At 36.4% G+C, this 117,108-nt stretch overlaps 22 protein-coding genes across 26 annotated transcripts; 10 read left to right on the top strand and 12 right to left on the bottom strand.

Moving 5' to 3' along the window:
* Window positions 1-6,471: 6,471 nt before the first annotated feature.
* On the bottom strand, window positions 6,472-7,377 carry LOC147942076 (uncharacterized). Its single transcript, XM_087455509.1, has one exon. It carries the CDS (start codon window positions 7,375-7,377, stop codon window positions 6,472-6,474), a length of 906 nt encoding a protein of 301 aa, XP_087311635.1.
* A 6,194-nt stretch (window positions 7,378-13,571) lies between these two features.
* LOC147942077 (uncharacterized) lies at window positions 13,572-18,553 on the bottom strand. Its single transcript, XM_087453218.1, has 8 exons — window positions 17,979-18,553; window positions 16,733-17,791; window positions 15,760-16,646; window positions 15,068-15,348; window positions 14,848-14,980; window positions 14,457-14,768; window positions 14,047-14,265; window positions 13,572-13,934 (listed from the first exon to the last, which is right to left on the bottom strand). The coding sequence occupies exons 3-8, from the start codon at window positions 15,835-15,837 to the stop codon at window positions 13,668-13,670; spliced, it is 1,290 nt and encodes a 429-aa protein (XP_087309344.1). The 5' UTR covers window positions 15,838-16,646; window positions 16,733-17,791; window positions 17,979-18,553; the 3' UTR covers window positions 13,572-13,667.
* LOC147942078 (uncharacterized) lies at window positions 16,863-18,446 on the bottom strand. The gene is made up of 3 exons (XM_087455510.1): window positions 18,098-18,446; window positions 17,822-17,977; window positions 16,863-17,740 (listed from the first exon to the last, which is right to left on the bottom strand). Exons 1-3 carry the CDS (start codon window positions 18,444-18,446, stop codon window positions 16,863-16,865), a joined length of 1,383 nt encoding a protein of 460 aa, XP_087311636.1.
* Window positions 18,554-22,832: 4,279 nt separating the features above from the next.
* Window positions 22,833-23,800, bottom strand: LOC147942079 (uncharacterized). The gene has a single exon (XM_087455824.1). The coding sequence runs from the start codon at window positions 23,551-23,553 to the stop codon at window positions 22,978-22,980; it is 576 nt and encodes a 191-aa protein (XP_087311950.1). The 5' UTR covers window positions 23,554-23,800; the 3' UTR covers window positions 22,833-22,977.
* A 191-nt stretch (window positions 23,801-23,991) lies between these two features.
* Window positions 23,992-25,066, top strand: LOC147942080 (putative NAD(P)H dehydrogenase subunit CRR3, chloroplastic). The gene is made up of 3 exons (XM_087455616.1): window positions 23,992-24,416; window positions 24,509-24,645; window positions 24,761-25,066. Exons 1-3 carry the CDS (start codon window positions 24,157-24,159, stop codon window positions 24,883-24,885), a joined length of 522 nt encoding a protein of 173 aa, XP_087311742.1. The 5' UTR covers window positions 23,992-24,156; the 3' UTR covers window positions 24,886-25,066.
* Window positions 25,067-25,498: 432 nt separating this feature from the next.
* On the top strand, window positions 25,499-29,638 carry LOC104789921 (putative clathrin assembly protein At2g01600). Its single transcript, XM_010515585.3, has 15 exons — window positions 25,499-26,150; window positions 26,263-26,332; window positions 26,444-26,541; window positions 26,630-26,768; window positions 26,889-27,016; window positions 27,117-27,209; window positions 27,311-27,361; window positions 27,510-27,575; window positions 27,664-27,729; window positions 27,816-27,896; window positions 27,989-28,069; window positions 28,172-28,348; window positions 28,449-28,527; window positions 28,625-28,740; window positions 29,073-29,638. The coding sequence occupies exons 1-15, from the start codon at window positions 26,061-26,063 to the stop codon at window positions 29,457-29,459; spliced, it is 1,722 nt and encodes a 573-aa protein (XP_010513887.1). The 5' UTR covers window positions 25,499-26,060; the 3' UTR covers window positions 29,460-29,638.
* An 11,356-nt stretch (window positions 29,639-40,994) lies between these two features.
* On the bottom strand, window positions 40,995-41,963 carry LOC104789919 (uncharacterized). Its single transcript, XM_010515582.3, has one exon. The coding sequence runs from the start codon at window positions 41,713-41,715 to the stop codon at window positions 41,140-41,142; it is 576 nt and encodes a 191-aa protein (XP_010513884.1). The 5' UTR covers window positions 41,716-41,963; the 3' UTR covers window positions 40,995-41,139.
* Window positions 41,964-42,153: 190 nt separating this feature from the next.
* On the top strand, window positions 42,154-43,228 carry LOC104789920 (putative NAD(P)H dehydrogenase subunit CRR3, chloroplastic). Its single transcript, XM_010515584.3, has 3 exons — window positions 42,154-42,578; window positions 42,671-42,807; window positions 42,923-43,228. The coding sequence occupies exons 1-3, from the start codon at window positions 42,319-42,321 to the stop codon at window positions 43,045-43,047; spliced, it is 522 nt and encodes a 173-aa protein (XP_010513886.1). The 5' UTR covers window positions 42,154-42,318; the 3' UTR covers window positions 43,048-43,228.
* Window positions 43,229-43,938: 710 nt separating this feature from the next.
* LOC147942081 (putative clathrin assembly protein At2g01600) lies at window positions 43,939-47,766 on the top strand. Its single transcript, XM_087455617.1, has 15 exons — window positions 43,939-44,313; window positions 44,426-44,495; window positions 44,607-44,704; window positions 44,793-44,931; window positions 45,052-45,179; window positions 45,280-45,372; window positions 45,474-45,524; window positions 45,673-45,738; window positions 45,827-45,892; window positions 45,979-46,059; window positions 46,152-46,232; window positions 46,335-46,511; window positions 46,612-46,690; window positions 46,788-46,903; window positions 47,236-47,766. Exons 1-15 carry the CDS (start codon window positions 44,224-44,226, stop codon window positions 47,620-47,622), a joined length of 1,722 nt encoding a protein of 573 aa, XP_087311743.1. The 5' UTR covers window positions 43,939-44,223; the 3' UTR covers window positions 47,623-47,766.
* A 6,588-nt stretch (window positions 47,767-54,354) lies between these two features.
* LOC147942082 (uncharacterized) lies at window positions 54,355-55,938 on the bottom strand. The gene is made up of 3 exons (XM_087455511.1): window positions 55,606-55,938; window positions 54,574-55,086; window positions 54,355-54,483 (listed from the first exon to the last, which is right to left on the bottom strand). The coding sequence occupies exons 1-3, from the start codon at window positions 55,936-55,938 to the stop codon at window positions 54,355-54,357; spliced, it is 975 nt and encodes a 324-aa protein (XP_087311637.1).
* A 3,085-nt stretch (window positions 55,939-59,023) lies between these two features.
* LOC104789922 (uncharacterized) lies at window positions 59,024-61,807 on the top strand. Of its 3 annotated transcripts, XM_087453818.1 has the most exons (9): window positions 59,024-59,138; window positions 59,391-59,686; window positions 59,779-59,964; window positions 60,050-60,195; window positions 60,297-60,392; window positions 60,511-60,751; window positions 60,834-61,019; window positions 61,104-61,240; window positions 61,515-61,807. In XM_087453818.1, the coding sequence occupies exons 5-9, from the start codon at window positions 60,333-60,335 to the stop codon at window positions 61,542-61,544; spliced, it is 654 nt and encodes a 217-aa protein (XP_087309944.1). In that variant the 5' UTR covers window positions 59,024-59,138; window positions 59,391-59,686; window positions 59,779-59,964; window positions 60,050-60,195; window positions 60,297-60,332; the 3' UTR covers window positions 61,545-61,807. The 3 variants fall into 3 exon arrangements, with proteins under 3 accessions (XP_087309944.1, XP_087309942.1, XP_087309943.1); XM_087453816.1 differs by lacking the exon at window positions 61,515-61,807 and having other exon boundaries at window positions 61,104-61,464; XM_087453817.1 differs by lacking the exons at window positions 59,024-59,138; window positions 59,391-59,686; window positions 59,779-59,964; window positions 61,515-61,807 and having other exon boundaries at window positions 60,091-60,227; window positions 60,304-60,392; window positions 61,104-61,464.
* A 4,831-nt stretch (window positions 61,808-66,638) lies between these two features.
* Window positions 66,639-69,345, bottom strand: LOC109133408 (uncharacterized). The gene is made up of 9 exons (XM_087455512.1): window positions 68,866-69,345; window positions 68,519-68,824; window positions 68,239-68,397; window positions 68,078-68,152; window positions 67,902-67,988; window positions 67,760-67,810; window positions 67,598-67,656; window positions 67,395-67,497; window positions 66,639-67,014 (listed from the first exon to the last, which is right to left on the bottom strand). The coding sequence occupies exons 1-8, from the start codon at window positions 69,343-69,345 to the stop codon at window positions 67,410-67,412; spliced, it is 1,305 nt and encodes a 434-aa protein (XP_087311638.1). The 3' UTR covers window positions 66,639-67,014; window positions 67,395-67,409.
* Window positions 69,346-73,376: 4,031 nt separating this feature from the next.
* LOC147942083 (uncharacterized) lies at window positions 73,377-74,704 on the top strand. Its single transcript, XM_087455513.1, has 2 exons — window positions 73,377-73,666; window positions 74,029-74,704. The coding sequence occupies exons 1-2, from the start codon at window positions 73,377-73,379 to the stop codon at window positions 74,702-74,704; spliced, it is 966 nt and encodes a 321-aa protein (XP_087311639.1).
* A 1,089-nt stretch (window positions 74,705-75,793) lies between these two features.
* On the top strand, window positions 75,794-76,868 carry LOC104789923 (HMG-Y-related protein A-like). Its single transcript, XM_010515588.2, has 2 exons — window positions 75,794-76,001; window positions 76,088-76,868. The coding sequence occupies exons 1-2, from the start codon at window positions 75,912-75,914 to the stop codon at window positions 76,598-76,600; spliced, it is 603 nt and encodes a 200-aa protein (XP_010513890.1). The 5' UTR covers window positions 75,794-75,911; the 3' UTR covers window positions 76,601-76,868.
* Window positions 76,869-79,085: 2,217 nt separating this feature from the next.
* Window positions 79,086-80,239, bottom strand: LOC104789924 (pectinesterase inhibitor 11). The gene has a single exon (XM_010515589.2). It carries the CDS (start codon window positions 79,963-79,965, stop codon window positions 79,294-79,296), a length of 672 nt encoding a protein of 223 aa, XP_010513891.1. The 5' UTR covers window positions 79,966-80,239; the 3' UTR covers window positions 79,086-79,293.
* Window positions 80,240-84,664: 4,425 nt separating this feature from the next.
* LOC104789927 (F-box protein SKIP28) lies at window positions 84,665-88,016 on the top strand. The gene is made up of 3 exons (XM_010515591.3): window positions 84,665-85,138; window positions 85,208-85,450; window positions 85,536-88,016. The coding sequence occupies exons 1-3, from the start codon at window positions 84,806-84,808 to the stop codon at window positions 85,848-85,850; spliced, it is 891 nt and encodes a 296-aa protein (XP_010513893.1). The 5' UTR covers window positions 84,665-84,805; the 3' UTR covers window positions 85,851-88,016.
* LOC104789925 (glucan endo-1,3-beta-glucosidase 3) lies at window positions 85,991-89,074 on the bottom strand. The gene is made up of 4 exons (XM_087455625.1): window positions 88,694-89,074; window positions 86,624-87,877; window positions 86,498-86,525; window positions 85,991-86,400 (listed from the first exon to the last, which is right to left on the bottom strand). Exons 1-4 carry the CDS (start codon window positions 88,749-88,751, stop codon window positions 86,247-86,249), a joined length of 1,494 nt encoding a protein of 497 aa, XP_087311751.1. The 5' UTR covers window positions 88,752-89,074; the 3' UTR covers window positions 85,991-86,246.
* Window positions 89,075-89,830: 756 nt separating this feature from the next.
* LOC104789929 (uncharacterized) lies at window positions 89,831-91,290 on the top strand. Of its 2 annotated transcripts, none has more exons than XM_087455627.1 (5): window positions 89,831-90,022; window positions 90,145-90,203; window positions 90,284-90,333; window positions 90,703-90,851; window positions 90,949-91,290. In XM_087455627.1, exons 1-5 carry the CDS (start codon window positions 90,003-90,005, stop codon window positions 91,139-91,141), a joined length of 471 nt encoding a protein of 156 aa, XP_087311753.1. In that variant the 5' UTR covers window positions 89,831-90,002; the 3' UTR covers window positions 91,142-91,290. The 2 variants fall into 2 exon arrangements, with proteins under 2 accessions (XP_087311753.1, XP_087311754.1); XM_087455628.1 differs by having other exon boundaries at window positions 89,886-90,022; window positions 90,706-90,851.
* LOC104789928 (plant UBX domain-containing protein 2) lies at window positions 91,257-93,231 on the bottom strand. The gene is made up of 3 exons (XM_087455626.1): window positions 92,162-93,231; window positions 91,749-92,027; window positions 91,257-91,654 (listed from the first exon to the last, which is right to left on the bottom strand). The coding sequence occupies exons 1-3, from the start codon at window positions 93,077-93,079 to the stop codon at window positions 91,421-91,423; spliced, it is 1,431 nt and encodes a 476-aa protein (XP_087311752.1). The 5' UTR covers window positions 93,080-93,231; the 3' UTR covers window positions 91,257-91,420.
* A 4,717-nt stretch (window positions 93,232-97,948) lies between these two features.
* On the bottom strand, window positions 97,949-99,614 carry LOC104789930 (plasmodesmata-located protein 6-like). Of its 2 annotated transcripts, XM_010515593.2 has the most exons (3): window positions 98,721-99,614; window positions 98,332-98,460; window positions 97,949-98,123 (listed from the first exon to the last, which is right to left on the bottom strand). In XM_010515593.2, exons 1-3 carry the CDS (start codon window positions 99,442-99,444, stop codon window positions 98,113-98,115), a joined length of 864 nt encoding a protein of 287 aa, XP_010513895.2. In that variant the 5' UTR covers window positions 99,445-99,614; the 3' UTR covers window positions 97,949-98,112. The 2 variants fall into 2 exon arrangements, with proteins under 2 accessions (XP_010513895.2, XP_087311755.1); XM_087455629.1 differs by lacking the exon at window positions 97,949-98,123 and having other exon boundaries at window positions 98,229-98,460.
* A 1,457-nt stretch (window positions 99,615-101,071) lies between these two features.
* LOC109133253 (uncharacterized) lies at window positions 101,072-101,959 on the top strand. Its single transcript, XM_019246235.2, has one exon. The coding sequence runs from the start codon at window positions 101,072-101,074 to the stop codon at window positions 101,957-101,959; it is 888 nt and encodes a 295-aa protein (XP_019101780.2).
* A 1,255-nt stretch (window positions 101,960-103,214) lies between these two features.
* Window positions 103,215-104,985, bottom strand: LOC104789931 (nudix hydrolase 17, mitochondrial). Its single transcript, XM_010515594.2, has 5 exons — window positions 104,513-104,985; window positions 104,297-104,402; window positions 104,100-104,183; window positions 103,867-103,995; window positions 103,215-103,769 (listed from the first exon to the last, which is right to left on the bottom strand). Exons 1-5 carry the CDS (start codon window positions 104,596-104,598, stop codon window positions 103,626-103,628), a joined length of 549 nt encoding a protein of 182 aa, XP_010513896.1. The 5' UTR covers window positions 104,599-104,985; the 3' UTR covers window positions 103,215-103,625.
* Between the last annotated feature and the right edge of the window lie 12,123 nt (window positions 104,986-117,108).

Below are 117,108 nucleotides of genomic sequence, written 5' to 3' on the forward strand. Positions count from 1 at the left end.
TTCAATGTCGTAGAGATGCCAAGCTTTCTTGCCATAGGGGTAACCAACGAAGATGCAACGGCGGCTCCGGTCCCTGAATTTGTCTTTATCACGAGAGCGACGATGAGAAAAACAAAGACAACCGAAGACACGTAGTTGGGTATAATCTAGTTTAGCATTGAATAGGACTTCATAAGGTGATTTTCCCTGTATAACTTGAATGGGAGTGTAGTTGATTAGATGTGCTGAAGTTAGAATACTTTCACCCCAAAAAGTGAGAGGGAGACGAGCTTGAAATAGACATGCTCTAGCAACATTAAGAATGTGTCTATGTTTCCTTTCGACGCGACCGTTTTGTTGTGGTGTATCCACGCAAGAAGTTTGATGCAAGATCCCTTGTTGACGAAAATAAGAAGATAAGACCATGAATTCTTTGTCGTTATCGGTTCGGACTGTCTTGACACGATTGCCAAACTGACGTTCACCATAAGCAACAAAGTTCTGAAGAACATTTGCCACCTCTGACTTCTCTAACATCAAGTAAGTCCACACAGCACGGGAATAGTCGTCTACCACAGTTAAAAAGTAACGTGCCCCAAAAGAAGAAGGAGTCCGGTATGGTCCCCAAACATCACAATGTATAAGTGGAAAACAATGCGAAGATTTCTTTGTACTATTATTAAAAACTTCACGTGTTTGTTTGGCACAAAAACAAATTTCAAAAGTGTGATTATGCGAAGCTAAAGACAAAGCATCAAAAACCGGTAGAGAAGATAAAAAACGAGAAGAAGGATGTCCTAGGCGGCGATGCCAAAGTTCTGAAGGTGAGATTTGATGAGCAGCAGTCCGATGAACGCGCGCAGCTGTAACACCCGTAAAATAATAAACCCCATCATGTTCCTCCCCCGTTCCAATCAGGGTCTTCGTAAAACGGTCCTGCAAGACACACAAAGTATTAGTAAATATGGCGATACAACCGGTTTGTTTTAGCAAGCGTGAAACGGAGATCAATGTGCAATTGAAATCAGGAACGTAGAAGACGTCAAATAGATAGTATTCTCGACTTAAGACGAGTTTGCCACGTTTTATGGCTCGAGAGGATTTCCCATCCGGAAAAGTAGCCGCAGAAGGTAGAATGTCGAAGACGTCAGTAAGAAGAGATAGATTGCCAGTCATGTGATGAGAGGTCCCTGTATCAATAATAATATCTGAGAGTTTTGCTTTACCGGACAGCTTTTCAGAGGAGATCGTAGTACGAGGAGTTTGAAGTAGTTGTAGTAGTTGAGATATTTGATCGGTGTTCCAGCCTACGTTCGATGGAGTTGTGGCATTGTTAGAGATAGCACGAGGAGGATACGATATGCCATGACCACGTCCTGAATTAGAAAACCGTCTGCCACCACGTCTACGAGTACGAACAACATCGACAATAGAACCACGAGACTCTTCAAGCTTGGAGGTATCGTGTTGGACAGAGAAACCGACAACTTCTATTTTGACCTCGGAGTTGCGAGCAGAGTTAAGATGTTATTCTTCACGAGTAACGCGTGAGTAAACAGTGTTGAGATCAGGTAAAGGGTCTTCATCAATGATTTTAGAACGTACGTTGCGGAAACGAGACTCATCAAGACCGAAGAGAAATTTGTGAACTCTGATATCTTCACGTTCTTTCTCAATTTCTGAAGAAGCATCGCACGAGCAGGAGCGGGTTGTCTTCAAAGTGTCAAGGTCTTCCCAGAGTTTTGAAAGACGACCAAAGAATTCTTGAACAGTTTGTCCTTTTTGGCAGCAGTTGTTGATTTCATCGCGGAGTTGATGGGTTCGGACACCACTTTTGACAGAGAAGCGACGTTGTAGATTATCCCAAAGCTTGTGTGCTTCAGGAACAAAGGTCACCGTGGAACGTATCTTTGGGTCGATGGATGTACGAATCCACCCAACGATCATTGAGTTGGTTGCTAACCAACAAGAAAGGTCGGGATCCGCAGCAGGTTTAACAAAAGATCCATTAATGAATCCAAGTTTCTGTTTAGCCTGCAACGAATTGAGAATTTTGTTGCCCATTCTGAGTAGTTATCTCCACGAAGGAGAACAAAGGTGATTAAGGCTCTAGGGTTGTCGGATGGATGAAGGTAGTAGGGAGATGTCTATGTTGAAGCAGGAAGAGCTGGAGGAGAAGAGTCGTCGCCGGAAGTAACAAGAGTGCCATCAGGATTAGTATCCATAGTTGTACACGTAGAAGAAGCTTTGTAAAATTTTAGATTTTAGAGAGCTCTGATACCATGAAATAGTTTGTAGAAAGCTCGTGTATTCATGTAGATGTAGAGTAGTAGTTATACAAGTAGAGATGTGTAAAGATAGAGATAGAACTAGAGATAGAGATAGAGCTAAATCCTAATGTGATAAGGACTAGAGTAATATATAGAGTTTATCCAAATCTAAGTAGTAGTTATCTTCATACGTATCATTGATTATAGCTCGAAAGACTAGTTATAGACTAATTGAAATTGCATGGTAAGAAAAAAATATATACAAATAAAAACTTAGAGATCAAAAAAATAAATAAGAGTTGAATGAAAGCATGACGCGACAAGAAAACTAGGGTGAATTTGTGTGATAACCAAAACAAAAAAAGGAACGAAGGGTGCGAATAGTAACAACGATCGGGGCGGACAAATCTGTCTGCAAACTAAACCGCTGTATTTTTAGTGTGGACACCAGACCGCAGCGGTCCAACTCTATTTGTGTGTAAAAACGGTTTGCAGGTCGTCCGATACGGTTTTATCTTTTTTTTCTTTGGACCGCACCACTGTAGACTATGATGGATGAATGGTAAATAAAAGGTGGTCTAATCCGCAGATGGATTTGTCCGTTCTAACAGCTGCAACCATTCATACCCGAAGAATATAGTCGTCTAATGAAGTAAATTAAGTGAGTAACCATGGACCCATATACGTACATACATGATATTTTTTTCATGTAACGTCACTTTCGTTTTGCCTATTTCTATAATTTATTTAACATATTTTCTTTTGTTAAATTTTTACTTTCCTTTGTAAAAAAATCATCTTTGTTACTGTATCAATAGTAACTCTAACTCTAACTATAGGCCTATAGCAAAATTTATTCAGAAACAGTTAAACATTTACTAATCCCGGGATTATTAGGTTAAACTTAATCCAAAACCAAAATATAAAATAATCGAGATTATCAGTTTAGACTTCACAATTATATAAAGTTACAGGAATTTCCGTAATACATGATTTCGTAGTTAATAACATAATTATAATATCTGTTATAAGCATAAATTTTGCAAAATGTAGCACTTTCGGTATATAATTTGATGAACTAACATTTTGCAGAATTTCTGCTATACAAACTAGCATTTACGATGACCTAGAAGATCATACTATTAATTATTCTGAGATATATTTATATAGCTGTTCGGTATATAGTAAATGAGGTGATGTTACAATCAAAGTGTGTCTTTAAGTTGAATCGTTATGGTTATAGAATTATCAAAACACAAGACTGTTTAGAAATAACTCTTTTATTAGATTAAAGAAAAATATTTCAAAAACTCTAAGCTCTTTGTTACAATCTTTCAGTCTCAATCTCTCAAAACTCTATATGTTAATGTCATAGATCGACATACATATATATAAGTCCTTAATTCCCATAAACTCTCTCATCTCCTTGAACTTGGTTCTTCCCAAAGCCTTTGTAAGTATGTCCGTTTTCTGTTCAGTACCTGCAACATGCTCCACCTCTACTTGTCCGTTTTCTACACATTCTCTTATAAAATGATATTGTCGATGAATGTGTTTACTGCGTCCGTGAAAATAGGATTTCTTTTTAGAGCAATAACCGATTCATTATCAATGTGAATGATAACTCTCTCAAGGAACTTCCAGTAATCTCAACCAACAAGTCCTGCAATCAGATTGCTTGCTTTGCAGCTTCAGTCCCTGCCATAAATTCAGCTTCACATGACGACAAAGCCACAACATCTTGTTTCCTTGAACACAATGTAATTGGTCATTTTCCAAAGTAGAAAATGTGACCATAGGTGCTTCTTCCATCAATAGGATCACCACTGTGACTAGAGTCACTGTAACCGATCAGCTTAGGCACTCTCGATCTCTCATAAGACAAACCCAAGCCAATTGTTCCTCTTAAGTATCTTAAACACTGCTTTAATGTTGCGCCATGTGATTCTCATGGGCTCCGCATGTACCTGCTTAATATTCCAACACAATACGCAAGATCAGGCCTAGTATGAAGTAGATATCTCAGACAACCAACCCTTTTCCGATAAACTGTTGCATCGATCTCCCTCTCCTTTTCTGCTTTTGAAAGTGTCAACTCTGTTTCCATCGGAGTGTGAACTAAGTTGCAGTTTTGTAAACCTGCTTCCTCCAGAATCTTCAATGCATAACTTGATTGGTTAAGTGTTATTCCTCTTTGATGTTGTTCTACCTTGATTCCGAGATAATACGACAACCTGCCGAAATCACTCATTTCAAACATAGATGACAGCTCCTCCTTAAACCTTACAATGATCTCCAAACTTGTTCCTTTGACGAACAAGTCATCAACATACACTCCCACAACCAAGAGATTATGATCCGAGCTTTTCCTATAAACAGAAGGTTTCTTTGAGCATTTAACAAAACCAAATTCCATAAGTATTTGATTTAGCTTGTTGTTCCATGCTCTAGGAGTCTGCCTTAGTCCATATAAAGCCTTGTTGAGCTTATACACCTTTCCTTCTTCAGATTTCTTGATAAACCCTTCTTGTTGGCTAACATGTACAATCTCCTTGAGTTCACCATGAAGGAAAGCTGTCTTAACATCAAGATGATGTATCTCCCAGCCATAAGATGCAGCAAGACTAATAAGAAGCATTATTGTTTCGATCCTTGCAACTGGAGCAAATACTTCTTCGAAATCAACACCATATTTTTGGACATAACCCTTAGCCACTAGTTGAGCCTTATACTTGTTGATGCTCCCATCCGAGTTTCTTTTGATTTTGAACACCCACTTCAAACCAATCGGCTTTGTCCCTATAGGTAAGTCTACAAGATCCCAAGTTTTGAACCTTTCGATTGACTCTATCTCTTCCTCACAGGCTCGTCTCCATTCAATAGACTCTCTTGATTCTTCATAAGTCCTTGGCTCATTTTTCAAACAGAGTAATGCCAATTACCCTTCTTTTACTGCAAGTTGAAAACAAACATAGTCTTCTAAGTACTTTGGTTTAGTACGGTTCCTCTTTTCTGCAACTTCAGGTATTACTGCAGGCGTATCATCTGGTCTCGCTGTCTGAGATTTCACCAGATTGCTCATCCTTTCCGCTTTCTTCGCTATCAGAGTTACTTCTCACAAAAGACTGTTTTGGTGACTCACTTATCGCACTCTCTCTTTGTTTTTGACTACTTATACCATCAATTGTAAACTCAAAATTCTCATCCCCTCCATCGTTGAGGTTGTTCCTACTCCATTTCCAGCCTTTGCTTTCCTCAAAAACAACATCACGGCTAACAATAATCTTCCTTGTTTCTGCATCAAGCAAACGATACGCCTTGGAACATGATTCAGTTCCCAGATGAACAAGAACTCGAGTTCTATCGTCTAAATTCTTCAAGTGTGCTTTCTCTGTCTTGGCATAAGCAATGCAACCGAAAACTCTAACATGTCCAATTGCTGGTTTTCTCCCTCGATAGCATTCATATGGAGTTTGATCCTTGAGTGATCTTGTCACAAATCTGTTTAACAAGTAAGTAGAGTGTCTTACAACCTCACCCCACAAATAATTAGGCATCTTCATGTGCTTTAGAATACTTCTCGCCATTTCCATGAGTGTCATGTTGCGTCGTTCCACAACCCCATTCTGCTGCGGTGTATAAGGAGCTGTCAAGTGTCGAGTAATTCCAGAATCTTCACAAAAGTAATTAAACTCAAGAGATACAAACTCTCCTCCTCTATCAGTTCTAAATGTTTGTATCTTTTCTCCTGTTTCCTTTTCAACCATAGCTTTGAATCTCTTAAACTTCTGTAATGCCTCATTTTTCTCCTTAAGTAGAACGGTCCACATGTATCTTGAATAATCGTCTATAAGGACGAATATATATATTTCCAGCACTTGTAGATGGTGTTACGGGGCCACAAAGATCTCCATGTATTAGTTCCAGCTTCTTTGTTGCTCGAAAGATAGTCGCACTTGGAAAAGCATGAGTAGGTTGTTTTCCAAGCAAACATGAACTGCAAATCTCCTTTTCAAGAGATTTCTTCGGACAACCCATCACCAGTTCATTAGTAAATATGCTTGACAAGATGACATAGTTAATATGTCCCATTCTGGCATGCCACCTACTTGATTCACTTGCAGTCGTGAAGTTCAAACAAGCTTTGTTTGTTAATCCCATGTTAACCTTACACAACTGATTCTTAGTTCTCTCTGTTTTTACGAGCAAGTTTCCTTCTTGATCACACATTGTAAGATGTTCTTTTCAATCGTACTTCACAACCAGCCTCTGTTGCCTGTCCTAGACTTATGATATTGGTTTTTAGATTAGGGATAAAGTACACCTCTGACATCACTCTTGGCTTCCCATATGAGTCAATGAAAGCAATTGTCCCTTTTCCTTTGATATCAATCTTCGAGTCATCTCCGAATCTTACCTTCCCTATAATCGAATGATCAAGTGTATCAAAGTATCTCTGGTCTCCAATCATATGATTGCTTGCGCCGTTGTTGAGAAACCACACATTGCTTCCACCTGTATTTGCTTCAAACTTACTCGGTATGCAGCGTTCTTCATTTAAGTAAACCACTTCATGTATCATGAGATGATCTGCTTCTTCAGTGTCCTTATGTTCATTCTCCTTGTGTTCGGCTAGACCAAGTTTAAGCAACCTATCAGGACATTGTGAAGCAAAGTGAACTATTTTGTCACACCGGAAGTAGGTGACCTGCGACGGATCTCTCCAACTATTACAGCCATGTCCTCGTCCTCTGAAATTTCTTCCACCACGTCCTCGTCCTCTATAGTCTCCGCTATAATCTCGATTTTGTGGTTCAAAGTTAGTGTACATCAGCTTACTTTGGTCTTCCTCGGCATCTTCTTCCTCAGAGATGCGTTCCTCATAAGCTTTTAGTCTACCAACAATGTCCTCGAAACTTACAGTATTAAGATCTAATACTTGTTCAAGTGAAGCAACCATATGTATAAACTTCCTCCTTGGGAGACTCTTCAAAAACTTTTTAACAAGTTTTGATTCTTCTATGGTTTCTCCAACAGAAGCGGCTTTCGAAGAAATCTGAGAAATCTTCTCTGCAAAGTCATCAATCTTCTCTGTTTCCTTCATCTTGAGCCTGTCAAACTCAGCCATCAAGGTTTGTAACCGAGCCTATTTGACCCTCTCAGCTCTTACATGTCGAGTTTGAATCGTATCCCAGACCTTTTTTGCTATACTCAAACCTCCAACTTGTAGGATCAATGCCTCTGGTATAGATTGCAGGATCAAAGCTATGGCCAGATTGTTCTTATCACCATCGGCTGATTCTGATTCGATCACCTCCCAGACCTTGTTAACCTTAAGTACATAGCTCATCTTTATCGCCCAAATCGTATAGTTAGTTGCGCTGAGCATAGGAAATGAGATTGAAGACGAGGTTCCTCCTTCTTTTGGTTTATCTCCTGTGACCGCAAGTTGTTTGTCCTTAGTATATGTATTTCCATCTCCTGACATCTTTTCTTTTCTTCACAGATTCCTGATCTTCTTTTCTTGCTCTGATACCAAATATAGAATTAGCAAAGATTTAGAACACAAGACTGTTTAAGAATAACTCTCTTATTAGCTTAAAGAAATATATTTCAAAAACTCTAAGCTCTCTCTTACAATCGCTCAAACTCAATCTCTCAAAACTCTATATGTTAATGTCATAGCTCGACATACATATATATAAGAAAACCAACTAGGAAACACCAATATCCAAGATAACACCAAATAAGCTTTGATCCTTATCCATTCATTAATCATAACTCTATTAGGAATACTCTCCCTTTCTATTTTAAGTTCCTTTCAAGCTTAAACCAACAATGGTGTATGGCTTTCAAAACATATACTACATCGATTTTACATGGAGTACGAGAATCGTTTGAGTAAATGTGTTTTCACAGTTCCATTAAAGTTTATATTTAAGAGTTATACGTACATGACTCATATGTAATTTGAGTACATGTTTGTTATCGATTTAATAATTAATATACAGTATATATGTACATATGTAAGTTCTGTCAAATTTTCTAAAATGGTATAAATATTTAACATTGATACCAAACACAGATATAGTATGTACGTACATACATGATACATCATGAATACTTTGTGCACCGTTACGACTCCTACATCATAACACATATGTTTTATTAGCATACACAAAAATAGTATATATGTACCTCAGTACCGACATCATGAATACTTCGTGCACCGTTACGATTTACGACGACCTGCATCATAACTACACACCAATGTATTAGCATTCTATGTTTTGAATGTTTGTATACTTACTTTGATATTATATGAATTAAAATAAAAAATGACATAGCTCTATGCCTATGCATAGTGAACATATTTTTTGAATGCTACATGCAACAATAGTCCCTTTCAATTAGTTATTACGATACCTACACTTTAGATTTGGCTAATGCTAAACTTATGTTGATCCTTATCTCCTTACTTCTCTTAGTCCTTATCACATTAGGATTCTGGTTCTATCTTCTACGCACATCTACTTGTATAAATACTTTACTACTTCTACATGAATAAACAACCTTTCTACAAACTATTTTATTAGTATTATTCTCTTCTCATACATATGTTTTGAGACAGCTTTAATTTGCGAATCGTTTTTGTTTTGTGTTGCACAAATTTTAGTTTGACCAACATAATTGCACATTAGTGTTGTATGATATAAGTATTTTTCATGTTAGAAACCGTGTCAATTTGGAGAAATATTTACGATAAATTATTGTTTCTGTGCGCATGCATGAGGAATTATACCAGCAAATTTGTGTGAATCACTATTTAACTCATAATAAACGCATTCGTTTTTTTCTTTTTCTTTGCCAACTACGAATAATTTATGGTTTTATTTATCTATTTCCGTATACATTGTCTTTGTTTGGGGTTTATCAACTTAGATTTTATACACCACCTAAAAGATTAGGTGCCTTTTCAATTTATAAAACCATACATAATACTACTTTCTCTCAAATTATTTTCAACGCAAAAGTAATCAAAATGTACGTATAACAACAGACACATAAGTGGTGGTTACGCTAACTGTTTAATACACAAACACTGTTATTTAAACAACATCAATCATAACATATTATTTTGATCAAAAACAAAAAATCATAACATATTATTATTATTAGTAATTTAATTAGTAGTACCCGACAGAATAATTTTGTAATTCCGATTTTCCTCGTTACTGATATTTATTTCAACCTGTAAATATATCCTTACAAAGAAAAACACAAAGATGATAAGAATTCTGATTCGACCCAACAGCTATCGCTATTTCTCTGCTATATCTGTTTTTTTTTTCACGAACTACAAATATACCTACGATCAATAATAGCATATTTTCCTGTTTTCAGTTGAAATTGTTAATTGATTTAACTTAAATCTGTTGATTACTGTCCTTTTACTGTGATAATGATCAACTAGCTACACATACATCATCTCCGCAATCTAGCTATTATTTTTCTGCAAGTGAAATATAAGAATGTTGAATACATCAGCTTCTTTGAGTGTACAACTAGTTTTTGATCATATTATGTAACGAAGAACAACTCCCAAACATATTTGTCAAAGTTGTATACTAAGGATATTTAAATTTATATTCTGTTCTCTACAAGTACATATTTTGGTTTTATCAAAAAAATAAAGTGTATATTTTATTACTACGTTTAGCAAGTCATTAAGATAATTATTAGATTATCATCATTTAAGCTAGATAAACTACTTCACGAAATATTTATATATTTTATTTTATAGATTGCAATCAAGTTCCCTCATTGATTTCACCTTCTGGTGGAAGACAGGAAATGAATGTGGTATCAAATCATCTGTCACAAAAATAATAATAAAACATACCAAAAAAGCTATAATAATTGAGAAACAAACACATAAAATAAAAATGAATTAGAAAAAGAAGAACAAAACTTATTTGTACAAACAAAAAATGTGAAATGGCCATCAATTGATATGAGGTGGCATGGAGACCACTCACAGTTGGTAGGGGCACCTAAAAATTGCATGAATACCAGAATTAGGATTATTCCTTTTTCTTTTATCTCACCTAAAACTCCTTTCTAGTATTTATTTTTAAACAACTTTGTAGGATTATTATTTATTTAAGAGTTAAAGACATTATTATGGTATATATTGAAAATGAAAAAGAAAAAAAAAAGGTTGACAATGGTGTGATTGAAGGCATTTACGAAAAAATCATAAAACAAATGCCTTTTAGTCATTTCATTAATGCAGAAAAATTCATGATTATCCGAAGCAATTTTTATTTTTTTGGACAACAGCAAGGCTTTTAAAAGGACCAGCTCTAATTTAAAAGCTCAAAATTGAAAATGGACCCTAATAAAAATGTATCAGTTCGTTTATGATATTGACATTAAATGATTTCTTCACCTCGAACAAAAAAAATCCATTTAATTTATACTGTAGATATTTTGTGAAATAGAAAACTTGAAAGACTATACGAAATCAAATTATCGTATGAAAAATCAAACAGTAATTTATATGGACAGGAGAATAATTAATTAAATACTCTGTGTATCATATAATTAAGTTGAGGCGCGTGTAGCGTACGAAGCAGAGAAAGTCGCGTCAAACAAAGACAGCTGAAGACATCCTGGAAATTGCATACGTGTCGTCCAAGCATGAAAGTGAGCACCCTTTCTCCTTTGCCCACTGCCCGCATCCCGAATTTGAACCGCACGCTCTCTAGTCCCCCATGCCATGTGGCATTTTGTTATTACTCGCTGCAACTTTCTATTAGCTGAAGTAAACCCTAAAGCAATACACTCAATAGCAATACAATCATAGCAATACAATCATTTCTTTTATTTTTGTGTGTTAATTTGGTAACTGGTAGTACCTATATATATATATATATATTTTCTGATAGTACCTATTCTAATCGAAAAGAATCAGAAATGTATGAGGGAAAATATCAGAAAAGTATCAAAAATAACACAATTGGAGATGTATTTGATTAAAAGGACAAGATTTTCCAAATTAGATTTGTTAAGAGAGAAAATTTTTTCAAAAAAAAATTATAAGATAAAGGGAAATTAAGAAGGGTTCTCTTAAAATTCAGTGGTCATTACTATTGTGCATGTCTTGGTATAACGTTTATTTGTATTGCGATATACTATAATTTCACCCTTATAATTGCATGAGATCATTTTGAGCAATATTCTTTGAATGTGTCTTGTTTTATTTAACTTTTAAGACAAAATGCTAATAAAAGTTCTTGATTCTGTTAGTAATTTGATAAGAGAAATAACATCTTTTTAAAATAAATAAAACAGTAAACACCTGTTAGATGTTTTATTATACATATGGAAAACCTGACATCACATTTTTGTGTTACCATCTAACGTTTTATTTAATTAAAGCTATCCATAGTTTTCAATAATACAAGGAATCTATATAGATGTCGGAGCAAACTATGCCCATGTGAATTTCACATTCACATCTCGAAAATTCGTTTCCCGAAGTTTATTTTTATAAGTTATATATATATATATATATTCTATATATAATATATCTATCTATGTGTTAAAAAATAAAATTGACAAATACATTTCAATATCGTACGACTACATGAATACACGTGCATGGTGAAAACTGAAAACATAAAAATAAAATTGGTGAAAAAACCGGTTGGCCAGATGTGGGGACACAGCGCTTTAAGATAACAAGATTTGAGATCTACGACGTCAAAACGAGTTACAAAATAAATGTATTATATATGACCTTCAAATTGCTTTATGAAAACGACGATGCACAAAAGAAACAATAAAGAGGAAGAGAAGTGAAGAGAGAGGAGGAGGACCAACGTAATCATGCTTACGTTGGCTTCAGGTGCAAGATGCATGAAGTCCACATGAAAAAAAGGTGGCTCCGCTAGCTCTTATGGACTTATCCATAGTGTTTGGTGTTATTTTAAAAAATAATATCCCTGTTTTTTCTTCTATTAGCCAATCAACAGAGTGACTTTTTTCAACAGAACTCATTTTATTACATCATAACACACCGTGAAAGTAATATAAAAGCTTGTCTGAACGAAATTAAAGACATTTATAAATAATTATATATGCCGACATGCGGACATGTACTAGATTGCGTCCTGAGAAGGCGACATGCGCAAATCTATTTGTAAGACCTGGAATCTTTCATCATAAGATTTGGCCTATCTTTCCTCTATATATTATTTCTCCTGATATGGGTTTATCACTTCACTAGCAGTGGTATGTCTGAATTATGTACGGAGTTATCTTGAAACTGATGAGTTTCGTAACCCAAATCATCTCTTATTCGTTTTTCTACGACCAAATCTCATTAACCGAATCAGTTACACCCAGAAAATACCGAAGAATTTAACCCACAAATTAGGTTATCTGATTGGGTTTCTTAAGAATATTTACCCTACCAATTTATAACCGAATTGTTTATTTATTTATTTTTATCATAGATACATCTTTAACATCAAAATGAGATTCCAAAGATTGAACACTCGCAACACTCTTGACTATTAAACAAGTTAAACGTTGTGTAGTAAGCATTTGAACATGTTCGTAAAACCAATTCAAAGACCAGAGTATGTTATTCAACAGCTATTAATATATCTTTACCTTGTTGTCAATCTCCATCAACAATTTTTCAAGTTTTTTACGTTTGTTTAGATGTGGTTGCATGTCTCGATCGATAGTCTACCATGCACATCTTATTCCAAACTATCTGCAACAAAAACGTAAGTAACTTGTTTGGAAAGTATTCAACACACTACAAGAAAACAATATGTTTTCCTACCGAAGAAATCGAAGAATCCTCGTAGGAAACAGTTGTTTTTCACTGTTTTCCTACGAAAAAAGAAAGAGGTAATAGCCCGAAGGAAACCAAAATTAGTGAGAATTTGGAAGGGAATGTCTTTCGAAATCCCTACCAAACATCTTCCGAAGGAAAATTCGTAAGAAAGGTGAAAGAAAGGGGAAGTGCAGTAGCATCCATTTTCCTTCGATATATTGGAAGGAATAAGTGTCCTTCGTTTTTTCCTACGAAGTTTTCTCACATTTTTCCTGTCAAACATTTCATTCTATTTTCCTTCGAAATTTTCTGTCTAGATACCTTCGAAAATGTAATTCTATTTTCCTTCAAAAACTTCATTCTTTTTCTACCAAAACTTGTTCGAGTATCAAACCCCCAACTAATTCTACTTTTTTCTTGTTTCCAATTTGTTTTGCATTTTTATAAATTTAAATTTAGAAAGAAAATGTTTCCAAAAGATACTTCATGCCTCCAAAAAATAGTATTACAATACATACAATCCATACAATTTACAACTTTTCACTAGATAAATAAAGAGACGATCAAGGTTGGGTCTCGTCATCATCATCTTCGACGGTTGGTCGCACCGTGTAGGCAGGTGGTCGTATATCAGGAAACCGGTCTAGGATCCGTTTGTTGCATTCCATGAGATACTTGATCTGAGCGTCTTTCTCCTCATTGCAAGCCTTCAAAGTTTGAAACTCCTCTTGTAATTTAGGAATCTGTAGTGGAGCTGAAGACGAAGAAGGGCATTCATCTGAGACCAGGTTACTAAAGCCATAACGTTTTCCTCTAACCTTCGGTAAAACCTATAAATAAAAGCCAAGACATGTAAGTTAATCTCAATGGATAGAGATTGTAGAAGCCGAGCATAATCTGAAAATGAAAGAGTTAATAAGTAGTTGTGTAAGAGTAACTTACACCACGAATAATAGAGTTAATCTCCTCTCGTGTAAGAGGCTCTGGCTGAACCGAAGCATCACCATCAGGTTGGCGCTGAGATTGGATGAGCTCCATCTGAGTCGAAGCCAAATCAAGATAATGTTTTGTCTTCATATCACTTATGGTTCTGGTCTTCTTGTCTAAGTGTATTTGTTCCATGAAATGAATCATATCAGGCTCTGTTCCTAGTTCAATTGTCTTACAAAAAAGAAACATTAGTTAGTAATAGAAGCAGAAGCAATAAGAGATGATCACATTGTAAAACTGAACTAAAGTGAATAAAAAAATCAGCACACACAATTATAAAACAAGAGGCGAGTACTATGCATTTGATAAATCACAACCGATGAAGACAATGAAACTTGTAAAATATAAACAAAACTACTTACCATCTCATCCCAACGTCGTTCATATGTTTTTGCACGGTTGTTGTGTTTAGCAACCCCTAAACCACCCCTTTTACTTCCCCGATTGGTAGAGTTTTGTGTTGCAACCTCAATGGCCTTTTCATCTGTCCACATCTTGATGTAACCATCAAATAGTCTTTTCTTTGCCTTCATCCATTCTGGTAAGTTGTCAGCACCTTTTTCTTTCCATGTTACCTTCCAGTCACGAGCATTTGCTTTGAAAGATGCTTTTGCTTGCTTAGTGTAGTGTGTGCGAACATACTTTGTAATGCTTGGATCCCAGTTGAACTCTTGCTGTATCAAGTCGAATGATTAGAAAGCATGTACCAATTATATTACTTAAAACATACACAAAGAAAAAAAAATTGTTTACCGCAAATGCTCGGAACCATCGGTTTTTAATTTCTGGTGGGAGAGACCGATAGGTTGGATATGCCTTTGGGAGATCAGATTTCAGCATCTTTAGTATCTGCTTCGTAATCTTACCGTTCTTGTCATCTCTAAACCTGCAATGTAATTGACCAACAATTGAGTAAACAACTGTGGGATATTTTACAAAATCTGAAGGGAAGTACAAGTGCTAAGAAGGTTACCATGTTGTTGTTCCTTGACGGTCTGGACATAGAAGTGGGAGGTGTGTGCGTCCTTGAGCACTTAGCAAATCGCAAACGTCAACAAGAATAGGGACAACACCTTCTTCATTCTCATATGGTGGTGGATTTGGCTCATTTGGTGATCTACTGTTATTGGTGTGTTGATTGCGGTGATTTTGCGTAAACCTTGGAGAATCACTTAAGGAATAGCTTGGTGTATTGCTATCAAAACGGCGCTGCTGTTCTGCCATGAAACGTTCGTAGTGCTGTCGAGTATTCTCCTGAAAACTCATAACACAAAATAAAATTGTATAGTAAGTTTAATCCAATTATGATTTGACTCAACAAATTAATGACCTGTTTGCTTTCCAAACATCGAACAATAGAAATTTTCGTAGACAATTGACTCAAAAAAAAAAAAAAAGAGAATCACAACTTAGCCAAAAATATAAACAGCGACGAACCCTATGAACATCCAGGTCGAAAACTACAAGTTTGCCCATTAACAAATTAAAAATTTGAGAGCTATCCCTTAGAAAGAAAAAAATCTGCCCAAGATAATACTTTGAATTTAGTTCTACAACAATACTGAGGCCGTTGAAACTCAGGAAAAAAACAGAGAGCAAAGTTACCAACATCGTAAAGCTTAAAAATTACAGTGGTTGTCCAAGTATTTGATTAGAAATACTAACCGTAAACTGTGGATCTCTCGGCGGAGACCACGAGAGGCTGCCAGTCATCCTTTCACTCGGTGCTTTGCGGGTTACCATGATCCAGGATAGAAGTAATTATGGTGATTGAGCAGTGAAATGTATATTTACGGAGTTGAAACCGATGAGAAACACGATCGAAGTCGCAAGGGAAACAACACAGCTCTGTTTAGGAGGTGAATAAGTGAAAAACTTAGAAGAGTATCTAGGGTTTTTACTGAAATCGTGTTTGTTCGATGTAGGCATATAGCCCATTAACAAACCAACTATTGTTCGATGTAGGCATGTAGGCATATAGCCCATTATCAAAAATCGATTTTGGCTAAACCCCATTACAAAATTGGTTTCCTTGAATGCCCAATTCACAAAATTGTCTTTTTTTTTTTAGTAATATTTCTATCACAAAAAAAATGAAAATTTCCATTTTAATTTAGTAATAAAGTAGTGGGCAGCAAAGTTATATCTCGAACTTGGGTTATGTAATGTGGTTTTTCTCCACCATCATCGTAACGGCTTGGTTTTCTACTCTTTGTTTGAACACTTGGTGGAAAGTAGTGGGCATCAAAGTTAGATCTTTCTTCGTTGATGCTTTGAGCAATAATAGAACCTTCCACTTTGCTTAAATTCTTCACCATCTTTTTCAAGTGAAACATGAATCTTTCGAATGGGTACATCCACCTATACTGAACAGGGCCCCCAGTTCCGCCTCTCTGGGAAGATGTATTGGAAGATGTTCCATTACATCGAAGAACGGCGGGGAAATATTTTTTCTAGATTACATATAAGAACAGGTATGTTGTCAGATAATTGTCGGATACCAGCTGGCGTAAGTGATCTTGTACAAAGGTCTCTGAAAAAAGCACTAATTCCTGCTTTATGAAAAAATCCATACATCAAGATATGTATATATACATGTTTTAACAAAAAAATTAATATAAAAAGAAAATAAAATTACCTGCGATAGCTTCATGTTCGTTCTTGGGAAGGAGGTTGACAAATGCAAAAGGTAGTAACCGTTGCATAAATACATGACAATCATGACTTTTCATCCCTGATAATCTACCTTCTTGGTTGTCAACACAGTTTCATAGGTTGGAAGCATATCCATCAGGAAATTTTACTTTCCGAATAATCCACCAAAAAAATGCATCCTTAGCATCTCCATCTAATCTGAATCTTGGGATTGGACCTCTTCCACTTGGTAATACATGTAAATGAGGCCGATTGCATATTGAAGGCAAGTCTAGTCTCGATTTCACATTGTCTTTTGACTTCCCTGGAACATTTAAAATTGTATTCATCAAGTTATCGAACACATTCTTCTCAATGTGCATGACATCTAGATTGCGTCTCAACAAAAGATGTTTCCAATAAGGCAACTCCCAAAAAATACGATGTTTGTGCCAATTGGGAAACTCTCCATAACCATCTATTGGATTATGCACACTCCCTCCGCAATATGTTGTCTTTTCCACTCCAAAATCCCTAAGTTGCATCAATATATTTTCACCATCTGGCTCAGGCGGTGGACCATCTGAAACTACTCGATTTTTCTTGAACATTTTTTTGTTACGGCGGTAAGGATGTGACCCATGTAGGAAACGTTTGTGACAGACAAACCAACTTGTCTTCTTTCCATGTTTTAACTGAAATGCATCTGTATTATCTTGACAGTACGAGCATGATAATCGCCTATGTGTTGTCCATCCTGATAACATGTCATATGCTGGAAAATCGCTAATAGTCCACATTAGCACCGCACACATCGTAAAATTTTGCTGCCATGAGACATCATACGCTTGAACTCCGTGCTCCCATAGAACCTGTAGCTCATGAATCAAAGGTTGTAAGAAGACATCAAGAGATCTCTTTGGGTGTTCTGGACCAGGAACAAGGATAGACAGAAATAGAAACTCTCTCTTCATGCACAAAGACGGAGGTAAATTATAAGGTGTGAGAATAACTGGTCACAAAGAATATTGCCGTCCATGCTTTCCAAAAGGGTTGAAACCATCTGTACACAATCCAAGGTAGACATTCCTACTTTCTTCTGCAAAACTAGGATAAAGGCTCTGTAAATGTTTCCATGCCTCTGCCTCTGAGGGATGCGCAATCTCGCCTTCGGTTGAATGCTTTTGGTGCCATCTCATAGCTGCAGCTGTCCGCTCTGCTTGATATAATCTTTTCAACCGATCGGCTACTGGCAAATATCACATACGCTTAAACGCTACTCGAGACCTTCCACTAGTTTTCTGATACTGAGGTTTTCCACAAAAGCGACAAGCTAAATAGTTTGCGTCTGATTGCCAATAAATCATACAGTTGTCGATACATACATCGATCATCTGATATGGCAAACCAAGACTAGAAACAAGCTTTTCAATTTCATTATATGAAGCTGGTGAGATGTTGCCTTCTGGCAAAACATCTTTAACAAAATCTGCCCAAGCATCTACACAATCTTCTGACAAATTATAGTCCATCTTTATATTCATCATCCTAGTTGCGGCGTATAAAGGAGAATGTCCTTCCTTGCAACCTTCATATAATTGACTCTTCGATGCATCTAGCATATCGTAAAATCTTTTTGCTTCTATATTTGGTTCTTCTACTCTATTTCCAGCTTCTACAAATTCATGGAAAATTTCTCTATGTGCATCATGAACCATTTGAACCATTCAAATAATATCTTTCACTGTCCAACCACGTGCAAAAATTATTCATATTTTTGAAAAAAAAAATAAAAGCTAGGATCGAGAATGTTTAAGATGTGTAGAATTTTAGATAGGCAGTGAGTGGTTTATATAGGAAATATATTATCAATGTCCTTCCCCTTTCCTTCCACTTGCCTACCAAAAAATTCCTATTCCAACCACCATCCCAATTGATTGCCCACTTGGTCTTGTTTTTTCATGCCGTCAATATCCTATTATCCCAATTGATCTTATCACAATCCTTCTTCACCTTATCCTACGAATTTACCTTCGAAAATTAAATTCGTAAGAAATTGAAAGGATACTATATGTTTTCCTTCATATTTCCTTCCACTTTACCTTCGTAAAAATATGCGTAGGAAAATCGAAGGTAATAGTCTTTCTGAATTCCTTCCACTAATAATCCTTTAATATTCTTTCGATGTTCCTACGAATTTTCCTCCAAAATTAATTGCCTACGAATTTTCGAAGGAAATAACCTTCCCTTTTCTCATGTATGATTTTGTAGGAACATTCTTTCATATTTCCTACGAAAATTTTTTTCCGTCAACAATTAGAAGGATTTTCGAAGGAAAATATTCCTTCCAAATTAAATTCGTAGGAAAACGTAGTGTTTTCTTGTAGTGACGATTCTGAGAATTTATTTTTAACTTAGCTGCTCTAGTTCATAAAACGCAGATTACCATTAACAAATAATAGGACTCAGACCCCCCGCGATGTCGCGGAGGAAGTATTTTAGAAAAAGTTAATAAATTTGAAATTTGAAATTATGAAATCATTTGAATGTAATAGAATAGTTTGAATATATAAACATTAAACAGAAACTGTTACTAAAAGCACAACCATCAAAATGAAAACTTATAAACAAAAAACATTATATAGAATAGACGTAAATTTGCAAAAAAACATTTTCTAAAGTATTATAAATATATAAGATATTTTATGAAGAATTATGGTAAATAGCTACAATTAAAAAAAATCATAATGACAAAGTGATCTTAACTGAGAATATTGAACTAATGGTTGTAATGAGTAAATGAAATTTTTATCAAATAATTATAATTAAAAATATATTTAATAAGAGTGAAACTATATCAAAGAAATATTGAAATTAAAATATAAAACTTTCAAAAACATGGTAAAATAAATGTTAAATATTAAAATAGTTTTTAAGGATAAGTTATGATAATTAGACGCAACTGTAAATTCTAAAGTAAGTTTTATTAAATTTCTATATTGCTATAATCATTTCTAAAATTTTAGTTAGATTATAGTATAACATTTAATATTAGATATTAAATATTATATTATAGAAATTCGCAACGAACTATGATTTGGTAATTATTGATGAAGAGACAATAATATAGAAAGTTCAAAAGACATGACTATTTAAATAGACATACCTATTAGAACGAAAAAATTGTGATGAGAAAATATGAATAAAATATAGTGCAAAAAGACATAACTCTACAATGAACAGATACAACTGTTTGAGTTAGAAAAAATAAATAATTTTTTTTTTCACAAAAAAATACTGAAAAAGTCGCGACTGTTATTCTCATTTATTAAGATTGTTATTATTACTTTTAAATATTAAATATTAAAATATTGTTTTAATGAAAAGTTACGATAAATAGACGCAACTATAAATTCTATAGTAAGTTGTATTAAATTTTTTTATTGCTATAATCATTTCTAAAATTTTAGTTAGATTATAGAATAACATTGAATATTATATATTAATATTCAATTATTTAGATTTAACATAAAATGAAAAATTTGTTTCAACGAACTTGTTGGTTACTGATGAAGAGACAAATATAAAGAGAGTTCAGAAGACATGACTATTTAAATAGACACACACCAATGACGTCGTATACCTATTAGAATGAAAGTTGTGATGAAAAAATATTAATAAAATATAGTGAAAATATACAACTCTATAATGAACATATACAACCGTTTGAATTTTTTAAAAAGCATATAAAAACAAAAAATTTACGTAAACGTACTACGAAAAATCGCAACTCTATGCACTTCATTGTACCTAATAATCCATATAAACTGCTTTTAAATAGAAGACATCTTTATTACCATATTGAAAAGTTCAAATTCAAAAACTCACTATATAATCCATCTAACTGTTGGAAAAAAACTCTAACAATTTTTATATTTAAAATTAACTAAAAGTTGTAAATTAGATTAATCATTCCAAAAATCTTTTGTTAAATCAAGAATTGGAGGATTTTCTTTACTTTTAAAAGAATAAATGCTAGAGAATAATTTAGAAAGCTGTAAAAACTGTTGAGATTGAAAATTTATATTGTTTTGTGTCGTTGCAAAAAAATGAAAACAGTTCAAACAAACAAATATATATATATATATATATATATATATAATTCAAAAGATATGAATGTCCCAATAAATACAATTCTATAGTGAACAGTTGTAACTTTTCATAAATAACAGTTTTAATGAACCATCACGATTTTTTGGAAAATGTCTAAAATGTACGAAAACACAACTGTTGGTCGCATTTATTCGGATTGTTATTATATATAGATTCTTCTCTCATCTTTAAATTTCTTTCACAAAAAAAGTCTTTTATATATTTCAGAGATTCTAAACTCATGAGCACTATATGGTTCCTCGCAGCTCTATGTAACGTTTGCAGCTATAGCTGATGGTGTAGAAATGGAAATTCATAGGATCTTGTAAAGTTAAATTCATAAAAAAACACCCTAAAGGCTAGTCACTAGCTCGACGGTTATTTTTCAAGCTTTACACGAGATAGAGATACTAACATCAACTAGAGTTTTATTTTTTTGGTCGTAACATCAATTAGTTTAAACTTCAAATGCTTTATGCTTAAAATCCAGTTTAATATTTTTTGGGAAAAGGAAATCAATAATCTAATGTTTAACGTCAAAGGGATGGTTACCATTATATACTTATATTACCATACTACTATTTACTAATTTTCTAGTAAATCAAGGATGCACGAAAGTCAAACATGATTTGATTAAGTACTTAAGTAGCTTCTTGTTTTGGTAACGTATTTAAAAAAAAAATAAAAGAACAAAAAATTCGCTCGGATTTACCAAAAATAGATCATAGTCATCCATCATTCCAAGTCATCAAGTTGACATCAACTCATATTCTTACACTATTTGCAGATATAATAATATGTATGGAGTGTAACGTGGATTGAATTTGAAAATGATAATGCCCAGTCTTTATGACAGACGACCTGATGTAGCCAGTAAGTAATCGACGTCGTTTAGCTATCGTTAGAGTTGGAGATGGTCTTACTAAACGACTAAAACGCCGTCGTATCTTCCATCGAAGGTCTAAGGGCAATTGTGTAATTTAGGTTGGGTTCAAGTACGGCAGAGGAAAGGGTTCGTATCGAAAGGGGCTCGAGAGAGAGAGACTAGAGAGCTTCGATGACAATGGCGTCAGTGAGTGAGTTCCACAAAGTCGCTGAATCTCGTATCGATTTCTAGACCAGGTACTCTTTAAGCGACCTCATAATGTGTTTGTGAAGTTTTAGGTTATCGCTGGATCATATAGGATTTTTGGAGTTAGGGTACTATTTATTAGCTGAGGATTCCGATTCCAAAATGCCATACTCGTGTTGAAGCTTAGTGGCTCCAAAGATTGTGAAACAAAAGGACTCTTAGAAATAGTTTTGGTTTTTTTTAACTCTCCAGTCCCAGGCTCTGTTTTTGACAAGTGACAAATGCTGCTGTGGTCTTGTCAAATTTTGTATGATTCTTTGTGTTTGTGTTTTTATGATCTTGCTGTCTATGTTTGTATTATATATATATATATATATATATATATATTTATATATATATGCAGTTGACAGAGGTTAACCTAATTGAACTGTTTTTGGCCTCCCCCATCTGTTTTTAGGTTGCTGCTTATCAAGTTGTTACTAGTATACCACATACTTTAATATGCAGTTATTAGCTTGTCTTCTTTGATAGAATTGGTTAATTTCTTGAAGCCTTCAATCTCAAGAGTTTTCGTCAACTCCATTGAGTTTGAACAAGTTGTTATTAGCCCAATAGTAATCATGCTCTAATGATCAGATGAGCTATTCCAGAACTTAGTTTTACCTTTGAGCTCTTTTCATCAAATGCTTGAACTTAGTTTTTGCAATATATTAGACTGTCTCTGGGTGTTATCATGAAGCGCTTTGTCTGCGCCTTAATTGCTTCGTTATGTGGCTGATACATATGTATGATCTTTTGGTTTCTAGTTATGAACTCAATATTCAAGGACTTGGCTTTGCTGAAGGCGCTGACGTTGTGGTTTCGCAAGAGAATGACCGAGTTTCACAGAACTTACATTCTCGGTAACAATCTTATCAACCGATACATATATGTTTGCTTTACGTTATTAAACATTATCCAAGATACATATATGTATACACTTATATCGCTACTTTCACAACTGTGATCAGGTTCTTAAAGATGAATTATTTCCTGAAAGAGTAGAACACAGTGAAGATATAAATACTGAGAGCAGAAGAGACCAAGACAACAAGCGCCAACACGGTATGAATCGCCAACACACTGCCGCAAGAGAGTAGCCCGATACGAAGCTGAATAACATCAACAATTGACAACAGGAGAAATACACAGCCCAAGATAGATCCACCAGCTGCACCAACCACACCGAAGCGAAGCACATCACTATTGATATTTGCTTTAAACACTTCGTCCGTTTCCTTGCTGTTCAAAAGGTTGATGGCTAGCTTCATCCCTTGAGCCACGAGGGAGGAGAAGAGGAAGAAGGCAAATGAGATGACTTCAAACACAACTAGGTCACGTTCCACGTCTCGTCCTGCACTGCACTCGGTTCTATCCGTGAGGCTGAGATCCTGTGGTTGGTCAAAGGAGATTCCGACAAAGACGGCAACTGTGAAGAGAGAATTAGCACTGACTATCCCGTCGAGGGCTGTAACGTGAACGCTAGTGGTCGATGCGGTTGAATGGCTGGTGTTGCTGTTGCTATTATGGTTGCTACTCGTCTCTATGTCGGAATCTGCCATTACTAATGGATCTCTTTTTATTTTTTTATAGCTTCAAAGCTTCTCTCTAGTGGTGGATCACATATATTCTTCTGCTGTGTTCTTAATATGGTTTCCCTTTTTAATTGATTTGGTAATGTAGTTTAAGAGTGGGTGGTGTTTGGTTTAGAACGATTAGCCTTTCCGAAAATGATTGATGTATCTTAAAATGAATATTTTAAATCCTTTTCTTAAGTCATGGAAGGTGGTACACACACACTTTCTCCTTCTCCCTTTGTTGTGTTAGAAAAAGGCTTCTTCATGCAACCCAAATCTTCACTCAATTCACATGTAAATCAACACAAATGTTGTACGAAACTTACACGTAAACTATCATTTTCGTGTTCAAAAAATCGGTTTAGACTTGAATCGAATTTTCTATAGAAAGGGAAGTTGCGTATTTGAAGAGACATGAAAAATATCATAACCAAGAATAGAAAGAAAACAAAACACAAGGTTTGTCTTAGCTGACGTGGCATGTTCTCAAGTTTTAATTGGCTGTGAAGAGGATGAAATATAGAAACCTTCCTCCTCTTAAGTAAAAAAATTCAAACCACACAAGTGAGGACTGAGGAGGAGGAAGCAATGGCGGTCTTATCCACCATCTTCTCCGTCACCACCAGAGCTTCAACGTCTCCAATGGCGTCTCTAGCTAATGACTCACCGTCTCCACTTCCTTCTCCGTCATCACCGTCGAAGAAACCGGCAAAACTCATCAAAGTGAGCAAACAAATGGGAAATCAAAACCCGCAATTACGGAAACTACAACGGCGAGGCGACAACAAGCCTTCGATAGCTCAAATCGAGCGAGCGTTCGGCTCTGGATCATATCGTGATTCCGAAGGGTAAAGACAAGTCATTAAGTACGATTGTAGTCTTATTATCTTAACTACGCAATTTTAATGATTTTTGTTATTTTTTTTTTCTTGTCTGAAAGGGAAATGGATATGAACACAGTGTTTGATGAGCTTCTATTAGGCCATACTAATAAATTCGAAGGAAAACTTGAAAAGAAGCTACGAGAGATTGGCGAAATCTTCGTAGCTCGAACCGAAACTAAGCTTCGTTCCTCCGGTTAGTTTATTGAATATTGATTATCTCATGCTAATCATTCATCATCACATCTAAATTCCACATATATATGACAGCGTTAGCTTAATCTTAAATATGTAATTGATTGATGTTGCAGGGAAACCAGTATTGATGTTTACAATACAGTGGATTCTTCCCATATGGATTATGTCTCTGCTCGTAGCTTGTGGAGCTATTAAACTCCCTTTTAGCCTCCCGTTACTTGATGACTTGATCATGTGAATTCTACTAGCTACAATCCATGTCTCGTTACTTATACTTTTACTGTGATATATGGATCATATATGATAGAGATATCTTTATAGCTTCTACAAATCTTGGTTAGAAAATGGTGTATGCATAAACAGAAAGTTATAATCTTCCAGCTATCTGCTTCAGCTATAAATAGAAAGTTGTTACAAAATGGCATTTCACTTCTCGTGACCGCACCGCTATCAAATTCAAAACCAGTCCGCAGCTGCGAACTCGACTGATTGTAAACGTTTGAGTCCCAAATTTAGAATATGAAGCTGGCCATTTTAGATAGTTAGTGGTAGGTGGCCAACATTTCTATCACATCTGTAATCTAATCTCCACCGCCATTTCTTATGTTATTTTCTTTTTATATTGAAGAAATTGAGGACTGGAGACTGTAGACTGTAGATTAAGCATCTCTAGACTATATATATGTATTATTGAAATACTAAATACAGAAGTATAGAACACATGGCTTTGTGATTTTATTAAAAAAAAAAAAGGTTGATATAACAGATGGGATAATCCAGAGGAGCAGATTCGAATTGTTTTATTGATTAGTAGAAGTTAGGTCATTAGTACTGTCAGAATTTTTCCAGATATACACATATCATTACCGTTTTATGCTTTTGCGTGACCTTTAATTATGATTCCCCCATTTCATCAAACACCTATTATTCCGATTTTCTACATTAATTATATTTAATTAAATCCTGCCTTGTTTACTTATATTTTATTTCGTCTAGTCAAATACTAATATAGAAATTATTTAGTTCTATAGACGTACATACATAGAGAAAATTCAAAATTTGACTCTATTTTTATTTTATCAAGTCTGAATAAATTGACTTTAAATTAAGAAAAAAGAAAAAGAAATTTAAAATGGAAACGGAACAAGTAAGAGTAGTCTAAAACCTCGCGTCCTTTTTTTTTTTTTTTTTTTTTTTTTTTTTTTTTTTTTTTTAATTTGCCTTCTTCACTTTGTTTCTCTTTCTTTCTCTCTGTCATCGGTTAGAGTCTCTCTGTGATTTCTCGTGATTTTTTCCGGAGCTTTTCTCGGGGAAAATTATATAATCTATCGAAGAAGGTGGTTCTAGATAGAGACACGTCATCTCCGTGTTTCGTAGAGAGAGAGAGATCTGAACGAGTCTCTTTTTTTTCCGATGGGAACGCTTCAGTCATGGAGAAAAGCTTATGGAGCCTTAAAAGACTCCACCAAAGTCGGCTTAGTCCGAGTCAACAGCGATTACGCCGTACGCTCCCTTTCCGATTTTGTCTCTTTTTTTTTTCTTCTTCTTCTTCTCTAAAACTATTGATTTTGTTTTCAGTCTCTGATGGATTCGGTTTTTGGTTTCTTGAATTAAGGAATTAGATGTTGCCATAGTTAAAGCTACGAATCATGTCGAGTGTCCTCCCAAAGATCGCCATCTCAGAAGTGAGTTATTTTTTTTTATTATTATTGGGAATAATTCCTTAGATCTGATTTTTTCCAATTGGGAATTCTTCTCTGAGAATGATTGATTGTATTCTATTGTTGTTGTTGCAGAAATATTCGCGGCAACATCAGTGACTCGTGCTCGAGCAGATGTTGCTTATTGCATTCACGCCCTTTCTCGCCGTTTGCATAAAACCAGAAATTGGACGGTACTCATTTGATCCCTACTAGTTCTTGAAATTGTGTGATTTGGCTTAAGTTCATGAACTGATCTCTACTGGGTTGGTTGGACAACAGGTTGCCCTGAAAACACTAATTGTTATTCATCGGCTTCTAAGGGAAGGAGATCCAACGTTCAGAGAGGAGCTATTAAACTTTTCGCAGAGAGGGCGAATTCTGCAACTTTCTAACTTCAAGGATGATTCAAGCCCTATTGGTAAACTCAAATTTAGTGTTTATGCTTCGTTTGTGTGTATATGTGTTATATTCTTAAGTTGTTCCTAATAGAGAGTGTTAAGGTTAACTGGAAGCTTTTTTTTTTTTGTTTCTGTTACAGCCTGGGATTGTTCGGCTTGGGTACGTACTTATGCATTATTCCTCGAGGAACGGCTTGAATGCTTCAGGGTTTTAAAATATGATACTGAAGCAGAACGTCTTCCTAAATCTACCCCAGGCCAGGATAAGGTATCAATCGTTCCTTTAGTCTCTCTCTCTCTTTTTTCATTTGTGTTCCTACCTCTTTTCTTTTCTGATGGTTTCGTTTTTGCATATTGCGGATGGCCAGGGGTACAGTAGAACCAGGGATTTAGATGGTGAAGAACTCTTGGAACAGTTGCCAGCTTTGCAGCAGCTTCTATATCGTCTCATTGGTTGCAGGGTACTATTTCTGTTTTTATTTGTTTCTATTGTTAATATTTTGTGGCGTCACTTGCTTACCAATGAACTGTCTTGTCCTTTTGTTTTCTTTTTTTTTTTCAGCCAGAAGGCGCTGCTAACCACAATCATGTTACACAATATGCACTTGCTCTGGTACGTAACAATGATCCTTCCTCCGTCCTAGGATTAACATTTCCACAACTGGACACAGTTGATGATGTCTTTCTCTGCAAAAGCTTTCTGTTCCATATGGCAAAGCAACGCTTGAAATTTTCTAAACTTTTTATTCATCGTATGACAGGTGTTGAAAGAGAGTTTTAAAGTCTATTGTGCTATCAATGATGGAATTATCAATCTCATTGACAAGGTAGGTCTAGTTTGTCTATCATCATAGCTATCATGTCTCTCTATCTGCTTTCCTTTTTCCTTGCTTACTTTGTATATATGTATTACAGTTCTTTGAAATGCCAAAACATGAAGCCATCAATTCCCTCGAAATATACAAGCGTGCGGGTCAGCAGGTGTGTTGTTGGACTGTTTTTGTTGATATATATATTCACTTGTCACACTTTTTTGTATAACAAAGGGATAAATTTTTTTTTTTCAGGCACGAAGCCTTTCTGATTTCTATGAAGCCTGCAAAGGATTGGAACTTGCGAGGAATTTTCAGTTTCCTGTTCTTAGAGAGGTACTACCGAATGAGATAACTTCTGATAAAGTTAGTTGACAGCCATTGCTTGTTTCTATTACTTAATACATTATTTTATGTTATTTTCTCAGCCTCCACAATCTTTTCTGACAACAATGGAGGAGTATATTAAAGAAGCACCACGAGTTGTTGATGTCCCAGCGGAACCACTGGTATCTATGCCTATTTCCCATATTAATGATCCAATATTTTTGGTCTTTTGGCCTTCTTTCTTTTTCTTTGTCTTATGTGCTAACGGAGTTTTCTACATTCAGCTTCTAACGTATAGGCCGGATGATGGACTGACTGCCGAAGATACTGAACCGTCGCATGAAGAACGTGAAATGTTACCTTCAGAGGATGTCGTTGTTGCTTCTGAAGAGACAGAACCTTCTCCCCCGCCTCCTCCTTCAGCCAACACTCAGATCTTCATTGATACTGATGATCTACTGGTGAAAATTCTATGATGATTACTTAATAATTTTAGTATCAATTTTGGTTTCTACTGTGATTTTTATGTCTCAAGTTCTCTTTGTTCAACTTTGACCACAGGGTCTGAACAGTGGTACTCCTGATGCATCTGTGATCGAAGACCAAAATGCACTTGCTTTAGCCATTATTTCAACTGATGGTAAGCTTTCTTGTTAGACCATCTGCCAGTCTGGAGAGAGTGTTACTGTATTTTCTTTTTTCATTTCGTAACGCATTTCTGTTCTCTCTATTTCCAGTTAATCCTTCAACGCCTCGTTTTGGTCAAGCAAATGATTACGATCCTACAGGATGGGAGCTTGCTTTGGTGACGGCACCCAGCAGAGATATCTCTGCAGCGACCGAGAGGAAATTGGTAAGTATTATTTCCTTTTGTTATTCATAATGCCATATGATTCAAACAGTAGATCACACAAATTAACGCCAGTTAGTAGTTGGTAGCCCAATTTATAAATCCTTAGACTAGGAACCATGTTATTAACAAACTAGTAATGAAAGAGTCATCACATGCAATGTATTATCGAAATTGTAACCTTGAGACAAGGAACTTCATTGTTGACAAAAAAAAAAAAATGAACCGTGAGGATGGGAAGGAAGTTCATTGTTGTTCTAGGTTACTGGTTAGTGTGTAAGGCTGTAGGCTTATGTTGAAAAAACCATATAATTTGTGCAATAAAAATGTTTTAGGCTGGAGGGTTAGACACGCTTACACTTAGCAGTCTATACGATGATGGAGCCTACATAGCTTCCCAACGCCCAGCGTACGGTGCACCAGCTCCCAATCCTTTTGCGTCCCATGACCCATTTGCGTCGTTCAATGGCACAACTCCCCCACCTCAGCAGCAGCCAGCGGTGAACAACCCCTTTGGTGCGTACCAGCCGACGTATCAGCATCAGCCCCAGCCAACGTATCAGCATCAGTCCAACCCTCCTCCTACCAACAATAGTAATCCATTTGGAAATTTCGGGGAATTCCCGGGAAAGCCGGTGTCACAGCAGCCAAATACCACGGGTTATGGTGATTTTGCGGTAAACCAACATAACAACCCATTCCACAGCACTGGCCTCCTGTGATCATGTTTTCTCTATTCACGTATGTATCTTTGATTGGTTTTGGTTGGAGGGAAATGGTTTATTTTGTGAGTAATAGAACCACATGATTGGTTTTGATGATCTCTGTTTTTTATTATTTGTAGAAATATAAAAATGTCTACGATATATATATATATATATGCATATATGAGTTAAATAAACCCCCCTCCCCATGTTATGGATAGTCTGTTCAGTGATCGGATTTTGTATGTCCCGCGATTCTGTTTGGAGATGTGTGGGATCGACGTACCGGATGATGGATGGATATGGAAGATCGAGTTAGAGTCAGTGCTGGTTAAAGGTTTAGGGTTTAGGGTTAAAGGTTTAGGGTTAAAGGTTTAGGGTTAAGGGTTTAGGGTTAAAGGTTTAGGCTTAAAGGTTTAGGGTTTAGGGTTAAGGGTTAAGGGTTTAGGGTTAAAGGTTTAGGGTTTAGGGTTGATTTAGGGTTTAGGGTTAAGGGTTAAAGGTTTAGGCTTAAAGGTTTAGGGTTTAGGGTTAAGGGTTTAGGGTTAAGGGTTAAGGGTTAAGGGTTTAGGGTTAAAGGTTTAGGGTTAAAGGTTTAGGGTTTAGGATTGATTTAGGGTTTAAGGTTTAGGGTTAAGGGTTTAAAAGTTTAAGTTTTAGGGTTAAAGGTTAAGGGTTAAAGATTTAGAGTTTAGGGTTTAAGGTTTAGGTACTTGATGAGATTGAGATCCTTGTTGTTTTTGATGAGCTGGTGATCCTTGTGGTACTTGATGAGGTTGAGATACTTGTGGTACTTGATGAGCTTGTTTATAGAACCATCTTTCTGATAAACAATTTACCACATAAATACACTCATAATGGATTGTGGTCTGAATATTTGGTGGGCGTTGTGTTGGTTCAGGGGAAAGAAAGGCCATGGTATTAGCGTAAAAAAGTGCAGCTGTGGGAAGCATCAAAGTCGCAGCAATCTTTGTGAAGTTGCATACACATAATCCCTTGATCACTAAACTTGCGAGAAAACTCTTGAAAAGGGTTTTTTTTTTTTTTTTTTTTTTTTTTGCTTTGGAGTCCTCGAAGTGTCTTCTCGTCACTCCAACTTTTTGTATTTTTGACTAGGAATGGCTTTGTAATATGAGAACAAACCATCTTTTTCCATAGTGGGCAATTTTAAAAAGCACACAAGATAAAAAATGTGAAGGAGATCAATTAGATTTTATTAGAGGTTCCCCGCAGAGAGGATAACTAGATTTTGTAACTTATGACGAATTATTCGTAAGATTAATGCTAGTTAAGTTAAAATGCTACAACGAAATATACAAGTGTGAAAAATGTTTTGGGTAGTAAGAAGGAAATGAGATAAAATGAAGGATAGAGAAAGATAGGATAGAGAACAGGAAAGTTATCAATTCATTAGTTGATTACGCTGCTAAGTTGGGACAAACCCCTTTGTAGTGCTGTTCCACGCACTCTAGCAAACATCATAAAAACGACACAAGAGTCTTAAGTAGAACTACAACAAGCCTTATTTATCATTAAAGATAGAAGAGAGACTCTGGCTGCTCTAGAGTCTTCGTTCCTTTTTGTCTAATGGTTTACTCTAGCCACGTAAAGAAGACACAAGGTGGGAACTCGGAAATTGGTTAACCATATGCTTCAATATCTCCCACGTGTTCTCGCAATCCGGCAGTCCTTCCCACTTTAATCAGTAAAGAACAGTAAGTCAAAGATTAAGATTGCAAGAAGTCAAGTCACTAAGGCTAAGGCTGAAGTCCAAATCAGTTGTTTTCATTAAATGATTCAAAAGAGCACGATCTTATGTGACAAAAACAGATGAGAAAACAATATATTGACCGATGCAAAAAAACAATGGCTATTGAATAACTTTTAAAACGTACGTTTTCTAGGTAAGCTCTTAGACGATAGATTAAAATAACATCCAAAAGAAAGCTCTAAAAATGACAATAATATGACACTTTCAAAGTCAACTGACCTATGGAACTACGCAAGCTTAACTATTTATTATCAAGCAAGACACACCGTTTCGGATGAAGAAAAATAGGGAAAACAGAAACTTACATCTTTATCTATCAGGTAAAAGGTTTTTGTGGCGTCAATCTCCCTGATGCCTGCCATTCTTGGAATTGTCTGTACTGACATCTTAGTTAAACCGAGCCCTGCACTGAAAGTTATAAAAGAAAAATACAAAGTGAAGATGAGAAGAAGGTTAGATGCAAAAATATAAGAGTTAATTAACAAAAATACCATGAACAGTAAAAAATTTAGTCAAAATGCCATTTTTTTTCTTTCTTTTCCACAATGCCACAACCTTTACATAAAAAGACATAAATGCCTCTCGATGAACATTATGCTGCTGATAGACAAGATACAGATGATGGACAAGATGCGGATGATGGACAAGATGCGGATGATAGACAAAATAAGGATGATGGACAAGAGGTGAATGATGGACAAGATGTGAATGATGGACAAGATGTCCATGATCAACAAGATGCAGATGATAGACAATATGTGGATGATAGACAAGATGCGAATGATGAACAAGATGTGGATGATGGACAAAAAGCGAATGATGGACAAGATGCGAATGATGTACAAGATGTGGATGATGGACAAGATGATATGGAGAAGGATGTCGACGAGAAACCCAATCCTACACATCATCTTTTGGCCCACCCTCATCCACATCATCTTTTTGTCCACCCTCATCCACATCATACTCTTTTGGTCCATCACCTTTTTTTGGTCCATCACCCTCTTTTAGTTCATCATTCTCCATATCTTCTTTTGCTCCACCATCTTTTTTTGGTCCACCATCACGACACTTTACTCTTTTTGTCTAATTATCTTTCATAGACAACTTATGTTTAATAATATGGATAACTAATTTGAACTTGTGGACAACTTCGTTAATATAATTCTCGTAGACAAGTTGTAAAAATGATTTCGTGGACAAGTTTATGACTTACTCTAACAACTTGTCCATCAGATCTCGTCCACAACAATCACTCTCTTTCATATAAGGGTATTTTCGTCTTTAATCACATGTAAACAGTAAAAATGTGGCATTTTTAGAAAGATAAAGCAAATGTGGCATTTACCAAAACTTTTATAAAAAATGTGGCATTTTTGGCAAAAATCCCAAAATATAAATACATTAGTAAAAGATTTAAGTAACTATCCAAGTACCTTCCAGTCTTTTGGTTCACAGTTCCCAATAGTCCAGCCAGTGAAACACCAACACCAGCAGTTCCCTGAGACATCTGCAGGAGTTAAAAGAGATAATTAAAAATCAAAAAAAAGATATCCGTAAGTAGTAGCTATAATGTCAACAAGCTGGAATGGAATGAGAGCGTACCGGGACATCTGCAGGAGTTAGAGCTGTCTCTCCACTCACTTTTGAGTAGACCTGTCCATTATTTGTTTGGCAACATTTGAGGGTGCTATAGGAACTATATCAAAAATATGAGTCTTAACAGTGACCATTTTTTTGTTCTCACCTCAGTCATCATCATTTGAGCAACAGTCAAATCATTGTTTGGGTAGCCTACACTGAAGATATGCCCATTGGCTCTCTCTGGGTATTCCTGCTTTAAAAAATCCCGGGTGAGCAAATTCAGATGAAACTTCTTTGATAGCATTACAATTAAAGAAAATGGCAATGGATGGAAAATCACAGCGATCAAGATGAAGGTTATCTGTGAATCTCCCCAGTCCACAAGCTGCTTGAGAGGCTCCTGTCGCAGAAGGTTCTGAATATAGAACAAAAGTGTATGTTAAAAACAAGCTGAGGCCAGAAAAACAGTTCGGATTAATAGGAATGACTCTGTATACTCATGTTACTGAAGCACGCTAAGACCCGAGGGACACCCTTGCTAGGACCAATCCAGTTGAACAGTCTTACAACGGGGAACTGGAGTCGGTTCTCAGCACCGTAGACAAGTCTACCAACTAGTTGCTTTGAACAAGCAGATGACCACCACTGCTTGTCAATACCCTGTAGAAAACGATACTAGCATAATTGGTATACTAAGAAAGCTAAGCAAAAAAGCATCATTGGTATACTAAGAAAGCTAAACAAAAAAGACTCATCTAAAATGAGGATAAATGAGTGAGTGATTATAAAAGGTTAATACTGAAAAGAAATCAAGAAATGCCTAAGATACCTGCCACACTTCAATGCTTGCAGGCTTGAGGGTGTAAAGATCTGGATCATTATTCCCTGTCCTTGTCCTTCTGTTACCATACTTTCCTTTTCCACGACCACCACCACCTCGACCTCGCTGAGCACCACTTGGAGTTGGAGTTTGCTGAGCACCACTTGGAGTTTGTTGAGCATCACTTGGAGTTTGCTGAGCTCCTCCTCCACCACCGCCTGTACCTTGATCTCCTCCAGGTGGTGGACCTTCAGGTGGTGGACCTTGATTAGAAGCAAAAGCGGAGCCATCCAAAAGCGTCTTCTCCCAACACTCTCTATGGGTGACTGGGAAGAACTTCTTCAGGGTTCGTCTTACACTTGAAGGGTCGTACAAAAGAAGCATCTCTATATCTACATCCTGTCGACGACGATTTCTCGACTTTATCCACTGAAGCTCACGCAAGTAGCGTCCATCAGAAGAACACAATACCAACACGGATCGAAGTCGCAAGGGAAACAACGCAGCTCTGTTTAGGAGGTGAATAAGTGAAAAACTTTGAAGAGTATCTAGGGTTTTTACTGAAATCGTGTTTGTTCGATGTAGGCATATAGCCCATTAACAAACCAATTATTTTTGTTAAAGCCCATTATCAAAAATCGATTTTGGCTAAACCCCATTACAAAATTGGTTTCCTTGAAAGCCCAATTCACAAAATTGTCTTTTTTTTTTTTAGTAATATTTCTATCACAAAAAAAAAATTAAAATTTCCATTTTAATTTAGTAATAAAGTAGTGGACAGCAAAGTTATATCTGAAACTTGGGTTATGTAATGTGGTTTTTCTCCATCATCATCGTAACAGCTTGGTTTTCTACTCTTTGTTTGAACACTTGGTGGAAAGTAGTGGGCAGCAAAGTTAGATCTTTCTTCGTTGATGCTTTGAGCAATAATAGAACCTTCCACTTTGCTTAAATTCTTCACCTTCTTTTTCAAGTGAAACATGAATCTTTCGAATGGGTACATCCACCTATACTGAACAGGGCCCCCAGTTCCGCCTCTCTGGGAAGATGTATTGGAAGATGTTCCATTACATCGAAGAAAGACGGGGAAATATTTTTTCTAGATTACATATAAGAACAGGTATGTTGTCAGATAATTGTCAAATACCAGCTGGCGTAAGTGATCTTGTACAAAGGTCTCTGAAAAAAGCACTAATTCCTGCTTTATGAAAAAATCTATACATCAAGATATGTATATATACATGTTTTAACAAAAAAATTAATATAAAAAGAAAATAAGATTACCTGCGATAGCTTCATGTTCGTTCTTGGGAAGGAGGTTGACAAATGCAAAAGGTAGTAACCGTTGCATAAATACATGACAATCATGACTTTTCATCCCTGATAATCTACCTTCTTGGTTGTCAACACAGTTTCATAGGTTGGAAGCATATCCATCAGGAAATTTTACTTTCCGAATAATCCACCAAAAAAATGCATCCTTAGCATCTCCATCTAATCTGAATCTTGGGATTGGACCTCTTCCACTTGGTAATACATGTAAATGAGGCCGATTGCATATTGAAGGCAAGTCTAGTCTCGATTTCACATTGTCTTTTGACTTCCCTGGAACATTTAAAATTGTATTCATCAAGTTATCGAACACATTCTTCTCAATGTGCATGACATCTAGATTGCGTCTCAACAAAAGATGTTTCCAATAAGGCAACTCCCAAAAAATACGATGTTTGTGCCAATTGGGAAACTCTCCATAACCATCTATTGGATTATGCACACTCCCTCCGCAATATGTTGTCTTTTCCACTCCAAAATCCCTAAGTTGCATCAATATATTTTCACCATCTGGCTCAGGCGGTGGACCATCTGAAACTACTCGATTTTTCTTGAACATTTTTTTGTTACGGCGGTAAGGATGTGACCCATGTAGGAAACGTTTGTGACAGACAAACCAACTTGTCTTCTTTCCATGTTTTAACTGAAATGCATCTGTATTATCTTGACAGTACGAGCATGATAATCGCCTATGTGTTGTCCATCCTGATAACATGTCATATGCTGGAAAATCGCTAATAGTCCACATTAGCACCGCACACATCGTAAAATTTTGCTGCCATGAGACATCATACGCTTGAACTCCGTGCTCCCATAGAACCTGTAGCTCATGAATCAAAGGTTGTAAGAAGACATCAAGAGATCTCTTTGGGTGTTCTGGACCAGGAACAAGGATAGACAGAAATAGAAACTCTCTCTTCATGCACAAAGACGGAGGTAAATTATAAGGTGTGAGAATAACTGGTCACAAAGAATATTGCCGTCCATGCTTTCCAAAAGGGTTGAAACCATCTGTACACAATCCAAGGTAGACATTCCTACTTTCTTCTGCAAAACTAGGATAAAGGCTCTGTAAATGTTTCCATGCCTCTGCCTCTGAGGGATGCGCAATCTCGCCTTCGGTTGAATGCTTTTGGTGCCATCTCATAGCTGCAGCTGTCCGCTCTGCTTGATATAATCTTTTCAACCGATCGGCTACTGGCAAATATCACATACGCTTAAACGCTACTCGAGACCTTCCACTAGTTTTCTGATACTGAGGTTTTCCACAAAAGCGACAAGCTAAATAGTTTGCGTCTGATTGCCAATAAATCATACAGTTGTCGATACATACATCGATCATCTGATATGGCAAACCAAGACCAGAAACAAGCTTTTCAATTTCATTATATGAAGCTGGTGAGATGTTGCCTTCTGGCAAAACATCTTTAACAAAATCTGCCCAAGCATCTACACAATCTTCTGACAAATTATAGTCCATCTTTATATTCATCATCCTAGTTGCGGCGTATAAAGGAGAATGTCCTTCCTTGCAACCTTCATATAATTGACTCTTCGATGCATCTAGCATATCGTAAAATCTTTTTGCTTCTATATTTGGTTCTTCTACTCTATTTCCAGCTTCTACAAATTCATGGAAAATTTCTCTATGTGCATCATGAACCATTTGAACCATTCAAATAATATCTTTCACTGTCCAACCACGTGCAAAAATTATTCATATTTTTGAAAAAAAAAATAAAAGCTAGGATCGAGAATGTTTAAGATGTGTAGAATTTTAGATAGGCAGTGAGTGGTTTATATAGGAAATATATTATCAATGTCCTTCCCCTTTCCTTCCACTTGCCTACCAAAAAATTCCTATTCCAACCACCATCCCAATTGATTGCCCACTTGGTCTTGTTTTTTCATGCCGTCAATATCCTATTATCCCAATTGATCTTATCACAATCCTTCTTCACCTTATCCTACGAATTTACCTTCGAAAATTAAATTCGTAAGAAATTGAAAGGATACTATATGTTTTCCTTCATATTTCCTTCCACTTTACCTTCGTAAAAATATGCGTAGGAAAATCGAAGGTAATAGTCTTTCTGAATTCCTTCCACTAATAATCCTTTAATATGCTTTCGATGTTCCTACGAATTTTCCTCCAAAATTAATTGCCTACGAATTTTCGAAGGAAATAACCTTCCCTTTTCTCATGTATGATTTTGTAGGAACATTCTTTCATATTTCCTACGAAAATTTTTTTCCGTCAACAATTAGAAGGATTTTCGAAGGAAAATATTCCTTCCAAATTAAATTCGTAGGAAAACGTAGTGTTTTCTTGTAGTGACGATTCTGAGAATTTATTTTTAACTTAGCTGCTCTAGTTCATAAAACGCAGATTACCATTAACAAATAATAGGACTCAGACCCCCCGCGATGTCGCGGGGGAAGTATTTTAGAAAAAGTTAATAAATTTGAAATTTGAAATTATGAAATCATTTGAATGTAATAGAATAGTTTGAATATATAAACATTAAACAGAAACTGTTACTAAAAGCACAACCATCAAAATGAAAACTTATAAACAAAAAACATTATATAGAATAGACGTAAATTTGCAAAAAAACATTTTCTAAAGTATTATAAATATATAAGATATTTTATGAAGAATTATGGTAAATAGCTACAATTAAAAAAAATCATAATGACAAAGTGATCTTAACTGAGAATATTGAACTAATGGTTGTAATGAGTAAATGAAATTTTTATCAAATAATTATAATTAAAAATATATTTAATAAGAGTGAAACTATATCAAAGAAATATTGAAATTAAAATATAAAACTTTCAAAAACATGGTAAAATAAATGTTAAATATTAAAATAGTTTTTAAGGATAAGTTATGATAATTAGACGCAACTGTAAATTCTAAAGTAAGTTTTATTAAATTTCTATATTGCTATAATCATTTCTAAAATTTTAGTTAGATTATAGTATAACATTTAATATTAGATATTAAATATTATATTATAGAAATTCGCAACGAACTATGATTTGGTAATTATTGATGAAGAGACAATAATATAGAAAGTTCAAAAGACATGACTATTTAAATAGACATACCTATTAGAACGAAAAAATTGTGATGAGAAAATATGAATAAAATATAGTGCAAAAAGACATAACTCTACAATGAACAGATACAACTGTTTGAGTTAGAAAAAATAAATAATTTTTTTTTTCACAAAAAAATACTGAAAAAGTCGCGACTGTTATTCTCATTTATTAAGATTGTTATTATTACTTTTAAATATTAAATATTAAAATATTGTTTTAATGAAAAGTTACGATAAATAGACGCAACTATAAATTCTATAGTAAGTTGTATTAAATTTTTTTATTGCTATAATCATTTCTAAAATTTTAGTTAGATTATAGAATAACATTGAATATTATATATTAATATTCAATTATTTAGATTTAACATAAAATGAAAAATTTGTTTCAACGAACTTGTTGGTTACTGATGAAGAGACAAATATAAAGAGAGTTCAGAAGACATGACTATTTAAATAGACACACACCAATGACGTCGTATACCTATTAGAATGAAAGTTGTGATGAAAAAATATTAATAAAATATAGTGAAAATATACAACTCTATAATGAACATATACAACCGTTTGAATTTTTTAAAAAGCATATAAAAACAAAAAATTTACGTAAACGTACTACGAAAAATCGCAACTCTATGCACTTCATTGTACCTAATAATCCATATAAACTGCTTTTAAATAGAAGACATCTTTATTACCATATTGAAAAGTTCAAATTCAAAAACTCACTATATAATCCATCTAACTGTTGGAAAAAAACTCTAACAATTTTTATATTTAAAATTAACTAAAAGTTGTAAATTAGATTAATCATTCCAAAAATATTTTGTTAAATCAAGAATTGGAGGATTTTCTTTACTTTTAAAAGAATAAATGCTAGAGAATAATTTAGAAAGCTGTAAAAACTGTTGAGATTGAAAATTTATATTGTTTTGTGTCGTTGCAAAAAAATGAAAACAGTTCAAACAAACAAATATATATATATATATATATATAATTCAAAAGATATGAATGTCCCAATAAATACAATTCTATAGTGAACAGTTGTAACTTTTCATAAATAACAGTTTTAATGAACCATCACGATTTTTTGGAAAATGTCTAAAATGTACGAAAACACAACTGTTGGTCGCATTTATTCGGATTGTTATTATATATAGATTCTTCTCTCATCTTTAAATTTCTTTCACAAAAAAAGTCTTTTATATATTTCAGAGATTCTAAACTCATGAGCACTATATGGTTCCTCGCAGCTCTATGTAACGTTTGCAGCTATAGCTGATGGTGTAGAAATGGAAATTCATAGGATCTTGTAAAGTTAAATTCATAAAAAAACACCCTAAAGGCTAGTCACTAGCTCGACGGTTATTTTTCAAGCTTTACACGAGATAGAGATACTAACATCAACTAGAGTTTTATTTTTTTGGTCGTAACATCAATTAGTTTAAACTTCAAATGCTTTATGCTTAAAATCCAGTTTAATATTTTTTGGGAAAAGGAAATCAATAATCTAATGTTTAACGTCAAAGGGATGGTTACCATTATATACTTATATTACCATACTACTATTTACTAATTTTCTAGTAAATCAAGGATGCACGAAAGTCAAACATGATTTGATTAAGTACTTAAGTAGCTTCTTGTTTTGGTAACGTATTTAAAAAAAAAATAAAAGAACAAAAAATTCGCTCGGATTTACCAAAAATAGATCATAGTCATCCATCATTCCAAGTCATCAAGTTGACATCAACTCATATTCTTACACTATTTGCAGATATAATAATATGTATGGAGTGTAACGTGGATTGAATTTGAAAATGATAATGCCCAGTCTTTATGACAGACGACCTGATGTAGCCAGTAAGTAATCGACGTCGTTTAGCTATCGTTAGAGTTGGAGATGGTCTTACTAAACGACTAAAACGCCGTCGTATCTTCCATCGAAGGTCTAAGGGCAATTGTGTAATTTAGGTTGGGTTCAAGTACGGCAGAGGAAAGGGTTCGTATCGAAAGGGGCTCGAGAGAGAGAGACTAGAGAGCTTCGATGACAATGGCGTCAGTGAGTGAGTTCCACAAAGTCGCTGAATCTCGTATCGATTTCTAGACCAGGTACTCTTTAAGCGACCTCATAATGTGTTTGTGAAGTTTTAGGTTATCGCTGGATCATATAGGATTTTTGGAGTTAGGGTACTATTTATTAGCTGAGGATTCCGATTCCAAAATGCCATACTCGTGTTGAAGCTTAGTGGCTCCAAAGATTGTGAAACAAAAGGACTCTTAGAAATAGTTTTGGTTTTTTTTAACTCTCCAGTCCCAGGCTCTGTTTTTGACAAGTGACAAATGCTGCTGTGGTCTTGTCAAATTTTGTATGATTCTTTGTGTTTGTGTTTTTATGATCTTGCTGTCTATGTTTGTATTATATATATATATATATATATATATATATTTATATATATATGCAGTTGACAGAGGTTAACCTAATTGAACTGTTTTTGGCCTCCCCCATCTGTTTTTAGGTTGCTGCTTATCAAGTTGTTACTAGTATACCACATACTTTAATATGCAGTTATTAGCTTGTCTTCTTTGATAGAATTGGTTAATTTCTTGAAGCCTTCAATCTCAAGAGTTTTCGTCAACTCCATTGAGTTTGAACAAGTTGTTATTAGCCCAATAGTAATCATGCTCTAATGATCAGATGAGCTATTCCAGAACTTAGTTTTACCTTTGAGCTCTTTTCATCAAATGCTTGAACTTAGTTTTTGCAATATATTAGACTGTCTCTGGGTGTTATCATGAAGCGCTTTGTCTGCGCCTTAATTGCTTCGTTATGTGGCTGATACATATGTATGATCTTTTGGTTTCTAGTTATGAACTCAATATTCAAGGACTTGGCTTTGCTGAAGGCGCTGACGTTGTGGTTTCGCAAGAGAATGACCGAGTTTCACAGAACTTACATTCTCGGTAACAATCTTATCAACCGATACATATATGTTTGCTTTACGTTATTAAACATTATCCAAGATACATATATGTATACACTTATATCGCTACTTTCACAACTGTGATCAGGTTCTTAAAGATGAATTATTTCCTGAAAGAGTAGAACACAGTGAAGATATAAATACTGAGAGCAGAAGAGACCAAGACAACAAGCGCCAACACGGTATGAATCGCCAACACACTGCCGCAAGAGAGTAGCCCGATACGAAGCTGAATAACATCAACAATTGACAACAGGAGAAATACACAGCCCAAGATAGATCCACCAGCTGCACCAACCACACCGAAGCGAAGCACATCACTATTGATATTTGCTTTAAACACTTCGTCCGTTTCCTTGCTGTTCAAAAGGTTGATGGCTAGCTTCATCCCTTGAGCCACGAGGGAGGAGAAGAGGAAGAAGGCAAATGAGATGACTTCAAACACAACTAGGTCACGTTCCACGTCTCGTCCTGCACTGCACTCGGTTCTATCCGTGAGGCTGAGATCCTGTGGTTGGTCAAAGGAGATTCCGACAAAGACGGCAACTGTGAAGAGAGAATTAGCACTGACTATCCCGTCGAGGGCTGTAACGTGAACGCTAGTGGTCGATGCGGTTGAATGGCTGGTGTTGCTGTTGCTATTATGGTTGCTACTCGTCTCTATGTCGGAATCTGCCATTACTAATGGATCTCTTTTTATTTTTTTATAGCTTCAAAGCTTCTCTCTAGTGGTGGATCACATATATTCTTCTGCTGTGTTCTTAATATGGTTTCCCTTTTTAATTGATTTGGTAATGTAGTTTAAGAGTGGGTGGTGTTTGGTTTAGAACGATTAGCCTTTCCGAAAATGATTGATGTATCTTAAAATGAATATTTTAAATCCTTTTCTTAAGTCATGGAAGGTGGTACACACACACTTTCTCCTTCTCCCTTTGTTGTGTTAGAAAAAGGCTTCTTCATGCAACCCAAATCTTCACTCAATTCACATGTAAATCAACACAAATGTTGTACGAAACTTACACGTAAACTATCATTTTCGTGTTCAAAAAATCGGTTTAGACTTGAATCGAATTTTCTATAGAAAGGGAAGTTGCGTATTTGAAGAGACATGAAAAATATCATAACCAAGAATAGAAAGAAAACAAAACACAAGGTTTGTCTTAGCTGACGTGGCATGTTCTCAAGTTTTAATTGGCTGTGAAGAGGATGAAATATAGAAACCTTCCTCCTCTTAAGTAAAAAAATTCAAACCACACAAGTGAGGACTGAGGAGGAGGAAGCAATGGCGGTCTTATCCACCATCTTCTCCGTCACCACCAGAGCTTCAACGTCTCCAATGGCGTCTCTAGCTAATGACTCACCGTCTCCACTTCCTTCTCCGTCATCACCGTCGAAGAAACCGGCAAAACTCATCAAAGTGAGCAAACAAATGGGAAATCAAAACCCGCAATTACGGAAACTACAACGGCGAGGCGACAACAAGCCTTCGATAGCTCAAATCGAGCGAGCGTTCGGCTCTGGATCATATCGTGATTCCGAAGGGTAAAGACAAGTCATTAAGTACGATTGTAGTCTTATTATCTTAACTACGCAATTTTAATGATTTTTGTTATTTTTTTTTTCTTGTCTGAAAGGGAAATGGATATGAACACAGTGTTTGATGAGCTTCTATTAGGCCATACTAATAAATTCGAAGGAAAACTTGAAAAGAAGCTACGAGAGATTGGCGAAATCTTCGTAGCTCGAACCGAAACTAAGCTTCGTTCCTCCGGTTAGTTTATTGAATATTGATTATCTCATGCTAATCATTCATCATCACATCTAAATTCCACATATATATGACAGCGTTAGCTTAATCTTAAATATGTAATTGATTGATGTTGCAGGGAAACCAGTATTGATGTTTACAATACAGTGGATTCTTCCCATATGGATTATGTCTCTGCTCGTAGCTTGTGGAGCTATTAAACTCCCTTTTAGCCTCCCGTTACTTGATGACTTGATCATGTGAATTCTACTAGCTACAATCCATGTCTCGTTACTTATACTTTTACTGTGATATATGGATCATATATGATAGAGATATCTTTATAGCTTCTACAAATCTTGGTTAGAAAATGGTGTATGCATAAACAGAAAGTTATAATCTTCCAGCTATCTGCTTCAGCTATAAATAGAAAGTTGTTACAAAATGGCATTTCACTTCTCGTGACCGCACCGCTATCAAATTCAAAACCAGTCCGCAGCTGCGAACTCGACTGATTGTAAACGTTTGAGTCCCAAATTTAGAATATGAAGCTGGCCATTTTAGATAGTTAGTGGTAGGTGGCCAACATTTCTATCACATCTGTAATCTAATCTCCACCGCCATTTCTTATGTTATTTTCTTTTTATATTGAAGAAATTGAGGACTGGAGACTGTAGACTGTAGATTAAGCATCTCTAGACTATATATATGTATTATTGAAATACTAAATACAGAAGTATAGAACACATGGCTTTGTGATTTTATTAAAAAAAAAAAAGGTTGATATAACAGATGGGATAATCCAGAGGAGCAGATTCGAATTGTTTTATTGATTAGTAGAAGTTAGGTCATTAGTACTGTCAGAATTTTTCCAGATATACACATATCATTACCGTTTTATGCTTTTGCGTGACCTTTAATTATGATTCCCCCATTTCATCAAACACCTATTATTCCGATTTTCTACATTAATTATATTTAATTAAATCCTGCCTTGTTTACTTATATTTTATTTCGTCTAGTCAAATACTAATATAGAAATTATTTAGTTCTATAGACGTACATACATAGAGAAAATTCAAAATTTGACTCTATTTTTATTTTATCAAGTCTGAATAAATTGACTTTAAATTAAGAAAAAAGAAAAAGAAATTTAAAATGGAAACGGAACAAGTAAGAGTAGTCTAAAACCTCGCGTCCTTTTTTTTTTTTTTTTTTTTTTTTTTTTTTTTTTTTTTTTTAATTTGCCTTCTTCACTTTGTTTCTCTTTCTTTCTCTCTGTCATCGGTTAGAGTCTCTCTGTGATTTCTCGTGATTTTTTCCGGAGCTTTTCTCGGGGAAAATTATATAATCTATCGAAGAAGGTGGTTCTAGATAGAGACACGTCATCTCCGTGTTTCGTAGAGAGAGAGAGATCTGAACGAGTCTCTTTTTTTTCCGATGGGAACGCTTCAGTCATGGAGAAAAGCTTATGGAGCCTTAAAAGACTCCACCAAAGTCGGCTTAGTCCGAGTCAACAGCGATTACGCCGTACGCTCCCTTTCCGATTTTGTCTCTTTTTTTTTTCTTCTTCTTCTTCTCTAAAACTATTGATTTTGTTTTCAGTCTCTGATGGATTCGGTTTTTGGTTTCTTGAATTAAGGAATTAGATGTTGCCATAGTTAAAGCTACGAATCATGTCGAGTGTCCTCCCAAAGATCGCCATCTCAGAAGTGAGTTATTTTTTTTTATTATTATTGGGAATAATTCCTTAGATCTGATTTTTTCCAATTGGGAATTCTTCTCTGAGAATGATTGATTGTATTCTATTGTTGTTGTTGCAGAAATATTCGCGGCAACATCAGTGACTCGTGCTCGAGCAGATGTTGCTTATTGCATTCACGCCCTTTCTCGCCGTTTGCATAAAACCAGAAATTGGACGGTACTCATTTGATCCCTACTAGTTCTTGAAATTGTGTGATTTGGCTTAAGTTCATGAACTGATCTCTACTGGGTTGGTTGGACAACAGGTTGCCCTGAAAACACTAATTGTTATTCATCGGCTTCTAAGGGAAGGAGATCCAACGTTCAGAGAGGAGCTATTAAACTTTTCGCAGAGAGGGCGAATTCTGCAACTTTCTAACTTCAAGGATGATTCAAGCCCTATTGGTAAACTCAAATTTAGTGTTTATGCTTCGTTTGTGTGTATATGTGTTATATTCTTAAGTTGTTCCTAATAGAGAGTGTTAAGGTTAACTGGAAGCTTTTTTTTTTTTGTTTCTGTTACAGCCTGGGATTGTTCGGCTTGGGTACGTACTTATGCATTATTCCTCGAGGAACGGCTTGAATGCTTCAGGGTTTTAAAATATGATACTGAAGCAGAACGTCTTCCTAAATCTACCCCAGGCCAGGATAAGGTATCAATCGTTCCTTTAGTCTCTCTCTCTCTTTTTTCATTTGTGTTCCTACCTCTTTTCTTTTCTGATGGTTTCGTTTTTGCATATTGCGGATGGCCAGGGGTACAGTAGAACCAGGGATTTAGATGGTGAAGAACTCTTGGAACAGTTGCCAGCTTTGCAGCAGCTTCTATATCGTCTCATTGGTTGCAGGGTACTATTTCTGTTTTTATTTGTTTCTATTGTTAATATTTTGTGGCGTCACTTGCTTACCAATGAACTGTCTTGTCCTTTTGTTTTCTTTTTTTTTTTCAGCCAGAAGGCGCTGCTAACCACAATCATGTTACACAATATGCACTTGCTCTGGTACGTAACAATGATCCTTCCTCCGTCCTAGGATTAACATTTCCACAACTGGACACAGTTGATGATGTCTTTCTCTGCAAAAGCTTTCTGTTCCATATGGCAAAGCAACGCTTGAAATTTTCTAAACTTTTTATTCATCGTATGACAGGTGTTGAAAGAGAGTTTTAAAGTCTATTGTGCTATCAATGATGGAATTATCAATCTCATTGACAAGGTAGGTCTAGTTTGTCTATCATCATAGCTATCATGTCTCTCTATCTGCTTTCCTTTTTCCTTGCTTACTTTGTATATATGTATTACAGTTCTTTGAAATGCCAAAACATGAAGCCATCAATTCCCTCGAAATATACAAGCGTGCGGGTCAGCAGGTGTGTTGTTGGACTGTTTTTGTTGATATATATATTCACTTGTCACACTTTTTTGTATAACAAAGGGATAAATTTTTTTTTTTCAGGCACGAAGCCTTTCTGATTTCTATGAAGCCTGCAAAGGATTGGAACTTGCGAGGAATTTTCAGTTTCCTGTTCTTAGAGAGGTACTACCGAATGAGATAACTTCTGATAAAGTTAGTTGACAGCCATTGCTTGTTTCTATTACTTAATACATTATTTTATGTTATTTTCTCAGCCTCCACAATCTTTTCTGACAACAATGGAGGAGTATATTAAAGAAGCACCACGAGTTGTTGATGTCCCAGCGGAACCACTGGTATCTATGCCTATTTCCCATATTAATGATCCAATATTTTTGGTCTTTTGGCCTTCTTTCTTTTTCTTTGTCTTATGTGCTAACGGAGTTTTCTACATTCAGCTTCTAACGTATAGGCCGGATGATGGACTGACTGCCGAAGATACTGAACCGTCGCATGAAGAACGTGAAATGTTACCTTCAGAGGATGTCGTTGTTGCTTCTGAAGAGACAGAACCTTCTCCCCCGCCTCCTCCTTCAGCCAACACTCAGATCTTCATTGATACTGATGATCTACTGGTGAAAATTCTATGATGATTACTTAATAATTTTAGTATCAATTTTGGTTTCTACTGTGATTTTTATGTCTCAAGTTCTCTTTGTTCAACTTTGACCACAGGGTCTGAACAGTGGTACTCCTGATGCATCTGTGATCGAAGACCAAAATGCACTTGCTTTAGCCATTATTTCAACTGATGGTAAGCTTTCTTGTTAGACCATCTGCCAGTCTGGAGAGAGTGTTACTGTATTTTCTTTTTTCATTTCGTAACGCATTTCTGTTCTCTCTATTTCCAGTTAATCCTTCAACGCCTCGTTTTGGTCAAGCAAATGATTACGATCCTACAGGATGGGAGCTTGCTTTGGTGACGGCACCCAGCAGAGATATCTCTGCAGCGACCGAGAGGAAATTGGTAAGTATTATTTCCTTTTGTTATTCATAATGCCATATGATTCAAACAGTAGATCACACAAATTAACGCCAGTTAGTAGTTGGTAGCCCAATTTATAAATCCTTAGACTAGGAACCATGTTATTAACAAACTAGTAATGAAAGAGTCATCACATGCAATGTATTATCGAAATTGTAACCTTGAGACAAGGAACTTCATTGTTGACAAAAAAAAAAAAATGAACCGTGAGGATGGGAAGGAAGTTCATTGTTGTTCTAGGTTACTGGTTAGTGTGTAAGGCTGTAGGCTTATGTTGAAAAAACCATATAATTTGTGCAATAAAAATGTTTTAGGCTGGAGGGTTAGACACGCTTACACTTAGCAGTCTATACGATGATGGAGCCTACATAGCTTCCCAACGCCCAGCGTACGGTGCACCAGCTCCCAATCCTTTTGCGTCCCATGACCCATTTGCGTCGTTCAATGGCACAACTCCCCCACCTCAGCAGCAGCCAGCGGTGAACAACCCCTTTGGTGCGTACCAGCCGACGTATCAGCATCAGCCCCAGCCAACGTATCAGCATCAGTCCAACCCTCCTCCTACCAACAATAGTAATCCATTTGGAAATTTCGGGGAATTCCCGGGAAAGCCGGTGTCACAGCAGCCAAATACCACGGGTTATGGTGATTTTGCGGTAAACCAACATAACAACCCATTCCACAGCACTGGCCTCCTGTGATCATGTTTTCTCTATTCACGTATGTATCTTTGATTGGTTTTGGTTGGAGGGAAATGGTTTATTTTGTGAGTAATAGAACCACATGATTGGTTTTGATGATCTCTGTTTTTTATTATTTGTAGAAATATAAAAATGTCTACGATATATATATATATATATATGCATATATGAGTTAAATAAACCCCCCTCCCCATGTTATGGATAGTCTGTTCAGTGATCGGATTTTGTATGTCCCGCGATTCTGTTTGGAGATGTGTGGGATCGACGTACCGGATGATGGACGTACCGGATGATGGATCGATATGGAAGATCGAGTTAGAGTCAGTGCTGGTTAAAGGTTTAGGGTTTAGGGTTAAAGGTTTAGGGTTAAAGGTTTAGGGTTAAGGGTTTAGGGTTAAAGGTTTAGGCTTAAAGGTTTAGGGTTTAGGGTTAAGGGTTAAGGGTTAAGGGTTTAGGGTTAAAGGTTTAGGGTTTAGGGTTGATTTAGGGTTTAGGGTTAAGGGTTAAGGGTTAAAGGTTTAGGGTTTAGGGTTAAAGGTTTAGGCTTAAAGGTTTAGGGTTTAGGGTTAAGGGTTTAGGGTTAAGGGTTAAGGGTTTAGGGCTTAGGGTTAAAGGTTTAGGGTTAAAGGTTTAGGGTTTAGGGTTAAGGGTTTAGGGTTAAGGGTTAAGGGTTTAGGGTTAAAGGTTTAGGGTTAAAGGTTTAGGGTTTAGGGTTGATTTAGGGTTTAGGGTTAAAGGTTTAGGGTTAAGGGTTTAAAAGTTTAAGTTTTAGGGTTATAGGTTAAGGGTTAAAGATTGAGAGTTTAGGGTTTAAGGTTTAGGTACTTGATGAGATTGAGATCCTTGTTGTTTTTGATGAGCTGGTGATCCTTGTGGTACTTGATGAGGTTGAGATACTTGTGGTACTTGATGAGCTTGTTTATAGAACCATCTTTCTGATAAACAATTTACCACATATAAATACACTCATAATGGATTGTGGTCTGAATATTTGGTGGGCGTTGTGTTGGTTCAGGGGAAAGAAAGGCCATGGTATTAGCGTAAAAAAGTGCAGCTGTGGGTTGCATCAAAGTCGCAGCAATCTTTGTGAAGTTGCATACACATAATCCCTTGATCACTAAACTTGCGAGAAAACTCTTGAAAAGGGTTTTTTTTTTTTTTTTTTTTTTTTTTTGCTTTGGAGTCCTCGAAGTGTCTTCTTGTCACTCCAACTTTTTGTATTTTTGACTAGGAATGGCTTTGTAATATGAGAACAAACCATCTTTTTCCATAGTGGGCAATTTTAAAAAGCACACAAGATAAAAAATGTGAAGGAGATCAATTAGATTTTATTAGAGGTTCCCCGCAGAGAGGATAACTAGATTTTGTAACTTATGACGAATTATTCGTAAGATTAATGCTAGTTAAGTTAAAATGCTACAACGAAATATACAAGTGTGAAAAATGTTTTGGGTAGTAAGAAGGAAATGAGATAAAATGAAGGATAGAGAAAGATAGGATAGAGAACAGGAAAGTTATCAATTCATTAGTTGATTACGCTGCTAAGTTGGGACAAACCCCTTTGTAGTGCTGTTCCACGCACTCTAGCAAACATCATAAAAACGACACAAGAGTCTTAAGTAGAACTACAACAAGCCTTATTTATCATTAAAGATAGAAGAGAGACTCTGGCTGCTCTAGAGTCTTCGTTCCTTTTTGTCTAATGGTTTACTCTAGCCACGTAAAGAAGACACAAGGTGGGAACTCGGAAATTGGTTAACCATATGCTTCAATATCTCCCACGTGTTCTCGCAATCCGGCAGTCCTTCCCACTTTAATCAGTAAAGAACAGTAAGTCAAAGATTAAGATTGCAAGAAGTCAAGTCACTAAGGCTAAGGCTGAAGTCCAAATCAGTTGTTTTCATTAAATGATTCAAAAGAGCACGATCTTATGTGACAAAAACAGATGAGAAAACAATATATTGACCGATGCAAAAAAACAATGGCTATTGAATAACTTTTAAAACGTACGTTTTCTAGGTAAGCTCTTAGACGATAGATTAAAATAACATCCAAAAGAAAGCTCTAAAAATGACAATAATATGACACTTTCAAAGTCAACTGACCTATGGAACTACGCAAGCTTAACTATTTATTATCAAGCAAGACACACGGTTTCAGATGAAGAAAAGTAGGGAAAACAGAAACTTACATCTTTATCTATCAGGTAAAAGGTTTTTGTGGCGTCAATCTCGCTGATGCCTGCCATTCTTGGAATTGTCTGTACTGACATCTTAGTTAAACCGAGCCCTGCACCGAAAGTTATAAAAAAAAAATATAAGGTGAAGATGAGAAGAAGGTTAGATGCAAAAATATAAGAGTTAATTAACAAAAATACCATGAACAGTAAAAAATTTAGTCAAAATGCCATTTTTTTCCTTTCTTTTCCACAATGCCACAACCTTTGCATAAAAAGACATAAATGCCCCTCGATGAACATTATGCTGCTGATAGACAAGATACAGATGATGGACAAGATGCGGATGATGGACAAGATGCGGATGATAGACAAAATAAGGATGATGGACAAGAGGTGAATGATGGACAAGATGTGAATGATGGACAAAATGTCCATGATTAACAAGATGCAGATGATAGACAATATGTGGATGATAGACAAGATGCGAATGATGAACAAGATGTGGATGATGGACAAGATGCGAATAATAGACAAGATGCGAATGATGTACAAGATGTGGATGAGAAGGATGCCGACGAAAAACCCAATCCTATACATCATCTTTTGGCCCACCCTCATCCACATAATCTTTTGGTCCACCCTCATCCACATCATACTCTTTTGGTCCATCACCTTTTTTTGGTCCATCACCCTCTTTTAGTTCATCATTCTCCATATCTTCTTTTGCTCCACCATTTTTTTTTGGTCCACCATCACGACTTTTTACTCATTTTGTCTAATTATCTTTCATAGACAACTTATGTTTAATAATATGGATAACTAATTTGAACTTGTGGACAACTTCGTTAATAGAATTCTCGTAGACAAGTTATAAAAATGATTTCGTGGACAAGTTTATGACTTACTCTAATAACTTGTCCATCAGATCTCGTCCATGACAATCACTCTCTTTCATATAAGGGTATTTTCGTCTTTTAATCACATGTAAACAGTAAAAATGTGGCATTTTTAGAAAGATAAAGCAAATGTGGCATTTACCAAAACTTTTATAAAAAATGTGACATTTTTGGCAAAAATCCCAAAATATAAATACATTAGTAAAAGATTTAAGTAACTATCCAAGTACCTTCCAGTCTTTTGGTTCACAGTTCCCAATAGTCCAGCCAGTGAAACACCATCACCAGCAGTTCCCTGAGACATCTGCAGGAGTTATAAGAGATAATTAAAAATCAAAAAAAGATATTCGTAAGTAGTAGCTATAATGTCAACAAGCTGGAATGGAATGAGAGCGTACCGGGACATCTGCAGGAGTTAGAGTTGTCTCTCCACTCACTTTTGGGTAGACCTGTCCATTATTTGTTTGGCAACATTTGAGGGTGCTATAGGAACTATATCAAAAATATGAGTCTTAACAGTGACCATTTTTTTGTTCTCACCTCAGTCATCATCATTTGAGCAACAGTCAAATCATTGTTTGGGTAGCCTACACTGAAGATATGCCCATTGGCTCTCTCTGGGTATTCCTGCTTTAAAAAATCCCGGGTGAGCAAATTCAGATGAAACTTCTTTGATAGCATTACAATTAAAGAAAATGGCAATGGATGAAAAATCACAGCGATCAAGATGAAGGTTATCTGTGAATCTCCCCAGTCCACAAGCTGCTTGAGAGGCTCCTGTCGCAGAAGGTTCTGAATATAGAACAAAAGTGTATGTTAAAAACAAGCTGAGGCCAGAAAAACAGTTCGGATTAATAGGAATGACTCTGTATACTCATGTTACTGAAGCACGCTAAGACCCGAGGGACACCCTTGCTAGGACCAATCCAGTTGAACAGTCTTACAACGGGGAACTGGAGTCGGTTCTCAGCACCGTAGACAAGTCTACCAACTAGTTGCTTTGAACAAGCAGATGACCACCACTGCTTGTCAATACCATGTAGAAAACGATACTAGCATAATTGGTATACTAAGAAAGCTAAGCAAAAAAGACTCATCTAAAATGAGGATAAATGAGTGAGTGATTATAAAAGGTTAATACTGAAAAGAAATCAAGAAATGTCTAAGATACCTGCCACACTTCAATGCTTGCAGGCTTGAGGGCATAAAGATCTGGATCATTATTCCCTGTCCTTGTCCTTCTGTTACCATACTTTCCTTTTCCACGACCACCACCACCTCGACCTCGCTGAGCACCACTTGGAGTTGGAGTTTGCTGAGCACCACTTGGAGTTTGTTGAGCATCACTTGGAGTTTGCTGAGCTCCTCCTCCACCACCGCCTGAACCTTGATCTCCTCCAGGTGATGGACCTTCAGGTGGTGGACCTTGATTAGAAGCAAAAGTGGAGCCATCCAAAAGCGTCTTCTCCCAACACTCTCTATGGGTGACTGGGAAGAACTTCTTCAGGGTTCGTCTTACACTTGAAGGGTCGTACAAAAGAAGCATCTCTATATCTACATCCTGTCGAAGATGGTTTCTCGACTTTATCCGCTGAAGCTCACGGAAGTAGCGTCCATCAGAAGAACACAATACCAACACGGCTCTTGTAGCGTTCGGAATCAACAGATTCATCCGCCTCTGAATCTCGTCATCGGTGATATTATCACCGTCTTCATCCATATCAACGAACTCTATCTTAAAATCTTCCATAGATTCACACTTCCTTTCTAGAGCTTGAAACGATGTATGGACTGGACCTTGCATACGACGTGGGTTGGAGGCCTTCCCCACAACAACGTATAGCTCTATCGGGCCGTAAAAGTTACGAGATCTGAGAAATAACCTGAAGCTAGGAATGAGGTGATTAACATCATAGAATCCGCCATTTGCCAACTTAGGAATACGGCAACTCTCACTATCCACGTGAATGACAACGGGTCTCATATCCTTTTCCCCCATTACGCAAAAAGATTTAGGTTAGGGTTTAGAGAGATTTAGGGAAAAAAAGATCGAGAGAGAAGAGAAACAGTCGGCGGCGATACTGTTTTTATTAACCGTAGCAAAAGAGGCGGCGATACGTTGTCGTTTCGGGTTTAACATTTAACTAGGTATCCCAATGGCACAACAATATTTGATAATACAATTTTTTTTTTATCCATTATAATGCCATAATTTCTTTGTTCTCTTTTTTTGTGATCACACTTTATAAGGATTCTTTTAGAGTCTTTTGATGTGTTTTTAGGTTCTTTGAGAGTCTTTTCAGGTTTTGTAGGATTTTTGCATTGATGGAGAAAGTGGAGCGATTTGGATCATTTTGGAGCAATAATCTGGAGGAAATGAAGTTGGATTCGAGTCAAAGTGATGGTGTCGATCGACACCAGCCTTGGTGTCGGTCGACACCCCTTTCTGCCGACTCAAGACCCAAATTTTGGAAGATTTACAAAAGTTGCCCAAAATTTTCCATAATTGCAAGACTAGTCCCTGACGTGTTTTAGGACATATAAATAATATTTTTAGGTTTTACAAACCCTTAAGTTTTATTCTAGCAAGTTTTATTTTCTGCAACTCTGTGAGATTTTGAGAGCTTTTGGGAGAGAGATCTGAACTGCTTTGAGAGAAAAATTCTTGAACTCCCTCTTTACTCTTTTAATTTCAATTGCTTATTATTCAGAATTATGTTTTGTTCTTCATTGAATATGTTTGAATAGTTTGCTTGTTAGGTTCAGGGTTTTTCACAGGGATTTTATGAATTATTAGATCTGTTTATTTAGAATTCATTATCTTTCCAGATCTTCATCATAGGTTGTTCTTAATTGATATGAAAAAAATTATGAGAATATAATTGATTTTCCTGATTAAACCTTTTGATGAGCAAAATTATTTCTTGCAAAGGGATTTGATTTAATAATTTTGTGAACAATCTAAATCTGTTTTTAAAGCTGATTTATTACCTTGAATTTTGCAAAGAGATTTGGATTTTCTGGTTTTAAATTTAGATAATATTTGCAGTGAGAACTGATTTATTTTACAAAAGTGTTTAGAGTTTTAGATCTGTTCTTAATTGCTTGAATCCTAATTTATTGATTGATTTTATATTTCATAATTTCCTGAGAAATTTCCTAGGCCTAGCTTTTTGATCTTCTGAATTTATAACAACTTTTATTTAATACTTTGCATTGTTATTTCAATTCTAATTAATTTGTTTAACATAATTAAAAAAACTCTACAATTTATTGTGTAATTTAGAGTCCTTGTGGAATTCGACCCCTAAGTATTACTGTGATCTGTTAATTTGAGAGAGTAGCTTAGGGTTAAATTTGAGCTTATCAACCTTCGTGCCCCATCTCTGCCTGAAATGCTCTACAGAACACTGAAGTAAACTTGGAATCTCTATTAGACACAATACTAGCAGACACACCATGCAATCTGACTATCTCCTTCACATACTTCCTAGCCAAAACCGCTGCTCCATCAGTTTTCTTGATGGCCAGAAAGTGTGCAGACTTAGTCAAACGGTTCACAAACACCCAAATTGCATCAAACATCCGCGACACTAGCAATCCTACCACGAAATCCATCGTGATCATATCCCACTTCCACTCTGTAATAGGTAAACTCTACAATAATCCCCCTGGAACCTGATGCTCAGTCTTCACCAGCTGGCAGGTGTCACAAATCGCAACCCAATCAGCTACATCCTTCTTCATCCCGACCCAGTGATAATATCGCTTGGGATCACGGTACATCTTTGTCGCTCATGGATGAATATATAACTTGCTCGAATGAGCCTCTCTCAGTATCTCTCGCATAAAACCCTCACCCTTGGGCACACAGACCCGATTATCCACAACGATGGTCCCATTGGCAGAGTTATGATACTCTGAACCCGCACCCTTAGAGGCATTCACCAACCCCACATCACTCTCTTGAGCTAACGACACTCTGCTCAACAAATCCTCTCGATCAGCTTCCTCCAAGCCCAAAGGCTTATGTGAGATAACACACAGCCTCAATGCACTAATCTCACCCACTGGTGCCTCCATATCATGCTCCTGAGCCGATGCCCCCCGCTTCTGACTCAAAGCATCTACAACCAGGTTAGCCTTACAAGGATGGTAAGCTATCTCCATATCATAATCCGCTACCAACTCCATTAATCGCCTTTGCCTCAAATTTAGTTTAATTTGCGTGAAAATGTACTTCAAGCTCTTATGATCTTTAAATACCTGCAACTTCCCGCCATAAAGATAGGACCTCCAAATCTTCATGGTGAAAACCACCTGCTGCATCAGCACACATCCCAACCCAACTCCGGAAGCATTTGTGTACACAACGTAAGGCTCGTTCTGCTATAACAGTGCTAACACCGGCGTGGTAATCAACATCTGCTTGAGGCTTGCAAAACTCGCTTCACATTTCAGTGACAACACAAATGGAACCTCCTTCCTTATAAGATTAGTCATCGGCTGTGCCATGCATGCAAAACCTGGAATGAATCTCCTGTAGTAACCCGCTAACCCCAGGAAACTCCTGATCTCAGTGGAACTTTGCGGCCTTGGCCACTCCCTGATGGCCTAAATCTTCTCTAGATCTACTGAAACTCATTCTGATAAAACAATGTGACCCAAGAACCCATCTCCCGCTGCCATAAACTGCACTTACTCAGCTTAGAAAACAATTTCTGCTCCCGCAGCTTCTCTAGAACTGCTCTCAGATTTACTGCATGCTCCTCAGAACTCTTGGAATATACCAGGATATCAACGATGAAAATGATGACAAACAAGGCCAAAAACTCCTGAAACACGTTGTTCATCAATCTCATAAACGCTGCTGGCGCGTTCGTCAAAGCGAACAAAATTACCACAAACTCGTAATGCCCATATCTTGTCATTGAAGGCAGTCTTCCTCACATATGCCTCATGTATTGTGATATGATGGTAACCCGATGCCAAGTCGATCTTGGAGAACCAAGTAGCACCCTTCAACTGATTCAACAACTCTTCAATCCTCGGGAGACGGTACTTGTTCTTCATAGTGACTCGGTTCAGACCTTTATATTCGATACACAAGCGGAAACTCCTGTCCTTCTTCTTAACAAACAACACTGGTGCTCCCCAGGATGAACAATTAGGACAGATGAATCGCATGCTCAACAAATCCTTCAGATGCTTCTTCAGCTCTGGCATCTCTACTGGAGCCATCCTGTAGGGCGCCTTAGACAAAGGTGTTGCCCCCGGTTCCAACTCAATCGTGAGAGATCAAACCAAGATAGTGGTAACCCCTACAACGACTGGAACACATCCCCAAACTCCTCCACAACTTGAATGCCTCCAACTGTAGACTGCCGAACTGACTAAGGCATAGAAATCATAACCAGGTAGGCCTCACGCCCCTTCTCAATCATCTTCCCGGCCTATACGGCCGAGATCACGAGACTCCCCGGTGTCGGTCTCACCTCCTTAAAACCCAACTTCCCTTTTGGACGTTCGGAAAACACTATACCCCTGTAACACTCCAGCTGTACCCTGTGGCGAAGTGCAACCAATCCATCCCCAGGATGACATCATATAACTCAACAGGACTGATAATCAGATCCGCTGGCCTCAACTCCCCCATGATCTGAATATCGACATCCCTCACCCGACCAAGGACTCTCAGGAGCTTGCCTCCTGCAACCCTGACAACTCCCGCTCTCTCGCTGGGATCTCCCCTGATAGTGGCGCTCTTAGCGAACTTCGGTGTAATGAAGTAATGGGTTGCTCCAGAATCGAATATGACGTCGGACGTAAACCCGCACACCGACAAGGTCCCTACAAAACCTCATGTGATGAAAACCTAACACTCTATCATAAGCAAAACATACATAAGATCTTAAATATTGAATTAATAAGGTCTGAGTCTCAGAAGTTATACCTGTGATCATTCATGCACTAGTGCCACCGTTCTCCACAGTCAAGTACACCCGCAGCATCAGCTCGATCCATCCCACCGGCTGTAGTCCTGGCTGCCCTCCAGCCAAGACCAACGCTATTGCCATATGCTGCAACTTGGGACAACTAGGCTTGATATGCCTTGTCTCCCTACAGTAGTAACACACTAGGGTATCTGACCGCTGCTCCGTCATTGTCCGTTACTCAACCCTCTACGGACAGTTGGACACCTTGTAGTCTATGCTACTACACCCGAAACATTCCGCACCGCTGAACCCCGACCTCTGCATAACAGCAAACTTCTACTTCTACCCCTGCGCAGGCTTGCCGCCCTTGCTAGAAAAAAAATGCGGCTTAGTCCGCTTCGGCTGCATTGGAGGACTGACCACCACCACTTGTGACCTCAAGTCATCCTCTATCCCGAGTGTAGTCTCCACCAGCTAGGCTCGCATAGCGTAGCTCCTCAACATTCACCAAGTTCTCATGTTGTCATGCAGAGCCAACAATAACCTCCGCACCTAAGCCGACTCTGGCTTCAAATCTTGATCTGCATACACCATAAGCCGAATGAACTCCGCGTCTAGCTCCCACACTGTACAGTTCCCCTGGGTCAACCCGAAAAATTGAGCCTCCATGCGATCAAGCGCCTCCTGCAGAATATACTTGGAGTTTAACTCCCTCACAAAGTCCATCCAAGTTATCTTCCGTTGCACTTTCGGGCTGTCGCCGACCTCCACCACACACGTGCATCTCTTAACAGGTAGTGCACTGTCAAGTCCACCCGATACTGGTCGGGATACCAAAGTGACTAGAAAATATCCTCCCGCTCTCTCCATTAATCCGCCACACTCAGATTCGTGCCTCCTAGGAAAGATCCCGCACCCACATGCCGTAGTTTCACCAGCATCTGAACATATTGTGCATCCACTACCCTGGCCCCCGACTGCACGCCTGCGTGCACTCCAGCCACAAGCTTCACCGTTAGACCCTGCCCACCAAACACTGACGGCACCACTGGAACCTGCCCACCAACCGCTGGCGACACCACAAGAGCCTGCACACCAGCTGCTAGTGGCGCCACAGGTGGAAGTCGTGCCAACACCTGAGCTAGCAAGCCCATCAGGACATCCTCCCTACCTGGAGCACCCTCCACTACAACCACCACCCGGGGGAAACATTGGCACCGACACCGAGCACACCAGCTCTACCGATACCATCACCAGCCAGGTGTCCAGACACTCTAGGATGAACTTGTGACTCTGCCACCTCCTTATTGGCCATGCTCTAGGTTACACTCACACTGGATTTAGGAACCTGTCCCTGCCCACGACCACGCCCACGACCACGAACACGACCTCGCCTGCGCTCGCTATCTGCTCCAATGTTTCTCTCTCAAGTATTACAATAATTAATTTATATATCATCAACAATTATTTATTTTGCTTAGCTCAAGGCTCTATTCGCTCACTCAGTCTCAACAATGACAGATTTGTAATCAAACAATTTGTCACTTTCAAATAAATCAGGTGAATTATGTTAATGCATGCTTCTAAAGATGCTGGTCTGAGTAAAAATATATATAGATATAGTGGTGGACGACTAAGCAACCTAGAGTCTCTCATAGGCATAGCGCTGCTCATGGAACTGGGTCAGGTGTACATAATACCTACACAATTTGGACTGTTTGATAAACAAGACACTTTCGTTGAACCCATTTATGGCCCATAATTAATTAATAGGCAAAAAACAGAGTAAGGAGATATTTACCAGTAGCATTTTCAAACCATCTTCGTGTGAGCTTTTTCGGTATCTAACGCCACAAGTTAGTGCATTGAATCGAAGAGACCTAAGCAAGCGATGAAAAAAATACAGAAATTCCATAACTAATTAAAATACAAAAAATATCACCTTTGATAACTTTATTTTTTTTTTGTAAACGTAAATATGTTTGTAGTCTACGTAGTTATTATATTATACGGGATGAGATGAAATATATTAATGGCCTATTGCTAAGTCAAAAACACATAGTATATAAAAATGAAATGAAAAACATATTGCTAATACCATAATTTTTCTATTAGACAACAAATTTAAATATGAATTTTAACAAGTATATATAGATATATTACGAAGAACATATGACTAGCTAACGATATGGGATGTTATAGATTTTTTTATTTATTAAAAGCATTTCTTTTTTTTTTCTAAAAGAATGTGAATAATATAAAATACTATTGTTTTTCAAAAATGTTAAAATAATGAGGTGTTATTAGTTGGTTAAAATCGTATATGTACAGATATAGGGAACTTATACTAGATGTGTATGGTGCAGACAAGGAGAAATAATGGTCGAGGCTTTGAAACTGTAGCCCATTATAACGAAGCCCATTCTCTCACAAGTCTATTTAGCCTCCCCAGATGCAACCGTAGGCGATTTCGAGATTCAACCAAGTCCGCCGCGGATATCTCAGGTAAATTTCTCGAACACTATTGCGTCGAACCCTTCAAATTATCTGAAAAAGTTGTATTCCCGTTTCGATTACGGCCGTGTTCCTCTATCTCCCTCTCTCTCTCTCTCTCTCTCTCTCTCTCTCTCTCTCTCTCTCTCTCTCTCGGGTCGGTGATTTAACCGTGTCAATCGATCTCTCCGATTAATGCTTATCTGATGTTTGATTTCCGTTCTTACAGCGATTTGATTTATTATTTATTTATTAACTTTAAAGGTTTTAAAGAAGTCTTGAATCATGACGAGGGCTACGACGCCGGTGCCGGTGATGAAGAAGGCTACTCCGGAGGTTTCCATGAATAGAACATTTGTCTTTTGGGACGTCAAGAGTTTTCCGGTTCCCCCTGGCTTTGATCCACGACGGGTCCGTCAGTGCATTCAACGGTTGCTAAAGAATTATGACTACGATGGTCCTCTCACCATCTACGCCGTTGGCATGATAACAGACGTCCATGATGACATCCTTCGAGCTCTCTCTTCCACTGGAATCATTCTTTATTACGCCCCCCTACGGTTAGTAGTATCTTCTCATCCTCATATACCTTCCCAATGAATAGAGTTTTTCAAGTCTTTAATTAGTTTCTTCTTCTGATGAATCTGTGCAGGTACTTCAGACATCATGTCCCTTATGTTTGAGTGCATGGAAGATAATCCACCCCCAGCTAATATTTTGGGCATATGCTATCCAAGAGCCTTCGCTACACCTCAGAGTGGATTCAACATTTTCAGGGCGTTTTCGTATTCTTCTCCTCAGTAAGACGCCATCAGCTGGGTTAACTTAATTCTTGGAGGTCGGTGTGTTTAATTTTGATCCTCTCCTCTCTCACTGTGCTTGCTTGTTGTTAATATTACCAGCTACTTTTATTTTTCCCGCAGTGTCAGGGTCACTTAAGCATGAGGATACGTTTCCTGAAACAGATGAATCTGCCAGCTGGTTTTGCTCAATATGCTATAATCATCCCCCTGGCCAAGGCTTTGGATCTTTCACCAGTCATCTCTCTTCCCCAGGACATGTACTTACGGTAATTAAGCATCCTAGGCGAACCCTTTTTTTAACTCTTCTAGTTTTGTTTTCCTAAATCTGACCCTTTCCACTGGATGCGCTATTGTTTTTCAACCTCAGAGGACTGAACACTTGACCATTGGAGAAAATGAACCCATGAGTAAATTCGAGGACGAGGATGGGAAACCTTCCACCATTGTCTGGTGGCGACCAATGGCAAGTTTTATTAATATCTGTTAACTTTGAGATTTCTAATTTTTTTTAGTTTTGTTTGCCTAAATCTGACCCCGTGTCAAAACCTCATATCAAAAGTTTTCATTTCTCACTTGTGTAGAAGCCTACCCGGGAGGAGGCTTCTTTGGCTGAGACATTGGTCTTTTGGGACATCAGTAAGTTCCCGGTTCCCTCCACCTTCGATGCTGGTCGTGTCGGTCCAACCATTAAACGGTTTTTGGAGCTAGATGGCTACTGCGGTAATCTCACCATCAACGCCGTTGGCATACTAACAGACGTCCCTCCATGCATCCTTCAAGCGCTCTCTTCCACTGGAATCAATCTTTATCACTCCCCCCACGGTTAGTATCTTCTCATGCTCATGCCTTTTTACGGTAATGGATGTTAAATACAGTCTCAAGTCTTTAGTTTCTCCTGAAACAGGTACCTCAGACATCAGGTTGCTCATTTCTCAGTGGATCTCCAAGAATTTACCCCCAGCTAATATTTTGGGCATATGCGATCCGAGAGGCTTCCCTCCTCCTTTGACTGGATTCAACCTTTTCAGGCCGTTTTCCTATTTTTCTCCTGAAGAAGACGCCTTGCTCTGGGGAAGCTCTCTTCGGACAGGTTTGTGTTTTTCCTCTCCCAGTGTTGTTGAAATAACCTTGCAATTATGTTGCTGAACTTGTAGCTACTTTTATTTCCCCGCAGTGTCAATGACAACTGGGGAGGATATGTTCAGTGAAACGAGTGACTCTGCCAGCTGGTTTTGCTTAACATGCAAACAACTTGGTGGCCAAGGCCATGAAAGTTTCAGCAAGCATCTCTCTGGTCGGAAGCATTCACAGGTAATTAACAATCTAAGCCAAACCGGACAGACTTGTTGTGTCAATACGTTTTGTCATTGTCTAAGTCGAGCAACCTCCTACCACAACATGCAGTTTCCCTTTCTAACTTCTAGTTTTGTTTTGCCTAAATCCGACCCATGTTACTTTTTACCACTGGATGTGCATTTGATTTTCAAGCAGATGCCGAGTTAAGATTTAACATCTGATGGTGTTGAGATTTTTCATCTTTGGAAATTATGGTTTTTATTTATTTATGAAAGCTAAAACATTGCAGGGAAGCTTTTCTAAGAAAAAGAGCACGTGAACAAGAAGAAGAAGAAAATGTTGGGTTAAGTTGATACCTATGCTCGTTTATATTAGTTTTATGAACTGTACTTCTTAATTATGTTACAAATGATCAGTAACGTGGCAGTTTAAAACAGTTTAGTTTGAATGTTTGATAGTAGTAATGCCGGTTGATAGCTCTTTCCACAAGAGTGAGTATGTCAAGAGTTAAATGTTTCGTTCATGTCAAAAACTGAAACAATATGTGTATTGTTAATTCTAAAAATCGATCTTACATTCTAAGAGATAAACGTGCCCATCCCATAAGCCTCGTATTTTGGGACCCCAAATCTCTAGCCATGGTTTGAGGTTTACCATTATAACGGCTGCCCTCTCAATGTCAATGTCTATCCCTCTGGTTCACACACTCGGAGGGCCTGGTAGTTATGTGCCACTAATATGTTCGTCTCCAAAATGTGATGAGACTAGGCGGCAGTGTCCCTAGCTTACACAGTTGTCGGTCTTGATTCTGCTGCTCAAAATCGCTTGTGTATATGACTAGCAAACATTCTTGAAATCAAGTCGGATCCGACCTCGAACTAGCCCACACCGACAAGCAACTCAAACAAAAGTAAATATATTTTTCCCTGCCACCGGTGGTAAACCTCTGTGATGTTTTTTTTTTGCCTCTTGCATTCATCCCGATCAAAGACATTCATACCATATGCCCAACCATAACCAGATTAAAAAATATCCCAAACTTGTTAGTGCTTTCCGGTTTATTTTTAAATAATCGAATATGATTAGACTTGAAAAGACAACAACTCTCTATCTTTATTAGATTGCATATCTCTATAATTTTAATAAAACTATATTACGATCCGGGGTGTACGGCAATGCAAAATTATTTATAATTAAAATATTTAAATTATAAGATGTATTTGTTGTTTAAATATGTTATAATTATATAATAATTGTTAAATAAATTATATAATACCGTAATATAATTTATTTTTTACATAATATTTATTTAATCAATTTAATTAGATATGTCTATTTTCTGATACCGACAGTGTTAACAAAATAATGAAATGATGTTTTAACCGTGTAACACCGAATTAATGATATTCTTTAATTAATATAAATACCAATAAAACTTGTCCTGCTATATAACCTCGTCCCGAGATATTTTAACTCATAATATATCATCTTAATTTTTAATATTTATGGTGTATCTATGGTATAATATTTATCATATTTAACTTTTTAAAAGTTTTAAATATTTTTCATATTTAACCTTTAAAAAATCTTTAAAATAAAGAACCAGAATAAACAAAATAAAAGTTTTTAAAGTTTGAATGCCTGATAAATGAAGCTTTCTACTCATTTGTATTCGGAATCATTTTGGTCTCTTTTATAGTATGACTCTAAACTTCTGAACCATTGCCCAATATTTTTAGACGATATGAGATATTTTACCCGTATTTTTTATTCATCTATTGAGTAATATATGTCCGTTTTTAAAATTTTGAATTACATCATATGCAGGAAAAAATCACAATTTTTATTAACTAAATGTATTATAGAATAATTCAAGATAACTTAAATATAAATTCAAATAAAAATGAAATTGAATCATATATTTATGTTTGAATGAGGTAGAAAGATTTCTTTATTTTTTTAATCTTACCTATAATTACTTTTGAAGTTTTAGTAATTACTATTAACACATTAAATGTAAAAACTTTCCAAAAAGTATTTTTGAGCAAAAACAGCTGCAAAAATACTAGTATAAATTACATTTTTTTCATAAATGTCTCATATTCTCACTTTATTTACAAAATATACCACTCAATTATGCATACAGGAAAATGGTTATTGAAATTGGAAAATATAGTTTTATGATAAAAGATGTTGAAATCGACCTGAAATGGTTGAGATCTATGCATTTATCTGTTGATGGGGTAGAGCTCTGTGGGTTTGACTAATAACCCGATAATCTCTCGGTAGATATTTGCTATCTTTATTGGGCTTACGAAGCAAGGTGGACTAATGTTGCTTACGGTTTGGAGTCTGCGATGAATAGAAGCGGTTTGAGATAGAGGGAGATATATAATATAAAAATTAAATTTCGGGTGTTATTGACTTTGTGAAAAAATATAATGGTGTGTAAATGTAAATATTATTAAATATTAAGGGTAAATTAAGAAACAGCGTCTCGAGCTATCTGACAACGACACATTAGTTTTTTAACCTTAAACCCTAAATCCTACACCTTTAACCCTAAACCGTTAAACCTAAACTCTAAATCCTTAAACCTAAACCCTAAACCGTTTTAATACATCCGAATGTCGTCCGAATATGTTCGGATGTCGTTCGGATACGTCCGGATGTCGTCCGCATTGAACAATGGACTCATCCGCTGCAAACGGTGTTATCGTCCGCAGTGAACGATGGACTCGTCCGTGGCGAAGAGTGTTATCGACCGCAGTGAACGATGGACTCGTCCGCGTCCAAATGTGTCCTGATGTCTTCCTGATGCGTCCTGATACCGTTCTGTCCTGATACGTCTTGATGCTCGTCCGCGGTGAACAGTGTTCTCGTCTGCGGCGAGCGGTCCGCAATGAATGATGTTCTTGTCCGTAGTGAACGGTGTTCTCGTCCGCAGCGAGTGGTCCGTAATGAATGGTGTTCTTGTCTGCAATGAACGGTGTTCTCGTCCACGGCAAACGGTCTGCAGTGAATGATGTTCTTGTCCGCACTGACTGAGTACACCGTTTGCAGTAAGCAGTCCCGTCTAATTGTCTGCGGTGAACGGTGTACTCGTCCGCGGTGAAAGCTCCCCAATGAACGTTGTTTTTGTTCGCAGTGACCAGTCCACGGTGAACGGTGTACTCAGCTGCACTGAACGATGGACTTGTCCGCGATGAACGGTCTACGGTGAATAGTGTACTCTACCACGGTGAACGGTACGGTGAACGATGGACTTGGCCGCAGTGACTGATGGACTCGTCCGCGGTGAACTGTGTACTCGTTCGTAGTGAACGATGGACTTGTCCGTAGTGAATGATGGACTTGTCCGCTGTGAACAGTGTACTCATCCGCGGTAAATGGTCCGAGGTGAACGGTGTACTCATTTGCGGTGAACGGTATACTCGTCTGTAGTGAACGGTGAACGGTCCACGGTGAACGGTGTACTCGTCCGTAGTGAACGGTGTACTCGTCCGTTGTGAACGATGGACTCGTCCGCCGGGAACGGTGTACTCGTCCGCAATGAATGGTGAAATTTGAGCCTTGACCTAATTTTGAAAATCTTCGATCGAATTCGATGTTTTGTGATCAAAATTAATAAAATACATCAATGAAGAGTCCTGATGTCTATTTCACATCAAATATGTCAACGGAGCTCCGGCTTGTTCATGATCATCCAATATTGGTAATAATCAAAACAAATATTTAGAGTTTCCAGAAAATTCTGAAATTTTACCAGAAAATCAGTTTTAGTATGCTTATGAAGCCTCCAAAAAACAGAAAAAAATTCCAAGTTTTTTTTTTTGGCACCAGTGACTCCTCGGACATTTCAATGTCTCCTGGTGCCGGACCAATAAAAACGCTAAGAGCTATATAGGGGGATGGGTGTTGGTGGAAGTCTGGGCAGACCGAGGGTACCTATAACACCCCTATCTCGGTATTCTGATTAAGCTGGTTACCGAGGATTATTGACAGGATAGGCTGTGGTTCGAGAGGCTTGTGTAGGACGCCCGATGAACTGGTCGGGTGGTCATCCAGGTGTTGGGGAGTCTGCGTTAACTGTTTGGGCGGGAACAGTTAACAAAAGATATTAATAGTGCGCGTGCTAGCGTACGGTGGAATTGGCGAGAACGATTATTAGCGTGAGAAAACATGCAGATATGACTTAAGTGGCGGTTACTGGACGGTTATTAAAGGGAAGCAAATTTAAATGGATTTTGCGCATTCTTCTGGGACACGGACATGGGGACAACAGTTCTGTTCGCGAGTTTAGACGCAAGAGAAAGAGAAACACAGAGAGAACTCCGAGATTTAGACAGGATGGTCGAGTTCTGGGGAGCGGTTATGGATAGTCTGTTCGGTGATCGGATTATGTATGTCCCACGAATCTATTTGGAGATGTGTGGGATCGATGTGCGGGATGATGGATCAATATGGAAGATAGAGCCCGAGTCAGTGCTGGTTAAAGGTTTAGGGTTTAAGGTTAAATGTTTAGGGTTAAGGGTTTAGGGTTAAAAGTTTAGGGTTAAAGGTTTAGGGTTAAGGGTTAAGGGTTTAGGGTTAAGGGTTTAGGGTTAAAGGTTTAGGGTTAAAGGTTTAGGGTTTAGGGTTAAAGATTTAGGGTTTAGAGTTAAGGGTTTAAAGGTTTAGGTTTTAGGATTAAAGGTTAAGGGTTAAAGATTTAGGGTTTAGGGTTTAAGGTTTAGGTACTTGATGAGATTGAGATCCTTGTGGTACTTGATGAGATTGAGATCCTTGTGGTACTTGATGAGATTGAGATCCTTGTTGTTCTTGATGAGCTGGTGATCCTTGTGGTACTTGATAAGGTTGAGATACTTGTAGTACTTGATGAGTTTGTTAACAGAACCATCTTTCTGATAAACAATTTCCCACACCTAGAAAGCACTTACTAAGTCATGAGATATGGTCACATATAATATACACTCATAATGGATGATGGTCTGAATATTTGGTGGGTGTTGTGTTGGTTCAGGGGAAAGAAAGGCCATGGTATTAGCGTTAAAAAGTGCAGCTGTGGGAAGCACCAAAGTCGCAGCAATCTTTGTGAAGTTGCATACACATAGTCCCTTGATCACATGAGGAATAGATCACTAAACTTGCGAGAAAACTCTTGAAAAGTTCTTCTTGTCACTGCAACTTTTTGTATTTTTGACTAGGAATGGCTTTGTAATATGAGAACAAACCATCTTTTTCCATAGTGGGCAATTTTAAAAAGCACACAAGATCAAAAATGTGAAGGAGATCAATTAGATTTTTATTAGAGGTTCCCCCGCAGAGAGGATAATTAGATTTTGTAACTTATGACGAATTATTCGTAAGATTAATGCTAGTTAAGTTAAAATGCTACAACGAAATATACAAGTGTGAAAAATGTTTTAGGTAGTAAGAAGGAAATGAGATAAAATGAAGGATAGAGAAAGATAAGATGGAGAACAGGAAAGTTATCAATTCATTAGTTGATTACGCTGCTAAGTTGGGACAAACCCCTTTGTAGTGCTGTTCCACGCACTCTAGCAAACATCATAAAAACGACACAAGAGTCTTAAGTAGAACTACAACAAGCCTTATTTATCATTAAAGATAGAAGAGAGACTCTGGCTGCTCTAGAGTCTTCGTTCCTTTTTGTCTAATGGTTTACTCTAGCCAAGTAAAGAAGACACAAGGTGGGAACTCGGAAATTGGTTAACCATATGCTTCAGTATCTCCCATGTGTTCTCGCAATCCGGCAGTCCTTCCCACTTTAATCAGTAAAGAACAGTACGTCAAAGACTAAGATTGCAAGAAGTCAAGTCACTAAGGCTAAGGCTGAAGTCCAAATCAGTTGTTTTCATTAAATGATTCAAAAGAGCACGATCTTATGTGACAAAAACAGATGAGAAAACAATATATTGACCGATGCAAAAAAACAATGGCTATTGAATAACTTTTAAAACGTACGTTTTCTAGGTAAGCTCTTAGACGATAGATTAAAATAACATCCAAAAGAAAGCTCTAAAAATGACAATAATATGACACTTTCAAAGTCAACTGTCCTGTGGAACAACGCAAGCTTAACTATTTATTATCAAGCAAGACACACCGTTTCAGATGAAGAAAAGTAGGAGAAACAGAAACTTACATCTTTATTTATCAGTTAAAAGGTTTTTGTGGCATCAATCTCGCTGATGCCTGCCATTCTTGGAATTGCATGTACTGACATCTTAGTTAAACCGAGCCCTGCACTGAAAGTTATAAAAGAAAAATACAAGGTGAAGATGAGAAGAAGGTTAGATGCAAAAATATAAATACATTAGTAAAAGATTTAAGTAACTATTCAAGTACCTTCCAATCTTTTGGTTCACAGTTCCCAATAGTCCAGCCAGTGAAACACCAGCAGTTCCCTGAGACATTTGCAGGAGTTAAAAAAGATAATTAAAAATCAAAAAAAGATATCTGTAAGTAGTAGCTATAATGTCAACAAGCTGGAATGGAATGAGAGCGTACCGGGACATCTGCAGGAGTTAGAGCTGTCTCTCCACTCACTTTTGAGTAAACCTGTCCATTATTTGTTTGGCAACATTTGAGGGTGCTATAGGAACTATATCAAAAATATGAGTCTTAACAGTGACCATTTTTTTTTTCTCACCTCAGTCATCATCATTTGAGCAACAATCAAATCATTGTTTGGGTAGCCTACACTGAAGATATGCCCATTGGCTCTCTCTTGGTATTCCTGCTAAAAAAATCCCGGGTGAGCAAATTCAGATGAAACTTCTTTGATAGCATTACAATTAAAGAAAATGGCAATGGATGGAAAATCACTGCGATCAAGATGAAGGTTATCTGTGAATCTCCCCAGTCCACAAGCTGCTTGATAGGCTCCTGTCGCAGAAGGTTCTGAATATAGAACAAAAGTGTATGTTAAAAACAAGTTGAGGCCAGAAAAACAGTTCGGGTTAATAGGAATGACTCTGTATACTCACGTTACTGAAGCACGCTAAGACCCGAGGGACACCCTTGCTAGGACCAATCCAGTTGAACAGTCTTACAGCGGGAAACTGGAGTCGGTTCTCAGCACCGTAGACAAGTCTACCAACTAGTTTCTTTGAACAAGCAGATGACCACCACTGCTTGTCAATACCCTGTAGAAAACGATACTAGCATAATTGGTATACTAAGAAAGCTAAGCAAAAAAGCATCATTGGTATACTAAGAAAGCTAAAAGGTTAATACTGAAAAGAAATCAAGAAATGTCTAAGATACCTGCCACACTTCAATGCTTGCAGGCTTGAGGGCGTAAAGATCTGGATCATTATTCCCTGGCCTTGTCCTTCTGTTACCATACTTTCCTTTTCCACGACCACACCCACCTCGACTTTGCTGAGCACCACTTGGGTTTGGAGTTTGCTGAGCACCACTTGGAGTTTGCTGAGCATCACTTGGAGTTTGCTGAGCTCCTCCTCCACCACCGCCTGAAACTTGATCTCCTCCAGGTGGTGGACCTTCAAGTGGTGGACCTTGATTAGAAGCAAAAGCGGAGCCATCCAAAAGCGTTTCTCCCAACACTCTCTATGGGTGACTGGGAAGAACTTCTTCAGGGTTCGTCTTACACTTGAAGGGTCGTACAAAAGAAGCATCTCTATATCTACATCCCGTCGACGACGGTTTCTCGACTTTATCCGTTGAAGCTCACGCAAGTAACGTCCATCAAAAGAACACAATACCAACACGGCTCTTGTAGCGTTCGGAATCCACAAATTCATCCGCCTCCGAATCTCGTCGTCGGCGATATTATCACCGTCTTCATCCATATCAACGAACTCCATCTTAAAATCTTCCATAGATTCACACTTCCTTTCTAGAGCTTGAAACGATGAATGGACTGGACCTTGCATACGGCGTGGGTTGGAGGCCTTCCCCACAACAATGTATAGCTCTATCGGGCCGTAAAAGTTACGAGATCTGAGAAATAACCTGAAGCTAGGAATGAGGTGATTAACATCATAGAATCCGCCATTTGCCAACTTAGGAATACGGCAACTCTCACTATCCACGTGAATGACAACGAGTCTCATATCCTTTTCCCCCATTGCGCAAAAACATTGAGGTTAGGGTTTAGAGAGATTTAGGGAAAAAAAAGATCGAGAGAGAAGAGAAACAGTCGGCGGCGATACTGTTTTTATTAACCGTAGCAAAAGAGGCGGTGATACGTTGTCGTTTCTGGTTTAACATATAACTAGGTATCCCAATGGCACAACAATATTTGATAATACAATATTTTTTTGTCCATTATAATGCCATAATTTCTTTCTTCTCTTTGTTTGTGATCACACTTTATTAAATACTAGATTAGGATCCGCACATCGGGCTAGTTTAGAATTTTTAAAATAAAATTAAATTTAACAAAGAATATAAAGATAATATTTTTAATAAGTAAAAACTATCTATTAAAGCAAATAGATACACTGAGTTGTTCAATGTGATATTTGGTGTTGAAGGTGCGACTCTGCGGTTGATACTATTAATCACATTTTTTTTGAATGCCCTCACTCGTGTGAAGTTTAGGATTTATCATCGACTTCAGTCTCATCAGAGGGTTTTCCATATGAGTCGGTGTACTTGGATTTGTATTTTGTTTCTAGAGGGATGTCTCTCAACAGGGTGATCTTGATCAACTTCTTCAATGACCATAAATTTTATGGACAATCTGGAAGACCATAAATTAAAAGGTTTTCAAGGTTTAGAAATCGAGACGAATGATATAATTGCTCAGGCTTTGGTCGATAAGTTAGTCTGGGAAGAGGAGTCTCTCCCCCCCTGCATTTGGAGTTAGAAGAGTTGTTGTGGGCCATTTGAGCAGATACGTGTTGTAGGAATCACTTGTCAACATTTTGAGACTGATTGTGCTGAGTTACTCACTATGGTGCAGTCTAAGATTGCCCGTCTTTCTCCAACCTGCTCGATGAGTTTAACTCGCTAGAGTCCTTCCCACTATTCTTCATCTCCTGGATCCCGCGTGCGGCAAATACGAAAGCGGAGTATCTTGTTGTATGTGCTTCGCGTTCTCTTATCACTAAAGTTTCTTTCGTAAACTCCTTCCCTCTCGTTTGGGCAACTAACCGAGGAATTTCCTTTTAATTTATTGTTTGGTTGAAAAAAACAAATATAGATAAAAAATAGTTGTAGATGAGTACAAAGTTATTAAAATAAAATAAAATTTAACAAATAATATATATTTAATTCTTTTCGTAAGTAAAAATAATGTATTTTGTAAATCTTTTCCCTCTGGCTTGGGCAACTAACCTAGGAATTTCCTTTTAATTTATTGTTTAGTTAAAAAAATAATGTATAAAAGTAAAGAAATAAACTTTTAGTTGTAGAAAATAGTTATTTTTTTTGCTATAATACACTTATGTATATCCATTTACAAATATACTATCTACATTACCACTAAAAATGTATTTGTACACACAACAATATTTTACTTGTAAAATATACTCTTTAGTCTTTACTACAACCAACAAATTTTATTTATGAACACATTAAATAACCTATTATATATCTTTTTACCTTAATATTTTTATAGTTACAAAAACACATACGTTAATCTTACATACTCATATCTTATATATATTACAATAACAGTCTTTTTGAATAAATTATTTGATTAGTGAAAAAAATATGAAACTATTGATTATTTTTTTTTCTACTTCAACAATCTTTTTCTTTTTGTAAAGGTGAGTGTTCACATTTTTTTTAAAACAGTAATTAATTGTATAATTTTCACAATCATTTATTTTTCTTATAAACAAATTAATCATTTTTCTTGTAAAATTAGCAACTTGAAATTAAAATAAGTAAAAAATATTATAATTTTGAATTTTGAATTTCTATTTATTAGGTTTTCTTTTCTCTATTTTACTTATATATAAATTGTTTTTATGGTAGGTTTTGAATTTTTACATTTTTTATTTTTAAAATTTTTAATAAATTTAGAATTAACACATGTCAACATCTGAATGATACAATTAAAAAAAAGTAATCATTTTCTTGTAAAATTAGCAACTTAAAATTAAAATAAGTAAACAATATTATAATTTCGAATTTTGAATTTCTATTTATTAGGTTTTTTCTCTATTTTACTTTTAAATAAAATATTTTTATGGTAGGTTTTGAATTTTTACATATTTATTTTTAAATTTTTTAATGAATTTAGAATTAACACGTGTCAACATCTCAATGATACAATTAACACATGTCATGATCTTGTTAATTAGTAATTTTGACATCAAACTTTATATAATAAGATTGATGTTCTTGGCTGTGTAATACTCAAAACTAAGTTTATATGTATATTAAACAAAAAAATATGTTTTGTAAAATATAATATAAAACATTAGAATGTTACAAATTAAAAACTTAGAAACTTTCAATTAATTTGAATTTAATAGTACTTTTTTTTTCTATACCAAATTTCTAACAATTCGAATTTGTATTGATATACCTTGGAAATTAGATACACTAATTAATCGAGTTAGTGTTTTACACTAATTTTACTAAAATAAATACTCAATCGAAAAAATCCTAATTTTATTTATCAACTGAAATTGCAGACTTAGTCAAACGCTTCACAATGACCCAAATTGCATCAAACGTCCGCGACACTGGCAATCCTACCACGAAATCCATCGTGATCATATCCCACTTCCACTCTGTAATAGGTAAACTCTGCAATAATCCTCCTGGAACCTGATGCTCAGTCTTCACCAGCTGGCAGGTGTCACAATTCGCAACCTAATCGACTACATCCTCCACAACCTGAATGCCTCCAACTGTAGACTGCCTAACTGACTCAGGCATAGAAATCGTAACCAGGTAGGCCTCACGCCCCTTCTCAATCATCTTCTCGGCCTGCACGGTCGAGATCATGAGACTCCCTAATGTCGGTCTCACCTCTCGAAAACCAACTTCCTTTTTGGACGCTCGAAAAGCACTATAACCCTGTAACACTCTAGCTGTACCATGTGACGATGCAACCAATCCATCCCCAGGATGACATCATATAACTCCAAGGGACTGATAATCAGATCTGCTGGCCTCGACTCCCCCGCGATCTGAATATACACATCCCTCACCCGTCCAAGGACTCTCCGGAGCTTGCCTCCTACAACCCTGACAACTCTCGCTCTCTCGCTGGGATCTCCTCTGATAGTGGCGCTCTTAGCACACTTCAGTGTAATGAAGCAATGGGTTGCTCCAGAATCGAATAAGACATGGGACGTAATCCGCACACCGGATGGATCTTTCACTTCATCTCTCCAAGAAACTCATGATCTAGCTATTGGCTATTTTGCTGGGATCCTTCGTACAGTTAGAGGCAGGTTTTGTCCTCATTTACCTGAGCTCCTTAGTTCTTTAATCCATACAACTTGTTCGGTTGAGCAGCAATCTTCTCTCTCCTCTCCTTTCTCTGTTGAAGCTATCAGAGCTTGTTTTCTCAAATTGCCTCTCGACAAAACACCAGGGCCAGATGGTTTTCCTGTAGAGTTCTTCAAGGCTACATGGTCTATTATTGGGCAGGAATTAACATTGAGTGTGCTCCAGTTCTTTCAGGATTCATTTATCCCATCTGCCTTAAAATTCTACATCTCTTATCCTAATTCCAAAGTGGCCAGGGGCTGTTGAATTAAAGGATTTCCGACCCATCTCTTGTCTTAATACGGTTTACAAGCTCATATCTCGTCTCTTGTTAGATAGATTAAAGAATTTGCTTCCTGACCTTATACTTCCAAACCAAACTGCATTTGTTAAAGACATGCTTATAATAGAGAATGTGCTTCTTGCTTCAGAAGTTATGCAAGGCTATCATCTTAATTCTAGCAGAGAAAGAATCACACTCAAATTTGACATCTCAAAAGCTTTTGATTCAGTTAGATGGGACTTTCTTCTCGATTCTCTTCAGGCTTATAAGGTTCCTCTTATTTTCATTAATTGGATCAGAGCTTGTATGTGTTCTCCGTCTTTCAGTATTAGTATAAATGGGGTTACTTCAGTTTTTTTTAAAGGTAGGACGGGTCTGCGCCAAGGGGATCTTTTATCCCCAATTCTGTTTGTTATGATAATGAATGTGTTATCCTTAATGTTGAATAAAGTTGCACTAGAAGGATCTTTCAGGTATCACCCTGGGTGTGAGGATCTTCAGCTTACGCATCTATGCTTTGCCGATGATTTATTAATCTTCTTAGAGGGATTTGAGTATTCTTTAAGAGGATTTATGTCTGTTCTTGCAAAATTTGAGGAAATCTCAGGTTTGACAATGAATATTGAGAAGACCTCCTTGTTTTGTTCTGGTGTAAGTGAAGATAACTTGAACCGGTTAAAGACTGTTCTCAATTTGTCTTCTTCCCCTATGTTCCAAAAAGCTTTCAGTTAAAGATTGTGATCCTTTGCTATCTCGAATTTGGAAGAAGCTGAATGCTTGGACTCATAAGTTTCTGAGTTTAGCTGGTAGGTTAACTCTCTTATCTTCAGTTATCTCCGGAATTATAGGGTTTTGGATTAATGTTTTCTTCCTCCCTAAGAAGGTTATTAGAAAGATTAATAGTCTTTGCAGCTCCTTCCTTTGGCATGGAAAGGTAGACACTCCCTCTGGTGCAAAAGTGTCTTGGTTTAACATTTGTTACCCTAAATCAGAAGGTGGGTTTGGTTTGAGGCACATTAGTAGTTGGAACGAAACATGTGCTTTGAAACTTTTTTGGATGTTTTTTTTTTAGAGCTGGTTCCTTTTGGGTGGCCTGTATACAAAGTAAGTATCTTTCTAGATCTCCTTTGTGGGCGCTCAATGAAAAGAATGCTTCTTATTCTTGGAACTTCAGAAAATTACTTAAGCTTCGTTCAAAAGCTCTTACTTTTCTCAGTATCCATATTGGAAATGGTGATTCTGCTTTTTTCTTGTGGGATCCATGGACTCCTTTTGGATCTCTTTACCATTTCCTTGGTTCAGATGGCCCTAGTCATTTAGGGATCCCTTTGTTTTCAACTGTCGCTGAGTTGAGAAATGAGAATGGATGGTCTCTTCCTAGTGCCAGATCAGAGAGACAAGTTCTTCTCTACACTTTTATCTCTACCATTACTATGTCATCAGCAAGTGATTTTCCAGTTTGGGCAATCAACGGTATGAAACAATCTTTCTCTTCTAAAGCTGTGTGGAATGTTGTTAGGTTTTCAAATCAAGTAAAATCTTGGGCTCCTCTTGTGTGGCACAAAGCTGTCATTCCAAAGCATGCTATAAATTCATGGCTATTCATACTTAATCGCAACCCAACTCTTGATCGTTTGTCTACTTGGAGAGCTGATTTTGAGTTAGACTGTCTTTTTTGTGGTTTGGCACATGAATCTCGTAATCATCTTTTTTCGAATGTGCCTTTTCGGCTGAAGTATGGAGTCTGATAACAGAAAGACTTAAGATATCATCTCCTCCGCTTCTTTGGGATCAGATCCTTCTTTGGATGCCAACAGTTTCAGCATCAAAGCATACAAAACTTGCTCTCCTTCAAGGTTGACAGGGTACAATCTATGAACTGTGGAGAGAGAGAAATCGGCGTTTCCATGAAGGTCTTTCAGTCTCTCCAGTTTCAGTAGCAACAAGCATCATCTCCACCATGAATAATAAATGTAGTTCTATGTTGCAATTGGGTTTGAAGCAAGGGGATCTCTTCTTCACTGTTGGATCAATTAGTTTCTTAACAAGTATTAGGCTTTGTTTCTCCTCTTTTATGCAGTCTTTGTTTGTTTTAAATCCTTCACCCTTCTAGTTGTTGCTAATCTTCGTTCTATTTTCTTTGCTTGTATTAGTTATATTCTGTAAACTTGATCTTTTATATATTTATAAAAACCCTTTAACACAAAAAAAAAGAAAAAATAAAAAAACGTAGAGGAAAGGAGTCTTCTTATGATTTTGTTATATAAAAAAACACCAACTCTAGAGTTCTACTTAAGAAAATAAATAGCTACATAGCACCGTCTTAAACTTAAATGGAGCTTCTGTCAAATTTAAAAAAAAAACTAAAAATCCTTAATAAATTTTTTTTTTTTTGAAAATATTAGACCTTTTTGCTTAAAGAAATTTTTTGATTTTTGTGATGGACTCATGGCATTTGCTTAGTCTACCATGGAATAGAGATGAACCTGTAGCTAGAGAGATGTGGAATATCTTAATTAAATTAAAGAGTAAGTGAAGTTAGCAAAAAAAAAATTCTAATAAATCCCTTAAGATTGATGATTTCACCATAATATTTAGGTTTAACAAATAATTCTGTAATTTCTTTATATACATAAACCCGTGCGTAATCTAGTGTTAAATAATAAGCTAACTAATGCCTGGGAGAATAGCGTAAATTCTCAAAAGGTGTGTGAGTTATCACCTTTAAGCCACGTCAGCGATCCGGCGAGGTGATATTCTAATCGATCCATAACCGTCAGATCATCAATCGAGTTCCGCATACCCTAACCGTAGGATGAGATAGAAAACCACATTAACCAATTAATTTAATTTTGTTATTTAAAATCCCTAAAGAAGCCACACAGTTTCATTGCTCCACCGCAACAGTACTACTCCCCTCCTCTCTCTCTCTCTCTCTGTCTATCAATCTCTCTCATGACGACGGCGGAGAACGAAATCGATCTTCAACAGAATGATCCAATGGCGACACAGAGTCTTCCCTTCTCTCTCCCTCCGTATCCTAAGGTATAATATCTCTCACTCAGATTTTGATTCTCATTTCTCCTTTTCCTAGATCTGAGAGATTCTTCTTTCTTTGTGACTTGAATTAGATGATAATGGACGCGATAGAAGCATCAAACGACGGATGCAACAAAACGACGATAGCGAAACACATCGAATCGACTCAGATCACTCTACCTCCGTCGCACAACACGCTTCTCAATTACCACCTCAACCACATGAAACAAACAGGCCAGCTCGTGATTGTTAAAAACAATTACATGAAACCAAATCCAAACGGTCCTCCCAAACGCGGCCGTGGCCGTCCTCCCAAACCTAAACCCGATGTCGATCCTAGCCACGCGGCGGCTGTTCCAGCTCCGTCTGCTTCTCCGCCGAGGCCTCGCGGTCGTCCTCCCAAATCCAAAGAGTCTCAACCAGAGACTAAAGCGAAGGCGGCACCGAGTGGTTCGGGGAGGCCACGTGGACGACCGCCGAAGAAGCAGAAGACGGAATCAGAGACGGTTAAGGCGGAAGCACCAACGGCTCAGCCTGAAGGTGAGCGTAGAGGTCGTGGAAGGCCACCTAAAGTGAAACCAGCCATGGTGCCTGTTGGTTGTTAAGGACTTGTCTCTCTCTCGAGCTTTTGGTTTAAGCCATCCTTAAGCAAACCGCTCTTTAAAAAGCCTTTGGTTCCGGTTCGTTTAATGATAATAATTTAGATTTTTATTGCTTTAACCGTCTAGTTTAATTTTAATTGTTGTGTTCTGTTATTGTTTAGACGGGTTGATGAGTAGAGAAGATAAATGTTGTAATTCGACTTTGCAATTGTGTGTGTTTGTAAAAAAATTCGGGTCTTAACCCTTTTCTAAAAGTAACGGTTTGGCGAAATAATCTTTTTATGAGCGTGTGTGTGTGTGTGTGTGTGTCTGTGATTCACCAAAGTTGCCATTGGGCTTTTTAGTAAAAAAAACAAGCGTTACAGTTACAACTTGGTGGCTAAATTGAATGTTAGACAAATTAGTGACAACATTTCAGAATTAGAAATAGAATTCAGGTCTTTTTGAGGTTTTGCTGTTCAGGCGGGAGGTGGGGTTTTCAAAAGATTGCAAATTTTTTGGAAACATGTTTGGTCCCCAGTTACTACTTCCTTGTTTGTAATGATGATGGTATTGGTTACAACCCCTTCACACTTTTGAGTTTTGATTGATAAAGGTTGTTGTTTTCGGTTTATACTTCGATGAGAAAGAGAGGCCTAGAATCAATTTCATGGACTTATAATGGGCCTAATCAAAACAGTGAAAAGGAAGTTGCAAATTAAAATAATACTACGACGACATGTTTGAGCCTCCTTACCAAAAGGCTCTCGAGTCTCAAGCTAATATTACTTGTACAGTCCCATAATATAGAGTTGTGTTAGCTTGGAACATAGAAGTCTTCCTTATGAAACATCAGTACCTCTGACCGTCCCTTTTCAGATCTTCACTTTGGCCTTGTTCGTTTATTCATTTGGATGGACCATCTGAATGAATCATTGAGGTGTTGTTCGTTTTTGTCAAAAAAATGAGCATCATCCAGAATCATTCACATGGATCATCTGAATGGGTTTTAAAATTTTAGTCAAAAATTTGAAACTCATTTGGATGATTCTAGTTGGACCATTTGGATGAAGATGGTGAATAAAAAAATAACAGGAGAATTATTGATTGACCATCCAAATGAACAATTTTTTTTTATCTTGTTTATTGGATCATTTGCCATTGAAATGAATCATTTAGATGTATCATTTAAATAGATCATTTAGATGGAAATGCTAAATGATGAAACGAACATGGCCATGTGTAGAGTTCTAGCAAAGAAACAACTCAACAAGGTGTTCCATTGAAATGGGTTGTGGACTCATGTGTGTGATTCACATATGATATAGTCTCTTAGTATAGTATTCAGGTAGTTTGATCAAAGTCATTTGTTTTTGTAAATCATTAATACATTTTTGGCCAAATAGGCAACAACGCATGGCAATGTATCGTATGGTGTTTTTTGTTCAAAAATTTTTGGCTTGTAGAGACTCTTGCTTAAATAGAAGCTAGGGGTGACATGACAAACTTAAATAATTATCTTTTTTATATATATATAAGTTACAAACTTACAACCATTCAATGTTACATACTTACATGTAAAGAAGCATGACAAACAAAAGAACAATCTTAAGCATACAAATACAATGGTTCACGTCCTTTATTTTTGCTATTATGTTTGCTTACTGTTTTTACCAAAAAAATGGTTTCCTTACTGTTTTAGTTTTCAATTCTTGTGAGTATCGATCGCTTTTTTATCACACTTCATGTTAAAATCCATATACTCTCTTAAATTGATCAGAGTAAAATTTTAATGTAATTTTGACAACACCGGTTTAGAACTCTTAACAGATTAAGTTTAACAATATATATATAAGCTCTCTAAGTTCCAATTATATAAATATCTTTCTTCAAAACCAGTAGTAAAACACCCTATCATATGTACACAAAATCCAGTGTGACTTTGGACACAGTGCAATCTCGTGAGTAAAAGACCGACGTTTTTTTTTTTTGTTTGTTTGTTTGGAGGGCTTGAGTGGGACCATTAACAGAAACTAAGACACACAGAAGTGTGGGAAATGAGTATATATATATATATGAACACGTTGATATTAATTGGTCTATTGGATATATATGGTGATATGTCCTACTCATTTCACGGGTCGAGAAGGAAGAATATAAACACAACAAAACTTATAACCACTCCATGTGATTGTGATCTACATCTACTATATTCATACATACCTATTCTTACAATAATCTTATATATATATATATATATATTTATACGATCATGCAATTTAATTAGTAAATCAAATACGTAACACCATCTTCGACACTGCGTGATAATTATACACTAGTAAAGACAGCGATTCAACGTTAGTCGGTCCTTTAATGTATAAGGAAGTCTTATTATCTTATAGTATGATTTTTTATTTCAAACACACAAAGCTGGTGATGTAATTAACATCTCCTTGAAGTGACCTTAACCCGTAACGTTAAACATACACAAAGCTCTCAGTCAGCTCGGTTTAAAATAAAAACCAAATCATTAATTATAATCATTTTCACATAATAGAGACAAAGTATATATATCTAGAAGCTTGCACTTAACATTCAGTTTCCTTCCACACAAAACTAATTTTAAAATTTATAACTAAACCCATAATGTATTAAATTATCAAAACATACACTTAATCAAAGTTAAAAATCCAACATGGGGGCTCTCATGGTCATGGTCATGGAGCTCCATTGTTGGCATAAGTGTTGACAAGGGCAAGAGCATTACTCGTTAACCTCTTCACTTCCTTGAGCCGGTCACAAACGGTCGTCTTAATCAATCCTCCTTCGTCCATATCTTCAAATCCATCCGTACACGTGTCCTCATCCGTCAATGCTGCACTCATCCACGTCTGCACGTTACTCATCTGAAACCTAAACGTTTCCACCGACCTCCGAGCCGCCGGGACTCCACCTTTGCCGTTCATGTCGCGTAGCTGTCGGAGAGATCCTCTCATCTCGTCGACCGCGTCTTCAACGTTCGAAACGCAATCGCGGATTACGGAGGAAGCAGTTTGGTGGCCATCACCGGCAGAGGTAATCACGGCGGTAGAGCGTGAGAGTTTGGAAAGATAAGCCGCCGTTGATTTGGCTTGTGAAAGTGAAACGCCGATTGCTAGCTTGGCTAGCCTCGCCGGACTGTCTTGAACGGCAGAGGCGTAGCTGGCGAGTGACGTGAAGCATACGTCTGGATATAGAGTGGCGTTGCAGCTTGTTCGGATGAAATCAAGATCGTTGGTTGTTGTAGTGTTTGGTCGTGGAGGCAAACGGACGGCTGAGATTGATCGAGAAATGAAGAGAAAGGTAGTGATGAAGAAGAGAAACGTCGTCGTGTGACTTTGGCTTACCATTTTCACTGTTTTTCGAAATTGCTTTTTTCTTTTCGTGTAAGATTATAGAGGAGTGATTGGCGGTTTATGTAGGCCTTAGGGATGGGTTTTCGACACTTTTCATGTTACAATGTTACCCATCTTTGTTACTAGGATTTACTAGATTGCCACTAATCATGTTGTCTGATATGTGTGAAATCACGGATTATGTTTTGGGTTGTAGCTTACAAGTATATAAAATAATAAATCAAGAGAGTAATAAGACCTATGTATATAATGTTTCACGTTACGATGAGCCATGTCGTTTATAGAACTTACATATTACTTTGTCTTATATATACTTCTCATAACTACATTTGTTTAAATGTATTTCTACCTCTGTGTAAACCGGCTAAGTTTCAGTACTCGTATCGAACAATATTGTCCATCACATATGGTCGATGGTATTATATTATACAATGAACTTACAATCAGAGTTATTTAGGGAATAGTTAAAAAAGATAAATACTTTTTGCGAAGAATTATACTATTCTAATTAATTTCGAAGTTTTTAATATATATAATTAACATTTTATGAGGTGACAAAAAAAAACCCCTTAATATTCAAATGGGAGCCACCCAAAGTTGATAGATTCCTTGGAGATTCGCCAACCTTCTTTATTTTGCGATTGTGGGATGGTGCTTTCATCTGCCGTACCAAAGTTATTAATACGTTAGAGAAATGTTCGATCACGCAATAGATAAACACCGTTGATCAACTCCAAAAAAGTTAGTGCGTACATATGATGTGAAGGTTATATATCCAAAAATGTTAAACGATCATTCAAATTAGTGCCTACATATGCTATCTATCTTCATTTTAACATAGATTCATTACATTATATACATAAATTCATTTATTTTTATTTTTATTTTTGGGCTCTAATAATAAATAGATGTTTACTTTGTTTGTACATCCCATAATATATGAATAACAAGCAAAGTAACCGATCGTATTTCCCTACCAAAAATAGGGTTCGTATATATTAGTATAGAATTTCGAACGTATACGATGATAATTATCTAGAATCTACAAATTATAAACCATTTGCATACTTAATTCGGAATCCCATGATTATCATGTTTTTAGGAGATGATCAAATTGGAAATAATTTCTGATGGTATTAGACCAACCATGCTTTTTAAGGAGAGATATAAAACTCCACAATTATAGTACTCTTCTGGAAAGCAAATACTTAGGGATATGATGACTTATATGTATAGTGGGGAGGTAGCTGACTCATTGTTATTGCGTAATACATAGAACACTCGTATGCATACACGCATTGACGCATACTTGTTATACATTATTCTTCGCCTTTTTTAATAGGTTAAATATATTTTCCTATTGATGTATATAAATATTATTAGATTGACCTTTTGAAGTGTGTTGGTTAAGAATGTGATGGAAATGGAGGTAACGACTTGTGTTGTCTTCTTAGAGAAGACGGCCATTAACATTTTGTGTGAGGAGGGTCCATTTTGGTTTAGTCAACTTTTCAAGAAACAAACTAAAATCAAATACATAATGATGGTTTTAACTTTTAATTGATTGCGGACTTTAACTTTTCGTGGCGAGATTGGCTCTAAAGCTACACTCGATTAGCTAAATTTACTAAAAGGAAAATTAATTTAGATAGGGCATATAAAGATAGAGGCCACTTTATTCTATGATGTTATCTTTTTGTTCCAAAACCTTTCTCGTATTAACCAACTACCTGTATTCTTTTAACTAACAACCTCGACCAAATTATTTTTGAGAAAAACAAACGACTTTTTTTTATCAATTAATAAAAATAATAATTTAATGTTCGAGATTTTGGAGGAGAATATTGGATTATTAATGTTCATTTTTACTCAGAAATGAATTTGTGAGGTCAAGATAGTGAAAAGGTAAAAAATATTATTGACCAACTATCATCATATCCATTCCCAACGTTCGGAACGCCGTGGATTATGGCAACATAAATGATTCAATCATGCACGAGTTGTTTAAAAGCTGTACATGTGGTTAGGTTTTGAAACAAAAGTTTTCATGCGATATTACCTTTTCCTTTTGAATTTAAACTCTTTCTGTGACATACTTTTTTTTCTACCATGGACATGCTTTTGTTGTCTACAATATGATAATTTAAGAAATTTAATTTAAAACTCATTCCATAAAACACATCTCGGTATACTTTTTTTTGTGCAAACCATAATTTCATTAACGAAATTAAACTAGGATCGGTACAAAGTTTTTAAGTGATAGCTGAAGATTATAACATCATGTATTTTAACAGGTGTTTTCTTTGAAGAATATTTTGAGTTCTTTTTCTACCTTTCAATAATGGCATATGAATTATTAGGCTAACCAAATATTTCTATAATCCATCTACAAACAATCAAGTGTAGTTGAGGCTTTAGATTCGTGTGTAAGTGTTTTTCAATTTATCATGAGTCCATTAAGATTTTTACTTCTAAGTTCTAAGTAGTTCCACATAAATGGATGGGGAAACAAATAAGTAAGAAATATAATAGATTTTAGTTTATTTTGAATTTGTTTGATATGACATTACCTTGACTCACATATTTTGTTCACAAATTGTGAGATCATGTGTAAAACTTGAAACTTTTGTACTATAATCGCATAAACTCTCCTTTAAATAGAAAATGTTATGTACTTTTTGGCATCTTTAAAAATTATAATATTTGCTTAGCAAAATAATAATAAAATATGAAACAACATTTTTGCTTTATTGTAGAAAATATCAGTTAAATCCTTAATTATTTATATTGGTATCCTAGTGATTATGATTAAATTATCATGAATATAGCTTCTTAAACATTAGTAAAACATTACATTAATTATATTGGAGTTCATAATAATCCCTAATAAACCAACGACCTAAACCGACAAGACCAAACTTTTGTCCATCATCTTTGGTGATGGTGAGAAGGGGTTTCGGTGATGCTGTGAATGATGTGGTGAGTGATGCTGTCATTGCAATGAAGAGAATACAGACTATAATTGTAAGAGTGTAGATTAGAATAGTGAACTAGACAATTAAAATTGAGAATGGATACCTTTCAGCGAGTGAATAAAGTCAATACCCAATGTTTCAAAGTTTATACCTGCATAGGCGTCACTATTACCAAAAACCTTGTATTTAATGTCGTTACTGACCACATTGTTGGCCTTGAGATTCTCTTGCAAGTTTTTTTTGAATATGTTAAAAACCATCGAAAGTGTTGAAGTCGAATGATAACCTAGATTCATCGAGATTCCAGAAACAACCGATTACGGACTTATCGTAATTAACTTTTTGGACCTGGAAAAATAAAAAGATTAGAAATTTAGTTAAGAGATTAATCACGTAATTCATTTGATTATGATGCATTTATATATAAACTTTAATATTTACAGAATATATCATTGTCTTCTTCTTCTTTTTCCCTCTTGTATCTTCTTTGTTGTTTTTCCCCTCTATCATTTCATTTCCGTTGGATCTCTTCACAATCAAATGATTCAAGTTTTCGATTTCAATTATAAAACATAATAAATGGTATGGGTACAAACACAAATTTCTCAAAAATCAGTGGAATCACACAAACTTATTATTATTATTTTTTTTGTTATGTTGTCAATGGACAATGTATTATAAATAGTATAATGTGATTTTAATAAAAGTTAGTGGGAAAAATATAATAAGTAGCGTTCGTCCCGTTATATTTTAAAATTCTTTTAGAAAACGAATACTTCTTGAACAGAGCCTTTTTATGTGATCGAGGATACTATTCTAGTCCTTTATGCCCTCAGTGTAAAACAGAATGTTGTTGATAGGCTGGGACTTCGGTTATTTCGGTGAATTCGGTTCGGTTATTTTGGTTTTTTGGTTTTTTGAGTTTTGAAAATCTTACCGAATTGAACCGAAATAACTATTTCGGTTTCTCGGTTAATTCGGTTTTAAAATTTCAAAACCGAAATTAACCGAAATTTGATTAAAAACATGAAAAAATCGGATTTTTCGGTTATTTAGAGATAATTTCAGGTTTTTTCGGTTTTATTTCAAATATTTCGGTTTTTCGGTTTCGGTTTTTCGGTTATTTTAGGGTAAATTCGGTTATTTTAGGGTAAATTTCGATTTTATTAGTTTTTTTCCTAAAAAAAATTAAAAAAATTAAAAAAAAAAAACGGTTAACCGAAAACCGAACCGAAATATTTCGGTTTTTTTGGAAAAAAAATTTGTACCGATCGGTTCAGCCGCCATAACCGAAACCGAACCGAACACCAAAAATATCAGTTCGGTTCGGTTCGGTTATTTCGGTTCGGTTTAAAATCCCAGGGATGATATGCACATGCAGGAAAAACGAAGTTACTAGACTGATTTTTGTTGGAAACATAGAAAAAGGTTTGGGCTGATTTTTGAAGGGTACTCATGAAGGAATAATACTTGCATTTAAATATTTTTGTATTTAGAATGTATGCTTTCAAAATATCTATATTTATGAATGTGTGTTTCGACTAAGCTAAAACTTAGATGTGCATCTTTACAAATTTCAGTAGGATTTGAGACCAAATTTACAGAGGTTTATTGATATTGTGGATGCTAAACCTTCCTAAACAATAAATCAAATCACTTGCAGAATTATGTATGGGCTTTAGGCCCAACGTGTTTTAATCCACAAGAGAAACTGGGCTGAAGGCAAAGCAGCCCAAATAGCTCATCGGCGAGTAAAAAGGTATTATTACATACAATTCAAACATTTGTAAGAAGTTGCGAGTGAGTGGCATTGATTCATCTGATCAAAAGGATAAGAAAAAAAGCGCAGAGCAAAACTGATGAAGACGGAGGAAGAAGAAGAAGAAGAAGAAGAATGGAGATCAGCTCGCGAGGTTTTGTTGATTGTTCTTCCTTATCTTCCTTCGTTGTTCGAGCTTCTCTCTATGACTCGCGTTTCGCGATCGCTCAGAGACGCGATCAGAGATGAAACCGCCTTGTGGACAAACATCGTCGTTGAACCACCGCTGAGCTCTCGTCTTACCGATGATATTCTATCGGACATCACTTCCAAATCCGCCGGTAAGCTCAAGACTCTGATTCTCCGCCGTTGTCTTAGGGTTACCGACACGGGGCTCCGACGTGTGGTGGATTCGAATCCTCTCATCACTAAGGTAACCAGTTTGGAACCCTAGAGTCTATCTGGAATTGGAATTGGAATCTGAACTCTTTTTATATCTCAGATAATTGTGCCGGGATGCTCGGGATTGACTCCAGAAGGAATCATGGAATGTGTTGTAAGCTTGTCCAAGAACAATCATAAGGTGGAGACACTTCACATCAATGGTGTCAATGGCTTCACTAAACAACATCTCTCAGCACTTTTGACTTACCTTTCTTCTTCGGAGGGAGCAACGATCGACCTCGAGGTCTGTCCCAAATGCGATGAAATAAGGATGATCCCGGCTTGCTCAAGAGAATCATGTGTAAGTAAAACTCTCAAGTTAGAGATGATTGAGTTGAGACTCTTTATAATACTACTAATAATATCGTGTGTTTCTTGGGTTGAAGAACCTGAAGCAAACAAATGAACGCAAGTGCCGGGGATGCTGGCTTTGTATCCCTAGATGCGCTGAGTGCTCTGTGTGCCTTGGACCTGACACTGAGAGTCAAGAAGCAGCCTGTGGTAATGACGACGTTCTGTGTCTTGAGTGCTGGCTTGTGCTTCCCAAGTGCAGGTTCTGTAACAAACCATACTGCACAAATCACAGTAGTCGTCGACATGAGATTGCAACCACTGATGCTGCGGCGAGACCTTCGTTTGAATGTGAAGCTTGTTACTACAGGGCAGGTACAAACCCATATGAAGTCGACTATCAAATCTAAAAGCTTGGAAAAGGAAGAAACTCCTCATGTTGTTTCCCTTTTAATTCGTCTGCAACTTGTTCTCTCTGCAACTTTGTCTATTTATTGTATATGAAAAGCCTTGGATTGTGATATATTCAGAGACGTTCATGGAGTAAAAGTAAAAAAAAGAAAGAGTCAAGCTTTCATCACAGGAATTAGTTTACAATCATCGATGATCTTGAAGCCGAGAACCTACAGGCTACCCTCCATGAACTTCTTGTTAAAGAAGATGGTCAACAAAACTGGGTAGACAGCTAGACACAGAGGGAACAAAACCACCGAGCTCTTTTTTTTTTGTCTCAAGTGTTGCAAAGAAAGAAGTTAAATTTTTAGGGAAACAAGAATCGAGAGTTGTTGTTCGTTCTTTCAGAGTTTCTACAAGAATACTAAGGCAACGATCAGTAGAATGGAGAGTAATGTTGATGCGTGAGGGTGATGATAGTACTTTGGGATACACCCAGAGGTTGTAGAGTTCGCTGAAGGGGCCAGTGCCATGGTGTTGTTTCCAAGTGTCTGATTGCTTTTCGCACTGCAAAATGTAGAGATGTCGATGCAAAAGAAGTGAGCTTGATTCGTTTGAATATTAAAAATTTAATCTTTTGTGAGAAGAAGAATAAGAATGTTACCTTCCAGGGAACACGCATGTTCCTCGACCTACAGAGACAAACAAAAGAGCAGAAAGTTCATTTTCAGATACACATACTTGGATCTTTTGCAAACAGGTGAATGATAGTGTTGATAGATTCACATACTTGGATCAGTTGTGGTGACTGTAGCTACTCCCTTGAAATCACAGCTTCCTAAAGCTTTCCCCATCTTCTGGTAATAAGAATTAAACGCATAAGTGGAATGTGCAACCACGTCATCGGGTTCATAACAGGATTCTCCCTGCATCAGTGCAGAGCAATCGACTTTCCCTGGACCGCAAGCCCAATCAAGAGCTGCCTGAAGCATCTTTTTATCAACCTTTTCCTTCGCTATACAAAATGTTTGGTTTGTTGTATCATTCGCCAGAATAGCCCCTGCGCCCGCCAAACGCAAAGTGTAAACCGGAGTCCCGTTTGTATTAAACAGCCCCCAGTTCTTCTCAGATACAGGTCCTGGTCTCGAATCTTCGTTGTAAAGCTCGTAAATGTATGTAGTAACTGCAGTTCCCGGGTGTTTTGGCGTTCCGGTCTTGTTGATCACGTGCTGTATCAAATTGCTATTGTAAGTGTTTGCGTTCTCTACAGTTGCGTCGTGCTCAGACGGGCCTCCTTTAGATGGCCATCCAGATTCTGTGACCACGATTGGAATGTTGGTGAAGTTAAGATAGGACATTGCAAAATAAGCTGCGTCGACGATTGCATCAAAAACATTTGTGTAATGTAACAACGTGTTGGCGTCTACAGCTTCTTTGTTTGCTTGGAGAGGCTGAAAAAGCGCGTAGTCAAGCGGTATAACTCCATTGGACTGAACATAGTCGAAATAAGGGTAAACGTTGAGCAGCAATGGCGATCCCGTGGACTGTAGGAATTTGAGGAGAGGAACAATAACTGGATCCCAAGTCTTGTTGAAGAAAGCTTGCGAGGGAGGGAAAGAATCAAGAATGATGGCTGAAGAGTGCGGGGTCGATACTTTGATCTGACGGTCGAGATTGGCGGTGACGAGAGCAGCTTGGATGTATTTGAGGGCTGAGACGAGGACAGAAGCTGCGTTTGATAGGCTGGTTAGGACTTCTGACCCGACTGCGATAGTGGTAATGTTGGTGGCAGGGTAATAAGCGGCTACGTTTCTAGTGACCCAGTTGGCTGCGGTTGCATTTGATTGGCTGATACCGAGAAGCTGTTCGTTTGGTACTGAGATTATAACTTGAATGCCGGTGTGAGCAAACGCGAGAAGCATTGAACGGTCTGCGTCGAAGAGGCGTACGCGGTTGATGTTCTGTGATTTGAGGAGTGCGACTACTTGTGTTGGACTCGGCATGTTTGTCACTTCCGTGCCGATATTCACACCGATTAAGGAATCTGAAATATATGTTTGAAAAACACACAAAACAAACTTAGCGTATGTATTTACGAGACATTTCACATGAAAATCCGTCGACTGGTCGGTCCAATTCTCAATAAGCATTAAAACCAAATGCTAATGCAAAGAGTCAAAAAAGAATTTCTAAGTGTATGTGGAAACACACAAAGAGAAGCCATTGGCTTGTACGCAAAAATCGAAAATGCCCTTAGAATGAAATGAAGCTCCGAGGACAGTTTGGTCCAGTTAGATTGCAGAGTACTACTGGGGGAAGCATATGAGCTGGGATGCAATATCTTGAGATTCTCATTCCCATTAAAAAGATGGCAAGATTGGAATAATCCCTTATTATTAAAAAAAAGAAACTAAAATTTTCAATTAAAGTCTTCATCTTTAGTTCTTTCTTTACTTAGGGAAAAGTAAAAACCCTTACAGAAATGAAGAATAACCCAGAATCATCTAAAAAGAAAAGAACATAATAAATCCTTGAAAATATCAGACTGTTTTGGGATCAAAGGGAGACAGTTGTGGAGTTGTTACCAAAGAAAGATTTACAAAATGAAGGCACCACATTTTCTATTTAGTAACCATAAATATTGATTGTCTAACCACAGAGAGATCCTTCAAGTGAAAAAACACACAAAGAAACAGACAAACTTTTTAACCACTAAAGTAGTAGAAGAAGAAGAAGATTCTATGCATGAGTGAGAGAAGAAACATAGAAAAAATCAACAGATTTATCTATTAATCAAGAAATGGGTTTCTTTCAGTTGATTTCTTGAAGAAAATTTTTTAAGAGAAGAAATTTTTAATACCTTGGGAGAGAGCAGAACTTACAAAGAGGAAAAGGAAAAGGAGAAGAAGGGAAGCCATTGATGGAGCTTCAAATCTTGGGAGATGCTTTGATTTTGCTTCTGAAGCATAAAGACAAGACAGGTCTCGAGGTTCTCTCTGAAGTAACCCACGAGAACAAAATCCAACCAAGACAAAAAAATATTTATTAAAAAATAGAAATAGCAAAAGAAAGTGAGAGAAAATTAAGAATCAGTTCACTTCAAAAGATTTATATATAAACTGATGCCTAAAGCCTAAAGGTGGGTTTCTGATTTATTCTTTTTTTTTTTTTTTTTATGAAAAAGATGTATCGTACCACTAAATAACAATTATTTATTTTTCGGTGGAGAAAAATTGCTTATATTTTCGTTTAATTGAAACTACAAGCTTTTATATACTCCTACTTACCAATCACCCTTTAATAAATGTTACAGGATTCTTTTGTTGTTTTTTTCAAATTTATGATAAATAGATTTTTTTGTCGTTGTGAATCTTAATTGTTCTCTGTAGTGGCAGTGATTCACAGTTGATTCAGTTCAACGGTCATCTATGCATTTTTTTTTAAATCGTTTTTAATTTTAATTTTGAGTCTCTACTATTTATATACCACACGAGTAATCATTTCTTTTTTATGTTTTTTTTTCTTTTGTCAACTATTTTCTGTTTTTTTCTATAAAGAATTTATATGAGAGATTCCTTAATTATTTACAGGCTGGAACTTTTTTTTTTTTGGTTGCCTTTGTCAGTCTTTTTGTTGCTCATCTTTTCTCATTTTTCCCTTGTTATATTCTTCTTGCCATTTTGGGTCTAAATAAGGTTCGTATCTCTAAAAATTTTACTTGAATACATGGTCATCAATGTTGATAGATAAAACAAATAAAAATAGATATTTGAAAACATGTTAACTGATAGATGTTGTTTTAGTCTTTCAAAGCCATTAATATTTTAGTCAACATGCAAAGCCAAAACGTTAGTCACAAATAAACACTAATTTCTATTTTAGATTTGCTTAAACAAATGATGTAAGATTTAACATTTTTTAGCACGTATTTTGTGTACTTATCATTTGGGCTAATAATGGGCTTATAAGTCTACGAAGGCCCAACATTACTGTAATCAAACAAATTACACTTTTCCGGGTCGGGTCACAAGATCCGAATTTACAAGGCATTCAAAAATGTCTGTCACACAAATTTGTTTCAAATCTAAAACCCTAATAAAAAAACTTTTCGATCAGCTTTCGCCATTAACCAGAGTAATTTTGAGGTCGTCGAAGGTTTAAGAGACAGAATGGGCAAACCGAGCAAAGGGTGCGGCTTTGTCTTCTCTTGTACCAACGATTATTCATCTCAGCTCAGATTCTGTTTTGTTGTTGTTGTTCGAGATTTCGAGTTTCTGATGCTTAGTTTCTGGCTTTCTTTTTCACTTTCAGATCGGAAGTGACTACGAAATCTGATAAGAAGTTCGATAAGAAGCTTCAATTCTACACAAGTAAGCCCTGATTGTCAAGTTTTGTTCTCCTAAACAAATCAAAATTGCAATGTGTCTGAAAACTTTGTTTGTGAACGCAGAGGTCAAAGATACAGTTACTTCTTTGGCTGTCCAAAAGGAGATTGGCAAGGTAATCTCACTTATGTTTCTCATTTGAGAAAGTTGCAATCTTTGTTTTAAAACTGTTGAGAATATTTGCTATTTCTGCTACTTGAGTCCGTTTGTTTAGTTCTTGGTGTTATTGTTCAGGCATTGTAGGAGTTTCGAATAATGAGTTTACTTCTACTAATTTAGTTTGTTGCAAATTTGAAAGATTTGAACATTTTTCCCATTAGAGGGAAAGTATCAATCTTTGTTAGAACTTGTTTGTTAGCAATACTGCAATTTGCAGGGAATTTCTAAAAATGAGCTAACTTTACTTGTACTATGGTGTTGTTTGTTGCTATTGTTATGCATATCATTTGCTAATTAGGGTAAACTCTAATTATGGTTTGACCAGAAGAAGAAAATCCGCAGCCGTCAAAAGAAACTAAAAGCGTATGATCTCTCCAACCTCTCAGAGTTTCTTCCCGAGTTCAATGCTTTGCAGAAATCAGCTCTTCCTGCACCTGACTTGAAGATGAATTGCAAAAGGCGACAAAAGCTTGTGTATAATCTCCATTTTTCTTTGTGGGGTTCATTTAACTTTGTTTTGTTGTGATTTGCATCTGAAAGGATTGTCTTGTGTGTGTGTGCGTTTGTGTAGATTGACGGAAGGGGAAAGGCTGAACAAGGTTCTAGACCATCCAGCTTTCCAAGCTGATCCAATCGGTTCGATATTTCAGCATTTGCAGAGTCAACAGCCACCGGTGGAAGAGAAGCCAAAGAAGAAGACTAACACAAACGGGAGTAAGAAAAGGAATCGGAAAAAGGGAAAGGCTGATTCCATGGAAATCTAATCTTGCCCTATAGACATAAGTTGCTTTTATGTTTTGTTTTGTTGTTTTGTTATAGTAGTAAAACAAAAATTTTGTTGTTTTGTTATAGTAGTAAAACAAAATCATGGACATGATGAGTCTTCAAATCTGATTGTTATTATTGTGCAACTTACAGAAATTGTCCATAATATGTGCTCGAATCACAATCACAAAATCATCATCAACTACAGTTTAAAAGAGAGAAACGTAAATACTTTTTTTTCTATGGTTCAAGCCAAATCTTCTGTGGAACGTAAACAATCACGAGAGTGGTTCGCTGATCTCGAGGAGTTCATTGCAGAGACCTGTGTACACCAGAGAGTCAGTTTCAATTGGTCTGAACTTGATGAGTGCTGACGGAACAAGTTCTTCGTCCTCTAAAGTTATCGGTTTCTGTCCCGGGGGTGGAGTATGCGAAATCACACGCCTTTTAACCAGCACTGGATCCAGAAGCTCGAATTGCAAACTCGGTTCTTTCAAAGCAGAGCTCACAAACTGATAAGAAAAGACAAAAATCATCAAAAACTTTTGCCTAAAAAGACTAAAACCAGAATTGTGTGTGCCATTTTAAAGAGATATCATCTTTAACCTCATAGAGAGCAATGGTTGGTTCCCATGGAGCAAACACACCTTGAAGCACAACTCCATCAGGAAACTGCACTCTTATCATACTTCTTTTGTATCTTCTTCTAGCCGCTTTCACTTGTTTCTCCTTATAAGATCTCGGAATCAAAAGCTGAGACTCCGCAATCTTTTTCCTTCGTAAGTCTGCTTCTCTCTTGATTTCATCAGCTGATAGACTATAGAACGAATCAGGTACCTCTATTCTCGATGCTACGTTTTCAGAAACCGAGAAAAAGACACGAATCTGAACCAAGAAACCAAAAGTAAAACACCCTCAGAACAAGTCACACACTTAAATACAGATTCTTTCACAATCTAAAGACCTTAATGACTCAAACGATGCATCACCATAAATGTGATTAAGCGAAGAACTCTTACCTCTCTATCAATCTTCTTTGGAGCCACTGGTTCCACAACCTGAGCTGAAGATACTGACTTCTCATCATCTTTTCTAGGCAATTCAACCTTTCTGTTATCTAGAAATCCAACAACTTTACTGATCAATTTCGATTGTTCTTCTCCGGGAACATCCATAACAGCCCAAATCTCATCATTTTCCTCTTTCAACTCAAATCCAACCAACTCAAGAAGCTCAACACCTCCAGCAACATCACCAATAGCTTCTTTGATCTTAGCGTTACTCATTCTAATCTTTCTAAACTTAGCATTCTCAGGTTCTTTAACTATGTTCTTAAACAACCTAAGCAAAACATCAACCGAGCTCTCACTTGGCTTCCCAGAGAGATACACAACCACAAGTTTCTCGATTTCAGATATATCCTTATCATTATCATCCTTCTCAAGTGAAGATTCTTCTCCATTAGTGTTTCCATTTCCAAGACAGCTCTCGACATGAACAGAGACTTCTTCCTCTGAGGTAAATGCATTTTTACAGATCGGACACTCGAACATATTCAGAGAGTATCCGTTCTGAGATCTGTTCGAAGACGTTATAAACGCACCGTACGGGTCGAACCCGTCTTGCGGAGGAGCACGAACCGGGTCAGGATCCGGGTTTCTTGTAGACCCACTAATAATCTTCTGATCGGAGGATATGGGTTTGTCAGGCAACTGCGTCGGAGTCGGATTCGGATTTGGTTTGGGTCTAGGTGTGGGATTGGTAGGAGCTTGGGAAGAGTTAAACCGGTTATGAATCGGGTTAACGGGTGGTGGTGCAGAGGAAGAAGAAGAAGAAGAAGATCCGAGAACTCTACCTGGGCCTTTGAATTTGCCAGAGGAAGAAGATAAACTGACTTTTTTCATGAACCCTTTTAGCTTATCTTTAACGTCATCCATCTTCTTCTTCTTCTTCTCCGTGTAATCTCAACCTAAAAACAAAGTACAAACTTTGATAAATCTGTGTCTGAAAAATCAGAGAATGATCTGTTTTGTTCTCCGGTCGTTGAAGACTTTTTATTTGTGTTCTGTTTTTTTTCTTTTTCTTTTCTTCATATCTAAGCTTGCGGCTTATTTCTTATATGGGCCTTATTGGGCTGAAAGCCTTAAAAGTTAAAATATATCAACTATGTTTCTTTGAGACATCTCATATTGGCCCAAGTAAAGTTCGATAAACACCAAGCATTGGCACTAATTTGATTTATTTTTTCTTAGAAAACATTCTTTAATTTTGAAGAAGTTGAATTTTCTAGTCCGTAATTTTCGGTTAATTTTTCTGTCATGTTACAATTTACACCAATAGGTTGGGTTCCCTGATGTTGTTCCAAACATTCCATGAAGAGAATGACTTCTGAACCTTATCTAGTTATCTTTAGTCATCCACACTGTGCTATACTTAATGGTGGTGATATATCATATAAAAGAATCTGTTTTTCTAACATTGCAACTTGAGAGATTCTAACGATGCAGTGTCACATTTGCCTCTTGACACCTTTTTTTTAGCAACCCTTGCTTCACATAAAATAACGTTAAAGATAAAGGAAATAGTAAATATAACAATGTTTGATCCACAGAAAAAAAATTAGTGTGTTTGCATCTTTTTGGCCTAGGATAATATCGAACGCATAAATTAAATGAAAAGAAATATAAAAGAAGTAAAACATTTCAAACAAATGTTAATCTACTTTAGAACCTAAAAGGGGGGGGGGGGGGGGGGAATAATTGATGATAGAGAGTGCGTCACGTAAGCCGATTGTTCCACCAATTATGCTTTTGTTTCCAATACTTTTTTGTATGAATCAAAATGATATATACTTGACCACTTCATAAAGCTCTATTACTAAATATTCTTATAGTATGATATGATTAGTATCTAATTCAATCAACTAGGGCTGCGAATCCAAACCGAACTGATTTGTCCGAACCGACCTGAACCAAAATTTGGACAAATCGGTTCGGTTATATACCTGGTTGTGATCCGATCGGAAAGAAGAAATTTTTTTTTGGTTCTATATTCGGTTCGGTTCGGAGAGGGTAAACCGACGGATAACCGAAAATTAATCCTACCTATATAAGCTAATAAACCAGTTTTATTAGTTCTAACCTAATCGAAGAACCTAAATACCTTTTGCTCTCGACTGCTGCGATTCCGAGTGCGATCGAGAGAGTTCTTTGATTTCCTCTTTGATTTTTGCATTTAAACTGAGATCATCCTTGTTCTTAATCATCAAGGTAAGTTCTTCTCTCTAAATCTTCTCCAAGTTCTTGTCTATTTCTTCTCCAAGTTCTTTGACGTTTTGTTGTTATTTACTTGGCTATAGTGTGTTTAGGAATCCTAATCTGGGTCTTTAAAATTGCGAGACTAGTGGTTTAAAGCATGTTTTTTAGATTTATTTTGATGTCCGTCTATGATTCATAATCATAGTTCATAGTAATCTTAGTAGTCGAATTGTATTCTTAATCGACATAAATGGACTGTGTTGTTTGTCTTCTTCGTTTGTGTAGTTATTTCTTCTGGATGTTTGTCTAATTGTGTTTTCTTTGAACAGGTCTCCGATGTCTCACGATTCTGGTGAACACAACAACGAACCGTTTCTGCCTGGTGAGGTTGATGGAGAAGATGCTCCGTCAGGTGCTTCCGTTCGAGGGAAAAGAAGAAGAACTCAGCGAGAGACTTCTCCTCTTCCGTCCCAACCAAGGAAAAAGCTAGGCCATAGATCTCCGGTGTGGGAGCATTTCATTCAAAAAGTGCATGAGCCTACACTTGCTAATTGTCGTTATTGTGGTCAGGAGATCGGTTGTGACACAGTGATACATGGAACAAGTGCCATGAAAAATCACATAAAAAGGTGTAAGTTGTTCAAGATGCACGAAGAGAGTAGTACTCAGAATGTATTGGTTGGTGATAGCAGTGGTGTAATGACAGCAATCAAGTATAATCAGGATTTGTTTTGAAGGTCTGTCAACGAGATGATTGTACTTAGTGAGCTTCCGTTTGTATTTGTGGAGTCGGAGGGGTTTAGGAGACTTTGCACCAACGTTCCTCCAATGTACACGGTCCACTGCAGAAAGATAGCAACTTCAGATATTTATGGTATGTATTTGAAAGAGAAAGCTGCTTTGAAGGAACTGTTTGCTAAGGAAAAGCAGAGAGTATCTATGACGACATATATCTGGGTAGCTCCCACTACTTCTTGTATCTACATGGTCATAACCGCACACTGGATTGATAGAGAATGGAATTTACAGAAGAGGATCATCAGTTTTAAGCCTGTCACAGATCACAAAGGTGATACGATTGCTGAGCACTTGATTGGCTGTCTAGAAGAATGGGGAATCGAGAAGGTCTTCACTGTAATTTTGGATAATGCTAAGGCGAATGACAAGGCTATAAGTGTATTCTGAGGCGCTCTGATGATAAAAGGACCTGATGCCTTAGTTATGAATGGAGATTATCTTCATATGCGGTGTTGTGCTCACATCCTAAACTTGATTGTGAGGGATGGCTTATCTAAGGCAAAAACGAGTATAGTGTCTATCAGAAATGCCATTAAGCATGTGAGATCATCCGAAGACAGTAGGCTTGGGCATTTTAACCGAATCTGAAACCCGAACCCGACCCGAAATAGGCAGTTCGGTTCGGATTCGGATAGTACTAAATACCCGATCGGATTTAGTTTCTTTGAAATTCGAATATCCGAACTAAGCCGAAATAAATACAAAAATGCATCTAAGTGGGTTTGAACCTAGTACCTTAGGCATTTACAAGTTTATCATAAACCATTTTGTCACCTTAGTTTTATGTCATAGTATGAAAACGTTAACTATTTATATATATATATATATATATATAATTATGTATTCTTAAATAGATTTATTTTTTTCTTTCTCAATCAACAGAACCCATAATTGTTTTATTTTTGTTATTACCCATATCAATTTTAGTAGAAACATGACAAGGAGATCTACAAAAAAAAAAATAGTTTGTGGGGTTTGAAGAGTGAGTGAGGTTGGAAGATAAATATGAATCATATCATATAATTTGCTATAAATATTAGATTTGGTAGGGAATTTGAAGGATTTATTTTTTGAAGTAGTGGACATGGATAAACAAATCTAGGGTTTTTTTTGTTGAAAAAGAGAGATGAAGAAGAAGGAGACAAGACGAGGAAGATAGAAAGTTTTTTTTTTTTTTTTTTTCAAGACAGATTTTTTTTTATGACTTCGGGTAACCCGAAATTACCCGAACCTGAAGACAACCGATCCGAACCCGATCCGATATTAGAAAATACCCGATCGGGTTTTATATCTCTACATCCGAAAATCCAAAAACCCGAACATCCGAACCCGAATCCGATCGGATACCCGAATGCCCAGGCCTAGGAGACAGGCTGAAATCGTTTCTTCTGCGGGTTGAGACAGGGAACGTAGGTCGAGGAAGCTTATGTCTTGATGTTGCAACCAGGTGGAACTCGACTTATCTAATGCTCACACCCGCAATTAAGTTTAGGGTTGCATTTGAAAAGATGCTGACCGAAGACAAGCTTATAACGAGTACTTCATGGAGACTGAAGAGAATGCTGAAGAGAATTCTGAAGGGGATACATGTGAGAATCAATATGTTAATGTTAGATCGTTCTATGTTGTGTGTTTTGAGTCCATGGTATTTGGGTGACATAGTAACCGAACTGTCCGACCCGAAAAAAACCGAACATGTAACCGACCTGAACCGAACTTGTATTCGGTTACATTCGGTAGAATTTTCAATTCCTGAATTACCCGAATAACCGAAAAACCGAACCGAATTAACCGAAGTCGCAGGCCTACAATCAACTATACCTACCATTTGACATTGAATTTTACTTTAAATCATCGTGGATGTTAGAACTTGTTGTGATGAGTTAAGATTATATGAAAAGGGGGTTTCAGAACTTAGTTGTATGAACATAAATCGAAATATAACAATAAAATTGTTTCATTGATTATAATAGAAATGGATACACACTACCTCCTAGGTTTTACTAGTATGAATGCGCTGAGAGTAATTATTTGAAAGAAATATATATATTGGAAAAAAAAAAAAGGACATATAGCTTGATCGCCATGGTTTAGATTCATCACTTTTTATGTCAGGATCCGCAACACATAGTTTTTTTTTCTTTGGGTCAAACGGAGGGAGTATAACATTAATCGACAACGTTAAGTGACTATGGTAATCAGAAATATCAATAACAAATTTCATGCGTCACACTTTATATAATGTTCTTACATTAAAGATACGATCACAAATCCAAACGGCGTGAGTTTTCTTTCTATATACATGTTGTGGTTTATCAGTTCTGATTCAACTTAAGTGGCTGGTTTAGTCATTTGGTTTAGGGGAGTTGATAACCGGGCAATTGGAGTTTGCTGAACCGGGATTGGAGAAGCTTAAGGGAAACCTCTTTTCGCGAGAGAGGCTTTGCCGATTCATACACAGAGTATATGTTATTATACTCTTTTATCTCTTTCCTCTCCTTTATCGTTTTATCTTCGTTGTAACAGAAAGATCGAGAAACTCCATCGTTGTGAGCTTGCTGCGATTTGTAATCACCTTGTGATAGTGGATTGCCGAATCAATTTCGGCCCCAGACATAGATACAATCACATCGATTGTGTCGAATTGGGTAAACAATCTCTTCGTGTGCTCCTGTTCTTTACTCTTCTCGATTCTTCTTCTTGTTTGTATTACTAAGTGTTGTGATGTTTTTCAATCGTGGGCGTGGGAGATTAGATCGTAACAATACATTTTGAAAAATAGTAAAAAAACTTAAATTAAAGGTGGGTCAAAAAAGAAACATCTTTGTAGAGTTTTAGTGGAGAATATAAAGAATCTCTTCGCTTTTCTTTCTCCTTTACGCATTTCATTCTTTCTTTTTATTGATATACGTAATTTACTTCCCACCTGATATATAATGAAGAAGAAAAAAACATTAGAGGATACTAGAAAGAAAAAAAACGTCGGACCAATGGATAGTGCCTTGTCAAGGGTCCATCACAAATTAATCCGTTAATCATAAAAAGTTTTTGATTGTGATGATAATGTTTGATTAATTATTAGATAATTAATCAAAACAAAGATGAGTTAGTAGGGGATGTGTCACTTCATTTACCTTTACCTCTCTCGCACGATTTTGCCATAAAAGAGAGAAATACAACGAGTAACGTAACTCCAGCAATTAAGCCAACTATGATTGCAAGTGTTTTCTCTATCTCATCGTCATCATTGTTACGACTTCCACCTAATTTATACCCCATAAATGAAAATTAATCAAACCATTTTAACAACACAATCATAATATGTTACATAACATTAAAAAAAATTAGAAATTCTATAAGAAGATAAATGAAAGAAAAAAAACAATCTTGAAAATAGAAACATACCAACACTAAATCACAATTAACAAAATAAACCTACTAATTAATTTTAAAATAAATAAATAAGAACCTTTACGAGAAACAAAAAAGAAGAAGCAATGGAACAAAGAAGAAAGGGCATTACCATAGCCGTTGGCTCGAGAGTGACCTCCACGTCCCGAGTAACGCGCGTAGCATTTGGCTAAGTACACGTCAGCCCAAGCGGCTTCTCCGCAATCCGATCTTAACCGTCCGATCGCCTCCATCAAACAGTCTTGACACTCGGTTGCACTGAGATCTCCGGTGCACTGCGCCACACCTTGCAACCCCCCTGACACTCCTACTCTGTACGAACCACCGCTACTCGCCGCTAGATAACCCACCACCGAGTCTCTCCGAGTCAGTTCATCAGAGTTATAACCAACCGGTGGTCCACAACGTCTAACCACCACCGTCTTGTCTTCCACGCCGAGGAACGTCGCGTTGTCGTATTTAACGAAGCAGCCTTCGAGCTGCAACGCGCCACCACAGGCCATGGCGCAGAAACTACCTAGCCGGCTAACGGCTCTCGCTATGCATCTTGCGCAATCTCCGGAGCCGGAGGAGAAATCGCCGCGACACTGGTACAATCCGTAGACGTAGGAGGTGTCCCCGGAGATACCGTTGACGGTGAAGTTGTTGTATGTGTAGAGAGAAGCTGAGCTAACGAAGGAGGTGAGCAGTGAGTTTACGTTGGACTCGTAAGGCGATCCCGGAAAGTACTTTGCTTGTGAGCAGCCACCGTAGACGAAAGTATCAACGGCGGCGAACGAAAATGTTCCGAGGAGTGACACAACGGCGATAAAGAGAAGTGTTTTTGTCGGGAACATGACTTTCACTTATTGCTCTTTTTGTTTGTCTAGGTGTATGTATGGACAGGGCCGTGCATATGAGTTAAAAAAAAGGCATTTGCCTTAGGCCCCTAATATTAAGATTTTATTGGCCTTTTAATTGGTCCCTAAATTTAAATAATTATTTGATATATTAGTAAAATATATATTTTTAATGTTCTTTTTCTTAAGTTTCAAAAATTTGTTTAATATATTAAAAAGTATCTCTATTTATCTCTAGTATTTTACAATATATACTTTTAAAAATTATTGTATTTTCGTAGATATAAAGTGTTAATTAAGAAAATAGATTTAAAAATTGTATAATATTATATATTTATAGTATATAACATAAAGTTTTATTTTCATAGATTAAAAACAAAGTACTAATTATCTATAATTTATTATAAAAAATATATCTAATTTTAGTTATAAGTTATAATATTTTTGATCACGAAATGTATAAATTTTTATTTTTTGCCTTAGGCCTCCGGGAGTCTAGGCACGACCCAGTATGGACGTATGGTCTCATTATGATTCGAGAATATATGAGAACGTAGCAACTTCTTTATGATTGCTAAAATGCTAGGTGCGTTATTATTGTCGTTTTGTTTCCTCTGTAAGCTATGCCTTCCTGGTCAATGGAGCTCCCATGGGAAAAGTGATACCATCCCGCGGTCTGCGTCAAGGCGACCCCCTCTCCCCTTACCTTTTTATTCTCTGCACTGAGGTTTTGTCAGGATTGTGTCAAAAAGCTCAAAGATCAGGATGCCTCCCAGGAGTGAGAGTTGCTAGAAGGAGTCCCTTGCTTAATCATCTCCTTTTCGCTGATGATACAATGTTTTTTAGTAAGACAAGTGTAAGCAGCTGTGCAACTCTCATGTTAATCTTAAAGCAGTATGAGGAAGCTTCGGGGCAATGTATAAATGTGGAGAAATCAGGAATTACCTTTTCTTCAAAAACTCCCATGGAAGTGAGAGCGAGAGTGAAGCAAACATTGGGAATCTCTAACAAAGGAGGGGTAGGGAAGTACCTAGGGTTACCTGAGCACTTTGGAAAAAGAAAGAAGGATATCTTCACGGCCTTGGTGGATAAAGTGAGACAGAGGGCCCTGTCACTATCTAACCGGTTTCTCTCGAGTGCAGGGAAGTTGATTCTCCTAAAGGTGGTCCTCTCAGCATTGCCATCCTATGCCATGTCTTGCTTCAAGCTCCCGATGTCTTTGTGTAAAAGGCTCCAATCGGTGTTAACAAGGTTTTGGTGGGATGATAAGCCGGGAAAGAAGAAGATTTGTTGGGTAGGATGGGAGAAACTTACTGAAGCAAAGGAGATTGGAGGGTTGGGGTTCAGAGAGATTGCTACTTTTAATGATTCCCTTCTTGCCAAGATAGGATGGAAGTTGATGAACCAACCAGAGTGCCTGCTTGCTCAGGTTTTATTGGGCAAATATTGTCATCAGTCCTCCTTTATGGAAGTCAAAACTTTGTCTAATGCCTCTCACGGCTGAAGGGTACTTTTGGATAGTCGAGAGATCATCAAAAAAGGTCTTGGCTGGATAGTTGGTAATGGACATGACATCAATGTCTGGAGCTCCCCTTGGTTGTCTAGGCAGCTGCCATTGTGTCTAATGGGCCCACCTACACAAGCGACAACTCTTTGGAAAGTTAAAGACCTGATGTCCCCGATTCTACCAAATGGAATGTGGAGGTTATTCGACAAGTTTTACCCAATACTTCAGCATGAGGATGAGATACTCAGTTTGATATTGAGTGACTCCCCGTTACCGGATAAGCTGTGGTGGCTCCCAAAGAGATCTCGAAAGTATACCACTAAGTCGGGCTATAGCTTGAGCAAGATCTTAGCTGATTCTGTAAGTTCTGACAGTTTCAGTTGGCGTAAGAATGTGTGGAAAGTGGTCACGTCTCCAAAGATTAAAATGTTCTTATGGAAAACTGTCTGTAATGCCATCTCGGTGGGTAAACTGTTGGCAATCAGAGGAGTGGAAGATGTAGGATTCTGCAAACGGTGTGGTGGGGACGAAGATGTGATTCACGTCTTAGGCTCCTGCCCATTCGCACAGAGGGTTTGGGCTCTTGCTCCTATAACTCCTCTGCCTAACCTGGGGAACCTGGACTCAGTTAAGAAACTGTTGGAGGCCGTAGCGAAGTCGATTTCTCTGCCACCTGTGGGTTTGGGAACGGCTCCGCTTTACCCATGGATTTTGTGGTACCTTTGGAAGGCTCAAAATTTATTGCTGTTTGAAAACAGGGTTTGGTCGGAGAAGGAAGTGCTCTTAAAAGTTACTCAGGAAGCTAAGAACTGGGAGCATGCATTACAGCTTCAACCGACGAAGAAGAAAGAGCTGAAGCGGCAGGAAGCTGATCTAGAGATTCACCCGAAAGCTTGTTTGTGTTTCTCTGATGCAGCGTGGAAAGAGACAACCAAAGGCTGTGGACTGGGTTGGATCATTAAGAACCCGGTAACTGGGACGACTAAAGAAGGATGTACTACTTGACCCTATGCGTCTTCTGCTCTTATTGCAGAGGCAATGACTTTAAAAGCGACTATCAATGCATCTTTAGCAATGAGTGTTGTAAGGCTGGTCTGCAACTCGGACTGTCAAGATCTTATTGGTCTTATCAACTCCGGTGGCCAGGCGAATGAACTCGATGGAATTCTGAATGATATTAGATTGCTTTCTCTTAGGTTTCTATCTATTCTCTTCTGCTTTGTACCTCGCACTAAAAACGCTGAGGCGGATGCCTTGGCAAAAGCTAGTCTACTCTCTTGTAATGTCTCCTCCTTGGCCGGAGATTGAGTTACTTTATAATTAAGAATGGTTTTTTTTAAAAAAAAAAAAAAAACCATTGAGAATTCGAGTATTACTGAACTGTATTTTTCTCACTACGTCCATAAATTATAGTTACAACTTACAACGAGATATGAACTTGTAAATTTTTTATATATGATCGGCAAACAGATAGAGAGTCAAATGCGGCAAGGAATCAATATAGCCCAAATTTTAAATTACGGGCCTCAACCAACCCAAATGGAGCTCATCACGGACCCACGGTATGCATGTCAGTAGGCCGACATTGCTCAGCTCAAACTTTTTTATTCAAATAAAATTATACAATGTCCGATATTAAATTGATGAATTCAACGCATGTTAACAAATATACTATTGGTATTTTAGAAAAATACTAACGAACAGAAACACAGATAAATGTACGAATTCAACAGTACATTTTTAATTTTTTAGCATGAATAATTGATAGAAATTATTTGTCAATCACTAGATCAAAGAGGCTTCCACAAATATGGATTAAGTTTTCACATTTTCCTGAAATTAATGGTAGTAAAATCGACATAGCATGCAAACGACCTTGGTATGCTATAACAATAATTATCATACTAATAATAGTTATTGTTATATAATTATGTATTGTCATCTAACTTCATGTCTAAGAACTAAGATGTTGGTTGGTGACAATGAATAGGTAGTTGGGGAAAAGAACAAATTTACTCACAATGTGAACCAAAATTTTCCAAAAAGATAAAGCCAATTGATGATGATGATGATGACTCATCAACATTATTTTTATATTTTTCACAATAAATTTTTGAAAAGGACAATTTTGCTTTTCATATAGTAATATTAGCATATGGTTGGAGTAACTTATTCCTGCTTTGTTTCTTTCTTGTAATCAATCACATCACAACACGTATCACCTACTTGCATAATTTTATAATCACAAAGAGCATCATCATGAAAGTTGAAACCAAAATGTCTCCATTGCCAATAAAAGAAAGAGAGAGAGAGAGGAAACATAAACAAGAGGGAAACACAATTGTACAGTTTTTTGCTTGCACTCTAAGTTTATTATCTTCTTCTTCCCTCTTACTTAACTTAATCAAACCCTTAAGAAGTTCTTGCAGAAACATTATAAACACAAACACACAAGACTTCTTAAAATCACAATGATGTTAAAACTTGCTCCAGAGGACCATAACCTAAAAAAACTCTACCATCTCTTTTTTTTTTCCTGCTCTGTATCTGATTTTAGCTGTCTCAATAACTACTTGAAACCCATCATCTATTTTATACCTACAGAGGATCCATTAGTTTATAAAAACTCCCCATCGCAAATCAGCAATTGTAGCAATCATGGATGACTTCATCAGCACATTGTCTCAATAGAGATTGAGAGAGTCTTCTCTTCCTTTGGTTGATTCATTGGTGACGAGAGTCTCTCAACCAAAACATCTAATGCTTCTTTCATCCACCAATCTCTACAAGCTTCTCTTGCTTCCGTTACATTCATCTGTAATCCCCGGAAAAATTCATACTAATAATCAGTACAAAAGCTCCTCAGATATGTTTCGAAAATATCAAAACAAAACAAAGATTAGTTAACTGACCCAGATTCGTTGCCTAAGATGTTGTTCAGGCCAAAACTCAAGTTGTTCTGTAACAAGCATAGGGAACATTAGTCCTTCATAGTATGTTCCTCTGCTTTTGCTTAAAAAATCCCATTTTCCAAGTTGATGCTGCCAATATTCCAAAAAACAAAATTAAGAACAAAACAAAACAACAAGTATTAAACAAAACAAGAAAAAAAAAAACAAGATTTTAATTTTTTTTTTTTAAATACCTCAATGTTGCCAAGAACTCCAGCTTCTTCACGACATTCTCTTGAAGCAGCTTCTTCTACAGATTCATCAAGCTCCCAACCACCCTATAAATTTATTCATAATTTACAATTAATTATACAACCTCTAAATGACAAATCTTGTCTTTGGGTTAACATAAAAATCCAAATTTTTTTTTGTTTATTTGTTATATTTATACCTTAGGGAACATCAAGGCGTGACCTTTTTGCGAAGAGATGACAAGAACTTCTACCTCGTCACTTATTTTACCATCGTTAGATAGCTTGAATCTATACGGAACACATCTGCAAATGCCCATAAAAAAAAAAAAAAACTTCCGTTTCAGAAACCAAGAAATTTAACCTTTTTGGGGGGTAAAAGCAGAGATCTATATGTAAAAGATGAACGAACATACCCAACGACTTGACGACGACCTTTGTTGTATCTCTGAAACTGACGACCCGTGCGAGAAGCCAAACACACCATTTTCTCAACACCCATTTTTCTTTTATCAAATATTTTGAAAGAACCCTAAATCTTGTTTTGGCCAGAATAATAAAGAAGCAAGGAGGATGATTTTATAAAGAACAAAAAGAGGAAAGATGAGTGTAACAACTATAACGGATAAAGAATCTGTCGAAACTAAGAAGAACCCTTCGAATCTCTATGGTCGGTTTAGTTTTTGTTTCTACTTTTTAAGTGTTTATGATTCGATTCGTTACGCCTGAAAAGATTTGATTTGTGAGAGAGAGAGATGGGAGAAGAAGAAGAAGAAGAAGGAGAGATATGAGATGAGACAAAAAGCGTTGTTTCAACCTCCAATTGCTTATCTTCTTTATATAAAAAAAAACGGCCGCTCCTTTTTTTTTTTTTTTTTTAAAGAAAAACAAATGAGAATAATATTTTTATTTCTTTTATTGGAATTTTCATCATTGGTCGAGAAGCTTAATAACCTTAAGCTAATGTTGGTATTTTTTTAGAAAATATTAAGTTCCATAGCATATCTTTAAAAAGTCTAAATTTATCTCATTTCTTAATTATATTAGACTTATCCCTTCTTTATCATTTCCATTTTTTAGTTCATTTATGTTTATATTGTTTGACATATGTTCGTTCCTTTTATCCAATGCTAATAATTAGTGATCTCATCTTTAAACCTTTATTGCATCATTATTCATTAATTTACCATTTAAGTTTATATTCATAAATCTATATATACATTTTTGAAGTACATTTTGGGTTCTACTCTTTTAATTTTGCTTATTGAAAATTTTAGTCCCTACAATATTGCACTAAAAGCATTAAGTAAAATATGGTAGATGTAATATAATCATTTTTTTATAGAAACTAATTAATTCTACTTAAGTTTCTTATTAATAGCAAATTTCTTTTCTATATATGTGTCCAAAAATAAAAAAAATAAAAAAATCAATAATTAAATTGTATATAGTGAAAAATAAACAATCAGTTAAATTAAATAATTATATATCAAACAAAAAAATAATATAGTATTATTTTAAATAAATAAAAAATATTATTCTGATTAATTATACATTATACAAACAGTTATAATTCATAATTTAGTGATTTATCCTGATAAAATTATATACTTTAAGAATAATTGTATCACCGCTTAAATATTTAAAATAAAAAATATATAATTTTATTACTATACTAAATACCGCTAAAAAATTATTATAAATAAAATTAAATAATTGTCCCGTGATGTACCACGGGTTAAATCCTAGTTGTAGTTAAATTAATGTTTTTTTCTAGTTTCCAAGAAAAAAACCAAACATGATAATGTTTAAAACTTTAAAGTTCGTTGTATAAATAACAATTTTTCATAGTATAAATTTGTAAATTTCAATATACGTAGTGAAAGTAGGCCCGAGCAACAAGTGTTAGATATTAAATGAGGACAAATTAAACCAACCAAACTTTTGGAATATAAGTATAAACACTTCATATTGCAAGTGTGGGGCAAATTTTTTTTTGTATCATACAACTTAACGACATATTTGCGTGCATCATTTACATTTTAACAATATTTAATACTCCATATAAATAATGCTACGAGTTGAGATATTTTATATTCGAAAGATAATACAATGTAATTACAGATCGAGCTATGGTAAAGTACTCATGGTTTTTTATTCAAAAATAAAAAGTACTCATGGTTTTAGCAGTTGTAGCCAAAGACCCGATAATTTCAAAAAATTTTGTCATTAGCTTTTACTTGCAAAATTTACATGCTAGTGTGGATTTCAACATTAAACGCCCGGTTATATAAATTTGTAAAAATATTGGTAGGTCAACAAAATTAAGAAGTACTTAATTAAGAGAATCATAACTAAGGCATATAAGCCAATAATTTAAAGTAATTAATAATTGGACCTTGTCCCTGTCGAAGTGTCTAAGGGGTTTCTCTGTCGTTTCGTGGTCTCGGTTTGTAGGTTTAATTGGTTAATAACGAGAGACATTTTAATTTAGCCATTAGGTTACCAATTAAACACGTAAAATTTTTAAATTATGAAAAGTAGTAAAACCGCAAGAGTCTCAATCCTTATGCGGTATGTTTATGTTGACTTTGGAAGAGACATGGTCACGTGCGTCGACATCGTCGAAGCTCCTATCCTATGTGCTCGATCAAATGCGTACGTCGGTACGTGTTTGAATCGCGGTTAGTGGACGCGTCTACGTTTGATGTATGTTCGATGTATCTACGTTTTATTTTCTTACCTGAGTGATGCAGTCGTTACATATATTTACAAGTAATCGGATTCGGATCCTTATATTCAATATAATGCTGCTATTGGCATAATGCGTGGTTTGGACCGGTTTCTTAAACTCGAGAAGATTCATATTTTTGCTCCTTATTACTGTATATACCAACCTCATGGGTCGAATATGATATGTTTTTAAAATTTTGTTTGATTGCGATATATAGTCCCATGCATGAAACAGACAATACGGCACAAAAATAGGACCGACCTATATGCCTAATGCCTTTATTAAGCTCACTTAAACTAAAAGTCTAAAACCTAAACGAATTAAACTCATTGTTGCAATATTAATACATCGAAACGACATTTCTTGTATAATAGAGGAAATAATCAATTTATAATGTTCCTACTTAGCTGATGATTTACAAGTCCAAGTATCAAACAAGATTGTAGAAAGAAAAAAAAAGACGAAAAGAGAAAATCTTGAGGATTGAGTAGGTAGTAACATGGACATATAAGCTAAATGCACCATAAAGGTTCAATGAATACTGCTGGATAAACTAATAATATAAGTTAGACTTAATATCGAATATGAAATGTTCCTGCAAATGTGTGGTACGTAGATATGAATTGTTTTGATGCTTCAACCATCAGTATTTAAGTTTTAGCCACCGATTTAGAATCGTTTCCCTTTAGTTCCCCAAAAAGGATTTTTTTTTTCACCACCACACATGATTAATGACTTTAGTCTCTTACTCTTTTAATAACGCATGCATCATGGTTCTTCTTGTGTTTTCATAATAATCCAATTTTGTCACATTTGATCAAGTTTCAATAATGTTTATTGAGATTATTCATTTATATGACAATCTCTAACGATTGAATTTTGATTGTTGCTATATAAATAAGTTTAACTATACAAAAGGCAAGTAAAAGAGCCCACTTGGTGATGGATATATATCTAAAGAGTGTTTTACTATTCAAAACTTTAACGCTATAGGAAAATTCTAATATGACAATCCAAAACCCACGCAGAAATACTTTTGGTTGCTGATTATTTGTGTTATCTAAAAAATATGATTAGTTCAAAAAAAAAAAAAAAAATAAATCTACAAAATATGAAAACATGATCAAATTCGAAGCTACTTCTCTGGATAAAACTATGACAACAACAAATAAATGGAATAAGAGATGGAATAGAATTGGTCAGAGATAAGAGATACCGCCGCACAATATGTTTCTCTCTCAACCACAAAGACATTATACATTTAAGACACTCAGCTTACTAATTACATGGACAGGATAGAGTCTTAACAATCATTAAACTTAATCAATGATCATTTGATTTTTTTATTTTTATTTATTAATAACAAAGATCAATAATCATTCTCATTTTCCATATGCCCTACTATATTTGGATTCCACGCGACTTTGTTACGAAACACATTTGTTTATTGGAATAGCAAAATATATATAGTTAAATTATTTTGAAATCATTGGCTGAAATTATGGATATGAAAATATTTCCCGAGAAATTAGGAAATGGACACGACCACGTGGGTATCATGGGATCATAGATCAATAATAAATAGTAATCTAATTTATTTATTATTTTAGTTTATTGTTTTTCTAAGTTTAGGTGATCCGAATCTCCACACCGAACTAAAAAGATGTGAAGTTCAAATTGTTTCGCAGTAACCAAAAAATCAACAAAAATTTGCCGGTATACACAGACGAACCCGACTAATATGATGTAGCCCAACCAAGAAACCCGACCCTATCATTTTCATATTTTTAGTTTTTCAGTATTCGTTTTTGCTATATCGTATCTTTACTTTTCAGTTTTCATTCGAGTAATTTTGACACCAATTTTTCAAAGGTCTACTATATTATCTTTTCGGTTGTCGTGTACATAATCTGGCATGAGCGGAATGCAAGGATTTACACTAACATCCGCACTCCAGTTGAAGGACTTTACTCCCACCTCGACAAGAGAATTCGAAACACTTGCCTAGCCAGGAACAACAAACCGAAGCTTTAAGGCCTCCTCGAGATATGGTTTCGAAGCTACTCTACCTAATTTTTTTAATTTTTGTAATTTGTAATTTTTTTTTCTCTGTATCGGGTTTGTTTAACCAGTTGATCGTTGTCGCTAAAGCACCATGTAATCATAAATCAGAAATTTTATTTAAAAAAAATATTAACTTTTCGGAAAAATTTAATCTTGATATATATATTTTTATAAATGATTAATTCTCATCTGTTTTTTTCACACATATTGATATTAATTAGAACACTCATCATTTTGTTTATATAATTATATGTAACAATCTAGCTAGAGATGTATTCAAAAAAAAAATCATTTAACATTTTAAACAAAGAAAGTTCATAAAATATATTATACCATATAGAACAATCATAATTTTAGGACATTTGATATACTCCTTATTTAAAAAGCTATATATTTGGATTCGGGTGGTACATATTATGTGTTAGTTTCTTAAACCGATAATAACTTAACCTTCTTCTTCTAGAAATATTATTGTAGTCTCTAAGAAAACTAACGATTGAAGATCAGATTAAGACTTTTCCCTTTCAAGTATTTCTTCCAGAATCCACATTAAAAATATGGAAGGTTTTCTACGAATCCATCTGAAAATCATCATTTTGCAGTGCACTAACTAGGTAGAAATGTATATGAAAAAAGTCCATCAAATTCTATTTTTCTCTAGAATGAATTTAATATATTTTTTACATTTTCACCTTAAACATAGAAAATTCATATCGAGCAATAATAATCTTAAGAACATTATTTTGAGATACTCGTTACGTAAAAGCTATATACATATTGGAATTGCTTCTTCTTCTAGAAATAGTATTGTAGTCTCTAAAAAATAAAACGATTAAAGACTTTTTTTTTTTGAACAAACATGTATTTTCATTCTATTTGAACAAAAACCATACAAGCATAAGCAATTGTTTAAACAAAACCATAAAGAGAGAATTTCCAAAGTTATCAACAACAAGGAAGTAGGGATAGATAAAGGCACACGATAAAGGGGACTTGAGAGTTATGAAGCAAGTGCTGACAAGCACTTTGGAACCTGTGAGGTCAAGAGATATCGCAGCATATTCCATGAATAAATCAACGGATGAAGAGATGATCACTGTTTTGAGTCGAAGACGAAGCGGCGTTGAAGAGGCCAAAGCTGGAACTCTCATCGGGATGAGAAGGTCTACACAAAGTAGGGCTTTGCGAAGGGGTTGAGCATGGATAGAGGAGCTCAGATTGTCAGCAATTTGATTGATGGTTGCGGTTTCAAAGTTTGCTGGGCTTTTCTTGAAAGGGTTGAGGTAACCACTACTCCTTGGAGTTGGGGTCATAATGCCACAATTCCTCAGGCGATTATGAAGGAACTTCACAAAGTTGATATGATGCAGTTTAGATGATTCAGTAAACAGGGGAGATGGAGAGAGGAGGCTGTTGGAGCACCGGTAATCACCTCTTCGTAGAGACGGGATCATAATGCCAGGTTCCTTCAAGCTATCTCCTTCAAAGGAATCATCCTTAGATGACCCTAGTAACAGGCTTTTCCATAGACTCTTGTACCAAGCTAGCAACAATGGTGACTTAAAGTTCCAGTGTAGTCTTCGAACACATGATACCATTAAGCTATACAAAGGTTTACTAGGATGGAAAGGAGGAGAGTTCAGACCAGACCTGGGTAGAAACTGAGGTTGAGGGAGTCGGTATTGTGGTGACAGATGGCATCTGGGAGGAAAGGATGCAAGCAACACAGTCAAGCATACTGTTGGGTCAGAAACATTAGTGGAGCTCAGTCTTGCAAACCTCCAGACGACATTAGATAACTGGCATCGACTCAAGGAATCATCAAAAAATTCAGAGAGAAGCGTTGTTCTGCTACCGAGGAAACCTCGACTTGACCAAGCAGAAATAATCAGTACCAACGAGATTGGACTTGACAAAACGCAACTGTAAGCAAAGCTGAATAGACACACTCTACTATCAGCTTTAGTCTGTCGAAACAGGGCCATCAATAGTGAACATTCGTAATCCGACATACTAATGCAGTGCAGCCAAACAATCATCCAAAACAAAACCGCCGACTGGCCTTGACACAAGAAGTTTTCAAGACAAAAGGGTGCATCAATTAGTCTGCTCTCGAGTAAAACTCGACTTGACCAAGCAAGGTAAACTAATACTATCCAACTTGAACTTGGTATGAAGCTATAAGCGGGTCTAAGGGACTTCCAGATCGGATGCAAATCATGTTTAAACCAAAGAGAAACTTCCAGGGTTCCAAGATAAGAACAAGAGTTAAACTTGGGCCAAAGGGATGATAAGAGAGCAAGAGAGGATGCCGAGGGTGTAGGTTTCTTTGTCAAAATCTTCATCATCTCCGACGTCAAAACAGAGCTCCCGTCCAACTGCAGCCAATTAAAAGCCTTGGTGAGGGGATCAAAATCTGAGGAGCGGTAAGATGTTGCGGTTGACTGCGAAAGGAGATGGTAAGATAGACATAAACCAGGGACAGTGGGGCAATCATGGCTCTCAGGGACAATAGCAGGTGGCTGGGATCTCGATGGAACAAGCTCACCGAGGAGAGACACCGGATGCGGAGGAAAGGAAGGGAGTTGAAGCTGGAGCATGGTCGGAGGTGAGATCTGAAATCTCGAGAGGTCTCCGATGAAACTGAAACAAGGACCAAACAGACTAAAAAGAATAGGAGAACAACAGAGATAAAAAAACAGAGACCCAACGACACCGATTGGACTCGGCGCTGCCGGGAGAGAATGCATCGGTGGTTGTGTCAGAGAGACGGTGACTAGGATGAACTCAAAAAATACTTTGACTCTCTTTTGATAATCATAACGATTAAAGACTTTGCCCTTGTTTCTTCCAGAATCTATATTAAAAATATAGAAGACTTTCCTACGATTCCATCTAAATTTATAAAACTATAAGAAAATCAAGAAAAAGCGACTTTGTAAAATTTAATTTGAATTTTAGCTGTTTCACAATATCTAGATTTAATTTAATCAAATGTTGAGAAGTAGACTGAGAGAGAAGAATGAAAACCTTCTAAAATATATGAGAAATATAATATTTTATGCGCTCACAAAACCTAAACTAAACCTAACCCCTTGATATATTTACTATGCTCGATTATAAAAAACAAAAAATCTGAAAACGACATTTGAATGTTAATGTCTATATTAAAACAGTTAAATACACGCATGACATGAAAAAGACGTAGAAAAATTGGTTACAAAGGTTTTAAAAGTGAATTTAAAATAACCATTCTTTGGGTTGGTCGAAATCTCGCACCGATCTTTACTGGTTTTATTTTCTTAACTACCACAAATTTATTGCATCGATCAGCTGTAGATTTGAGACCTCAGTTTGAATTTAGGTTTGAAGTTTTATAAGCTACTAAAATGGTTAATTAAGCTAAAATTTTGGTGAGATATTAATAGTATTGTACCGAAGTCTAGAACCCCACAGTCTATAATTTAAGAAAAGAAAGAAATAAAAAAGAAAGAAGATGTCGGCATCAGAGGAAGACCCGAGCAAGTCGTGAGGGTTGAAATGGTCGGACACCACATGCTCTCTTTTTCCCTCTCTAATAATACATATGCAAGTTATCAACTCTCTCTTCATATAAATAGTTTTTTTTTTTCTTTCATTTGAGTCTGATTAACAGATTATGATTGTTATAAAATATAATTTCATGTCGTTTTAATAGGAGTAGGTTTTGTTTTCAATGAGTTATATAATACTATTTCGTTTCTTCCATTATTTAATTAGAAAAACTACTTTTCACTACGATTTTTAAGGATTTTTTCTTCTCAAACCAGAATATTCCAATTAAGGTTCCATAATACTCCACGGAATATGTAGAAGAGACAAGTTTTCTAACAATTTAACGTATATACTACTAGGCTACTATCTATGATTGAAACGAGGACCAATCCAACAACTATGGTCCAAAACAAAATTGTACATTGCTACCATATATCAGTTTTATCAAAAAAAAAGATGAGGATACTTTCAACAAAGGAAACTGTTTAAGATAATAAATCATTTCTTAAAGCAGCGATTGGTTGTTTTTGTTTGATCGTCTAGGTACTCGTGTTAAGCCTGATCAATATTTCTTAACCCATCATGAGTAGTTTTTTTGGAAACCTAGAAAATGATTGTAGTAACATTGATCATATTAGTTTTAACAAAAAAATAGTATGATATTCATAATATCATGAAGTAAAGTTCCCCCCAAAAATAAAAATAATGTCAACCAATCGCTGCTTTAAGAAATGTAGGTGGATTGTTTATTGCCTCAAGAAACAAACCACTGGTTTAAAAGAGTATTTTGTCTGAAAATATGAATTATACATTATTAGGTCTTCTTTTTTTATATTTCTGTCTAATTATGGACATGTTTATTTCTAATGTATGGTAATCTTCCAACACTTTAAATGATTATACAATAATTTAATTAAATTCTTTTGTTTATATAAATAATAAAGTGCGATTCAATTAGTACATCTCCATGTGACATGATGGGTTCTCCGTAGACAGAGGTGGGGGCAATTTTGTTGGATCAACCAAACCCAACATTTATTTATATCGGCATTGTATAGATTACATTAGAGTAAATAAACAACGGTTAGTGTCAAAATCACTCATTTACTATAGAACCCTATTGATTGGTCTAGCATTTAAATAATATTTTTTAAATTTATGTTGATTAATTATCAAATTTTAATTATCTAAAATGACAAAACAATTATTTAAATATTTTCTATTACATAAAATAGAAAACAATAAAATTTTACAAACTTTGGAATATTAAACATATTTTACAAAATTCGGAATAAAAACATATATTACAAAAGTTGAAATATTAAACATATTAAACAAAATGCGGAATAAGATTATTGTGCAGTTGTCCCAAATTTTTGTCAGATATGTTCAATCAAGTTTTTTTTCAAATGATCATGCATTTGTGTATCATGAAGCTCATTTCGAATGCCGATCATATTATTTATAGTTCTTTGCATATCTGTAGAATATGATAAATCGACTTGGGAAGTTCCGCTTCCTTCTCCGTGATAGAACTCTGTTGGATAGTAGAAATTGTATTCATGTTGTTCGTCTTCTACTATCATGTTATGCAGGATGATACATGCTCTCATTATTTTCCCTATTTTTCCTTTATCCTAAAAAAGTGCGGGATTTTTCACGATTGCAAATCGAGCTTGCAAGACTCCAAATGCAAGCTCTACATCTTTACGACATGCTTCTTGATTTTGAGCAAAGAGTTTTGCTTTTCAACCACGTGGAAGTGTAATGGATTGGATGAAAGTTGCCCATTTGGGATAGATACCATCAGTTAGGTAGTGCGCCATTTTGTATTGCCTTTCATTGACAACATATGTAACTCTCGCTCGTCCCTCTAGGATATCATCGTTACTCACTACATGATCTTTCCAGAAGCTACCTTTCTGCTGCTCGTTACTCACTACATGATCTTTGCTTGTGTTTAACCAAGCACTTATGAGATGGATATCCTCTTGTGCACTCCACCTCTTCCTACTTCCTCTGCCTTCGTCTTCTTCATGGTCGTCTTGCGTAACCTCTATACAGTCTAGAGAATCTAATTGGGTGCTAGAATTAACCGGTTGAGAAGAGAATACTTGACTAGTGTGGATAGACTGAGAAGAGAAAGGAGGGCTAAATTGGATAGACTGAGAAGAGAAAGGAGGGTTAAATTGAGTAGGCTGAGTAGAGAAAGGAGAGCTAAATTGGATAGGGTGAGAGGTTTGTGCGGAATTAGCAGAAGCGTTGGAATTTTTTTGAGAATTCAAAAGATCCATGAAATTTTGCGAGTCACTACCAAAAGGGTTTGGAGAATCCATTGATTGTGTTGTAGAGAAAAGGGTAATGGATTAGGTTAGTGTTTGTTTATAGTTAACATTGAAGGTTTATATTGAGGTGAAAGTTTGTTTAAAGTTAATGAGTGCTTAGTACAAAAGATATATACTTTTCAGTATATCTATTTGAATAGACAACTGAAAACTTTTTCAGAAAATCTTTAGGTTCAAAAGCACATCAAAGGTGTGTGTAAAGTCAAGACTAATTTCAATTTCAATCATTTTGGGAATAAACCAGCAAAAATTTTTTTTTATTAAGATCCAAATCAATATCTCTTGCTTTTGATATAAAAAAAAAAACAGACGGTTTATGAAAATTTTCATACGGTTAATTAAAATTGAAATGTGACATAAAAGGAACAAATTATGGTTTATGAAAATTTTCAAACAGTTGTTAGAAATACACATCAACAAACGGTTAACCCAAAAACATAGCCAAGCCTAACCTAAGAACAAAAATACAGTGACATAAAAGGAGCGTACCTTTTCAAGTAAGAGATTCCACTCCCAATGTCAAGTTGATGAAGACCACTCTTCACCATCAAACCCCATTGTCCAGTTGATGTAAACCTCACACAAAACAAGACAAAAGAGTGAATATTTATCACACCATAACAATTACAAAACATCAAACAAAACTCAGCTACACTCCTAAGAACAACACACAGGTTACATTTAAAAAACATCAAACATTATCACAATCAAATACAACAACAGCCGGTTCATCTCAATACTACTAAAAATACGACTCATACCTTTTCATCCTAAAACCAAATAACTCAAACAAAAATATTTGAGTTCCGGATACAATTACATTACAAAAGATTAGATCACTGTCTTGTAAACCTTTAAAGCACCAGAAACCGTAAAGTGTTATTGTTTGTTCTACTAGGATCAAAAGCATGGTTACCTCTACAATCTAAACACACAAAGACGGTTCATCCCTATACAATCTAAAACACAAGGAACAACTGTCATCTTATCAGACAAACAATCGATTTAAGACGAAACCTGTAATCTCTCCAAACAAATCTCAAAACCAATTGAACATCTAATCAAATAGATTTTAATCCTAAACCCTAACATTAACAACATGCAATAAGTAAGAGATGAGAAGACGTAACCTTCTCTCCTTATTTGTCTCCTAGTGGATCTCGCCGTCCGCTTAACGCCATCAGAAGAAACTGCCGCCGTTGTTATCGCAGAAGGAGGATGATCGTCGTCACAACCGAAACGTCAAATTTTTCGGGCTAAGCCGATCGCAGTATCCTATGCCTTCCTCAACCAAAATCTTCCTGTTTTAGCCGGAAAAATCAAAGGATTCGAGGTGAATCCACAGATTTTTCCGGTTCCATCGTAATCACCGTTGATGGAGTCGAGTCGCCTTCTCTGTCGAGAGAGAAGAAAGAGAGAAAGTCTCGAAACAAAGAAAGAAAAAAATGGGAAGAAAAAAAAAAGTAGTTTTTATTGGGTTGTTTCAATTACTAGCCAAAGAATCGATACTCAGCCTAATGGATTTGGATATATATTTTTAATTACAATTTTGGAGCCCAATCCAAAAAGAAATCGTGAGAGTCACTACCAGTAACGGTGGTCTAAAGGAACCTCAATGCATGTAAACTTTAAACACCTGCATACGAACGAAAAAAAGCAGATAATGATTTCTGTATTTGTATACTTATCATTTCAATGTTCTTGATGATTTCATTACATGATAATTTTATTGTATCAACAGTGTTATATAAATGAGCTGATGGGATGTTAAAAATAATCTATGTAATAATGACTACATGCTAGTATACCCAAGTAGTAATATAAATACCAATGTGAATGAATTAATAATTTGACAAATACAGTTTTATTTATCCATATTGTTTTTAACAAAAAATTGTAAAATGATTTGTAGGAAAAATACAAAACTGTGTACTTTAAAAATGGTTTGTATGTATTGGATCCAAGTAGGATTTCGAAGACTTTGAAGGGCACATCCTTTTCAAAGTTTACTTCTATTAAATGTAATGATGAAGTCATTGTTTACATGTTTCTTTTTTTCTAGAACACATAATTTTTTCCACAATATGATAATTTTAATTAATCGAATTTTGTTTGTATTCTCTTTTATAATTGGTTGTTTTGTGGATAAAATCCAAAAATTACAGTCACTATCTTTCGACGTGGCTCACTTGCGGCCTGATCCTTTTCTACAATGTAACTTTATTTTATTCTATTTCTTTGTCTTTTAAATCAGTTTAAATTCTTAGCATAATTAAGAGTTATTCTAGATTTCTAACATAGACCATAATATTTCTACTTCATTTTATTAGTAAAT

This window comes from Camelina sativa, chromosome 6 (genome assembly GCF_030686135.1).
Source record: "Camelina sativa cultivar CO46 ecotype springtype chromosome 6, ASM3068613v1".
Classification (NCBI taxonomy): domain Eukaryota; kingdom Viridiplantae; phylum Streptophyta; class Magnoliopsida; order Brassicales; family Brassicaceae; genus Camelina; species Camelina sativa.

What these genes read in the sequence shown, in the direction of transcription:
- LOC147942076 (XM_087455509.1), bottom strand. Translation starts at nt 7,377, where the DNA reads ATGGCTGAGTTTGACAGGCTCAAGATGAAGGAAACAGAGAAGATTGAT.
- LOC147942077 (XM_087453218.1), bottom strand. Translation starts at nt 15,837, where the DNA reads ATGGTAACCCGCAAAGCACCGAGTGAAAGGATGACTGGCAGCCTCTCG. An exon ending in CGTCAAGGAACAACAACATG is followed by an intron (nt 14,981 to 15,067) that starts GTAACCTTCTTA and finishes ATTACATTGCAG; the next exon opens with GTTTAGAGATGACAAGAACG. An exon ending in TTAACTCTATTATTCGTGGT is followed by an intron (nt 13,935 to 14,046) that starts GTAAGTTACTCT and finishes TTTTATTTATAG; the next exon opens with GTTTTACCGAAGGTTAGAGG.
- LOC147942078 (XM_087455510.1), bottom strand. Translation starts at nt 18,446, where the DNA reads ATGGTTCATGATGCACATAGAGAAATTTTCCATGAATTTGTAGAAGCT. An exon ending in CGATGTATGTATCGACAACT is followed by an intron (nt 17,978 to 18,097) that starts GTATGATTTATT and finishes GATATTTGCCAG; the next exon opens with TAGCCGATCGGTTGAAAAGA. An exon ending in TCCTAGTTTTGCAGAAGAAA is followed by an intron (nt 17,741 to 17,821) that starts GTAGGAATGTCT and finishes CTTTGTGACCAG; the next exon opens with TTATTCTCACACCTTATAAT.
- LOC147942079 (XM_087455824.1), bottom strand. Translation starts at nt 23,553, where the DNA reads ATGGCAGATTCCGACATAGAGACGAGTAGCAACCATAATAGCAACAGC.
- LOC147942080 (XM_087455616.1), top strand. Translation starts at nt 24,157, where the DNA reads ATGGCGGTCTTATCCACCATCTTCTCCGTCACCACCAGAGCTTCAACG. An exon ending in TCATATCGTGATTCCGAAGG is followed by an intron (nt 24,417 to 24,508) that starts GTAAAGACAAGT and finishes CTTGTCTGAAAG; the next exon opens with GGAAATGGATATGAACACAG. An exon ending in AACTAAGCTTCGTTCCTCCG is followed by an intron (nt 24,646 to 24,760) that starts GTTAGTTTATTG and finishes TTGATGTTGCAG; the next exon opens with GGAAACCAGTATTGATGTTT.
- LOC104789921 (XM_010515585.3), top strand. Translation starts at nt 26,061, where the DNA reads ATGGGAACGCTTCAGTCATGGAGAAAAGCTTATGGAGCCTTAAAAGAC. An exon ending in CAAAGATCGCCATCTCAGAA is followed by an intron (nt 26,333 to 26,443) that starts GTGAGTTATTTT and finishes TTGTTGTTGCAG; the next exon opens with AAATATTCGCGGCAACATCA. An exon ending in TTATCAATCTCATTGACAAG is followed by an intron (nt 27,576 to 27,663) that starts GTAGGTCTAGTT and finishes TATGTATTACAG; the next exon opens with TTCTTTGAAATGCCAAAACA.
- LOC104789919 (XM_010515582.3), bottom strand. Translation starts at nt 41,715, where the DNA reads ATGGCAGATTCCGACATAGAGACGAGTAGCAACCATAATAGCAACAGC.
- LOC104789920 (XM_010515584.3), top strand. Translation starts at nt 42,319, where the DNA reads ATGGCGGTCTTATCCACCATCTTCTCCGTCACCACCAGAGCTTCAACG. An exon ending in TCATATCGTGATTCCGAAGG is followed by an intron (nt 42,579 to 42,670) that starts GTAAAGACAAGT and finishes CTTGTCTGAAAG; the next exon opens with GGAAATGGATATGAACACAG. An exon ending in AACTAAGCTTCGTTCCTCCG is followed by an intron (nt 42,808 to 42,922) that starts GTTAGTTTATTG and finishes TTGATGTTGCAG; the next exon opens with GGAAACCAGTATTGATGTTT.
- LOC147942081 (XM_087455617.1), top strand. Translation starts at nt 44,224, where the DNA reads ATGGGAACGCTTCAGTCATGGAGAAAAGCTTATGGAGCCTTAAAAGAC. An exon ending in GGATGATTCAAGCCCTATTG is followed by an intron (nt 44,932 to 45,051) that starts GTAAACTCAAAT and finishes TTTCTGTTACAG; the next exon opens with CCTGGGATTGTTCGGCTTGG. An exon ending in AGCCATTATTTCAACTGATG is followed by an intron (nt 46,691 to 46,787) that starts GTAAGCTTTCTT and finishes CTCTATTTCCAG; the next exon opens with TTAATCCTTCAACGCCTCGT.
- LOC147942082 (XM_087455511.1), bottom strand. Translation starts at nt 55,938, where the DNA reads ATGGCTCCAGTAGAGATGCCAGAGCTGAAGAAGCATCTGAAGGATTTG. An exon ending in ACAAGATATGGGCATTACGA is followed by an intron (nt 55,087 to 55,605) that starts GTTTGTGGTAAT and finishes GCACTGTTATAG; the next exon opens with CAGAACGAGCCTTACGTTGT. An exon ending in CCATCGTTGTGGATAATCGG is followed by an intron (nt 54,484 to 54,573) that starts GTCTGTGTGCCC and finishes TGAGCGACAAAG; the next exon opens with ATGTACCGTGATCCCAAGCG.
- LOC104789922 (XM_087453816.1), top strand. Translation starts at nt 60,333, where the DNA reads ATGAGTAAATTCGAGGACGAGGATGGGAAACCTTCCACCATTGTCTGG. An exon ending in TTGTCTGGTGGCGACCAATG is followed by an intron (nt 60,393 to 60,510) that starts GCAAGTTTTATT and finishes TCACTTGTGTAG; the next exon opens with AAGCCTACCCGGGAGGAGGC. An exon ending in GGGAAGCTCTCTTCGGACAG is followed by an intron (nt 61,020 to 61,103) that starts GTTTGTGTTTTT and finishes ATTTCCCCGCAG; the next exon opens with TGTCAATGACAACTGGGGAG.
- LOC109133408 (XM_087455512.1), bottom strand. Translation starts at nt 69,345, where the DNA reads ATGGGGGAAAAGGATATGAGACTCGTTGTCATTCACGTGGATAGTGAG. An exon ending in TTTTGTACGACCCTTCAAGT is followed by an intron (nt 68,825 to 68,865) that starts GTAAGACGAACC and finishes AGTCACCCATAG; the next exon opens with AGAGTGTTGGGAGAAACGCT. An exon ending in CAAGCATTGAAGTGTGGCAG is followed by an intron (nt 68,398 to 68,518) that starts GTATCTTAGACA and finishes CGTTTTCTACAG; the next exon opens with GGTATTGACAAGCAGTGGTG.
- LOC147942083 (XM_087455513.1), top strand. Translation starts at nt 73,377, where the DNA reads ATGAATGTGTTATCCTTAATGTTGAATAAAGTTGCACTAGAAGGATCT. An exon ending in AATTTGTCTTCTTCCCCTAT is followed by an intron (nt 73,667 to 74,028) that starts GTTCCAAAAAGC and finishes TTTTTTTTTTAG; the next exon opens with AGCTGGTTCCTTTTGGGTGG.
- LOC104789923 (XM_010515588.2), top strand. Translation starts at nt 75,912, where the DNA reads ATGACGACGGCGGAGAACGAAATCGATCTTCAACAGAATGATCCAATG. An exon ending in CTCTCCCTCCGTATCCTAAG is followed by an intron (nt 76,002 to 76,087) that starts GTATAATATCTC and finishes GACTTGAATTAG; the next exon opens with ATGATAATGGACGCGATAGA.
- LOC104789924 (XM_010515589.2), bottom strand. Translation starts at nt 79,965, where the DNA reads ATGGTAAGCCAAAGTCACACGACGACGTTTCTCTTCTTCATCACTACC.
- LOC104789927 (XM_010515591.3), top strand. Translation starts at nt 84,806, where the DNA reads ATGAAGACGGAGGAAGAAGAAGAAGAAGAAGAAGAATGGAGATCAGCT. An exon ending in CGAATCCTCTCATCACTAAG is followed by an intron (nt 85,139 to 85,207) that starts GTAACCAGTTTG and finishes TTTATATCTCAG; the next exon opens with ATAATTGTGCCGGGATGCTC. An exon ending in CTTGCTCAAGAGAATCATGT is followed by an intron (nt 85,451 to 85,535) that starts GTAAGTAAAACT and finishes CTTGGGTTGAAG; the next exon opens with AACCTGAAGCAAACAAATGA.
- LOC104789925 (XM_087455625.1), bottom strand. Translation starts at nt 88,751, where the DNA reads ATGGCTTCCCTTCTTCTCCTTTTCCTTTTCCTCTTTGTAAGTTCTGCT. An exon ending in AGTCACCACAACTGATCCAA is followed by an intron (nt 86,526 to 86,623) that starts GTATGTGAATCT and finishes TTGTCTCTGTAG; the next exon opens with GTCGAGGAACATGCGTGTTC. An exon ending in ACATGCGTGTTCCCTGGAAG is followed by an intron (nt 86,401 to 86,497) that starts GTAACATTCTTA and finishes TACATTTTGCAG; the next exon opens with TGCGAAAAGCAATCAGACAC.
- LOC104789929 (XM_087455627.1), top strand. Translation starts at nt 90,003, where the DNA reads ATGGGCAAACCGAGCAAAGG. An exon ending in GAAGCTTCAATTCTACACAA is followed by an intron (nt 90,204 to 90,283) that starts GTAAGCCCTGAT and finishes TTGTGAACGCAG; the next exon opens with AGGTCAAAGATACAGTTACT. An exon ending in AAAAGGCGACAAAAGCTTGT is followed by an intron (nt 90,852 to 90,948) that starts GTATAATCTCCA and finishes GCGTTTGTGTAG; the next exon opens with ATTGACGGAAGGGGAAAGGC.
- LOC104789928 (XM_087455626.1), bottom strand. Translation starts at nt 93,079, where the DNA reads ATGGATGACGTTAAAGATAAGCTAAAAGGGTTCATGAAAAAAGTCAGT. An exon ending in CAAAGAAGATTGATAGAGAG is followed by an intron (nt 92,028 to 92,161) that starts GTAAGAGTTCTT and finishes TTCTTGGTTCAG; the next exon opens with ATTCGTGTCTTTTTCTCGGT. An exon ending in CAACCATTGCTCTCTATGAG is followed by an intron (nt 91,655 to 91,748) that starts GTTAAAGATGAT and finishes TTTTCTTATCAG; the next exon opens with TTTGTGAGCTCTGCTTTGAA.
- LOC104789930 (XM_010515593.2), bottom strand. Translation starts at nt 99,444, where the DNA reads ATGTTCCCGACAAAAACACTTCTCTTTATCGCCGTTGTGTCACTCCTC. An exon ending in CTCTCGAGCCAACGGCTATG is followed by an intron (nt 98,461 to 98,720) that starts GTAATGCCCTTT and finishes GGTATAAATTAG; the next exon opens with GTGGAAGTCGTAACAATGAT.
- LOC109133253 (XM_019246235.2), top strand. Translation starts at nt 101,072, where the DNA reads ATGGGCCCACCTACACAAGCGACAACTCTTTGGAAAGTTAAAGACCTG.
- LOC104789931 (XM_010515594.2), bottom strand. Translation starts at nt 104,598, where the DNA reads ATGGGTGTTGAGAAAATGGTGTGTTTGGCTTCTCGCACGGGTCGTCAG. An exon ending in GGTCGTCGTCAAGTCGTTGG is followed by an intron (nt 104,403 to 104,512) that starts GTATGTTCGTTC and finishes GGGCATTTGCAG; the next exon opens with ATGTGTTCCGTATAGATTCA. An exon ending in ACGCCTTGATGTTCCCTAAG is followed by an intron (nt 104,184 to 104,296) that starts GTATAAATATAA and finishes ATAAATTTATAG; the next exon opens with GGTGGTTGGGAGCTTGATGA.